The sequence below is a fragment of the Ixodes scapularis genome, unplaced genomic scaffold, assembly GCF_016920785.2.
Source record: "Ixodes scapularis isolate PalLabHiFi unplaced genomic scaffold, ASM1692078v2 PGA_scaffold6__148_contigs__length_123643588, whole genome shotgun sequence".
In the NCBI taxonomy this organism is placed as follows: domain Eukaryota; kingdom Metazoa; phylum Arthropoda; class Arachnida; order Ixodida; family Ixodidae; genus Ixodes; species Ixodes scapularis.
The window spans coordinates 105,840,348-105,982,885 of NW_024609881.1; the positions used below are offsets into that span (position 1 = coordinate 105,840,348).

Sequence of the window (142,538 nt, forward strand, 5' to 3'; positions counted from 1 at the left end):
GTACCATCTATGAGAAATTGTCGTTGATAACATCGACAAACGTTTTTCGAGCCAAAAAAAAAAATAGAACGAGCCGCGAACAAAATTTAAAATAAACGGTGTTCCGCGGTTGCCCGATATATGGCGCCAGTGTGTTTTCTCGTCGTAAATAATATCAAGAATTTTTAAAGGGATACTGCGACGAAGTTGTGGAGCATGTTTAATTGCCTGAATGTCAGCCCCGTTCTGGCCACACCACGGAGGCACCAATTTTTTGCTCAACCAAAAAACCAAAACATCATTTAAAAGGAATAAATTGAATGTCGTTACGTCGCTCTGAACTTAAAGGGAAGATGGGGCCCTTCTACATTTGAGAAAAAACGTTTGAATTGCGTTCATCTGGCCTTTAGAATAACAGATATCACAATTATATTTCAATGCGATGCGCCGGAGAGCCATAAGAGCAATTTGAAAATAGGGCTGAAGCCCCGCCTCCCTACCCTTAGCAAGCCAAAAGATCCGTCGATGACGTCACGTACAGCGACTGTCTTTTGCGTTTTTCTCGCGTTTAACAATACTTGCGCGGAAAATGGTTTTGGTATTCGGATTCACGAGGTAAAAATACACTAGAATTCACTTCTAACTCATTTTTTTCAAGAAGCTCCGCAGCTTCCCTTTAAAGACCGACGACCAGTTCCCGCTTTCCACTTTTCCCTCGCTTCCTCTTCTCTCCCTTCTACCCTGTCCACCGTTGCTTGTTTCCTCCTCACCGATGCTGAGGAGGATCTTCTGCCTTGCAGAATCTCGAGTTTGGTCGTCGGCCTTATAAAGCAGCGCCAAACCCACGGAGGTGCGGCGGCAAGCTGATAGCGCGCCAGCCCTGTCTAACCGGATTTCCCCTTTTCTCCCGGACTACTCTTGCGGGGAGCGGGGAGGACCAACCGAAAACGACCCGGTTGTGACGCGTGGACGACGCCAAGTGGCAGCGCGGATACTCCGGCCTCCAAGCAGCTTTACCCGTGCTGTACCAAGTGACGTCACGTCTGTGACGTCAATTGGTCCAGCTCCCGTGATGCACCGCACTCTTTGATGGCTGATCTTCGAGTGTTCGCTGGAATCGGTCCTTTGGAACGAAAACTATGGCCATCCGTTCAAAATACAAGCGTGCGATTTTCATTGGCAGATTGAGTTGATCATGTTTAACTTATTTTCTAAACGTGACAGGTATATCTTAAAAGGGCCGTAAAAGGAATTTCATGCTAGGACAAATTACTATAGTCTGGGATTTTACTAATAGCGTATCGTTTAGTGAGGAGAAATAAAAGTAGAAAGTCAAAAGCGTGCTTTTTGGTTCGAAAATGTGCAAACGTAGCCGACTATTTCGTTCCATTTTTTTTCTTCTAGAGATCTCTGCCTTCTCACTGTGACACATCCGAAGTATTCAAAGCACGTCACCCGGCCCCCAAAGCAAGCAAGCTGACAGTGCGACGGGACCTACGTGCTTGTCAGACCAATCAGCAAACTCCCAATCATCAACTGACCCGATTCTCTGCGGAAGGCTATGCGCGAGGAACCGCGATCACGTGGCAAAAGATACCAAATATGGCTGGCCCAGCAAGCACATAGCTTCCACAGCACTGCATGTTTCGGGGGAAGCAATTTTTGTCCGAATTTTGAGCGAAGGGCTAATCATCTAGGGGGAGAATGGCGACCTCCGGGTACACGAACGAGGGGTCCGAGCAAGAAGAGAGTTTTTCCTTTCCCCCCTCTTCAACTGTTTGATAACGCTGCGTGGTTTACAAGTTGAGGAGGGAAGCAAAGAAGAAAAAAGTAAAAAAATTGTTTCGATTCAGCATCCGTAAGCAGTCACAAGTGTATTAACCAGCCTTCCCGCCGTCGAAACAAACAAACAACACAATTTATTAAACAAAAATCACCATCTTCATTTTTCGCTTAGTTTCTTCTTGCGAATCTGCTTTTTCCGCGTCACGTGACCTATGACGATGTCCCCGAGGCCTACTTTCCCGAGCCCCACTTGTGGGTGAAGGGCGTGAACTGCCACAGGTCGGGCTGCCCGTCGTGGCGGTCCTTGAGACCCGACGTGCTCCACCGGAAAGGTGGAAGCGGGTCGTAGGTGGGGCCTCCGACGGCGGTGAACATCAGGTCCGCGAACAAGCTGCTGTTGGTCAGCTGGAGAGCGAGGAAGACATCGGGGCCCACGTCAACAACTTTTTTTCTATCGCTTATTAGTAAGAGTGTTGTGTTTTCGGATAAATCCGGAAAAAAAATGCGAAAAACACACGTAAAATGTTGGTCGATTCAGATTTATCCGGAAAACTTCGGGTTTCAAGGTCACGGTGATAACATTAAAAAGTAAAAAAGACTGCATTTTATTAAAAATTCCATAAGAACACAGGAGTAGTGCTCCTGCGGAGAGCGGACTAGTGACAAATGGAGGTTTATCTTTTCGCTGGCCAAGGTTCGTTCGGCGCAACGAGTCATGGTACATCTGGGTACAATGTGTGTGCTTCTTAGAGGAAGGATGGGGTAGTGTTTTTATAACAGTGATCGCTATGAACCCATATATTTAAATGGATAAGGAGGGCATGTGAAGCTTCCATGTTTCCCAGCGACTATGTATAGGAACTTAGTTTTTTCAAGTATCGATCTGTATTGAAGCATCACTTCTTTGCAATATTTGTCGTGGAATAGTTACTTTTGCTAATGGCAAAAGCGCGGATGCCAATGCGTCTACAGAAATATTGGTCAATTCACTTGCGTTCTGATGAATTTAGGTTATGTTTATGTCCGGACCTTGCTTTTTTTTTTCTGAATTTTGAAAAATATGAAACTGAGTAAAATTAATCGAGCCCCGAATTTCATAAAATTTGAAATTTTGCAAAAAAAGAAAAAAAATGCACTCCGGTAAATCCTTGATCTCTCGACGGAAAATTAACTCCGAAAAAAACCCTCCGAATTTCACCAGAAATAGGCAACACGGAATCCTACTTATCAGTGATCACTCGGTCTTAAAGTGCCCAGGCAGATGGCTGTGGACTCATGCGACCTGTCTGAGATTCTGTAGAGCAGAGCTAACAAAGGTAGCGTGATCGCACCGGTCAAAGAAAATAGCCGGAGCCCGAAAACACTCTTTCGCACAACGAACAAAAAGAAAAACTGGAGGATTCTCTCGCAAATTGTTTTAATACCAACACAGTACAGACAGGCGGTGCACATTACAACCAGTTAGTGTGCAGAACGCACAGTACAACCAGTTACTACAACGAACAAAAAAAAAGGAGCATTCTCTCGCAAATTGTTTTAATACCAACACGGCAGCGACAGGCGGTGCACATTCCAACCAGGTAGTGTGCAGAATCGCCGTCATCCCTGCCAATGGAGGTGACACCATGTGGTGGCATTGGGCGTGTTTACTCTCTTTCAAAACCTTGATACGCCACCCTTTGTTATATTCAATACATCCACCCTCCAACCTACTCTCTTTAAAGAAATACCTCTCTTAAATATTCCGTGCAATGCAATGAAAGTGCAAGCGCCTGATGGGGTGTTTAATGGTGGCACACGCGGAACGGTATACGTGACACCGTGCCATCATGGAACACTGACGTCGTGAGCGTCACGTGACAACGTGATGTGATACAACCGTGATAACATCACGTCACGTGCCATTTTGACGTCAAGGACACCGTGTCACGTCACATTACACTGTTACGTCGTGCTGTCAGACCGACACGAGCAAGGAAGGTTCGTGGAGGTTTCCATTTATAAAACTATCGCTTTTAAAAAATGCAATCATGAGCGCAGTGCCGCGATAGTGACAAGGAGCTAAGCCGGACGATCGAGACCAACCTTCATGTCGGTGGATCCGTGGGATCGGTGACCCAAGGCACCGAACGGGTACACTCCGTCGGCAGGGTTCAGGTCGCTCCTCGCCGAAATGGCGTTCTCGGCGCTGTACGGCGGCGTGCAATTGCAGGCGGACAACGGGTCCCTCGTGTAGTCGTTGTACCTGGCCGGACAAAAAAGGCCAAGGGTCATATATCTCCTAAGCACTGCAGGTGTATCGCCAGTGCAGCTCTGTTTTCTAACAGCTTCTAAACTACTTTTCTCGCCATGTAGAGCCGAAGCACTGAGCGTATCCAGAGCTGGTTTATTATATTTTTAGGTCCATACTGTAACGCAGAGTGATAACACTTATCCGGTGATCGCCGTTATTGCGCTCATTTAAGAACTAAGACAACAGAAACTTTTAGTTTTAGTTTTGTTTGCACGGTAACTGCAGAATCTTCCACAAGGCGAGCTAATGGTAACAGATTATGTACACCCGCCGGCAGTATGAAGGTGAACACCTTACCTGGTTCCTTGCCTGTTTTACGGCTTCCTAAAGCTATATTACCTCTCAACGTCTCAAATGGTACGTGGCGGGGGGGTCTAAACTTTGCGTTCTAGCCCTCTTCTGGAACAGAGCTTGTTCCAAAACTTGCAGGAGCGTCAAAAACAAGAAGAGGGCTGTTCACCTTCATATCGCTCACGGGTGTACATGTAATTAGTGTGTCTACCTTTTTCTTGTGTGAGACATGTGATACAAAAACGTGTGAAAAACATTCGTTTCTCACATGCTTTTTTTTTTTTACGCCTGTCCACTTGCTGGTCTGGGACCGCGCCGTGACCTAAGCAGTGGTACCTCATCAGCTTGATCATGGACTGCATGTCGACGACCTTGCCGTTGTCCCTCTTGAAGATGAGCGCCCTCGGAGTCTTGTCGTACGTAAACCAGTCGCCGAATTTCTCCACGCCCGATTGTCCTCCGCTCATGTTGAAGACAACCTCAGAGTACCTGTGTTAAATTAGGAGCGAAATTTGATAGGGTCAAGGAACAAACCATACATTTGGAGGATTATACTTCATAAACGTGCTCAGAAAAGAGTGTAGCTTTGATAAAATATGTGACTACCGAAACATTTGACGGACCTTTCCTTCAAGAGGTCATAAACTCATTATTGATACAACCAGTCAGTGACGTATAGGCAAAAGAAAATTTCAAGGTCAAGCCCTCTCCCACCTCCCCCCTCCCCCCTTAATCTTCAAAGTTCACAACCAACTCTCCCACACCCGAAAAATAATTCCTGGCTGGGCAAGCAGCTCAGTTACTCTTCGGCAAGCTCCAGCGGTGGTATATGCTTACGGGACGTTATAACTTGGCCAGTAGGTCTGCCTCCTCAGCACCTTTGTCAGATCTTCCTTGTAAATGTAGCCCCTGCGCATTGTAACATCATTGTCTCATAAAAGGGTCACAGTTAAATTGGACACTACGGCAACACCAGTCAATCTTAATTAAGCAGACAGATAACTGAGTTTCACGATCGGACTAGATTCACGATTCATTAACTTTTGCGTTAGCGTTACCATCCTGAGTTGTGAAGTAGTGTACATGGCTATGCTCCATTTGCATGGGGAATAGCCTGAAGAATTTTGCAACCCGGTTGACGTGCGAAGGCCAATATCTCTGCCTAAGAAGTAATATTGACTTGTCAGCAGGGTATCAACCGAATCGGAACCGAAAAATAAAAATAAAAAGATAACTTATATTTTTCTGCTAACCAAAATCGCATCAAAACGTTTTTTTTTGTTTTTTTTTCGTCTTTAAGCGAAATTGAAAAAAATAATCTTCACTGTTTTCGGTTCAAAGGGAAAAATTGCGCATCTGAAAGGTACATTGTAAAAAGCAGTGCAATGTGTATATATCTTAATTTTTGTGTTTTCGGGTTACGTTCTTGAGCCTTGGAAACTCAACTGAGTAACAAAAAAGAAAAACACGAAAAACTGTGTCTTTGAGAACTTTTGTTGTGACAAGCATTTATGCACCCAAACATATCTAGAGACATATGGCGGTGTTACGATTGTCACCTTACATTAGAGCTGATGTAGATGCCTCGTCTAGAATGCTAACATTGACGAAATAAACCGTAGTTAAAGCTAAGACGCCCTTACAGGAGAGGAGGCAGCGTATGATTGAGACCTTCATGGCTTGGCACAAGTAGACACTGGAATTCCTGCGACCCTGCTGAGGAACAAGTTTTTATCTAACATTTATTTTATCGGCTAAAAGGTGAGCCCATAAGAGGCTCATTGTTTTTCTTCCGCGCAATTTATGAACAGTTTTCAGCTCCGACCTTTTAGTATCAAACATTTTAATGCAAAAATAGTATATTTTTCACTTTATTTGTTCCTTTTAATAACATGCGAATACGAACAGGCATGAACCGCTATATTTCTTCACCCCGGAGCTAAACCGCATTTGAATCGTTTTCCCTGAAGCGAAACGAAAACCGGAACGAAAACATTTCGGTTCCAGTTCCACACCCTGCTTCTCGGTGAACAAGAAAATGCATGCGAAAATTTTAAAATGACATACTTTTGAAATATTCGCTTATTGTTTCGTTTTCGTAACCCTTTCAACATAAGCTTCAAACGAGCACTTTGTTTACGAGCAAGCCCGAGTTTGCCCGCACTGCGCTTGCGCAAAAACTTGATTCGCGAAAAAAATTAGGGAAGCGTCTGGGTGGATGCGCGCCGGCGCCAACAGCAGCGCCATCTATGCGGTGTGGCGTCGGAGCCGCGCTTTTGTGCAAAGCTAAGATATTTTATATTTAAATCGGGCACTCGATTTGCATACTTTTGGGTCTCAATAAGCCACGGCCGGATTTCTATTGTTCTCTAAATACGTAGCGCAAAATAACGTTTGATCATTCAATTCCCGCATTCGTTTGATGTGCATAGAGACTGCCAACTCACGGAAGCTGCTCCAGGACCCAGAGAAGCCCGTCCGGCAGAGGCTGGCCTGGAGTGAACTTCTTGTAGTCAACGACCATCCACTGGTTGTTGTACCTGAACGAGGAAATACCTTCTACATTGTAAACAAACGCCCACATAATGTGAAAAATCGCAAGCTCCCACAGACTGAAAAATGCTGCATCTATTATTTTTAGTCATTCTGCGACAGTTCGTTTTATAGACAACAAATGATGACGCGTTTTCAAAGAAGAACTTAGAGAACTTTAAGGGTAATTGTAAGCGACAATCGGATCTAAGCTTTAGAAGAACTATGATATATTAGGTAAATTATTAGAATATTGTATCAAACTTTCGTCTGGTAAATTTTTTGTCACAAGAGGGCAGTCGTCACGTAACGTAATAAGTCCTTTGTTTGGGTATTCCCCGAGTCTCATTTTACAAGTACACGTCAATCTTACGGTTTCTTGAACTTCGCTATACGATACTTCCACAGACACCCTGAACAACACACGGCATGCATGAAATTGGCGGATTTGTCTAAAACATCGGTTGTCGCGAATTGGCCTATGAACTAAACTCACGTTCCGCTGTTGTATCTGCTGAAGATGTCTGTCCACTCCTCACCCGACGTTGCCAGGCGGTTTGCGGCGATGTTGCGCACATACTCGAGGTTAGTCGTGGGTTTTATGTACCGGAACAGTGAAGAGTTGCCGTTCCCTGTGGTGGTTTCCATGGTAGCCTGAGAAAGATTTTGTCATAGACTGCTCAATAAATAAAGTGCAAATGCGGAGCTTATGAAATTATTAATAAAGCACTAAGATCAAACACGAAAGAACAATAGACGCTGTGTCACTTTGCCCTACTTACGCGTGTACAGCTCATCAAATGCCTTTCGTTTTCATTATTCGCCAAACGCTATTTTCAGAAGCGTCTTACATATATCATCACGCACCTATCATCAACTAAAAGTTAGGATTCCCCCATATTGCAGCGCAACTACTTTTGATGCCTCCCTTTTTACCCCAGACCTCCAATGATTGGAATCGCCTTCCCGCGGTCATATTTTTAATTATTAACACCGCTGATTTTAGGATTTGTTTGCTTACATATGATTCCTACACATTTTGTATGTTTGCCTTTTTATTATGCTTACTTTCATGTTTATGTTACAGTATCCACTCCTCTCTGTATTGCCTTTGGGCCCCGAGATAAAAAAAAAATGAAATGAAATAAAATCTATATTAGAATTTGAATACTATAGTATAGACGCGGTCGTGTTACGAAATGTGTCTCCCTTCTTCCGTCCCAGCTGAAAAAGTAACCATGGATAGATACGGTTAAAATTGCACTGCGCAATCAGAAAGTGCGCAACGTTTCTGGCGAGCAATGTATGCTTTGCCTATGGCTTTGCATGCTTAGTAGCAAAGAAGGTTTACGCAACGACCCGATAAGTGTTTCTCGGAATTGTAGGGACAGCACTCACGAGTCCAGAAGAAATCAGGTAGAAGTCGTCGCCAGAGAAAATTCTGCCTGGACTGGACGAGAAGGTAACAGTATGGCCTGGAATAAGTTCGCCTGCAAAAGATGAGACGGATGTACGTTGCAGATATCGCAAAAGTATTCACAATCACTATTTAGATTTATTTGAACTGCAATTGTGGTACCCTCAAAATCTACGTAATTATAATCAGTTTGTTTCACAGTCTTGAATGGTAGGTATCATTTGCCTAGTACTTTAACCTCGCAAAGTTGTCTTAAATATAATTATAATAATTTAAAAAATTATTATGCCATCGACTCCCGTGATGTGTGGGCCCTGGCGTGTGCTCGGACTTTTGAGTGTACGATCTTTATTCTAGATAAAAGTCTCTACTTGCATGAACATCTCTCCGAAGTGGAAGGCTGTCTTTTAGGTGGAATATCCTACCGCTGGCACCTGGGTGTCTTTGGACACATTTGAATCGGTTACTAACAGGTCACTATACTCGACCGCCTTCCTTGCAAGAAATACCATTCAATTACTATACACAGTACACCTTCTAAAATATAGAAGATACACCTTCTCCCACCCTCTCTCCCCCTAACTGCACGAGTCCATTTTTGAGCGAATTCGCTTTGGAGGACGAGCATATTAGACAATCAATCGCGTTACTTTTGTGTACAGTATAGGAGCTTTAATCGGTCTCAGAAGCAAGAGGGAGTTCCTTACTGGAACCGAAGGTAGAGTGGAACTTGAAGGAGTACTTCTTGAGGATGCGCAACATGCTCGCATACGTCGACCACGTGACCTGGGAGAAGTACAGGTCTTCGGCACCGGGGAGCACCTTGACCAGTGCCGAGCAGGAACCGCTGCCCGTCACCTTCCGCAGCACGGTCCTCTTCAGCGCGCCCTCGAGATCCTCCAAGTCGCCGTCCACGTTCAGAAGCCTGCGGCAATCACAGCGCCAATCGATTTACGCATTCCCTGCAGCCGATGCCCATTCATAGCTTTGCTCACAATCGCATCGAGAGATTAGCTTCCTTCGGAAGATCTCTGACGTTTGCAAATGCGGCCTCTTGGCGTCTCCATCTTGCTGCCGGTGTGGGCAGATCGCCTGATAGGCAAGCACTGCTGAGGCGTACCCACGGCCTCAGCAATGCTTGACTAGCAGACGATCTGTCCATACCAACAGCAAGATGGCGGCGCCCAGGGGCCGCACTTGTAAGCGTCTGTAGAGTCACTGACAGGCTTACGAAACACAGGGTGTGGAGAGACCCGTGCATCTAATTATTGTGGTGCAGCCAATGAGGCATTGGCCGATGAGAGCGCCGAATGACCAATCACGCAGCAGAACGCGGAAACAGAATATAATTCACGCCCTGCATTCCATATGCCGTGAGTTACTATGGACCAACTCAACTCTCTGAGGTCACGCCACTACGGTGGCGCTGCTGTCAGGGCCGCGCATGCGCAGATGCTTCGCCTCTTGCGAATCTGGTTTCTGCGCACGTGCAATATCCGCACCCGGTGTGCGCAAACGCGGGCTCCGTGTTGGTCGATAGTGGCCGCTGCTCTAGAAAGCAGGAAGGGCTACGGAAATAAGTTAGAACTTGCGACACGAAACCATTAACAGACCCCCCCCCCCCCCCCCCCCGCCCCCACCCCGGCCCATCCACTAAACATGGTTCATAGATTCACTGCTTCCCTGCAGCATGCACACGTGCTGAAAACATGCCCGAGTCTCCTATGCATTCCGAAAAATAAGTGGCGGGGTCCGATTAAGTAGCTTACTCAAGGATGGCCAATCCTATTTCGAAACTGCATACATGCAGTCGTGACGCTAAAGACGTTGGAGTTGAACCAATCACGTGCAAAAAGATTACCATAAAAAAGGTATGACCATTCACTATTCGCTTGAACCCTTCATCAGACCACATGTTTGGTTCTCGCGTACTAGTTGCGCGACAAAAGTGGCACGAGCATGACATTCGTGATTTTATTTATCCCTATTGTGATACCTAATACTAGACATTCCCTCTCTCGCAGTTTACTTTGATGCCCGGGTATTAAAGGGGCATAAATTGGCGACCATGTTTTTTTGATGGTCGCCCTTCAGTTACAAGAGAAAAACAGGATTCCCAGCGATTGCTTGTGAGCGCTATGCTTGCAATCAGGGATGGGCAAAATACATACAAATGTGTATCGAAATACAAATACAAAATACTTAGTCAAAAATGTATTTAATTACAAATCTAATTACATTTCCAAAAAAGCATTTAAATACAAGATACAAATACAACCAAATGTATTTGGTCTCCTCCAAATACTTTTCCAAATACATTCCTCAAAATTTGCGTCAGCGACTTCAGGGAACCTGCAACGGGTTTCTGAGTATCTCGTGTTAATTTTGCATCGCACACTCGGGAGTTAGTGTGCGAGGCTCTAGTAACGTAATAAAAATATAACCACAAAAAGATGTAATAAGCTTGACGTAATACGTGAAAAAAGTAAAGAGCTTCAAGCAGCTCTTTTTGTCGATTATTTTTTTGGTATAAACCAACAAATAACCGAGACGACCAAGACGCGGAGCACTAGCTAGAGAATTTTTCATTGTTGCAACTCGCATCAGTTACGAAAATCTGGATGACCCGCGCATTTAGAATGTTCCAGACAAAAATATGGATTGAAATCAGGCTGGAAAGCATCACAAGTTCTCACAGGCACTTATTTAGCCAGTCTGCCTGTGAACGTCGATTTCGTCACTATTCTTGCCCTGGACTAGCATCGTAATCACAAAGTCACTAAACGCTTGTGCTTGATTGAGGGACACTGCATTCGGTGCAGAGCGTAGTTTTCTTACTGCTCTGAACAGTGACAATAAATTTGAGAAATGTATTTTCATCCACAAAATTGTATTTAATTACAATTGTATTTGAAATACCCACGTTTTAGTATTTAAATACACACGTCAAATACATTACCCAATTTGTAATTAAATACAAATGAAAAATACACAAAGTATTTAAAATACGTATTTCAAATACTTGTATTTGAAATACTGCCCATCCCTGCTTGCAATGAAAGCTGCTCGCCAGACGAATTGATTGTCTGTCTTTCAACGCCTAACCCCGCTCTTTTTGTGTATGAGCGTGCCCAGACAGCTTCATCATGCGGTACAAATGCAGGTTTTTTTGTTTTTTGCTGTTGTTTGGCCATACAGATTATTTTATTTTAAAGCCGTTAATGTACACCAATGCTGCCTTTGCAGGAATAATAGGTCCGTGGGTACATAATATGGGGGGACGATCGGCACGATAAGCCGGTTAATTAACTAAAATGTGCTAATTAACTCTTTAATATGTAAAGGTAACCATATATGGTTACACGTCACCGATAACCCCCATATCAGTCAATTAAAAGCAAAAAGACATGGTGCATGTGGGAAGCACGGCATTGCGTAAAAGTTACCAGTCGTGAAACAGACGCAAGGCTGCGGGTACAAAAACGCGCCCACGCGGTTTTTCGTTTCTTTATCATCGGCGTTTTTGCAACCCCAGCTTTGCGCCTGTTGCGCGAACGGTAACTATAGCCCACTACCGTTCTTCACACAACCGCCAAGTCTTATCTAAACTTAACTGATTTAGTGTTTTTTTTGAGGACGCTCAAAAAGGTTCTATTGAAAGCATATATGTTTAGTATCTTTAATTGAAAAGTTCATTAGCAAATCTGTGTTAATTAGGGGCTTAATGTGACGATTAAGCCCCTACATTATGTCTCCTTGACCGTAAAACTTGCCTGAAAAGACCGCTTTAGTGTAGCTTGCACGGTTTTTTTACGACAAATCTGCAAAGCCTGATAAAACACCCCGCATATGTCCAGCTCCAGTGTCAAGTTCTCCTTTTCCATATGAAACTGGACACTAGTTGGACACTGCGGGTTCTTTTTCAGGCTGTGGCAACACAAACTTCATTAGTTCATGGAGAAACAAATTTTAATGAATGGGCGTATCTTTCATTTTAATTTTACCTGCAAAAATGCGGTTATTTCTTGCTGCATCGCGGGTCTGAACTATACTGGCGAAATTATGTAAAATAATCAGGGCCGATTCTTTTGTATGTCCACTTACAGGAGGTTTGTGACGTTAACGTAGGAGTAGCTTGGGAAGAACTTGGTGTGATTCAGACCGTCGTTCAGCCCAGCCAGCTGATTCAAGATCAAGTCAACCTGCGCAGAAGATGTTATGCAATCATTATATATCCTCTTTCAAGAAGGTTTCGATTTTCCGGACATGTGCAGTCTTGAAACAAAGCACGCCGTGATTCTAAAGACACTCAAATACAGACAGTGACATGGCCTCCTCACATTCGGTAAGGTTTTTCTTAGTTATATACAACCTATATACTGAAAACATTCGCCCTATTAAATCTGCATTTTTGTTTTCGCTAAATATATTGTAAAACCCTGGATGTTCCCAAGTCCTTAATTTTCGCGAAATTCGTGAATTGAAAAATTTGCGAAATTTAAGGGCTTACAAAACAAGGCTGAACGGATAGGCGGGACGCTGCAAAACCCAAACATCACTCATAGAGCGATATCTCTAACGGAACGCCGTATATTCAAAAAAAAAAAAAAATATTGCGCGATTGAACACGGCCGACGAGACGCAAGTCACATCACGATTGCCATTCCCCCTCTTCCTTGCTACGTCCCGTCGCCGAAGCGAGGACTAGAGAAGCGAGGCCGCTTTCCCTCATTCTCAAATTTTCCAGGAGGACAATGACGTCAAAGATCTCGCTTGATCGCGTCCTTCTTTTCCAAAAGTACGGCCATCCGTTTGAGACATCGATGTATGAGTGATGTTTTTGAGTTCATAAGGTCCCGTTCAACGCTTATACGATCTTATTTCGCGAAATATAAAAAATTTCGGTTCAATAACCCTTTAAGGGTTTTAACGCAGACAGACGTCTGGAATTCGCGAAATTTGGTGGCCGCGACTATGTCCTCTGTGACCAATTCGCGAAGAATTGAGGCTGCGAAAAAAAAAGGCTTTACAGAAATAGCGTTTAATTGTTTTTCTTGTGAAACAAATGAATACGGTGCTTAGCCCAAGATTGTTATCAAAATCTTTTATAAACAGACAAATCCTAATAGCAGTGGGAAATGCGCATGCAATATTAATAGTGATCCTTCCTTGTTGCTTGCGCCTGTCTGACCGGACGGGCACCCTCAGAAAGCATGCCCTCATTGATTAAACGACCGTGTCTGGGATTTTAGTTTCAATTAAAAGCGTTTACTAAACCCTCATCAAAACCGGGCGCCGTCTAGTAAATTCAGCCTCAATTATCCGCGTTTCCCACAGTGGGGGCTGGGCACGCACTCGAAGCACGCATGATTTTAGCACGCTGTTCGACGTAATCATACTTAAGCCTAAGTAATTGTAATTAGCGAGGTTTACCAAGGGGGCAGCGGGAATGGCACTGCGCTATCCGCAGTCCGAATCCTCTGCCCTCCGCCACGAGAAGGAAACGAGCGGGAGCGCAAGCAGCCCCGCTTCTGAATACTACATTCAAACTTGGCCTGATCATTATGAAGAAAACGGGAAGCACAAGAGCGTGTCGTGCGTGCAACGCATCCGAAAGCACGCAAAAGCTTTCCGTAAACAACCAGAACAAATCAAAAAGCACGGTTTATCCCAATGATCAGGACAGATTCGATTCTTTTTTAAAGCATTTTTGTTTTGTTTGTTTGTATAAGTTTATTTGAGACAGAACTTACAGAATGTCTCGGGGGACATGGCTAAAGGCACTTTGAAGTGCCTGACGGGGCCACGCCGCCCTTTTTGGCAACATGAAATGTATTTCCCGCTAAATGGAAATTTCTGTCACATGACCTAAGGACCAATTAAGTTTAGCTGCTTAATTTGGCGGGAAAATCGATGTCACGTGACGAAACCTGTACATCAACTGAATACGATATACATGAAAGGATAAAAAGATGTAAAAGACGGGGACGGAAACAGTGTCTTGCCCTCTGCTGTTTATCCATTCATGAATTCGTATCTAATTCACCAATACGCTTCTTCTCATCTAAAACCTCAATTCAGTTTCTCCGCTACATTTAATGGGAGAATTGATGCCCGTAACCTGACGTCACGAGAGCATATACACTAATTTAGTTTCCTATATTTAGCTGGAAATGGACGTCTCGTGAACTGTATCAAGACAGTTTTACTGATAAATTTAGCGGGGAAATTAATAAAAATATAGTTATTCTTGTTCACTTTTCGAAACGACTGTAACACCCTTCTAAACAAAATTAAACAATATCTCCCTAAAATACTGTATTTTATTTATTTTAGAACTTTGGGGAGAAAGTATGCTGTCAATTTTTCTTCTATAACGTTTCGCTTACCTGGTGCCAGTAGGGGTCCGTTTTGCGGTACTCTGCCGCCTGCTCGTTCATAAAGTCAAGGTTGGCGCTGAGAAAGTCGTACAGTCGCTTGCAGTACTCGACCTCCTTGTCGCAGTAGTCGCTCCACTGGTTGCTGAAGTGCTTGGCGATCAGGTCTTTGGTGAAGTAGGCTTCCAGGAAACCGGCGGCGTACGCCTGGTACTCATCGGGGAACACCTCGTTGGTATAGATCTCGAGGAAACCAAACCTGGGATGTTCGGAGAAATTATCGGAACCATCACCTCACTTAATAAAGAAATAAAATAATTCATGTTTATTTCCTTTCAAGTGTATGACGAAAGAAGAATGATGAAAAACGTTGCGATGCGGCTTGACGAGTCCTCGACCTTCCATCAATACGGAGTTCGGGTATAAGTTCTTGTCGTTATAGTGTGATCTTCATATTGATTAGAGATATATAAATATAGGAGGTATTCACTGGACGCCATATTGAAGGGCGATGTTTAGAGCGCATGCCCAGAACGAGCTCACATTAATAGCCTGCTAAGAGCGGCAACCTTGATGGTGCTAAATGCACGCTCCAAAAAAACTGCGGAAGCTTGCCGTCAGCACTCGCTCAGCAGCCGCGCACACATATATGGCCGCCAGTGAATACTCCCTATACAAACTGTCACAAAAGGAGCTTCGGGGAAAGAGCTTGTTTCTTCGGGTTTCGCATATCTACAATCTAAGAATTGCCTGCGCGTCTACTTACCCGCAGATTACTCAAAGAGCCAATCTCTGAGATCTACAAAATTAGATCAGTGAAAAATGAGGCTCAACATCCGTTTAAACCTGCGCTGTGGCGTTACGCAATGCAAGCATGACGCTTTGCACTGCGTAATCCCACAGCGCAGATTTCATTTTTAGGTATAAACAGAGGTTCCGCCTTATCATTCGCTGAGCTGATTTCGTAGATCGCAGAGATTGGCTCTTCGAGTGTTTTGAGGGTAAGTAGACACGCAGGCATTTCTTAAGCCTAGTTCACATGCAGCGGTTTTGGCCCTAGAGCGGCGCGATTTCTGCCGTCGCGGCGTTCTGGCCAGCACCAGCAATTGAGCGGCACGAGCGCCGCGACGGCAAGAATCGCGCCGCTTTAGGGCCAAAATCGCTGCATGTGAAACACGCTTTAGAGTGTAGTGAGATGTGCGAATCCTGATTCCTGAGGAAGTGAAGTTCTTTCAGAGAAGCACTGTTTGTGATGTGATGAATATGCACAAGACACACAAGATTCTTATATTCTTGAAGATTCTTGTATATTGTGAGCAGCGTGCCTGCCCACAGCGCCGAACTTGCCTCATATGGCCTCAGAGACAGGTAAAGACGAAGAAGTAGAAGAACGCCAGCCAGCCATGACCAGCCATCAGCCTTCACTCAGCCATCCCTCCATTATTTACTTTATTTTCATTCATTAAACATTTTTCTTATTCCCAAAGTCTCACATATGGCGCAGTCGACGCCCTCAACCTGCCTTCGCCACCTAAGCCTGCCTGCCCGCTTTCATCCGCGTAGCCGAACGCGAAGCCATTTTTAAGCCTACCGCCTCCCCTTTGCACATCGCCCGCCCAGAACAACGATGCCACTTATCAACTGGAGTAACGCTACATCCGAAGATCTCGCGACCCTGAGCGTTCAGTTTCTCAAAATAGAACTTCAACGCCGAAACCTTAGCACAATCGGAAACAAGGAAGAGCTTATTGACAGGCTTTTTACTGATGCCACCCAAAACCCGCCAAATGCACTAGCTCCTGCAACGCTATTCCCGACTATGCCAGCGTTTACCACAGACGAAGCTGAGAACATGCAGCGCATGGCCGCATTCCTTCACCAGAACATGGCTATAATGATGACGACGCTAGCCAATCAAGCGAACCAAGTGCACGTGACAACTCTGCCAGATCTATCAGCTTCGCTGCCCACTTTCAACGGAAGCGGCACTCCTACATTGAAGCACTGGATTGAAGAGCTTGAACGTACTCAACGCCTTGCAAGATGGGAAGACCCCACTCTTTTAGCCATCGCTCAAGGGAATCTACGTGGTGTCGCACAGGGTGTCGAACCGGAACCGAACCGAACCGAAAACCGGAACAGAACCGTTATTTTTAGCCGAACCGGAACTGAACCGAACCGAAATCTTCACCGCCATCTTGGAACTGAACCGGAACGGAACCGGAAAAAAATATAACGGTAACCGGTTCAAAACGGTTCACGGTATTTTTTTTTTGTTAATATTACAAATTTATTATTTGGGAATAAAAAATTGGCACGTGTATTCCTCTACGTATTGATCAAATCGTCACATACAGAACTGCAATGTATAATAAATCCTAGTTTTTTGCGGCGCTTTCTTATTGGCACTATGATTAGCCATGTGTCACATTGTCACGTGACGTCATGATGTCAAGACATGCTGTCAAGTAACGTCACATCACGTGACCCCGTGACGTCACGTGACTCACCGCGTTAAGTCGATTCGAATTGAGGACGTCGCTAGATCTATTAACGTTGTTCATACCGTGACGTCACATGACATCACAACTTCGCGCTGAGAGCCACGTGACACCATGATGTACCCGATTGTCATGATCCCGAGTCGAATGCTCTGGTTCATGACAACCAGTATCGCCAAACATACGGGTAACGGCTCGTGTTCAACTCAAAGATTATGATGGGCCCGAGTCCCACTAGAGCTAGAAACAGAAACCAACGAAAGCGACAAGCCTCAGACAGATGCAGCATGTTCGCGATGGTACCTTTATACGGCTTTGAGCTGTTCGGTGCTCGCGAAGTTAGCACGAGTGTTTACAAGCCTGCAAATGGTACCATCGTGTGCATGATACTCGTGTTTGAGCATAGCCTTCTTTATTCTACAAAGCCTGTCAAATCGCGAAATACTCTGGTTTAAGGCTAGCCGCTGTCGTTTGTTTCTGTTTGTCGCTTTAGTGGGGCTCGGGCATTATAGCCCAACTAAGATTATATCTGAAGATCAGCCCATGCTCTCTGCTTTGCCAACCCTGCGTATGACTATGATAAACACTGACGGTGTATATATTAGGATCAGATCACGTGGCTGATAGTTCTAATTGTGAGTTGAGGAGGGGAAAGCTGTTTCATTTCTTTCTTTCGACTGTCTGCCATTTCGCGGAGGGGCAAACTAATGGATGCTTTTGCAAGTTATCAACGTCAGGGATTACAAGTTAGCGGTATTTATTGAACTTAAGGGAAAAAAAATGCTGCACGACCCATTTTACATGTATGCACACCATTGAGGCTCCCAAACATGCTTTCGTTATTGCTGAACTGCCTCAGAAAGTTGTCCCGAGAATAGAAGTGTTAAAGGGTCTAAATGTGACGTATTAGTCCGACGTTACATGGAACTATTAGTGTGTACGGGTGGGATACCTGAAAAGAAAGATCCTAGTGGCCTCACGGGGATAGCCGAACGTTGGCAGCCGCTCTAGGTCTCACAGGAGTGTCGTTCTCAAGTTCTCCAAGTTTCGACCGCCCTGTATTTTGTTTAACCTTCACAGTTTGGTGCAAAGTTAAAGCAAGGAAGAATTACTGTTAACAAGTGACACAAATATAATTGTCGAGTGAACACCACTCAATACGGAGCAGGCAATCCCTGAGGAATGAAAAGTATCTTGAGGAGCTAAACAAAAAAGGGAGTGGGGAGGGGGGTAGTTTTAAAGCATACTGTGTCGTAAAGATTCCTCTGCCCCACATTTGCGGCGCAGACTAGAAAGCGTGGCCTGGAAACGATAGTGACAGTAGTTGGTACAACTTTTATTTGTAAAAATACTCTTGCCAGAAAGCACGTTTTCGTCGTGCCAGATACTCGCGCCGTGCCTAACGACGATGTGCCAACAAGAAAAATGTGTGCCTCTCAAATACATAGCTTGCACTGAGCGCGAAACATTTGCAGCGTGCATTTTGCCTAACCGGATTTGATTTTCTCAGCAAGAACAACTCGCAATGACAACCAGTATCTAGTGCGATTACGTCACGTGCAAACCATGTTAAATACTTCAGCTTTCTGGTGAAGTGCGACGTTCTCAACACCAGCAGTAGACGTCCAATGTGTAAAGTTGTGTAGTATTTATAGCAGTCTCGCGATGATATACGGCAGCCTAATGAAGTGTTGGAGCACATGACTGATAAAGAACAGAGTCGTGAAGTAAGGTCTCAAAACAAGTGCACGTAAAACCTAAGATAACAGTAGCCTCCCGAGGCAGTATCTCGCGACGTTTTGAGCTGAGGCAAGCTGATGTCCAAAAGTGATTTATATTAGGATTCTAAAAAATCTTCGTTTGCCCTGCGCGGAATCTATGTTTAATTAGGAATATCATTTTATGCATTTCTGTGCATTTCTTTTTGCAGTAAAGCGTTGTGTAAGGGATTATTTAGAAAAAATTGCGTGACATCTCCTTATTTCTGCACATTTCGTGTATTTGCCTTCCGATATATCATGTGACCACAGTGTTTTTTGGCATACCCTGCAACCCACTCTTTTACACTGCAAAACAGCTGACAAAAGCACGTTGCCGAAGACACAACAGCTGGCGTATTTTCGAGTATCGTCCTTCCGTGTCTGTCTCAGGCGGTTATGTGAACTTCATAAAGTCAAATTTATGAATGATAATAAAAATATACTTAATTCCTGTCTGAAGATTTGGCAGCATAAATATAAGATCCTCACCTCAAAGATATATGAGGAAATGCGCCTTTAAATTATCTGAAAGATGTTCTGCAAATATTTTTCGGCGCTTTTATCCTCTATAGACACGTTATAGGTGATTTTGAAAAGCTTTAAATAATGTTTTTTTTTTATTTTGAAGCTAATTGAAATAACTATATGTGTTCCTCACGCATATATAACTTCTCAAATATATAGAAGTTTATTATCGCGTTTTTTATGTGTTTTTATTATCGCCTTTTTTTACTGGAACGAATGGTGGAACTATGACGATTGCACACTTAAACTCTCAGAACGTGTCGAATTAAGTAGCTTCCGAATTGAGTAGAGCATGAAATACCACTTTGTTCTATTTAACAAAAATCATCAATTAGCGAGGGTGATGCTTATTTGCAAATTAAATTGACCTGCATTTTGTCAAGAGCAAACCTCAACATCCAGGCTATGCCAGTTTATCCAATATAAGAAAATGTTCACATGGGTAAGCACTGTTTTAGGTCAGATTCGATCTCAGTACTAAGGTGCTCTTAGGTTAGAGTGAACAATTTCAGCCACTCCTTTTCGCATGATTTGTCGCCCGCATCATGGTTAATAAAGCTTGGACTCTGGTTTGGGTTAGTTGGTTGTACATTGATAGACGTGCTGCGCTGCGAAGTTCTACAGAACAAACGCGTGACTAAAAAATTGAAAATGAAAAGGATGAGTTTACATTGAGATGAGGAGAAACACAACGAACACAAATGGGCGCAGACTAACAACTGTTTATTCTTTTCTTTTTCCTCAATGCATGAGTTTCCCAATGCGTGAGTTTGAAAAGGAGCGAACGCTATGAAATAATGATAAATGTCTTCATGAAGATGTGTGGACTTTCGATTTTTGTGGTGTTTTTCCCGTTTTCTGATAAACGTTCGGTTTTTGTGGTGTGAGAGGGGACCTTGAAGCTGGTGCTGGTGTCCGCCTCGTTATGTGATTGAACTGCTGAGACAATACATAACATAACGAGGCGGACACCAGCACCAGCTTCAAGGTCCCCTCTCACACCACAAAAACCGAACGTTTATCAGAAAACGGGACACAAAATTCGAAAGTCCACACATATTCATGAAGACATTTATCATTATTTCATAGCGTTCGCTCCTTTTCAAACTCACGCATTGGGAAACTCATGCATTAATTTTGATATATGAGGCTGAATGTTTATATTCTTAGCAGGACTAAAATGGGAAAGAATACTCATCCAGTTAAGTTTCAATTAACACTTCACTTAACCGTTCAGCTCAAACCTGCTTCACGGAAAAAGAAAAGAATAAACAGTTGTTAGTCTGCGCCCATTTGTGTTCGTTGTGTTTCTCCTCATCTCAATGTAAACTCATCCTTTTCATTTTCAATTTTTTAGTCACGCGTTTGTTCTGTAGAACTTCGCAGCGCAGCACGTCTATCAACGCATCATGGTGCTGAGAGCAAACAATGCTAGTTAGAAAAACAAGCATTGCGATTGTCGCTGCGTGTTTCTACAGAATATAGACTGGAAGGACTTGTCCCGTGACGTTCGTGACATTTTGAAAATTATATTCCCTTAAGCTCAGTCGTCTCGTCATCATATATATATTGTGAAACGTATTCCGTAAAACACGTTTTATGGTATATATGGCGACGAGGTGCTCATTTCATGATTGTATTCACTGTAATTAATTCCTTAGTTCAAGGGCAAAACCACGATTCACCATCTAATACTGCGATACAAAGTTGTACCAATCACGGGTATTTTAGGCAACCTACTTCACTTCGCGAAAACATTTCGATTCAGGTACAATATGTGTGACTGTGGTAAACGGAGGGATGCTGAGTCGTATAAACACGTTTTGTATGTTAATGTAGAATTTCCTTTCTTGTTGTGTAGGAATAAATAACAGAATTTTATAATTTTGGTACCTGAAAATAAAACTGAATTGAACAAACGATAAAAAAAAAAGAAAACTATATACTGTAAACGACTTATTTTTCATGGGCTCAATATTTCGCGATTTAGGTCAAAGCTGAAGTTTTGGAATAATTCGCGGGTTGTAATTTTCTCGACGCGGTGGAATCTCAATATAAATTTCAATCTGTTTACATTTTACCGAAATTGTTCGCGGGACCCATTTTTCGCGAATTGTAGGCGATTCGCGAAATTCTCAAAAAAAGGTCCTCGCAAAAATCAGATCGTTTACAGCAGTTAGTTTCACGGCCTAAATAGCGCCTATTGACAGAACAACGCGGAAAATATATTCTCAATTTAGCGGTTCAAACCGGTTCGAACCGGTTCGAACCGGTTTGAACCGTTATTTTTTGCGCCCCGGAACTGAACCGGAACTGAACCGAAAGCCGTGAACCCGAACCCGAACCGAACCAATAAAAATATCGGTTCGACACTCTGGTGTCGCAGCTGACTGGCATGCGTCAACAGGGCGACAACTTACCACCTGGACCATTTGAAAAGCCGGACTGAAAGAACAATTCGGCGAGCAACTTTCGCTCATTCAGTGGCAACAGAAGGTAACAGCCCTCACCCAGAAACCTGGCGATAGCCTACAGCAGTATGCCTTCGCCAAGCTCAAGATCATGTCGCGATGTCCAGTCCCCATCACTGACAAGGAACGTATTGAATACCTTGTTCAAGGCATTCGTGATGATCAGATCGCCACATCCATTGCTGTCCACCGACCCCGAACAGTGGACGACTTCCTCAACATCGTGTCCGAAGTGGACCAAACGATAGACCATTCCCGTCTGGCCCGCACGCCCACATTCCCAAAGCCAGCCCGGGATGGACGTTTCACAGCGAGCGGCTCAACCACACACTTCAATTGTACGCCTAGTACATCACAAACTGGCCGTACGCGCATCGCGGATATGCCTTCAGACCAACAGGAAGCCAGGTACAACACAATTTCCACAAAATATGGTTCCCCAGCATACCGACCGGGACAAGACATCAAAGAAGCCATCTGCTACAATTGCAAACAGCCTGGCCATCTCGCAAGCAAGTGTAACAAGCCAAAACAGCCTCCAAATCAGTCCAAGCCGAAGCCATCACATGAACCTACAGCTCTAGTGAGCCAGCTAGACGTCTTGCATGGTTCTAAGCTGAAGTGCCCAGTCGTTCCAGCTCACATAACTGGAGTTGGCACAGTAAGCGCCTTTCCTGACAGTGGTTCCAGCATAACAGTCATCACTGCAAGCCTTGTCAACGAACTCGCCCTACTGCCATGGACGAAACCACCATTGCTCGTCGTTGGCGGCGCTTCCGTCACTCCAAAAGGTGTGGTCCCACTCCTGATTGCAATTGGACCAATGTCAGCCACAGTCGAAGCAGCAGTCCTTGAAAGAAACGCCTTACCTCTCATATTGGGAGAAGACTGGTTCCGCATCGCACAACCCGAGCTTCACATTAGGCCTCCAGAGTTGCCTATCATTTGCCAACCCAACAGAAACACGGTTGTACAATGTAGAGAAGAACTTTTACCAAGGATGTCCAACGCCGTGATCCTCACACGGTCAGCTCTCTCGCAGTTTGATCCTCCGCATGCTACGGCCGAGCATCTGCAGACCAAACATGAGCCCGACGAGGATGCACCACTATGGAGTGAGCTGAACAACGCAGCCTGTTGTCATGAGCCCTCAACCTCTGCTCCACCACAACTAGCGGCAACCGCATCACCAAATCAAAGTCTCATATATGGCTCACATTCATGTGCATCCGTATCAAGTGAAACTACTCTTGATGGCGTTTGCATCGGCTCCCAGCTCACGATTAAACAACAACACGATGTGAAACAAATCTTGCTCCTTCACACTGACCTCTTCCCGCGTGACCCTTTCGACCTTGGCCTCTATGAAGGCATTGAACATCAAATTGACCTTGTACCTGAGGCAAAACCATATGGACGACAGCCATATCGCTACACGGCGACGGATAGACAATTCCTCGAGACCCAGGTCGTCACGCTTCTCGACAAGGGTATCGTCAAGCCATCCTCGGGACCATGGGGATTTCCAGCCATTGTGGTCACACAGAAAAATAAGAAGAGACTGTGTGTCAACTACATCCCATTAAACAATATGACGATCAACGTCCTGCAACCGCTTCCCCGGGCCGACGACATCCTAGACGATCTTGCGGGATGCTCTTTGTTCGCAGTCCTGGACTTGTGCTCTGCCTACTGGCAAATTCGTGTCAGGGAGTCCGACCAAGACAAGACTACGTTCATTACACATCATGGTACCTTCAAATGGACCCGAATGCCCTTTGGATTGAAAAACGCACCAGCAACATTCCAACAGGCAATGAACAAAGTTTTTACAAGTTTGAAACCTAGACAGACCAAGTCAGGAGTCAGGACATACTTGGATGACATCATTGTGTTTGCTGTTGAATTCTTGGAATTCTTGGACCTTTTGGATGAGACTATGAGTCTTCTCCAACAAGCCGGCTTCAAGATTTCGTTACCGAAATGCAAGTTTGCCATGCCCTCTGTAAAGTTTCTTGGCTTCTTGATTTCTGAAAAAGGAAAAGAGCCGGACCCCTCCAGAGTTGAAGCCGTGCTAGGCATCCCTGCACCATTGACCTCAAAGCAACTGCTCTCCTGCGTTCTGACAGCCAACTTTTACAGGAGATTCGTTAGAAAATTTTCGAAGATTGCTGCCCCCCTGCAGGCTGTTATTCGAAGACCTAAGTTCAAATGGACACTGGAGTGTCAACAAGCATTTGAGACCCTTCGTGCAGCCCTCACCTCGGCGCTAATCCTTGGACACTTCGATGCAGTTGCGCCAACACCTGTTGCTACAGATGGTGCAGCCACAGCCCTTGGTGCTGTCCTTTCTCAGAGGCAGAATGGCAAAGAGATTTTCACTGAGTATGCAAGCCGTGCCCTCATTGAACCGGAACGCAAGCTCCACAGCCCACCCAACAGACCAGAGACCACAACGCCACCGGACACAACCGAAACGACCACAGGATTAAGATTTGTCCCTGTAACAATTTCAATGCAAAACAGAGCCCGAGACGGACTCATAAGGGACCCGGCCGGACCCCGGCCATTCTCTCGGACTCAGTCCCCTCGAATTTCGTCCTCTCGGACCCCGCTCCATGTGCCAAACTCCGTCTTCCCATGCCAAGCCTAGTCCCAGCGTTAAAAATATTGACAAAAAAGACTATGCAAAAGCTCAAAAAAAAAAAAGGAGGTCGGATGTGAGCAGCGTGCCTGCCCACAGCGCCGGACTTGCCTCATATGGCCTCAGAGACAGGTAAAGACGAAGAAGTAGAAGAACGCCAGCCAGCCATGACCAGCCATCAGCCTTCACTCAGCCATCCCTCCATTATTTACTTTATTTTCATTCATTAAACATTTTTCTTATTCCCAAAGTCTCACAATATATTGTACATATTCATAGCGTATAACCTCATTCATTATACACAAGGCGCCGCGCGAGCTTCCATTTCACAGTATGTTGCCTTTCTATGCTGCAGCGGCTCTCCTGGGCCATTCACTATAGTCTATATCACATCGGAAAGTCGGTTATATATATATATATATATATATATATATATATATATATATATATATAACTTAAAATGCTGAGCATTCTCTTATTTTTCTTTTTGCGTACGTACCACGTAATCATACGTATATGCTGCCCAAACTTTTTTTTTTAACATGCATTTACGATTATTTACAGTGACTGTGTGAACAGCGTTCTGCAGATGTACGCATGAAAACTGTTTGTAAAGCTCCAGGTTAATTTATTGATGCAACAGTTATTTGGCGTGCATATCCCAAACACCGTGCTCGGAGATTTGTGTTTGTCCTTTGTCCCTCTAGTTCCCCTTCTCCAGGGATTATTTTCGTCATTCTTGTCCAGCTCGCTTGCCCCTTTGCATTTAATTGCATTATAATCATTGCCTTAAAATTGTAAGCTTCACCCTTGTTGGTGTTAGACTGGCGGCAGCTGATAAAACCATACTGACGTCTAACCCCTGGTTAGCTCAGTTGGTAGAGCGCTCCACTTATAATGGAGAGGTCCCGGGTTCAATACCCGGACCAGGCGGATTTTTTCGGTCGCTCACCAGTCACCTAGCTGTGTTCGGAGATTTGTGTTTGTCCTTTGTCCCTCTTGTTCCCCTTCTCCAGGGATTATTTTCGTCAAGTTTATTGGCGTCATTTTTGCACAAGAGAGAAGCCACGCTTTGAACTTTCACCAGGAGTGCTCAACCTAAATGCACCTTCGGAGAAGGTTTGAAACTCTTATGTGGAGGCGTAGGTTTTTCTGGCTCGTTTTATAGCACTAAGATTCATTGTATAGACACCCTATAGATAGCGCACTCTCAGAAAAAAGGGTGTATCCTTACACCCCTTTGGTCCCATACGATACACCCCAAAACTTCGGTTCGATGTGCAACGCACCGAACGTTGAAATAATGTATTTAAACTTTTAACGAGGGGCTTGATACCGGTGCTATATACCTTAATAAACAGCTAAAATACGTGACAAAGACTACAGAAAAGAAAAACTTTTTTTTTTCAGTGGTCTTTGTCTAGATTTTGCACAAAAAAAAAACAGTTTTTTTTTTTTTTTTTGCAGTTAGTAAAAAGGTACATTAGCTGTTTTAATAAGTGGTATACCACTCGGCTATCAAGTCGCTCGTGAAAGTTGATATACCGTCGGTTCGACGTCGGTGCGCTGTATGTTGAACTGAAGTTTTGCGGTGTATTTATGAGACAAAGAGTGTCAGACTATATACCCTTTTGTTTTTTTGTTCTGAAAGTGTTGCACGGGGAACCTACCCTGTTTCGTTGATCTTGTTGTCGAAGGATCCCCATGCCACGGCAGTGTCGCCCGGTTTCCCCCTTTTGATCTCGAAGCTAGCGGGGACCACTTTCAACTCGACCCAAGCGTCAAGAGCTAAGGTTGACACCAAAAGGGCAGCGAGCACCAGGACCTTGAGCATCTTTCGTCTTGATCCTGCGGCAACAAAGACGCTTCGTACAACATCATTCACAAATGGCCGGAGGGTAAACAAAACTACACTTTAAAGAAATGTGGAGCGTATATACAGACCAACATTCTGGTTACAAACAAGTCAGCGTTTGACTGCGCGTGCGCACAAGCCAGATTCCCGAGAAGGGAAGTTTTTGCGCATGCGCAGTGCCGACAGCAGCGCCACCGCAGTGCCGTGACGTCAGAGTTGAGTTGATGCGTATGCGGAAGCAAGTCGTCTGCTTTTTGCGCAGGAATTGCGCTAACGTCAGAACGATGCTATACTCTTATTGCCTCATTGAAAAAAAAATATAATAATAAGTGGGTAGACCTGAGAGGAACTAGCATTGAGATCTACCCACTGTTTTTTGTTGTTTTTTTTTTCGATCAGCCAATAAGAGCTTGGCGTTGTTCTGAAGTCACTGCAACTTCTGCGCTTGAAGCAGACGACTTGCTTGCTCTCCGCATACTCCAGCGCAAAGCACTTAGACTTCGAGTCAGCTTCTGTCAAGACACGGCCAACGGTACGAGCTAATAGGACCAATCTAAAAAGCATAAAAACGGAAGTCATTAGGTCTTTTTCTCTTTTTGATTGATTCAGTGGTAAAAGAAAAGACGTACAGAAACTTGAGGAACACCATGATGGTGCGCTTGTGACGCTGTCTGATTCGTCCGTTGAGCTCGTAGCGTCGGCTACAGTGATCTCTGTGACAACTGCTGGACCGCGCTTCCCCGCTCCGCGAGCGCGGCCACTGGACGGCCATCTTGCATGCAGCAAAATCGCGTTTTTGCGAGCGGAGGGTGGCTGGCAGCGTGCTGAAGACAAGTTTTCTACTCGTTCGTCGTCATTCGCCGAAGAAGTTTCTTAAAGCCCTGTGAAAACGGTGCGACTTGTCTTTGAGAGGACGTGGAAGCGAAGCGTCGCAGGTAAAATTCTCACCCCGTCGAAAGCAAGTTTCGTCGGTCGCGCGCTGCGTGATCAAAGCTCCTTGGCGCTCCGAAGTGGTGTATCTCTGTGCCTTCGCACGCTTGGATACCGATCAAGAATTGACGCGGCGGCAAAGTTTTGAAGGTTTGTCGCGCGTAGATGCATCTTTGCATCATATATAGGCCGCGTAGTTCGAGATCGTCCAGCTGTTCCGGCGAGTTGCTGTCAATAAAGGGGAAAAGATATCTACGCGGTTGCTATTATGCATTATTAACCATGGGTATGTTGTAAATTTACTCTAATGGATCATGTGGCAGCACAGACAGAGCAACGCTGTGGGGCAAGGTAAGTTCTTGAAGGGTATAGTAAACAAAACAAAGAAACGCGCCACCGCCACGAAACACCCCCCCCCCCCCCCCCCCCCCTTTTCCTTCCGTCGCCAATCGACACTGGGTCAAGCTCGTTTCTGGACCGCGAGTGCCACAAGTTACAAATACAGTCTACAGAGTAAAGTAAAACGCTGCTCCAGAGGCACATACGGCTTCACGCATATAGGGAGTATTCACTGGCGGCCATATCCGTGTGCGCTGCTGCTGGGCGCGTGCTGACGGCGAGCTTCCGCAGTCCTTTTGGAGCGTGCATTTAGCACCATCAAGGTTGCCGGTCTTAGCAAGCTATAGACGCTTTACACACGCGCCAAATTACAGCCGCCATTGCTGACCTTCTCTTGTCTTACAGAGATGCCGAGCAACTGAAACGGTAGTTGACAATCCTCTACAAAGGCCGATTCTTTAGAAAAGGACACAGTAACACTTAAAATGGCAATAACCTGGCCTGCTATGGTAATCATGAAGTGAAATAAACGGAATAAGAGGAAACAAAAACTGAAGGTCAGTTATGGCGGCGTCCATGCACAGCTGCTGCGAAGCGTCTATAAATGTGAGCTCGTTCTGAGCATGCGCTCTAAACATCGCCCTCAAATATGGCGTCCAGTGAATACCTCCTATTGCACTGGCAAAACACATCCGCACGGCGTTGGTTCTTAATCGGTATCCAAGCGTGCGAAGGCACAGAGACACAGCACTTCTGCGTGCCGAGGAAGCTTCGATCACGTCGCGAGACCGGCGAAACTTGCTTTCGATGAGTTGTGCCTTTTTCCTGTAGCAACGCGCGCTTTTTTCAAAATTTCCACGTGTTATCAAAGGCAAGTCTCACCGTTTTCACAGGGCTTCAAGAAACTTCTTCGGCGAATATCCCCACCCCTGCCCGTTTCGATCTGGATGAGCATCGTACCGGCGTGCGGTCGTGTATCACTACTGCGTGGTGCACGTTAAAAACCCCAGGCTAGCGGTTGTACTGCACTGGCTAAATTGCTCATCTACAGCTGGGAGACTCGTCGCCCCTGCGTGAGGCAGACCAAGTTCTGGGCTGTGTAAACATACCACACAACCCAATTTTTTTTTAGAGCGCAGCTCTTAGGGGCCCGTTTCCGGCTTGAGCGGCGTCGGCGTCGCCGTCGGCGTAACCGTGCGGTGCATCATGGGAAAGGTCCCATAATGCATCGCGCGAGCCCCCCATCGGGGTCACGTGACCTCGTGGGGAGCACGTGACCCCCCGAGGTCACGTGACCCCCGAAGTCACGTGACTCCCCTGAGGTCACGTGACCCCCTCCTCGAGGTCACGTGACCCCCCGAGGTCACGTGACCCCCGCCGATGTCGCGTGACCCCCCGATGACCTCATCGTCACTGATGACGTCACCGGCATCCACATCGTCATCGCCATCATCACTGATGACGTCACCGGCATCCACATCGTCATCGTCATCATCACTGATGACGTCACCGGCATCCGCATTGTCATCGTCATCATCACTGATGACGTTACCGACATCCGCATCGTCATCATCACTGATGACGTCATCAGTGACGTCACTGATGTAGTCACCGGCATTCGCATCGTCATCGTCATCATCACTGGTGAAGTCATCAGTGACGTCACTAATGACGTCATCGGTACCCGCATCGTCATCGTCACTGATGACGTCATCAGTGACGTCAGTGATGACATCATCGGCATTGGGGGTCACGTGACCCCCCCCCTGGTTAGTTTAACCCCCCCCCCCCAGTGCCCTTCCCTCCTCCTCCTCAAGAGCTGCGCTCTAATTCGGCGTTACAGGGAGTTGTAAGCGGCTTTCACTTTTTTTCTTCGGCGAATGACGATGAACGGATAGAAACCGTGTCTTCAGCTCGCTCCCGCCAGCCTCTGCAACGCTCCAAAAAAGGCAATTTTTCGATATGCAAGATGGCCGCCCGGTGGCCGCACTTGTGGCCGCAGCACGGTGCCCGACAGTACATTCCCTTGCTTTTGAGCGCGCCGCGCGCCTCGAACGCGCGGCGCCGCTATTCGCCGAATTCAGTCATGTGAGGAGCAGGATCAATATGCCGTGCAGGAACGACGGCGCTACGGGGATAAACGCGCAACTCTGGCTTCCACCCTTTTCAAAAGTACGCACCATCCTGTGGACGCGGCGTGAATCATCCAAGTTCGCCTTTGTTTGGGCACGTACCAAGAGCGCGGATTGGTCACGAGTGTGACGTCAGCATTCGGCGAGGACTCGGGTTCAATCATGCGCATCGTGCCCATGAAATGGCGACCGCCAATGTTACCTGATAGGGTTTTGAAAAGCGGGTCTATTGTTTTGTCGTAACGCTTTGTGGGAAAGTCGATGGAATTTTTTTAAGGGTTCAGTGAGTAAGACTTTTTTTTTTTTACTTGCATGCGTACCAAAGCGCTCTCATTTTCGATGCCATTAGCATTTCCGATATAGGCTAGATAATAGCTTATCTTGAGCTCCGCGCTGTAAAGTGTTCTTGATAGTCGGTGTAGGCTCGCGCTGTCGCTGATACGTGTGTGTGAAGGACATGGATATAGAATCGTTCGGCCGTTTTAGGTTTCACTTTGGGCTCGTGTTTGCAAATTCACATTAGGGAGTTTCTGTAGATCGCGATTCCACCTCCGCTAAGCCCTCCGCAACGAAAAAGGCGCCACGGCGTCTGCGCGCCGATGGTGTTGACTGTAGAGTTCCGGGTATCGTTGCGGAGAGCGTTGCGGGACAGCGGAAACGATCTACGAAAACTCCCTATTGAAAGGAAAGGCAGCAAGGCGAGTAAATCCTCGCTACTTATTAGGGAGTTTTAGAATAGCGTACGCTAAACTTTTGCGTACGCAAACAATAGCGCCGTCGCCACTACGCATGCGCCGAACGCTGATCCCGTTTTGTGCGCGCTATTTTTTTTTTTTAAGTCTTTGCGCTCCTCTAAGGAGGATTCGTAATGAGAAGTTGGCTAAATCCAAGAAAAGCACAGTTAAAAAATGGCGGCCCCCAGGACCACCGCTGCGGCCGCTTTGTCGGCGTCGTGAAGGCGACGTCGGCGGCATCCTCGCGACTGCGATTTTCCATACGGGACGGCACTGCGCTCAGTTTGGAAAGCCCAGTAAGGTGGGCAACGATCACCGGCAACTGATGCTTCCGACGCGCGAACATTTCTCGGCGAAAGTACAGTGTGCAAAGATCAGTACACGTGACACGTCTTGCCGAGGCGACGCAAGCGGACACGACCAAACGATCGCTCGCGTCGCATTCTCATGTTTAAACAAATCTAAAATGTTACTCTGGGCCGAAAAAAAAAACTTGTTTTTTCTCAAGTCACAGCGTTTCGTGTGTGAAATAAAAATTGTGACTATCTTGGTGGCTTTGCAAGCGCGAGATGCTTGGGCTTTTGCGTCGCGACGAAGAAACGCTCTTCTAAAACTCTCTTGCGTAAACGTGCGCTAACGCAAGCGCTAAATTTAGCGCTAGCGTGCGCTGAAATTGCGTACGTTATTCTAAAACTCCCTATTGTCGGAAGGCGCAACGTTACAAAAAGTCTCGTCGGGCAACCTTCCACCCACATACGCCGTTGTGTAAAGAGAAGAAAAAAAATATTTGTTGCGATCAACTTACATCCTACGAAAAGTAACTTTTCTTTCTGAGATACACGAACGAGCATCTGAGCTGGTCGCCATATCGAAGCGAACATGAAGTAACATTATTTTGTTAATGTTCTCAAGTAATGCGAAGAGCAAGTCGTCTGCTTCGTGCGCAGGAGTTCCGGTGACGTCAAAAAGACGGCGAGCTATGATTGGCTCTCATCGAAGGATACTGGCTAGACCAGGCACGTAGCCAGGGAAGGGGGGGGGGGGGGGGGGGCATGAGGCCTGCCCCCCCCTCCCCCCCGAAATCCTCCATTTTGCTGGGACCTCCTCTCCCCCCTCCCCCTCATACAGCATTTTTACATGGCCGCCCCCCCCCCCCCCCCCCCCGAAACAAAATCCTGGCTACGTACCTAGGCTTGTTTTTAGGTCATCCACTATCCTTCAGTTGGAGCCAATCAAAGTTCTGCTTTCTGATGTCACCAAACTCCCGCAAAAGAAGCAGACGAACTCGCGCTTCGCCTACGCACGTTCGCTTTCACTTTCGTTTCGAAGAAAGAAGAAAAAAAAAGGGCGGGATTGTGGCGAATTTTACTGTGCGCGATTGGTTGATCGGCTGATAGAAAACGCACAAAGACGACGGGTGCCGTGACGATGCACTTTTGGCACTGCTTGATTGGGTCCATCCGATCGTATGGGGAGAGCAAGTCGTCTGCTTCTTGCGCAGGAGTCGCGGTGACGTCAGAACGACGCCGAGATCTGATTGGCTATGATTGAAGGGATAGTGGGTAGACCCCAATGCTAGCTGCCTCGATGTCTACCCACTATTTTTTTTATTTCAATCAGCCAATAAGAGCTCGGCGTTCTGACATCATCGCAACCCCTTTGCAAGAAGCAGACGAACTTTGGCTCCGCATACCGTTGGGTGCGGTCGACTTAATGCAGGGTGTAGGATAAACAGGTGGGGAAACGAGAGCCAAATGAGCGACCGGATTGTGTCCCCCTCGGGTTTCTCTTTTTGTGTGGCGCCATCTATGTGGAGCACCGCGAACTCTCACTCCAGGTGGGCGACCAGTTGCGACCGGCTAAGCTGACGGAGATGGTTTCTCGTGGATTTTCAATAGAGAACTGTCGTGCTCTCGGTTTATTTTGCGCACTCTCCCACGAAGTTCCGTGCAAATCCGATTCCGATTTTTTTCCTCTCGCCGCAGCGCCATCTGTCGCAAGTCGGGGTACCCGCAAGCAGACGAGTACACAATCCGGTCACGGCGCTGCGGTAGGCTTCTATGGGCCGTTTCCCCACCTGCCTATCTTACACCCTGACTTAATGTGAAACGGAGCATAAATAGAGCTTATTAGACATTCTCACATCACGACTCTTTCGCTTTTTAACTTGATTTTGTGTTTAATTAACAGCCTTTACTGATTTGTTACCTGTTCATGTTTTATAAACGAGCGTTTTATTTTTGTTTGTTTGTTATTAATACTAGACCGCACTTGCTATACACATTCTCCACAAGGGCGCAGCCATCTTGGATATTGTGACTTCTGGTATGCGGTAAAACATCGTTTTCATTTCTCCACCCCGCTGGAAGGTGTTTACAAAAAAAATGCCTGATTGTCACATACTCTTGTTTCGCCTCACCTGTATTTTCTCCCATATTCGAGGTTAAAATGTTTTATTATTTTTTCTTCCCGCATACCAGATACGGAACCCACGTGACTGAGAACGACAGAGAAACAAAAAAAAAACAAAAAGTCTATAAACGTGGTATTCACGATACGCCATATTTGAGCGCTTCATTTCCAGCGCATTCTTAGAAGTTAGAACGATACCTCAATTATCTTCAAAGAATTGCAGTCCTCGTGGTGTGGAATGCACGTGGCACAAGCGTCGTGGAAGGCCATCGCAAGCTTGCACCCAGCAGTATAACGGACTCTATGCATGGCCGCCAGTGAATACTGTATACACCTATACACGCGCTCAGTACACAAAGCAGGAGTTCGTGATTTCTTACCAGGCCCGATGAGTAAAACTCCAGAATGTGGACAGCAGCTTCTCTGGGGTCAGTCTATCCTGCCAGAGATGTGCAACGCACTTGTGTCCCTTTAGAGGTTTCACAGGACGCTCTGGTGAAGGGGAAGGTTTCGGGTTTTCAGCGCCTGTGGCTCTCCCATATCTCCAGCCAGAGGGCATTATCTCTTCTCTGACGCTGATCTGGCCGTCGAGTGCAAGCACGTGCTTTGTAGATTATAAGGCGTCCATTCGGTCAAGAGATGTCTGTTGCTCTCAATCTCTGCCAGATAGGTATACAAAGAATAGAGTTATACCGCGTTCCCCTTTTCCCCCTTGTTTTTACCCGCCGATAACGAATCTTTTTATACTGTACATTGGATATTGGTTATGGGGGACAACTGCATGTGGAAGGCCTGCTCGATTTTTGTGAGCGTATTGCGATATTAGTGGCACTTACCATTTCGCGTGTACGGGGTTTTTGCGCTCTCCCATTCACCTTGATTGCTGCAGGGGCAATGTGAGCACGATCTCGTTGCTTTAGAACGAGCCTTGACTGCACGAATGCTCGTGCAGTGGAAGTCCCAAATTCGTTCCCCTAAAGTCTCACAAATCTCTGCAGTGTGGACAAAGGCAAGGGCGTGTGAGCCTAACTTGGCCTCACTCAGCAGGATGCTATTCAAAACCACGTGCTCGTACCCGCGTTTTTGTCAGCACCATAGAGTTATTGACAATAAACGCTAGAGGTTCAGGTGGTGCTAGTGTGTTGTTGCATTTTCAAGCAGACAACAACCAGTCTAAATTTGACTTCCGGTAATGCATTCCTACGGGAAAACGCAAACGCCTTTTCTCTTTGCGTTCAATTAGAAGAGCAAATTTTGCTTAGTGTTGTGACAGAATAAAAAGTTTGGAACGTTTTACAATCGAATGTGCAAAACTATGTGTCAGAGCGTTTTTCTTTAGAATTCGTGGCGTCGGACACTGCGCTAAAATAGCCCAATATATATAATAGATGTTGACGTTGCAGACTGCTATTATACGAGGGGGGACCCAAAAGAAACCGAACTAAATTTTTTTGCACTCATTTATTCCCATTTCAAGTACAAACGTTCAATCTCCTTCAAAGTACTGTCCACTTGCACTAATACACTTGTCCAATCTTTTAATCCATGTGTCGAAACATCGTTTAAATTCATCTTTTGTGATGCTTGACAGCGCCTCCGTCGTTTTTTTCTTCACCTCAACAACGTCAGCAAAACGCTTTCCTTTCATTTCTCTTTTCATTCTAGGAAACAAAAAAAAAGTCGCACGGGGCAAGGTCGGGTGAGTATGAGGGGAGAGGAACAGGGGTCATACCATTTTTGGTCAAGAATTGTCGTACAGACAAGGCAATGTGAGCCGGGGCATTGTCATGATGGAAAAACCTGTCACCCGACTTACAAATCGGGCCGCTTCCGCCGCACACTGTTGCGCAATCTTTTCAAAACCTCCAAGTAGAAAGCCTGGTTAACTGTCTGACCCTGCGGAACAAACTCTGAATGGACGACTCCTTTCACATCGAAAAACCTAATCAGCATTGTTTTGATGTTTGATTTCACCTGACGAGCTTTCTTGGGGCGAGGCGAACCTGAAGTCTTCCACTGGCTTGATTGTTGCTTTGATTCAGGATCGTAACCATAGCACCAAGTTTCGTCACCTGTAATAACCTTTGAAAAAAAGTTTGGGCCACTTCGGGACTCTTCTTTCAAAGCACAGCATACTTCCACGCGACCTTGCTTTTGTTCAGCAGTCAGCAGTCGTGGCACGAATTTGGCAGCCACCCTTTTCATTCCCAAATCTTCTGTCAGAATTCGCTGCAATGAACTCCAACTCCCTCCCGACAGCTCCACAATTTCGTCAATGGTCCGTCGTCGATCTTCGTTGATGATTGCACGAATTTTTTCAACGTTTCAATGTGTTCGTGCCATGGAAGGACGACCGGAACGAGGTTTGTCATCAATTGACATGTCGCCATTCTTGAAACGGGAAAACCACTCAAACACTTGAGTCTTCCCCATGGAATCGTCCTTGTACGCCGTTTTTAACAGTTCAATAGTTTCTGTTCCAATTTTTCCGAGCAAAAAACAGAATTTAACCGCCGCACGCTGTTCACAAAAATCAGACATTGCAAAAACGACGCCCACACGAAACACTTTTCACTATAATCCCAGCCGCAACTAGTCCTAACCTTCTTCGAGGACGTAATTAGGCCTTATGACTCAGCAATGTTCGCTCTATCAACTCCTGGCGGCAAAACGCGGTACTGCAAAAGCTCTGCTTAAAGAAGAATTAGTTCGGTTTCTTTTTGGTCCCCCCTCGTATGGCACGTATGAAGCACACAAAATGAATCAGCTTTAAAAAACACTAAAAAAGCAACAAAAAAAAATGAAAGCCGTTTACAAATCCCTGTAACGCCAAATTGGAGCGCAGCTCTTGAGGAGGAGTAGGGAAGGGTACTGAGGGGGGTCACGTCACCTGCGGGTAGTCACGTGACCCCGGGGGGGTCACGTGATCTCGGGGGAGGGGGTCACGTGACCTCGGAAGTCACGTGACCTCTGGGAAGTCGTGTGACCTCGGGGGGGGGGGGGGGGGTCACGTGACCCCCGAGGCCACGTGACCCCCCCCCCCCCCCCCCCCCGGTTGCGCCGACGCCGCTCAGGCTGGAAACGGGCCCCTAAGAGCTGCGCTCTAAAAATTAGTCGTTTGTTCTTTAAACAGCAGGAATTTAGTCTGCTAGAACATGGTGGCATTGTTACCCACTGTAGATAAGCAATTTAGCCTGTGCAGTACGACCGCTAGCCCGGGGTCTTTAAGGTGCACCACGCAGCAGCGTGATACATGACCGCACGCCGGTACGATGCACATCCAGATCAAAACGGGTCCGCTCAATCCAAGCGTGAGTAAAGAAACTACGCTGGTTTCTGTTTTCCCCTGGGGAAGAGAAAAATATAATGTACGTTTTCCCGTAGGAATACGCAGGAAGACTGAAAAAATAGACTGGTTGCTGTCTGCTTCAATGTGCAACCTGAAGTCCCGTTGACACTAGCGCCAGCTGAGCCTCTAGGGTTTATTGTAATAACTCTATGGTCAGCACAAAAGTAACTGGATAGTGGGAAAGTAACGCCAGGCTTCTCCTATGGTCACCATTTTGACCCTTGGAATAATAACAATTTCTCCTTGACTTCTCCATTGTTGGTGAGCCGATCTAAATTCGCTAGTGACAGGTAGCTTCATAGAGATGTTTCGTGTATACCTAGATTTCGCTATCCACACACCGGCGAAACAAGCGTACATCTTCGTAACACCACCACATGTGGTGTCGGTGCTTGGAGGCATTGAAAAATAATGTTTCTGTTTTTGAATACTCAAGAAGAACGATTAAACTGTAAGAGATCCGTGGAGATGTTCATGATTGATAAGTTGATAGCATATATACAGAGCCAAAGACGCTTATATAAGCGAAGAACGCCTTCAGTACGATGATGCTTCATGGTGATCTCGGGTGCGACTGGATTAGAACGACCCTCTCGAAGCTTCGAAGATTTGAAGGGGCCGAAATGGCGATCGTCATAGCAACGGAGACCGATTAGCCCATCACCTTGCGAGGTTTTGGTCTCCGTATGTTAGTATTTGTTTGTGTTGGACTAGCAGGCAGGGAAGGGAATCGCGTTACTTTCCCAGGATCTAGTGACTTTTTAGTCAGCACTGCAGATGCTTGCGAGATGTAGTATATACATGTACTTCCACTATACTTCGTCATGCTAAAAGCGCGAACTATATAGTTGCTTTAGATGAAGTCCCCGCGGCTGCATGAGCGCTTGTGCAGCGAGTGCTCCAGTCAAGGCTATAGCCGCTCACGCGGTGACACAGCCTTCGCAGTTAGTCCATGCTAAGATAAAACACGATGGCGGCATTTTTGTTTTATTTTTTTTTTTGCTTTTTTTTTAGAACGAAGTGCTTGTGATTGCTCATGTCACGTTTATGCATTTTGATTGATTGGATTTCTTATTAGGTAATTTGTTGTATCGGAGTTTGAACAGCAGGAAGTTAATCTGGTCCAGGGAAGCAATCGAGATAGCAAATCCCTTCAAAATATTAGTGTACACTTTTCAGATAATTTATCATAGAATGAGCACATACAATACAAAAAATCCAGAAAAAGCTCTTGGTACTCTATCCCGATACCGTATACAGTTTTCACCACATTTGTTAAGTTAATTTTTCACGGCCTCGTGCAGTCATGTTTCCAATATTGTCACCTCGTATGGGGTACCACTACCATTCGAAATACCCCTATAAACGAACTTCTAACTCAGCAAAAACAAAGCTCTAACCGCTCATTCACACTGGAAGCGGATCCGCGTTTGCAAAGCGGCTGCGAACGCGGTTGTATAAAGATCGAGTGCGCGTGCAATTGCACTGGATCTTTATACAACCGCGTTCGCAACCGCCTTGCGAACGCGGTTGTATAAAGATCCAGTGCAATTGCACGCGCACTTGATGTCATCGAGTGCGCGTGCAATTGTACTGGATCTTTATAGACAATTGCAAGCATGGCGCCACAAGTGGTGCCCCATGCGTGCAAGCGCGTGCAACGCGCGGATGAGCGTAGCTTTGGCAAGCTCGTAATCGCACGGGCGTGCCTGCTCGAGCAGAGACATGGCGCCGGCCAGTCGCCCAGCTTGCAATCGTCTATACAACCGCGTTCGCAGCCGCTTTGCAAACGCGGATCCGCTTCCAGTGTGAATGAGCGGTGAGGGTGGTTGCAAATGTGTCCTATTTTTACCAGATGCTCTTTTTGCCCGATTTAATGTTGTCAGATTAACACGCCTACATTACTACCGCCTTCTAGTATCTTATAAGACAGCACTAAAATAAGTATAGATGCTTTCTACAAAAAGCAATTTTAAATTAAAAAATATATATATTTATACTAGTGTTTATAAACCATTCCACTGGGAAGAGCGGAGAGAGAAAAAAATGCCCTCCCACTCTCACCCCCGTGCGCCGTCTGCTCCGCCGAGTGGGCTGTACCTAACATCCGGCTGGCGTTCAAACTCAGTTCAAAATCACGTCATTTTGGAAATTTCAAGCGCAGCTAGATGCGCGGATTTTGATATGCAAGTTATCGTGTAATGCTATGCTCGATAAAAAGACTAACCGAGTTTAATTGCGATGTTACCTGCGTGGAAATAAATAAAAAAAAAATGGAAAAACTGTCTCAGAGTGGCCGGTCGCTCCGGCGAAAAGTAAATCCCATTGCTGCAGCCGTTTTACTCTGAGAAGTTCGTACTGGTGTAGGCCTTTCGCGACAATGAGTGGAAGTCTGGAATAACAAATAATAACGTGCTCTCCTGGCGCAGTAGACGCAGTGGTTGAGGTGCCGGCTGACTTCACTGCTATTGAAGTAACGGAACAAAAATACGCTAGTTCATCATTTACTGAAATAAAACAACATAGCGCTAAAGGCTGATTTAGGAGTAGCCGTAAATATTCTAAGAACGGAAACCACTTCCTAACGACCGCCACGAGCGAGAGTTGGATGTCCGGTACAGCCCAAAGATGGAGAACGACAACCTCCCGGTTTGTCGTCTGCTAGCTGAGTCGGGCGCGTACCCTTTGTCTCGTTTTACCCCGCCGAACCTGCTGAGCTTCCCGGATGTGTTGAGAGGGCGCTGCGGTCTAAGAAAATGGCGCCGCGTCAAGGGAGCATGGCTTGTGGAGGCTACGCGGCTGACATCATGCCCTCTCCTACCCTTCTATTCTCCTTGGATTACATACATACTGCCATCTTTTTTGAACAAGCTGAATGTCATAAGCTTTTAGTCATGCTACAGGCTTCGTGTCTTGTGTATACTGTGTCAACTAATGTTCCATGTTGCACTGGAGTCTTGTGACCCTCTTTTCGCCCATCTGAACTTGAAGAATGTTTTTATTTTAGATGTGATTTTGTGGAGGATGCCCTGTACGCACGCTGCGGTCTTGGAGCAAGGAACCTTGTCAAGCTGCCCCTGTTACAGTTTTTTGCCCCAGCCACCTTCTTTCTTGGTGAAAGAAAAATAAAATGATTGATTGATTGATTGATGTCTCCGTTGTACGTGAGAAATTTAAGCCAGTGCATACCATCTTGGGGTCCTTGAATCCCTGAGCTCTATCAGCCCGAGGTCCTAGCAGGAATTTGAAGAATAGCGGACATTCCATGCATTTCACTTCTAAACTTAAACAGGCTCGTTCATTTGAAGAAATCGTAGTCTGTCACAGGTTAAAGGAGAGGTGCAACGATATTCAGTCGGAATGTTTTTCACTTTACACGAGCTTACTGGCACTAGTGGGACTCAAAGATACTCGCACGCAATGCCACCGGCCAAGAAAATCCTTTGCTGCGGTGTAATTTCAAGGACAAAAGTGATCATATTCATTCAATCTGTCCTTTGCAAAATTTGACGTAACGTGGGGATCGCAGTACACCCCAATTACGATATTTGAATGCGGTTCATAGATTGGACCCGAGCATTGCGTGGACACTCAATTTGGGCCCGTGATAATTACTAGCTCGAGAAGCATTCGGGTGGTGGCCCGTGTCCAATCGCTGCAACGACGACAATAGCCGAGCTATAACAATGTCTGGAACTCAACGCGTGTCCTGTGCTTTGCCAACCCCAGCGCGTGGCTATGATCAACATTGGTGGCATATAATCGGCTCCAGATCGCGTGGCCGCTTGTTTTGGCTGGGAGTGGAGGATGTGAACGCAGCTCGTTTTTCTATAATTTTTTTTCTTCTGGCACTTCTATTGCGTGGGGTGAAAAACGAACGCGTGTTTCATAGGTCATTAACGTCGGAGATCCCTTCTAAGCGGTATTTGCGCAAAGTACAAAAATTCCTCCCAATAACCCTTTCGCTCTCTCCATTTTATCAGAGTGTACGAGCAAAAAGAAGGAAACCACCATGCATAGCGAGCAGAGAGCTTTGGGACTTGTCCTCCTGCAACAGACTAGAATAGATGGGCAGCACAGCAAAACTTGCGTCTCAATGTCGCCTACCTTTAATATACACTTTACGCTTATTTATAGGTCAATATAAACCCACAGGCAGGGAAAGTAAATGCGGAGACGAAATCAAGGTGGCCGCCGCCAATGCGGCACAGGGGTCACGTGAATCTGACTTCACTCCATGGCGTACATGCGGGTCCACTCGCGGGCCGTGACCTCGTAGGACAGGCGGTCGTTCTTGTAGATGGAGGCTATCTTGGGCATGAGCGGATCGTCCGGATTGGGGTCGCACATGAGGACGCAGATGGACAGCAGGACCTTGGCGATGGACAGCGCCGGAGACCACTGGGACTTGAGGATGTCCAGGCAGATGTCGCCGTGGTTGCTGATGTTCGGGTGGTAGATCTTGGTCGCGAAGCATACCTGCACCACGTTAGTAGAGAAGTGATAATAAAAAATATATATTTATTTGCCGACGAAAAAAAACCTCAATAAGTGCTGACTGTTGGGCGAGTTTGCATTGTGCATTAGAAAACATGATTGCGCTTTAGAACAAGGACAGTGAAAGAACAAACAACACAGAGCGCTAGCTTTCAACGTTTAATCAAAGACCACTGTATATATACACACTGCGCAACCACAAAACCATCAACCACTCCGACGTCCCGTCACAGATCGCAAGTACGCTAAAGTACGCTATACCTTTTTCTGCCCCGGCCGTACCGGAACTTTTGATGATGTCAGCCTCAGTTATCTTTCTAATTGTCCTTTTTTTTTACAGCGGAGCTGTTAAAGGTTAGTTTCCCCAAGAATCGTGTCCGGTACCAAACAAATGTCGACACAACACTCTGGTTGCCGCTGTCGCTCATAGATGGCGGTAGCTTTCGATCCAGCCTCGGCGACCAGACAACTGGTTGCTGCCGTCACTCATAGATGGCGGCAACATTTCTTCGGAGGAAGAAGAGCGGGAACGGAACTAGCGGCGATGTGCGCAGCAGCGCGAATGGTTCCGCGACTGCCGCAAGGCCGCTATCGCCTAAAGTTCCACTGCGTCGAGCGCTTCACATTCCCTTGCGGAAGGAGAGCGATCGCTCGCCTGGAAAGTCACCGCCGAGAACAGAAACTCCTTCTTCACCAAAGTAAAAAAACAAAACAAAACAAAAACAAAAAAAGATTTTTTTTTTTTTGAACGAGCACCGTTTGGGGAGTTGTCTGCGAACTATAAGTGAAAGGCAGCCCAGCGTGCCTCCGACCGTCAGAACACATTGACATCGTCCTGTCATGCGCTTACTAGATACAGTACCCTGCAGGTCGGATCAGCTGCTCAACTTTAAGGCATGGAAGGCTTTTTAACGAAACCCCTTTATCCCACAAATTTGTCCCCAAGTCCATCCGTCCCACCGTGCATTTCCCCGCTGAATTTAGCGGGTAAATGCACGGGCGTCGTGGTACTGGACACCACAACTTCAAACTGTGAAGCCAATTTCCCGCTAAATCAAGGAAATTGCCATGTGACGTCAGGTCACGTGACACTATGACCTCACGTCACAATTTTCTCGCTAAATTTAACGGGGCCAATTAATAAAGATTATGTTCTTTTTTCACTCGGTCCGGAGCGACTGTTTAATGCCTTCTAACTAAATTTTAATCATCGCTCCTTAAATACTCTATACAGTATTTGTTTAGACAGCACGGGGTGTTAGTCCGGCCCAGTGGGTGTCTCTGCTGTAGATGATAAATTTTGCAAGTGGGATAATAATACTAGCCTGGGGTCATTATCGTGCATCAGCGATATGCGAACATTTATGCCGGGAATACTCATCCAGATCGAAACGGACAGGGGTGGAGATTGAGCCCAGGATCCTTGGAATGAGTTCAATCCCCGCCTACAGGCAAGTGCTGCTAAATCCTGACTTCTTGAGCTGTGAGGCAGAGCTAGCCAATGGAAATGGTTGCTGGTGGTGAATTCGCGCGTAACGTGCATTTGCCACCGCCTTCCCCGCCAGATGGTAAGCAATAGCGCTTGCTCTAAGCACGCTCTGAACCACGACGGCCAGTGGATACCAGACACAGCTCTGTTTCTTTGGATGGACGGGTAGATATGGCTGAACAATTTGAAGCGGGCGATGGCTTGTGTGGCCCATTCAGGTGACTCAAGCCACAACACAGAAAAGACAACAATAGCAGCTTCAAAATGTTGACCTCCATCAAATAACACAAAATATAAAACGTAATGCTATTTCGGCCGACTCGGTTTGCTGCTGGCGCCCTACCTTCGGAGGCTTGAAAGGGTAGTCCTTGGGAAAGAAGATGTTCAGCTTGAAGACACCTCCCTCGAAGGGGCTGTCGCTGGGGCCCATGATGGTCGCTTGCCAGCTGAACATGTCCGTGCCGTCGATTGGTCCCGCGGAGCAGTTGGCCGGCGGGTCTCTGCTGAGGTCTTCCAGCTCCCTTTTGATGCGTTTCAGCGCCATCGCTGAACCTGGCCCGCCTCCCTTCCAAAATCCCGAGCTCTGACCTCAGTTGAGACGATGGTCATACCCGTAATGCAGCACCTTGGCCGCTTATGTTGCGTCACCTGCGTCGTTCTTCTCACTAGACTTACGCAAGCAGGCCTACACAAGTAAATGGCAACGCTCGCGTTAAAAAAGAAAGAAAGAAAAGAACAAGGATGTGTTGTGTGACATGTTGGCGCCAATTTACACCGAAGAGAAAGACGCAGGTGACGCTCCAGTTCCGTCAGGCATCACATTCGGAAACAATAGCCATGGCTGCCATGGCCATGGCCCATGAGAATCTATGTCCGGTTCATTGGAACGTTTTGACGCCTGCCAAAGCTACCTGCTCGCGCTTGTAGCCTTCGCGAAAACCCGTGGTAGGATGCGACAGAGTGTAACCGTTTTTGTGGCCGCCCAAGGCAGTTCAAAATTCCCGCCTCAGTGTTGTCTGGTTGGCAAGCCAAATGAGAAAAGCGGCAGGGAGAGGTCTTGGGAAAGCGACAAAAAGCACCCAGAGCGGCTGCTAGCCTCTGGGCATCAAATCTGCGCAAATCTGTAAAGTATTCCAACAAGTACTAGGTTTTCTACAGTGCTTTCCTCTTGCCATAGCCCGAAAATCTGCCTCTTCAATTTTTTATTTATTTTGAAGCCAAGTTAAAGGCAAACACAAATAAATAAAAATCAATGCTAGCGCGCACTCCAAAAACAAACAAAACAAATTCAGCGTTCTTTTTTCTTTTTTATCTGAGGAGTCAGTAGGTTTAATCTGCATGCGCTCTAAAAGTAGTTCTTGGCTGCACTCTTTGGTATTACATTATTTACCTTGATTTTATTTTAATGAATACATAAATACATATTTATGATTATAATAGATATTATAAACTCGCATTAATGTTTGTTTGAGTCAATCTATAGTTTCCTATTTTGTTTCTTGCGCTTCTGGCCATTCTGGCGGCCGGCGCGCAGCAACACACTCTTGCGTGCTCTTGTTGTGATACATTGAAAAGTGTGGAAAACCTCGGCGCTCAAAGAATAATCGAGTTAATTACTGATTGATCGATAATTTTTGGTACCATTATGTCGTTCCGAGACCCAAGAGGGTAAGCTTAAGCATTTTTCTCGTTTTCAATCAAGCTCCTCAGGCTTTGCTAGCAAATGATAAAACCGCGCTCATTCGCAACAGCGGGTTGATGATCGCCATATTTGCTTCGGCGTCGCCTGGCGAAGTAAATACGGCCACAGTCGACGATTGTCGTCGTTTGGAGCGCTATTCGTTGTGGCCTGTGGTATCTGTGCTGCTTATGGTGAACACCTCAAAGCGCTCGCGAAGAAATTAAGTGCCAATAGCGCGTAATATTAGATCACGCGTTGCCTCCGAAATGGGGCCATGGTTGAATCGGCACTTCTTAGATTCGTCAGGCCTTTTGCGCACTTTGTATATGCACTAAACCCACTTTAGCATCGCTTGTTGATGCGCGAGCGAGCGTTCCCGTGAATATTACTGATCACAAAGTTGTGCAAGCTCGAAAGCTCTTTTTTGTTTAATGATGTTGGGTGGTTTGTGAATCGAGTGCTAAGCCTAACTAAGGGAGGCTTCGTCAAGGACACGGTTGTGTTGTGTCTGGAGTTATTCGTTCGTTCGTTTTCACGTTCTTTTACGGGCGTCAGAGCTCTTGCTTCGGGTGCTGTGTTATTGGCGGTAACGAAATCCCATTGGCCTGTAGATTGAAATTTGATTGCGTTGGGCTTGTGTGGGTTATGGTTTCCGTCGGACTTCGAGGGGGTTGTTTATTTTGCGAAACATTGCATAATCCGGTTTCAGTGACCCACACTTGGCAGTCGGCTTTTTTGTTTTTGTTTTGATTTGTTGTCGTCAAGAGTGAAACTGGTTTGTTTACGTCAGCTGTTTAGCGCTGTCCAAGACAGACGCACACGAGCTCTGAGCAAATTTGGCGGAGTCTCCTGTCTTCACAAAACAAACAGAGGGACAAAAACAGACATGTACAGTCGGGGACAAAAGTCTCCAGGACACGCGAGCTGCGGCTGAAACGCATCGCTCTGCCATCTGCCGGCGGGTCGCCTGGTTTCGAGATCACACAAAAGCGCATGCGCGTCCTACTCTGTATGCAAACATGCGTGTTTTCCCGCTTTTCTGCGTCACAGCGCCTAACTCGGAATCAGGCGCGTAATACCGCCTCGAAGATAGCGCTGGCGGCTTACGGGCGTCTGCTACACATTCCGAAACACGAGATACCGCCTGGGGCATTGCGCCGCATTTCGCTGTGTCAGCGCACCTTGCTTTATAACCATTACAGCTTATCGCTCAGCTGAGCTGCCGTGACTTCTTGCTTTATAGGTGCCATGTCAGTAAGCGCTATCTCCGAGGCGGTACCCCGCGCCCGATTCCGAGTTAGGCGCCGCGCCGCAGAAAAGCGGGAAAACACACATGTTTGCAGACAGAGTAGGACGCGCATGCGCTTTTGCGTGATCTCGAAACCAGGCGACCCGCCGGCAGATGGCAGAGCAATGCGTTTCAGTCGCAGCTCGCGTGTCCTGGAGACTTTTGTCCCCGACTGTACATGTCTGTTTTGTCCCTCTGTTTGTTTTGTGCTTTCTTACTGTTACATCTGTCCCAACACGCTCGTCAAAGTCCTCTCCTGTCTTCTTCTACAGTTTATTCACGTTGCTCGCTGACTTAAACGATGTACATATCTGGGGGGCTATGTTGCGCTTTTTGGACTCCCCGGAGACTAGGGAGGAAGTGTGGATTGGATGTTGATTTTGTTTTCTTCTGTCAACATCCAATCTGCGTTTGCTCTAGTCGTTGACGTCACTTCCTTCTTCCAAGTCTCCTGGGAGTGCAAAAAGTGCAACATAGCACCCCTGGCTGCTCAGGACGTTTGAAATCTCGTGGGAAAGGTCGTGTTTTTAGAAAACATATACGAGAGGAAGCTTTATTGATAGGATACGGGAGAAAAACATTTATGAGAATTCACTTTTTTAGAAGTTTCTGTTCTAATAAATAGTACTTGTCGGAACATGTGAGCTATCAGACCTTTGGCGGAAAAGCTACATTTCCGTGGGTCGCAGCGGCCTAGGTGGCACTGACCAAAGGCCACTTTTGTGCCCGTTGTGAGTCATCTTAGGCGGCAAATTTCGTGCGTAAAAGCTTTCTTCCCACCTCTACCAAATACTCTTGAACCACTATCTTGACAACCGACAGCCGCAATTTCGGATATCAAATTTTGCCACTTCTGGCTATGCTCTGTTCCACATTTTGATGACGTCAAATGGCACCATACTAGCTGCCATACGGTGCTCCTCTGCCCATACTTTCTGCAGAAAATATTTGGTACCTTCGAATTTTTTCTTTTCGGCAAGGCTTGCCGTGAAGAACAAATTTAATGGTGTGAAACATATGCTGCAGAAGGTATGGGCAAAGGCGCACGGTGCTGAGGATGCAATGGCGGCTATTATAACGACAATGCAACCCATGTGTAGCAAATGACGGCACTGGCCTTCTTTATGGGAAAGGGGCCATTCTTTCAATTTTGGACCGGAGAAGTTAGAAGGACAAACTGCCGACGCGAGAAAGCGCGACACACAACTACGGGGGGTTCCGGAACGTGTCTTTGATTAGTGTCCCGTCCCCGCCCATACGTCAGAAGTGGTCCCAAGGTGGCCACGAACAGTGCGACACAATCCGGCGTGTCACGTTGTCGGGTGTCGCTGTCCTGGTGGTCGGCTCCAGGTGTCCTGGCAGGAAGTGTGAATGAATGCGAGTCATGTTGCCGTCGCCACGTCCCGATTCCAGGGTCCTTAAACTCGTTAAACGCTAACTTGAAACTGAGAGTTCGCAGAGCGCGCCGGACACTGGCAAAAAAAAAGTGTAAAATCATTGCCATGATAGGCCAATCAGTGCGTTCCGTCAACTTTGGCCCCAACTTTGTGTTTGATGAGTTTAAAGGCCATGGCTGCCAAAACTCCCGCGGACTACCGAGCAGGAGATACACACTTCTGTGATGTCATTGAGCAGAAATCGAGCCATCTCGTTTTTAAAACGTGGTAAACCTGCCGTTCGTAGATGCGTTCCGCGCACCGTAACCCCGTTAAGGATCTCTCGGTTGTCTCCTGAGCCCCCTTCGGTCCGCGTCCGGTTGTTGCAGGAGGGACGGCAGAAACCGCTGGGGCGGCGGCGGCGACGACGGAATGCGCGGCAGCCTGAAGGGGCGTCAGCCTGGCGAGCGGCTGCGCAAGCCCAAGTGGGACATGTCGAGGCTGCCCGCCTTCCAGAAGGACTTCTACAAGGAGCACCCCACCACGTCGCATCGGTCCATGGTGAGTGTGCCTCGGCAAGTGCCGGAGTCGCTCTCTTTGAAAGTGTCGCGTCGCCGAGTCGCCGCTGCGCAGGTTGTCAGAGTCCGCTGTTGTTTGGACACAGCTAGGCCTGTGTCTGTGTCGTAGTCGAGGGGTGTGCCAGCGTTTGACGAAGGCTCAGATTTGTTCACGCGCTGCTCCCCCGAGAAATGAGGACCGCTGAAGTTGTTCAATGGACTTTTGAGGAAGGTCTATTGCACTCGAGAGTATTGGCTGCGTGCGCAACTAAAAGCATCTCTGTGGTCGGCTTTCGAATATTGTCCAAACACTTACAACGGCGTCCTCAGTGGAATTATTTCCGCTTTCATAGAGGGAGATGAGGAAAATGTCAGACTGTCAGCTTTGACGGTGCAAGTTTAAAGACGCGATGACTCCAAGCTTTTACGCACCCCATGGAACTTGCCGGTCGGAGCCGACGATAAGCAGCTACGATAACAACTCCCGATGTCGCGTTGAGGCAATTCCTGGTCGTGATGTCACGGACGGAAACCACGAGAGGGTTCCACTGGAACGTCTTGGTGCTAATTAACACTTAAACCATATTGTTGCGTAGAATCAGTGCTGCCAGCGTTCGCCGACGTGTTCGACAGAAAATGCCTCTGTCCTGCTTGCAAGAACAGCTTGCAGCAAAACAAGATGATACCGCTACAGTCAGTTTGCGCCCTATCTAGTATCTACTTCTCGAGAAATCGCATTTCAGAAGTGTGACTGGCTGCAGACGGCACTCGTGCAGCTCTGAGCGACAAACGGGCAGTGGTGCCCATGAGTTACTGGCGCGTAAACAAACGTCGCATGACACCAGACGTGGTTGTCGTAGCGACGTCCGACATTGGGAGCCAAGTGATGGTACTCTGAGCGTAGGGTATGGCGTTTGGCAAAGATTCCATAATCGTCATCCACATCTGAAGTCCCTGTATACTGTTAGCGACTCCACATCACAGAAAGTTCACTGTCGTGTCCTCGTTGTGCAAAGAACAAGATGAGTCAGTGCTGTACTGACTGGTTTTTCTTTTCGGATAGTCCCTCTAAGTTGGAGTGTCTTGTGGTTGATCTATATTGTGGCACAAACTATACTTACCGAGGCAATATATACACCAACCCAAGTGTACAAACAAACCGAACTGCCCCTAGCGGCACGCCACCGGCTCCGTGCATGCACAATGGGGTGTGGGTAGGAAGTGCTGCGTCCCGCATCAACAAACCATTGGCATGTGATGTCGTCGGTGTTGGTCTGACTCCCCGTGCTTTTTTTGTGTGTTGGAATTGTTGATTCTACGTCTTCCTAGCAATGTCTTACTACTTTAGTGGCCTGTGCGAAATTAATGAGGCTCATTGCGCCGGAAAACTTTGTGTAAACAATGTGACTTGCAGCGATTCATTTTGTGTGAACATTGCAGAATGGACGCTAAAGCCTGATTCACACGATGCTCGCTATTTTAAGTTGCGACGTCGCTCAGGCTGCAAAAGCATGAGCGGTAGCTGCGATGCTCAATGTCGACACTGAATATTTATCGCAAGCAGAATCTGGCCAAGTGCATCGGGCTTAACAAGTCGGGGATGGCCATCATTACCAACAATCAACACCTCGTATCTACCATTTATACTGAGCCTGCTTACCCTAAACAACCTTAATACTTTAGTCTTTGAGGCCTATCGCAACGTTTGGTCTACCGGTCGCTGTCGTTTGAAAGAGCAGACGGCTGTTTGAATGTGGAGACGCACCGAGCGTGATCTGCGGGTGGTCTGGACAAGTTAATGGTTTTCCCGCGTTCACATTAGAAGAAAACAAATAAATCCGACGACCATAAGTACCTGTAAATTCAACAGAAAGTGTTTCCTGCACGGGCAATCATGGTCCGACAGTGTCTTTTATCATTTCATGTCTATTTCCACATCTTCGACAAACCGAGCGGGCAGAAAACACATGGAAACTGATATTCACCCCTCTCCCGACTCTTTTGGCACAACCCCAGTCGCGGCGTTTTGACGAGAAGGCAGGTTTCAGTGTGGTTTCTTCCGAAACATCACGGGAATGCCCGTCCCACACAGCGACCTTCGCTCACACCCCCGTAGCGGAAGTGCGCCCAAAGCTCCACTTCTGCCGCACCGCGTAACAGTGTTGAGTTGGTGTATAAAGCAAGGGCATCTTTCTTTCATAAAGAGAGAGAGAAGCTAGAAAAGCAAGCAGCCACGTTCGTTTTCCTGGCAGTACCAAAATACAGATTCTTATTGCATTCTGTGCCAGTCTATGGTGGGCTCTAGCCAACTTCACTGCTGGTGATCACTCACTTTGAGCGAGCTAATCCAAAGGTTGACCGGTGTGCCTGCCCCTCGCATTGCAGATGGAAGTGGAGGCGTTTCGTAAGCAGCACGACGTCACCATCCGCGGCAAGGACGTTCCCAACCCTATCCTGAGCTTCGAAGAAGCCAACCTGCCGGGTGAGCTATGTGCCTCAATGTGTTTGTATTTTTGCTTTTTCTTTTCCCCTGTGCGCTTGTTTTTATTACATGAACACGATTTGGAAACGTGTACCTCTTGTCTATTTCTCACAGCGGCAGGCTGAGTCTCCGTAACTTTCCCTCGTCGGTGAAAAGCAACTTTAGCCGTTTTTTGTTGTTGGAGAGAACAATGTGGAGACATTCATGGCTGCCGAGGTTCTTGTCGGGCAATTTCGAGGACCCCAGCCTGACGAAGGCTTATTACGGAGAAGGCGCCATGTAACCAAGCTTTCAGTTGCACGTCAGAAGATCCCCAGGCGGTTGAAATTAATCCTCAGTCCTCCGCTGGGGCGTGACAGATGCCCGTCGTTAGTTTGGCACTTAAAATCCCATAATTTGACTTCAGATCCGAGGATCCAACTGCCCTCTAAATCCAGCTTTTTGTTTCCTCGTGAAATCTGCCGGACGAGAGTCGAGGGTTCACGGCTGCTCTATCGACCTTTTCTCTCACCGCATGTGCGGTGAGAGAAAAGGTCATCGTCATCACCGCATGTGCGGTGATGACGTAGAACTCAAAATATTTTTCACTTCTAGGTCGTCTGAAGCCTAGAAGTTCATTCATAAAAAAAATGGAAATCTATGAAACATGGCAATTAAGACCATTGAAATGCCGGAAGTGCACTGATATGAAGAAACTTTAAATGAGTAATTGTAAAGGGTGATTTTCTAAATTTTTTTGTTGACTCATTTCACTTAGCTGGTTGTCTAGTCTCAGGTCGACTTTTTTTTTTTTTATCAGAAAACATACAGTTTTCTAATTAAAAATAATTGAGTGTTGTGGCATACAGCATGCTTTAAATTTCATGCACAAATAAAATATTTTTACATTTTTTTAAAGGTTTTTTTTAACTGTCAGTTACCCGACAAAAGGGTTATTGAACCTTAGTTTGCAAGCATAACAAAATTTTTTTTTTTTTTTCTAAGAGCCTTGTTTGGCCATTTTAGAGTTCTCTTTCATTTTTTATTGTGCGGGGTCTGATGTCTCGTGTCCGTGTCCTTTTCCCCTCTCTCTCGTGGGACAGACTTCTGCATGTCTGCGATCCGGCAGGCCCAGTACACTGTTCCCACCCCCATCCAAGCCCAGGGTTGGCCGATTGCCCTCAGCGGACGGGACATGGTCGGCATTGCGCAGACGGGCTCCGGCAAGACACTTGCCGTGAGTCTGGGGCCGCTTCGTCTGCTTTACCTGACCTCCGGGATGTGTGCTGGGGAAAATCTGGGACTAGCAAGTGAATTCTAGGGAGTTCACGTCTTTTCAGAACCGAGTGCTACTTAGGTTTGTGGCACCAAGGAGGTGTATTAGGGTGATTCCCGAAGGAAAAATCGGACTAGTGAGGCCCGCTTCAGACGGAGCAATTTTAGCCAGCAACTTCACGTCGCAACACGGGTTGCCCGCATTCACACGCAGCAACCGAATCGCTACGACTTGCCATCATCATCATGAAAAGTTATTTGTCTTGCACTATTTAGACGCAGAGCTACGCTCTAAAAACATTTTTTTATATCTTTAAATGGCATTGAGAATGCTAACTCATCTTTCTGAAAAGGTTTACTCCCAAAAACAATCCATTTCAAACCAAAACTAAGTCTTTAGCCGTCGTCATCACCACAAGGGGGTCACATGAAAATATTGCATCCCTGATCGGCTGCTGCCGCTTCAAACATCTCTGAGTTGTTTGAGTTGCTCGTCCGTTTCGAGCCGGACCCAATCTCAGCAATTCGTGTCGATCTAGGGAAAGCTAGGGAACAACCCGCCAGCAACCTCAAAATTGCTGGAAAAGTTGCCCCGTCTAAAGCGGGCCTGAGGGAATTCTTGGATGTTTGGAGAATTCCTGGGGCCCTTGTGCACCGTCTAGGGAAATGAAATGGGGGAAAATGATGAAGCTTTGCTGTTAGCAATTCCTATGATGTTCCAAATGGGGGGGGGGGAAAGTGAAAAAGGGCATTTTAATGAAAGTTAGACTGTCTTCAAGAACAGGCAGATCCATAGGTAATTTGACTTTGCTGTGTCACAATCTTGCACTGTGTTTGATATGCATTCCCTTTCCTCTCCTTTTTGCAGTACATTCTTCCAGCGATCCTTCACATCAGCCACCAGCCTTACCTTGAGAGAGGAGATGGCCCCATTGTGAGTTGGCACATTGGTCATATCACTTAATCAATCTTGTTTGCTGTTTTCTTTTTGACTGTGTTGTCTACTGTCCATGCTTTTTCTAGGACGTTAATGGAGGCCATTCTTGCCAAAGTCTGGGAATTAGGTGTACAGATGTTTGATCAGCCAGAAATTTATTCTGCCTTGGGATTCTGTTTAGTGTTTCACCGTATTGGGCAAATTGGGACAGTTCAGTACCGCTCCAAACCTGGGAGTCTTTAACCCCTTAAGTGCCAAATTTTTTTTTCCAAAAGTAACCTAAAAGTGACATATTTTTTATTTTGAAATTGTTATTCCTCTAGTATTACACATAAAATTTGAAAAGTTTATTACGCAAAAATCAGCGGAGGCGAAAAAAATTTTCGCCAACTAAAACAAGTGCTGCCATCAATGATCAGCGCCGCAAAACTACTCGGACGAGCCTATCTCGTCCGTGGAATTGATGGATACCGAAAAAAACACTGGACGAGCTAAGCTCGTCCACGGCATTTTTAGCCAGAAAGTGGCCGACGAGCTCAGCTTGTCCAAGGCACTTAAGGGGAGACACCCCCTGGGAGGGTCAATTTTTGAACCCTTGGCTTAAAATTAATGAAATTTACAGGGTAGGCTGGTGGTCATGCTAGAGGGTGCATAACAAAATTTTAGGTCTGTCGGTTAATTGGGAAGGAAATTAGGGCAGCTTCTATCAGCAACACCCCTACACTGTCTAGTTAATCTATCGTCAGAAAACTATCACAATATTAAAGATTTTTATTCGCTAGGTATGTATCCGAATGCCTAAAGGGTGCGCCTATGGAAAGGCTTTTGTAAAAAGTAATTAATTTCTATCAGTTTTCTCTTCTGCGAAATTGGTCAACTTTTTGGTCTTCTGTGTCTCCGACAAAATGTCAACATTTTTCATAAAAGACATCCATAAAGTGACAAACAAACTCCATAGGCGCATTCCTTATTAAATTTCAGTCAGGAAAAGTGAAGAATGAGCCTTGCCTGTATTTCCATTCTCAAACGATAGATTGACTAAAATGGAATTTATACAAAAAAGTGGAATGGAGAAAAATGTGTTCAAAGTGCTTCAAACCCTACCTTTCCTTTAGCTTTGGTGGACAGAAAATAATTTATAAAAAATTAACTATGCAGTGTAAACTAGTGAAAATTTCTGGGAATACTCTCTGGGTGTAGAGGGATGTAAATATGTAATTTTTCAAAATCAATGTTTTTTAAAGAATCTTTTTTTCTCCGGGTAGTGTCCCCCCTTAAAGGGACAATGAAGACGATTTTATTTAATTTTTAAATGGTGTTTTTATGCTTCTTGGGAACATAGCATGCTGCCCAATTTTTTGTAGACATTTGTGACGCGTATTTTTGTGCCAACGAAAGAAGTAAAGAAACCGAAACTAAACTATCTCCGTTCTCGTTTCTGGGCCTCCGAAAACGGAGGTGACGTAGGGAGTGACGTCAGATGTGAATAGTTGGTATCGGTAGCATTTAGGAGATCGAGACTCTGGTTACCACGGTGGGTTATAGCAGCGCGGTGGGGCGGTCGTTTCGCCGAATCTGTCGACATGGACGGCAATGCCGCTTTCGCGAGCGAGTTCCAGCTTCCGTTCAGTGACTGAACACCAACGGAACGGGAGTCCGTGTGTGGCGGCCTCTGCCATCACCCGACGGAGACCGCCCAGCCGGCAACCAGCGGCCCGCATGCCGTAGGACGGACGCGGAGGGGAAAGCGGCAGCGATCCGGCCGTTCCAGGATCCGGTTTCTCCGCGGACGTCCTCTTTTCGTCGTCAAAGAACACAAAACTAGCGTCGCCCGAACGAATACTGGTCTTCAGCCGACCGTTGGAAGAGTCATCTACAGCTACAATTTTGCAGAATCCTTCCAGTACCGTGTTCTTTTTCCCATATTTGTTCGTTGCCCGCTTCGCGTCCAGCGTAGCAAAGCAAAAAAACAATTGTGCTGCTTTATTTATGGTTTAGTAATCATTTTCGGTCCGATTTATACTTTTCATGGTTATTCAAGTGGAAATTAGAACAGTATTATTAAAAATCGCGAACCAAAACGTGACCGAGGGCATGTTTCTCGTTTCGACCAATCGCTGACGTGTCTCTTGTGACGTCGCGCTTCTTGGCCCCGCATCGATCACGTGAGCTCCTCTTCTCCTGGCTTCTTCCGCAACTCTCGGGGCGTCGCTCCAGCCGATCCCGGTACGATTATTACCGCGACTGTTTAATTGATTTGCGCGGCATAGAAGCGCCGGTTTCGGCTGAAATTTGGGCAGCGTGACATGAGACGTGCCTGGAACCCAGTTCAATCGCCAAAAAGATGTGCGAAATTGCCTTCATTGTCCCTTTAAGGGGTTAACATGCATCCCACAGTAGTGGTCAAACAGAGGTACGTTATAGTACAATACGAGTGGGCTTGAAACTCTGGTCTGAGTGTTTTGTTTTCTCTATTTTTCAGTGTTTGTCTCTTTATTTGCGCTTGTGCATTTCATAGTCCCTTAAGTTTAAATGCTTTGTGGTTTCTTGGTTTGGGTGTTCCATAATTCTTTTAGGTCTGAGTGCTTACTGGGTTTGGGCATTTCATAGTCTCTTTAGGTCTGTGCTTCATGGTCTCAAGTTTGAGTGCTTGTTTTTCCTTAGGTTTGCGTGTTGTGTAGTCTAGGCTCATGCATTTCATAGTTTCTTGAAGTTTGATTGCTTCACCGTCCCTCTGGCTATTACCCGCGGTTCGACCGCTGGACCGAGCCTCTCCCTCGGTGGCTGACCCCCTCCCTCTCCCCGTGCAGGCGCTGGTGGTGGCCCCCACCCGCGAGCTGGCCCAGCAGATCCAGCAGGTGGCCGCAGAGTTTGGGAGGGCCTCCCGCATCCGCAACACTTGCGTCTTCGGGGGAGCCCCCAAGGGGCCCCAGATACGGGACCTGGAGAGAGGTGGGGAATCCCCTTTTTTTGAAGAGGAAGTTGCGATCTGCAATAGAGCACCCTACAGAAAGTCTACGAGTTCACTTTCCAGCAGGACATGGAGATGACCAGTCGCGGCAAAGAGTAGAATCCCGGCTAAGAACGAAGTTCTATAGGATCAGACCAAAAAACGTGATGTGCGAGAAGTGTGACGTTAAACGTCATGCATACTTTCACTGTGAATGTCACTTTTTTCGAATATTTTCAATTTGAGATTTCGTTCGCCGGGATCCCTTTGTTGTTTCCTGCGATTGGCTGCCCCCGTGTTCTGCGGGTAAGTGAACTCGCAGACTTTTTACAGCTTGGTGTCGAAGGATGGCGGTAAGATCATGGACACGATGCGTCGCACGCGTCTTCTATTGGTGCGCCATGTGTCCATACTGCCTAAGCATCAAAAGTGCCCCGAAAACCGAGTTTGACCTTCGCGTTTGCGCCGCACAAGATCGGTCTGCCCTTGAGGTGCTGCGACGCCGGGTTTACGCTGCCGTAGACGAGCAGTTTAGCCAGTGCAGCACAACCGCTGGCCCGGCGTCTCTGACGTGCGTCATGCGGTGGCGACGCGACGCTCATTTCGATCGATGCAGGCAGTGATGCGGGTTAAATCCAGGATGCGCCGGTTCCGCAGTGCGAGCATTTGCTCCGCACGCTCCGAGCTGTGGAGTGCCAGCGCGCTCAGCCACCGGTCCCTGCAAAAGTGGTCGCGTAGCGACCACAAGGCACTTCGTGGGGGGCCCTGCGCTTCGTGCTGTCCAACGTCTCAATCGCAGCAGTCGGTCGTGCAAATTCCGACGAAAAGTACCATATTTTCCTGACTACAAAAATAGTTAAAATTTCTCTGAAATTTTATAGTTAAAATTTTACCCGGCACAGACTGTAGGAGGATTTTTTTTTTTCTAGATAGTTCAGCATGATGAGACGTCGAGGGCTTTATGAATAACAGAGTGTATTAACGTCCATTTACGTACGAGCTACTTAGCAAGCTAATACGGCAGGCATTAGTTAATGTGTCGTGTAGATGAACTTTTGACACTCAAATTGGGTATTAAGTACAAACTTTCTAAGAAAAATCTTTTATTTTTCACCCCGAATTCGCCCCTGCAGACAGTACACTACGTGCAGACTTTAGTGCAGAAAATTTGGTATGGAGTAAATGCGTGTGTCGCCTGCGTCACGGGGTCCCGACTCCCCGCTGTGGAGGCCTCTGCGAGCCGTCGAGCTCAATATCGTCCCACAGCAAGACCCCGCCTGGGGCGTAGGCTGGAGCCCCGGCTGGCAATGACACGACGCTCGTGTCGTTGCGTCGGGTGGAATTCGAGGGACCACGAACGTGGACTGCGCGGGGAACGCGGGTCGGAGATGCGTCGCAGGTGCTGTGCCGTCGGCGGAGCAAAGGCAGCGGTTCCTAAGGTTGCGCTGGCGTTTGTTTGTCAGGGGTGGAGATCTGCATTGCCACGCCAGGACGCCTGATCGACTTCCTGGAAGCGGGCAAGACCAACCTGCGCCGCTGCACCTACCTGGTGTTGGACGAGGCAGACCGGATGCTTGACATGGGCTTCGAACCGCAGATCCGCAAGATTGTCGAGCAGATACGGGTGAGTGCACCCGCGTGTGCGCCCTCCGGACCGGGTCCGGTCTGCTGGCCTGCGCGGAAGCCGCAAGAGGGATTTTCCTGTCATGAGGCTGGCTCGGAGGGCAGGACGTACTTGGCGTTGCGGCCTATTCTGCCTGGCAGGCGTAAGCCTTGCCCATTGTTTTCTTTGATTTTCGCTCAGCAGGGTCTTCCACAGAAATAACTTTACGTTGGCGCTCCTGAAGTGCACGAATGCGATTCGTTTCACTAGTGTTTCAAGCTTCTTTGCTTTTCTACTGCATGCAAAATTGGAGTCGAATAATTGAAGTGAGGAAGAACTTGGGGCAGCCGTTTGTCTGGGATGCCGGGTGCCATTAACTTCTTCTCTCCCCAGGGGCGGTCGCGCGACATCAAAATCCTTTTCGTGGCCGCTTTAACTGCTGGGAGAGATGGCCGCGTTCACCAGCAACCGACCCAGGGGTTTCCAAACTTTCGTCTCGAGGAACGCCCATCTCTCTTCCGAGAGCCATTGAACACCTCCCAATATATGTATCGATGCGGTACGGCGGTAAAGAAGCCTACTGACCTTGCAAACAGTAATGCACATACTAGGGGGGGGTTAGCACGTAGGTACGGTCAGTGGACGGCTTAGGTGTGCTAAAATGTCGCTAAAACTGGAAGAACACTCCACTCGGAAGCTGAAACGGCCGAGGAAGTTTGAAAGCTCTGGCGACCCCGGAGGCCATTCTGGGTAACCCCTGGGAACCCTGTTTCAGAACTCGTGTATCTTGAAGATCGGTTGTTGTCGAGTGAAATATTTCCCTCGTATGCAGCCACAAAAATTCAGGTTCAGCTTGACTTTCGTTCAGTCAAAAGCATTTTCCGTAAGATACCGACAAAGTAACTGAGGGATTGGTGCTCTTTAGGTATGGGAGCAAAGATACAGAAGGTGCGCACGATAGAGTGGGCTTTGCCGCATGTTTGGCATGTGTGCATTAGACTAATAGTTGTGTTCCTTGAGTTTGTGTGGCTAAGTAGGCCCCGAGGAGTGATGTGATGCAAGAAATACCTTGAGGACCAGTCGAGACCAAAGAAAATCGAGAAGCATACCCTCTAAAGGTCGGTTGTCGCCGGATGCACGCAGCCTGACCGTCAGACGCTGATGTGGAGCGCCACGTGGCCCAAGGAGGTGCGCTCCCTGGCGGAGGACTTCCTCAAGGAGTACGTGCAGATCAACATCGGGGCCCTGCAGCTGTGCGCCAACCACCGCATCCTGCAAATCATCGACGTCTGCCAGGAGTCGGAGAAGGACACCAAGTGAGCCAATCGATCCATCCATCGGCCGGCCAGTCGACATTTGTTAGAGGTTTAGGTGCCGGGCAACTCGAGATTTTAATCATGGATGAGAGGCAGCGTTCCCGCAGTTGAGATGGGAATGGCAGGAAGGGTTTTAACTCTCCCGTATTCGGCGCAACCTTTCTGTCTTCGATGATGCTTTGGCATCTCGTGGGCCGTGAGCGTTCACGCCCAGCCGAAGCACAATGGACGGCCATGGCGCCTGCTGGATGCCGGGCGTTCGAAAGAGATGACCTGTCATTCTCGTCTTGTCGGGGACTGTAGTCTCAAAAATCTAAAAGCTTTTTTTTTTTTTTTTTTTTTAAGTTGCCGATTGTTGACAGGAAAGGCAAACTAATTTATTTCTGAAGCTTTTAGTGAGTATGCTCTGCAGCTTCCTCCTGCGCTTTCCGTCGGTGGCTGGCACAGAGTTCTGTCGAGGGCTTGTGACCATTTGAGGAAGGAGTGTCTTCAACTAAACTGAGTTTGTGCTCTGTTGCAGGCTCCTCAAGCTTCTTCAGGAGATCATGAACGAGCGCGAAAACAAGGTCGGTGCTTTTGGAGGCATAAAACTCTGACCAGCATTGTCATGGTTAAGACGTTATTTAGATGGCCTTTTTCATTGCAATCTAGTTAAACCAACGTGCCCGAAGCATTTTTTTTTGTTTGGCCAGCATGGTAACGACAGGTCATTTGATTGGGAAGTAACTTTCGGCGACCTCAGAAGCTGGGAAATTCTTCCTTTATGAGTACCTTCAATTGCACTTGACGGTGCACCTTTTGGGTTTGGCCAGCATGGTAACGACAGGTCATTTGATTGGGAAGTAACTTGACTTTCGGCGACCTCAGAAGCTGGGAAATTCTTCCTTTATGAGTACCTTCAATTGCACTTGACGGTGCGCCTGCTGAAAATTATGGCGTGTTTAAAGCGAAGGAAAGGTAAGGTTTGTCCGAGCAGATTCGGTAGTTTTTGCAGTGCTCATTTTAATATTCTTGCGTGGCTATTAGACCTTTTTCAAAAGTCGGTGCTGCCTAGTGGCCACCGCGCCAACTAACTGCGAGCACGTGTTGGACACAACCGCTGCGTCAACGTTTGGCGAGGACTGGGATCAAATCGCACGTTTCCTGTTCAAGAATTGGCAATCGCCAGTGTTGCTTGTGGAGTTCCGGAAAAACTCTATTCAAGGCCATTTTTGGCGCGCACCTGCAGACGATCATCTTCGCCGAGACCAAGCGTAAAGTGGACGAGCTGACGCGCCGCATGCGTCGCGACGGATGGCCGGCCATGTGCATTCACGGCGACAAGTCCCAGCCCGAACGTGACTGGGTGCTCACTGGTGAGTCGGTTTTTTGTGAGGAATGAGCGAAGGCGACTCGCAGATTTTTTTTTTCTGCCTCATTGTTGACATTGCAGTTGTGTATGGCGACTTTCTCTCTCCCACTGTCTTTGTCACATTCCGGGACTTATCTCGTTTACCCCAGAATTCCGGAGCGGGAAATCGCCGATCCTCGTCGCCACGGATGTCGCGGCCCGCGGGCTGGGTGAGTGACCGGCGAGACAAGCTCCCTCGCGCTCTCGTTACGGTCGGGGCTTCTAGTCTGAGTCGGGGACGGGACCGAAAAATTGGTCGGCGCGGGTTAGCAGACGGGTCGGTCGGTCCGGCTGGGCGCACCCCAAAACCCTGTCGTCTCGGGGAAAAGACTGGGATTGTCCTCGGGTCAGGGTGTCTGCTACCAGGAGGGGGAGAACCAGGGGAGTTGGAGCACTTACGGGAATTTCTAGGGAAATGATTTTTCCCCCTGGAAACTCTTCAGACTCCCCAAGTTCCCCAGCTCCTGGAAGAAGGGGCACGCAGTCGTTGAGTCTGCCGGGTAGACACCCTGGCTTGGCCGGGGAGGGGTAAGCGGGGCCCGCAGCCCCCTCCGAACACCCCCATGTGGCCTTTTTCTTCTCTTTCTCTCTTTCAGAGGCACCGTAAAGAGAGATCGGGGATTTGCGAATGGTGCCTCTGCGTTGCTCTGGGAGGCCCTTGGCCACCCCCGCGTACTTCGGCCAGGGGAGAGCGGAGGAGGGAAGGCGCCGCAGCATGGCCGGCCCGCCCCTTTGTCACGAAAAGCGGGGGAAGGAAAAGCGTCGACCCGCCGAACGGACGGTGCGACGCTGCGAGTTCGGGGAAGGCAAGGCGTCGTCGTCGTCGACCTCTCGTGCTGGCCGTACGGGCAGGAGCCCCCGCCCACTTCTTGGGTGAGAGTCACCGCCTCAAGCTCTCGTCCTCGGCGAGCCCGCCCCCCCGTTTGGCGGACTGCGTCTCCCTCCCCCCCTCGCTTCGGCGGGGGGGAGGAGGGCCCAAGTTTGGACCCGCCCGCTTGGCAAGAAAAAGCGGCCGAGAACAGTCTTGCAAGGGCGGAGCCAAACCTCGCCCTTTTTGCTAGCGACTGGGTGGACTCTGCCCGGAAGGCGTAACCTCTCTTTTCCCGCCTCGCTTCGGCGGCCCGGTGTTGGTCGTCCGCGGGGTGGGGGAGGGGGCGGGATTTGAATTTTGACCCGCCCACTCGAACACTGAAAGGGCCGAGGACAAAGCGGGCGGAGCAGGGCCTCGACGTTTACGCCCAGAAGGTGGACTCTCGTTCTCCCACCTTGCTTCGGCGGCCCGGTGCCGGCCATTGTCGGGGTGGGGGAGGGGACGGGCCTCAGATTGGACCCTCCCACTCGGCCGGAAAACGGCGAGGACGACGACGGCCGAGGGGCCGACCTGCCACTGCCCACCTAAAGAGAGCGGAGTCGAGCCCCCCGACGCTTATGGTAGCAGCCGGCAAAAGTTTCCGGCGCAGCGCGAAAGGCCGCGGAGCAAGCAAGAGGTCTCAGTTGTCTCTCCCCTCCTCAGAGTGTTGATGTGTGTGGGGGGACGGGGGGGCAGAGACACTGTTCGCTTCTCTTGGTCCTTACCTGTGGTTTCGGTCGGAGAGACACTGGAAAGCAGACAAAACGAAAAGAGAGTTGCGTGCCGTACTGCTGTGGTGTGGCTGGCGTGTGTGTGTGGGTGGCGAAGGAGGGGAGGGCCTCCCCCTCTCCCTCTGGCAAGGGAAGGAGGGCGGTCGTGCCAGGCCAACCGCCGCCCGCCGTCTCGGAGGCGCGGCGGGGAGAGCCGCAAGCGGAAGGCCTGCTACCTGCCTGCCCCACACGCCGGCGACGGGAGAAACCACAGGTAACCCCGACTCTTGTCTCTTCCCCGATTGGGGAGGTCGGGGGGGGGGGGGGGGGGGGGGAAGCACCGATTGAGGGAAAGTCGTCCGAAACCTTTGAAATAGGTCGAGGAAAAATGGTTCGTAGGGATCTGCATACTTTTTTACAGGAGGGCCTGGTTACAAAATCGAATAAAGGGGGTCGTGCAGTTGAATACGGGGGAGTTGGTAGGGGTCGGTGATTCATGCCGCACCATGTGAAGGCAGTAGGGGCAAAAGTTGTCAGAAATCTTTTTAGTAGGGAAATGAAAACAGTGCTTAGGTATCTGGGTACTCTTAGGGAAGGATTGCATGACCCGAGATTGGGGAAAGGAGTTATTGACGGAATACGGGTGAATTGGGAGGGGTTAGTGACTCGGTGCACGCGTGCAGGCGGCAGAAAGTAAGTTGTCAGAAATCCTGGGAATGGGAACGGAGATGGATCCCTAAGGATTTGGGACTCTTCCAGTAAAGTGTTGTGTGTCCCGAGATTAGGGAGAAAATGTTTGTGTGGCTGAATACGAATAAATTGGGGAAGGTTGGTGATTTACCACCCTGTATTAGCAGTAGGGGGTGAAAGTCGTCAGAAATTTTTTTGTGTAGGGAAAGATAAACTGCCTAGGGTTCTGGGTACTTCTTATGGTAGGGCCATGTGTGCTGGAATTCAAGAAAGGTTTGTGCGGTGAAATTTGGGTGACATGGGAGGAACTGGTAGCTGACCCTGTGCTGCTCAGGCGGTAGGGGTAGAACGGGGTTGAAAATCTTAAAGGAGCACTGACAGGTCAAAATCCTATTTTTTCTTTTATTGTCAGAAACGAAGCTCCTCCGAACCGTCGCGACCCGAAGTGTCGTGTTTGTCCACGTCCCTCGATTAAACACTCCCCTCCGTGCATCCGCCTATCGCTATGAGCAGATGACGCCTCACTTTTGAGTTTGAAGTTCTTTCACGGCTGCCCTTTCAGTGATCTCGTATTCTTTGAAACGGTGTGAAGTCGAAGAGAACGCGCAGTGGACTTTTCTGAGCGACGTGAGGTGCCATGTCGCGCCGGTTCTGAGTGGAAGGCTGTCCCGGTAGAGTCGCGACCGAAATTATGGAACACAGACACCAAACTTAGTTGTTTTGACTGTTAGACGAGTTTCTTTTCGAAGTCTGAGAGGTCGTCGGGCACCTAGAAAGAGAACTTCGTCCAATTCCTCGACTCACCGACCATCCTCGGTGCATGTGCTGAGCGCCGCTATGTTTTCCGAGGGAGGTTAAAAAGCCAGGAGGTGTCATCACTTTGGAAGGGCCATAGTGCGTTTACAATTGCATTAAAAAACATGTTTTAGAATGTTATTAAATATAGAAATGTCGCTTACGTTTCTAAATTTCATGATCGATTACGTCACAAATAAAAAGAAGTGAGGAGGGGAGAAAAGGGAGAGAAAAACGCTAACACTGAAAAAGCGCGCGCGCACGTGGGAAAATCTTTTTTGTGTTTGTCTATGACTATAGCTTGCACCATTTTAGACAAAAAAGGAAATGTGACCTTTGGTGTGTCAGTGCCCCTTTAAGAATGGGAAGGTGTGTGTTTTGGGAGTTTGGTACCTCCTTTTAGGGAAGGGCTTCACATTATATTAGCACACTGCCCGAAGTGCGTCAAGTTTTTCGTATGAGCTTGGGCGACTATGGAAGTCTGTCATTCACCACTAGACAGGTGGTTGGGTATGTGTAGATTGTGACCGATGTGTGAACATTAAATATGTATGAATTTAGTATAAAATACGTAAGGTGAAGTGCACTTCAATGCGTAGGGCTGCTACATGCCAGTTGATTTCAGTATTACTTATAGTCAAGACAGACATGGATGAGATACGAAATCTTGCAGTTGGGATGTAAATCGGCTTTGCAAAATGTGTGCCAGACGGTTGTGGCAAACTTGGTTTTCTGTTTAGCGGGCCTCACCATCTTTGCCTTGATTAGTCTACCCGAGTTTAGCTCAGACAAAAAATAATCTGGAAAGTGCAGGCATCGGTTATGGCCAACAGCCGAGTACGATACTCCATTTCACCTTCTGATTTACCGCAATGGACTCTATGAGCCACCGACGGCAATGCTGACCCACAGAGTGCAAGATCACGTGGCACGCGTGGAACGCTGGATTGGTTTAGATTCTTCTATCGTTCGTTGGTGTACATGCGGTGAAACGAAGTATAGGCTGATTCTGTTTCAGTAAGAAGGCTAATGATAGAGACCTCAGTAATAAACAAAGGAGGGGAAATATTGAAAAGAATTTAGGAGATGGACTTTATACCTTCACGCTGAGTAGCATTTGGCAGAGTACAGTCGTCAGTCGTGATTTAAACCGGACTATCTAGCTGAAGCTTGAACCCGATCAACAGACTACTGCACATTGCTAACGTAGCTAACGAGTCGCTAAACTCGACAGGCCAGGAGAATTAGGCTGGTCTACGGAACAAACGGTCGACTCGGCAAGGACCTCGCCTCGGCCGATTCGGGCCGTCTAGGCCAGGTGACGCAAGCCGCCTTCTGTTGCATCCGTCCACCCATTCGTCCATCGCGGGATGGCGCGGTCCGACGGGAAGCAGCGTCTCCCGGGCCCCAGGATCGGGCGTCAGCCGATCGCATCTCCTAATCGCCTTCCCCCCCTCCCCTTGGGCCCTCCCCCTTCCCGTTGCAGACGTGGACGACATCAAGTTTGTGATCAACTACGACTACCCCAACTGCTCGGAGGACTATGTGCACCGCATTGGGCGCACGGCCAGGTCGAACAAGACGGGCACGGCGTACACCTTCTTCACGCCCCACAACTCGAAGCAGGCCAACGAGCTCATCTCAGTGCTCAAGGAGGCCAACCAGGTGGTCAACCCCAAGCTGTACGAGATGCACGAAATGTCCCGGGGCTACGGAGGACGCGGGGGTGAGTGGAGACGCCTCGTCAGTCCCAGAACGGTCTTTCCTTTTACGGCGGTTGCTCTTGCGCGACACCTACCGCCCGCGTTTGGGACGTCGGGGTCGCCTTAAGCGAAAAGATCGGTCTCGTGCGTGCTTGCGCTTGCGCCGCCTTGCGGTCCTGGACGAAGTGCACGTGCTTGGCTCGTGCCAAGGCGGTGGCAGCCCCTACGGTCAGTGGGGGACGCAGCCGCGCATTCCTCATTTTAGAAGTTGGTCACAGCCGGATGTAAAGTAAGCCACAGTAGTAACAGGACCTGTCTCGATTCAATCTTTGGCAGGAACGTTGACTCCGGTGTCTAGCGTGTGACTGGGTAAATAGAGGGTGGATGTGCATAAAAATGTGTGTTGCCATGCACAACAACGGCTATCGCTGTCACTTTTCAGGTTTGGGGTGAAAAGCTGTAGAGTTTTTAAGTGCACTGCTTTTGTGGGCAGGTTTTTGTGCCCGGAGCGTCACGGAATGTCGTTACGAAAACAATAATGCAACCAACTGTTTTAGCAAAAGAGAAGAAAACAGTGGTCACTCTGCGATCCGACGCCCCATCCTCCGACCGGCGGAGTGGCTTGGATTAGTGCGATTACGGCCGCTGTGCACTTGCCTTGGCAGCGATAAATTTTTTTTTTTTCTGACGTCAAGAAGGGTCAGGCAATCATGTAATCACCATAGGCTAGTCGATCTTATAACCTGTAGTTGGATGATCACACCACCACTACAGATGTTGCTCGATTCGCCCGTATTACGCAATCACGTATGCTAGAGTTAGGGGATCATGTGACCCCTATAAGAAAGGAGCAGATGCAGCTCGAGCCCCGACCAGGGCGCCCCTAGCGGTAAACATACCATTTTTATCGGTCGGTCTTTTTTTAGTCGCTGCAGTCGCATTATGTTCACTCAATTTTTGCAGCACGAAAGAAAGCTTGCGGAATTCGTAAGAACCTTAAATCCTGTCGTAACAATAACAGGCACAGTTCCACCAGAGTTGCGATCACGTTAGATACTGACGAATCACGTCATCAAATGACCATAATTAAAAGATGGTTTGGTTTTTGCTAGTTTGTAAACATTAGTTCCGTAAATGTCCCCTGCTTTTGGCAAGATTTACTTTTTTTTTCTTTTCGAGAACACAAAAAGATAGAGCCTATTTCTAGTAGTTGGAGGGTCTTGCCAATGGTGACCTTGGCAGAACTGGTGTTACTTATCCACGACGAGAGATGAGCGAACATTGCCAACTGGGGAGGACAGTCGTCTTTGCTTCATCGTCCCTCCCTGCAGTCACAAGTTTCTCAGGTCGCAAAATCTAGAACTGTTTAAAACATTTTTATTGCGCTTTGCAAGTTTGCCTTTTTTTTTTCTTCACCCGGTTTGCTTTTGATTTTATGTGGGTTATCTCCAACATATTACGGTAATTGTTTTCAAAATTTGAATGTGAACTTCTGTATAAATCGAGTTCACCGAAATTTTAAGTTCCGTAGAAGTCATGCAGCGTCGTTCGAAAATCCCGCGTCGAACGATCAAAGGGTTTCTGCCGATGGCAAGGTTTGAGAAAAGTTAGCGACGTACCCAGAGGTCAAAGCGTAGGGCGAGAATGGGACATTGACGGCATTTCTTTTGCTCGTTGTTGACACAGGCCGCAACCGCTGGCGCACGCCCGGCGGCGGAGGAGGCCGGGGCGGCCGGGGAGACGACTCCTACGACGACCGGCGGCGCAACGACCGCTACAACGATAGCAACTCGACAAACGCCTACGGGGACTACATGAACCAGAGCTCGGGAGAACTGCCCAACAGCAACTACGGATACGGCATCTCAACCACCTCGCAGGTACTGCCAACTGTTCCTTGCATCGACTGTTTCCGGAATTTCGATAGATTTAAAACGTTAGCAGCTGTGTTTAGACCTGCGATCAAGGCAAAACGCCTGTGCACAGGTTTCCGGGTGGCAGGCTCGAATCCCGGCCCCGCGGTTTGACCAGGGCTTGTTGCAGAGCGATCCGTGCAACTGAGGCTTCCGTCTGTTCGTACTCTTGAATGCCAGTTCCCCAGGCTCTTTTAGCGCACCCTTCCTCTCTCCTTTTCGTCCCCACCTTTATTCGGTAGTTGGGTAATACTGTAGAACGGGGATCGGTGCTAAGGGGTTTGTAGTCCAGCCGTATTCCGATCGTTCTAAGATCTTGACCTTTTGATCAAACTTGCTCAACGAACTTAGATTTGCAAAATGCATTGTACGAGCCGTGATCTGTCGAGTTGTCGCCCGCCCCTTTGCCGCCTGAAATTCATAAAAAAAAAAGGGGGGGGGGGAGGGGAGGGGCATCTATCGGGGGTAAGTACAAAAAGTCCAGAAAAAGCTTTAAAAAAAACATTTTTCTCTACGCATCTAGCTTGGCTGCGTAGGAGATGGAGTGAACTTGAAACTTAAATTAGTTGCATTGTTTTACAGAAGAAGAAAAAAAAAAAAAGCTTGTGAAGCAATGTTTTATTATTGCTAAGTTTGTTACTTGCATACTGAAGATGAACACCGCCAATCAACAGTCTTTCATATTTTCGTACTCTACGAGCGCTTGTTTCATGAAAGCACACTTCCAAAGCCACGATCTTCTCTCCGTTAGGCTCCCTCACCTTTGCTGATCTGTAAATTAAAAAATAAACACAATGAAAAGAAACGGGCACAAGGAACAAGCGAGCGGGACAAGAGGAGCGACAAAGAGATGCTGGGAAAGTCAGCGGTCGCCCGGGCAAATACTTTGGCATCGGGCCAAGTCGGGCGTCTTGTCAATCACCAGGAGCAAGCTTTTGTGCAACTTCCTTGTGGCCTGGATGACTCCAGGAAAATGCAGCTTGAAATGAGATGCTTCACAAACATTTTGTGTGTGGCGTTTCAGCAATGTTTATTCGTTACCTTTGTCCTAAACTTCGCACGACCATGCTAACCACGGCCCCGACGTTCCAGGAGAATGACCGAGCAGAGTCCTCAGAGTTGCTTTGAGTTATCAACAAAACAAACTGTTCGCTGACGTCGTAATCCCTGGATGAGTTACTGCTTGTATTATTTTTCCCATAATTTTTTTCTGACCAAACATTCTTTTTTTTTTGTAAACAAAAGTTTCATTCTGAAGGGATGAGCTTAAAACGAAGCTTTCCCTCCTTCATTTTACTTTGACATGGACGGCCTCCAACCTTGCAATCCGCAGTTGCGACATTCAGGGAGGTCAAATGTTTGCAGATTGTTGGGTCTGCGTAGGGAGGGGTACTTATGTAGCTAGAAGGTCACTCCCCTTTTTTTTTTTAAATTGATATCTTAGTTAAAAGTGGGGTGGGGGATGACTCGGTATATAAGGGTAGTCAAAGGACATTTTTCAAAACAATAGATGCACCAAGGACCAGGCTGACTTTATTGGTATGGCAATTTTTTTATGTTAGCTGGTGTTAGTTGGGGTCTGTGCAGTGTGGAGACAATTGTTCGATAGGAGTTGTTAACGGAAAGCCGAGCATGGCCGCTCATGTAACTGAAATTCCAGCATGCTCCCTTTCGTTTTATCAATTTCAACGAAAGATCTAGACACTTTTGTGCAGCCAGACCACGTGACACAGCGTCTCCCCTCCGCGTTCCAGGTGTCGTCGACAACACCGTCCACGCCCGCGGTTGCCATGACGGCCATGTCGATGGGCGGCATGGGAGGGAGCATGCCCATGACACACATGGCCCCCATGGGACACATGGCAGCTGCCTCGATGGCTCACATGATGCCCATGATGCAGATGCCCAACGGGCAGCAGTACATGATGGCTGCCATGCCGCAGGCACAGCAGCAGCAGCAGCAGCACCAGCATCACGGGGCCGCCGGACTCCTCGGTGGGCCGCCGCCACCCCCCTCCACCGCCGCCCCCTGGCGTCACCAATGGGGCGTGGTGAATCCGTTAGGGTGTACCAAGATGGCCGCCGCCGCAGCCCCTTCGTGTCACCAGCGGCGTGTGGTGGGTCAGATAGGGTGTACCAAGATGGCTGCCACTGCAGCCCCTCCGTGTAACCAGCGGTGTGTGGTGGATCGGATAGGGTGCACCAAGGTGGCTGCTGCCGACCTTTCGTTCGTTTGTAACCTGCCTCGTTGTAGATTTGATTTTAATTTTGTACGAGCTTGTTTTTTTGCTTTTGTCTTTTTTTTTTTTTAAGGAAAGGTGTTTTTTTTAATAAAAAATTGAATTTTATGTGTTATTTTTTATGTTTTTGATTGGACAACAAGTTTTTTGCCCTCTTTGGAAAGAAGTGCCCCTGGAGTGGTTTTCTAAGTTGTTGTATGGCATTCTTCATTCTTCGTAGGAATGCCATACTAATTTTTTCCCTCTGGGGAAAGCCGTACCTGGAGTTATTTCGTGAGTTCTTGTTCTAATGTTTTTTTTTTGTTTTTTTTTTCCCTTTTGGGGAATTGGATGGCTTGGGCTTGATAGGGGCTTCCCATTCATCGCAACATACCATTTTCCAAATCTGATTCTGCTGTTGTTGTTTTTTTTTTCCTTTAGATAAGGGTTTGGTTGGAACAGTTTAGTAATTTCTGTCTGTTTCATTCAAATTTTTTTATTCTGTTGGTGTTTCGGGGGGAGGGGGGGGGGGGTGTTTTGCAACATTCTAGAATACTGCTACATAAGGTATTCCTTTCTTTACATGCATTTTTTTTTCAAAATTGGTGAAAATGAAGGGTTTGCATTCAGATGTTTTAATAATAGCTGGGTGAAAAGGGTTTCTGTAATGGTAAATATTATTTTTTTTTATTGTCATTAAAGCAGTAGCTTTTTGGGCAATAATGAAGACGTAAAAGCAGTTCTGTACTGCTGTTCCAAATTATCTTTCTCAAACAGTATACCTGATTGACCCTGACTATTTTTCTTCTCCCTTATTTACATATTTATTTTTGTTACCAAGTTCCTTTGTAGACTTGCAATAGCTTTCATGTTCTCTTTTGGGATTGGGCAAGTACTGAACAGTACAGTAGAATTGTGTTGCTGATTTCGAGGACTAGTACTATGTCATTCTTTCATTCTAGTGTGTCACAGGTTGTGCATGTACACACATTTTGGAAGTTGACGTGCTTGGCTGACTCGGCGTTATCTTGTGTTCGTTCTAGTTGGGCGTCGTGCTCGCAAAGTGGATTTACCTAAAACTGACTAGTAATAACAAACAATTTTCTATTTTTTTGTGTGCACAGAATAGCTTTTTTTTTTTTTCCTATCTTGGTTAGTACCTCGTATTAAAATATTGTACCAAACCGACCTGAGACCTTTATTTTGTGTATTTTGGCATAGTGACTTGTATGTTAACTTCTCCACGATGTACGTTTAACAGAGCAAATTCACTTGTCTTGTTTTGCACATGTATGCCTGAAGCGAGCTTACATTGGTTGGTACGCTTTGAAGAGACTGGCTCGGTACCGTGTCGTGAATTGGTGCAGTCGGCACGATCTGCGTTTTCATCCGCTCTAATACGTTGGCTCAAGTTTTAAGGTACAAAAACACTCTTCATTACAGTTGTGTATATAGCGTCCCCGATTGCTGCTTATTGTATCATTAAACTCTTACCATTATTTTCTGTGTTCATAAAAATTCGTTGCTTGGACAACTAAGAAATATAATCTTGGCAACTGTTAGCATGGTTTGCAATCATGATCTTCAGGATTTCAAGCATGCATGGTTTTGTATGTGACTGCACAAAATAGATTGAGGCCAGTTAATGGAGTAAGTCACATCAAGATTTTTCTTTGGCCGTTCAAAACTGAGCGGCTTCGGATACTCTATCTGGTATTACTTCAAATACCGTGTGCCAACTCCATGGTGGTGGTAGCAACATTTTGATGTCACATCCTCACTTGTTTGTACCGAAGGAAATGTTTTGTCTTTCGTTTGTCTGGCAACGTGAAGATTCGGTGTTGGTAGTTGACGACGACGCCTCTCGTAAAATGTCCCTCGTTTAGGCACCTAACAACACTCGTGTATGCTTGGTTGGAGGTTGCAGCAAAAAATGTGCTCCCGTTTTGACGTGTTCACTTCCATCATTTGGTGTTGTTCCATACCAGTCTAGTAGACCACGCCCACCAGAAATTCACATTAGAACATTGTAAGGCTTCTCTTGGGGAGCCCAGTGGCAGTAATAAACGTCATGAAAATATTGGAATACTTTGTGGTGCATGTTCTTGATGTTTATGTGTATCTCTGAACATTACTCTGTGACAATGTGTATGCAGGAATAATTATTCGTCGAAGAAGAGACTTGAGGTGGTTACACGAAACAAGCTCCCTACTTAGGCTCGGAAGGGGTGAAACGGGGAAAAGTAAAGTGCTGCAGCCAGTGATGCGTCTGGCTCGTGTACCATCCTAATTATAGGCGAAACGTTTAACTGTGATGGGATGTATAGGGTAATTGTTTTCAGTGATGTAGCAGCACCTAACAACACTCATTACATGTGAATACAATTATCTTAGAAGACAGCCTTCAAATGCAGTTCTGAAACTCTTTTGCATCAGTGGAGGCATTGAACGAAGAACAATTGATCTCGTGGCTCAGGTGTCCTATTCAAATAAATTAATGGGGTGCATATGTTCCCATTCCGGGAAATTAAGTATTGTTCAACAACCTGCATATCTCCTCGGTACAAAAGTAGTTCTCCCTGCGGAACTTTGCTAATTTTCCTTCATTCCTTGAATTAAGATATAGTATGTGCATTTTAGGATGGAGCTATTTGTCATTTTATCACAAAGCGGCTCACTTTGTGCACCAGAAGCATTGTTTTTCTGACAAGTTTTGTAAGGACTAATTTGTGCAGCGTATGAACTTGTCTTAATGTGACAATTAAGAGAGTATATGGAAAGCTTGCTCGTAGATTACGTTGTAACTTCGCAAAGCCATCGGGGAGTGGTGATCATGATTGCCCTTTTGGTGATTTTAGTTACCACTTTCCGATTGATACGGACATGGTCCACGTTGCCCCAACGTCAAGGAATAAGAGGAAGATGTAAGCCACCTCCAATTGTTTGAAATGAAATTGCTGCCTCAAACACACTAGTTACATGGGTAAAGTACATAAATGTTTAGCTGTCACTCACTTTCTGTCTTTTTAGTCTTGCATCTGCCACATTTTTTTCAAAACATCTTTATTCTTCAGGGGTCTTGTATAACTGGGAAAGTCAAGAAATGACTCGTAGGCACAATCAAGGATTGCACATTCTAAATTCGTACCGAATACAGGAAAAGGGCATATGCTGCCTTTGATGAAAGAAATCAGCTGCTCGTAAAACATGAACAAAGTTCAATGATGCTATTGTTTCTGTTGCTGATGTTACAGCTAAGTCGTAGACTTCCCTGTTTGAACCGAAAAACTGCGAAACACGCGTCGGTGCCAAAAATAAAAACATTGGTTTGAACCAAAAAGCACTGATAAAGAACTTGTCCAAAAAACCGATAAAGCCGAATTCTTGAAATGTTTGCTCCATCTAGGATCAGGGTGTCGAACTGAAACTCTTTTCGGTTACGGTTCAGACATTGGTTCAGTTCAGCTCCAGAACAGAAAAAATGTCTGTTTGAACTGTTTTGTAACGGTTAAGCAAGAAACAATGTTTTTCAAGGATTACTTCAAGGATAGAAAATGTAACCGTTACGAGATTTCCCTCCCGTTTACTAATACCGGACAGCTAAACAAGAATTCTTTATGAAACATCAGCAATAAAGGAAATCGGTTATCAGAAAGGCTGCTATCGGTATGCGATGAATGTCTTGCGCATGTCTTAAAGGGGCACTGACACATCAAAGTTATACGCCTCGCAAGTGGGTTAATTTTCGTCTTCTGCGCATGAGAAAGGAAGTAGCGGTGACGTCAGAACGCCGAGCCCTGATTGGCTGATCGCGACCCCCTATCTGAGCGTCATCTGCTCCTTTGAAACGTCGTCTGCTCGCAACGTCGTCTGCGTCTGTCTTACCTTACCTGCGACTTTTGGAAGTGCAGTCTTTACGAGCGAGCTCGACTTCGCCTTTCACAGAGGGCAGACGAAATAACTCGAGCGGTACGTTGTTTTTGTCTAACAACTAGCAGATGCGCATCAAGGAGGGAATTCAAAGGACTCACTGGCGAGGGGTCCCAAGGCGCCGAGGTTTGTTTAATAAGAACAGGGAGTGAGCGTGTTAGTGTCCGCAAGTTCCCTCCCAAATACTTTTTCCCTCCTTTCGTGTGCGGCGAGACCCCTCATTCTTTAACGGCGTCGGCGGGTTGGCGCAGTTAACGTCGTCTGCTTTACGTCTGCTAGTCAAAGCGTTGGCTGCTTTACCTTTCCTGCGTCTGTCGGAGATTCACCGCTTTTTTACCGGCGAGAGTCACCGTTGCCTCGGGAAACAAGGAGATAACAAGAGGAAAAAATTGACCTCTTAATCCAAAACTGAGGTCAGCGATCAAAGTATAATACGGGAAGGGTTCACAAAGGTCGCGCGAGCATATTCCATTCAGCACACCAGCCGGTCGTGAGCAGACGGTCGCCGAGTCCCGGAGTGCCTGCTAGGCCTAACTGCCGTGCTCGCTTGGTCGCGTTCGGTGGAATCGTGGCCGTTGGAGCTTTTCTCGGGTGTTTGTGGATCCAGCGTTCTTGTTCGTCGTCGTCTGTTTCAAGTACCTTTTACTTTTTTCTTGCTGCTTGAAGTCGGGACGCGTGAGAAGCGCACGTAGAAAAATAAACGTCCGTGGGTCGTCGCGACCAACGGTGGTCGCGACCGCGACGCTGTCGGCCATGCTGATTTGATCGTAAGAAGTGACAAAACGCACGACTCCGACAAATCGTGAAAATTGAAGCGGGCTTGGAGTGGGCGCGTCCGCTTCAATTTTCACGATTTGTCGGAGTCGTGTGTTTTGTAGTGTCCTGTTTGGACACCCCTTTAGACAGGTTCAAAGCTGTCGTAGGATTTCGTCGTAACCTTGCTCAAAACTTACGAAAATTTCGTTTCGTGAATACAAATTTGTTCTTAAGTTATGGCTTGCGCACATTTTTGGCATAAGATCGTTTCGTGAATCTGGCCTCTGCACTTACGAAAGTCGCAGGAAATGTAAGACAGACGCAGACGACGTTGCAAAGGAGCAGACGACGCTCAGATAGGGGGTCGCGATCAGCCAATCAGGGCTCGGCGTTCTGACGTCCCCGCTACCCCCTGCGCAAGAAGCAGACGAACTTGCCCTCTGGATATATTTGTTTTTATTATCCGAAACGCTTGAAGACGATGCCGGGACATTACCCTCAAAATTCGAAATTTGGGAATTCAGTATTTGTGAAGTAAAAAAACAATTTCCTAATGCCGAATTCGAAGTTCCCGCGAGATCCGCGCTGGTGCGTTTACGTCAAATATTGCGGAGTCCTGAGAGTCCACTTTCTTTCACGACTCCCTGCTGTTGCCATCGCGACCCAAAGCGAGAAGGAAAGGAGCGAGCGCCGGCCAAAGCGCCGGCGGACCGGTTTTGAGCGGTGTCGCCTGTTTTCTATGCCTTTTTTTCCGTGGGAGGATACAAATCCAGGAGACGGCACCACAACAGACTCCGATTTTTCGTATTTCAAAGAGAAGGGCCGTAGTGCGTTCGCAATTGCGTTAAAAAACATGTTTTACGATTGCCGTTATTAAATGTTATAGAAATGTCGCCTACAAAGCTTCTAAATTCCATGATTCTTGACGTCACGAATCAAAAGAAGCGAGAGGCGGGAGAATCAAACGCCAAAAAGTAAAAAGGCGCGCGCGCACACGAAAAAAGTTTTTTCGCGATGCGTTTTTTTTTTTTTTTTTTTGGCGTGTGAGTGCAACTTGCATTGTTTTAGACAATGGAAAAAAAAAAAATACGACCTTTGGGGTGTCAGCGCCGCTTAAGACATTGCAAAATATTTTTTGCAGTGTTTCTTTGACCTTTCCAGCAGCAGTCTCGAACGAAGCGATTTACAGCGCGCGTTCCTGGTTTTGAGAGGGTACGTCAATGTTGTCCGACTGCGCTGGGCTGTGGGTTTTCGCGTCAGTGGGCTGTGGCAGCCTGCGCAGGCGCACTTGCGGACGCTAGGAGACGCTTAATTGCCGCGTTCTATTTTTTATTTTGTGTTCTATGGCAAATAAATTTTCTCGGGGCTTTTAAGAATGCATTGTACTATTTTTGGGAACAAAAACAAGGAAATGAAAGCTGTTTTGGTGAGTCCGTGCGCGACAGGACAAAAAACGCAACTGGAATGCTTGTTTGATATTAGGTTGATCTTTTTACGGCACAATACACTCAGCCGTGTCAATCTACAAAGGTCTTAACCGTCGAAAATATTTGACGACACTGAATATCCGACCTGCATGGATACTCCACGCTCACAACATGAAATCCCAGACGAAAATTTTCAACTGGGACCAGTTGGTCCCAGTTGCAACTGGTTTATGGAACAATTCCCAGTTGCAACTGGTCCCAGTTGGAATTGTCCAACTGGGACCAGTCGGTCCCAGTTGCAACTGGTTTATGAAACAATTCCCAGTTGCAACTGGTCCCAGTTGGAGTCGTCCAACTGGTCCCAGTTGGAGTTAATCCCAGCTGGAATTGGTCCCAGTTACAACTGGTCCCAGTTGGAGTTGGTACCAACTCCAGCAACGATGAAACACGGCACAAAATGGAAGGGTGACAAGACTTTATTGTCAAAAACTTGGAGAATGAAACTAAATAGGTTCGGTGACGTACACGCTCCGGGTTTAGCCACTTGCTTGCGACGGTTGAATCGCTTTTTCAGATGTGGTATTGATGAGATGAAGGAAGATCGGCCGCTGGCGTCTGTTAGTGAAGACGTCCTCAGCTTCTCTTCCCATCGCGTAAAGAAAGGTGCTCACCCGTGATCCCGCGTTGCGCAGGTGAAGTCCTGATAAGATGCGGTAGCGCCCCCACCTTGCAATCTCTGTCACAACAGTCGAACATTTTCGAGGTAGACCTCCCGCCATTTTCGCCATTGTGCTCTCCGCGGCGTGTTCTCTTCCGTCCGGTCTTTCCTGGGTGCCCTCCGATCGCTGAACTGCATCTTTCCATCCTCGAGGTTCACCGCCGCCACCATGGTGTGTGTACAGTTAGGTTCAAAGAAGCGGAGCTGTAGTTTTGATATTTTCATAACGACGCCAACTTGGGCGATGGCGACCCTTCCGACCCTTCTCTACCGCGTCCGTCCGACTCCGGCACTCCGGCGTCAGCATAGGCAGCGCCATCTGTCGACAGCGCGTACCACTAATCCGCACCCGCGTGCCACGGCGGCCGGCTAGCTCTGATTAGTCAAAAGATAAATTTATTTAATAAAAGAAAAAAAAAATACTGTAGGTATTTAAATAAATGTTTTAATATATTTTAATAATGCACTAAATGTTCATTTAGGTGAACACATTTTGTCACTAATTACATTTTCCAATTAAAAAATTATTTAGTTAATTAAAATTTTTATATTATTTTTATAAATATATAAATGTACCCCAGTAATTAAAAATTACCTATTTGTATAAATCTAAAATTGTTAGTGTTTTTAGTTTTCTTCATTAGCAAAGGTCAATCACCCCCAACTTGTCCAAATTGTTGCCCAGTGTTAACTGGGAACGGGAAAGGCATTTGAAGTCCGACTGGGAATCGCTCCATCCAGTTACTTTCCTAACTGGTCCCAGTTCACTCCATTCCCAACTGGGAGTCAAACCAGTTGACTCCCAACTGGGAATGGTTCAAACCAGTTGACCCCTCAGCTGGCCCCAGTTGGACTCCTATTGGTCCCAGTTGATTCCCAGTTGGGACCAGTTAGTCCCAGTTGATTCCCAGTTGGTACCAGTTAGTCCCAGTTGAAACCAGTTGAGGTGCCAACTGGTCCCAGTTAGAAATTTTCGCCTGGGATTCAACGAGTCTCATCAATTGAACAACATATATTGTACGTACCTCGCGGTGCCCCGTTATCCGAACATCATTTGAGAAAGGTCTCAAATAACACAGCATATCTAATATACAGTGTCGACGATAGTCACTTCACGACGATCGGACGGAATCCGGATTGTTTTGGGGCACATGTAGAAGAGAGCTGCTCTTTTGCGCAGCTTCAAAGCAAATGAACGAACGTGATTATTCCGTCCCCACATCTCGAACCCAACCCTATCAGCTATTTTTCGCGAAGACCCGGAACATAGCCGGGACGGATATTCGGAGATTATGTCAGCAGAAATAATCCTCGAAGAACGTCGAATGGCCGGCTTCGTTGACTACTTGACGTTCGCTTTCTTCGCTCGTTTTCTGCGAAGGCCGAACAGGCTACGAGCCTTCGTATTCCTTGGTTCTCACAGTGGAAGGAAACAAAGAAAGGATAAGCATCCTGAACAGGCAAATACAGTAAAAACTTAGAAGAAAAACTGGCGAACTCCGAATGCACAATACAGGTGGGGAGTCGCGCGGAACGGGTTTCCACAGCTCAGGCAGGTAGCAGAAAATTCTGGCTGATAGAGGTCGCTCGGATCGTGAAATGGCGACGGCCAGAGAGCTCTTTTTGCAAAGGTCTATACACGCAGCAAATTTCACGACAGCGATCACTCGCAAATGGATAAATGGGGGATAATGGACCACGGTTCTGTGCTTCCGTTACAAAGTCCTAAGTCTTCCTGCGCCCAACACTTGCTCGCTCATGACTTGTCGCGAACCGGTTCGGAATGTTTGCTCCCTTTCGGGTTCAGTTCCAAGATGGCGGCAACCATTTCGGCTCGGGTTCTCTTCCGGTTCGAAAAAAAATAAATAAAATAAACAAGCGGTTCCGTTCCGTTTACAAATCAACACCCTGGCTATAAAAAAAAAAAAAAAAAAAAAAAAAAAAATTTGCCGATTTTATTAAAGTTGAATTGTCAAAATTGCAACTGCGGCCAGAATAAGGAGCTGAGGCATCGCTTCATCAGCGCCTGCAAAGAAGACAGCTGCACGAGCAAGATCACCGGCAGTGACAGGCGCTCTTCTAAGGATTGCTTGAAATGATGTGCTTGCAAGCAGGGGTTTGTCCGGATTGGATGCATCTGCGAAAAGCCAAGCACCTGCCTTTGACCAGAGCCGTCTTTGACCTAATGCATCCACAACTCGAAATGGGATAGTCATCGGGGACTAGGCGGATGGTGCACAGGCATGCTGGAGAACATAAAAACAAGATACAGTTCTTGCATCTCCTCGGATTTCTACGCACACCGGTGTAACCTCAGCCCTGACCGCCTGCATGAACGTCGAACTCTGGTTGGAATGATTAGTGGGTAGATCTAAAGCCACCTTGGGGTGCTATGTTGCGCTTTTTGGACTCCCAGGGGGGCTATGTTGCGCTTTTTGCACTCCCAGGAGACTAGGGAGAGGGATGTGACGTCAACGACTCAGCAAACGCAGATTGGGTGTTGATTTCGTTTTCTTCTGTCAACATCCAATCTGCATTTGCTGTGTCGTTGACGTCACTTCCCTCTTTCAAGTCTCCTGGGAGTGCAAAAAGCGCGAGAAGGAAGTGACGTCAACGACACAGCAAACGCAGATTGGATGTTGACAGAAGAAAACGAAATCAACACCCAATCTGCGTTTGCTGAGTCGTTGACGTCACATCCCTCTCCCTAGTCTCCTGGGAGTGCAAAAAGCGCAACATAGCCCCCCTGGGAGTCCAAAAAGCGCAACATAGCACCCCAAGGTGGCTTTAGATCTACCCACTAATCATTCCAACCAGAGTGTTACATAGCACCCCACTGGCCTGCACCTGGCTGCCTTTTCTCCACTGTACGCATTGAACGCGTGAGAACACGGAACGCCGGCGTTTGGCTTTCACACTCGAACGTGTTCGACAAGTGCAGTGGAGACAAATGCAAGTAGTTTTAGGTCTACTCACTAATCATTCCAACCAGAGCTCGAGGTTCGTACGTACCCTGGCGTCCTCGCCTCCTCTTCTCAGTTCCTCGGCGCAGAGTCATTGCCTACATTTCTATGGGATGTCCGAAGCAAAGCATCATGCAAAGGTAGGACTTCGCGTTTGTCCTATGTGTTTGTATTTCGACGATGCAGAACTACTGATAAACTGACTATCGATACTATCAATAGTTTTCCCAAAACTATCGATAGTGCTGCAGAACTATCAATAGTCGACTATCGATAGTTTTTCGATGGTCGACTATCGAGAGTACTATCGATAATTTTTGATTATCGATAGTCAGATTTCTGGCGACTATCGATACTATGATAGTTTTGCACCACTAGTGCAAACACAGTTGCCGCACCGCCGCCCGCCTCCCTTCCTCCTTTCTTCGCCCAACCACCCGTCTTCGTCATCACTGAAAGCTGAACCAAAGTTGGTATGAATTGGGCTAGTTGGTGTCCCATTTGAAGAAATAAAGCGAGAAAAATAGAAGAGCGAGCGACGCAAACTACCATAGTCGCAAAACTATCGATAGTACGAGAAAAGAGTCAAAGTACAGGCTAGCTGGTGGAAGTCAACCATTTCGTCGTTTACCCTGAGACTGGGGTTTTTTTTTGAAGAGCAGAAGAAACAGAAAAAACAGTAAACCGTCGACAGTACTATCGGTAGGTCTACGATAGTCGACTATCGATAGTTTTGCACCACTAATTCCGACCCTCTCCTGTACTGTCTTAATCTTTTCTTCTTTCTTTTTTTTTTGAAACGGAGTAGTTTTTGTTTACACATTTGGGGCGATTCTTGTAGTTGTGCGGTTGTGACGCAAAAGTCCGAACCGAAACCTAACAAAACTAGCATAACTTAAAACCTCAGTCAGCGTGTATAAAATATCTAGATACATTAATTAAATTAATTAACGCATGAAAAACCTATATATTACTTAGTTTTACGAAATATGCAAAAAATGGCGCCTGGTACTAAACTAGATTTTCAAAAACATGCCCACTTTAGCGTAATCACATTGTAAAAAATTAAGTGCCAGCCACCCTGGTTTACGCAGCCGGAAAAAGAAAAAAGAAAAGCGAAGAAGCTGTCTTGGCTGCCTCACATAGACTTGCAGTTTTGTGTGTGAGAAAAAAAGAAGCATGCCTGCCGAAATTGAGAAGGCTGCCGAAGACAAGCCGACGGACAACAAAACCACGGAGGAAGTCCCCCAAACTACCGTGACTTTAGAGAGTATCCTTGGCGTTCCAACGATCCGTGTGTAGCCACAGCACCCACAACCCTGATCAAAATTCGGGACGTGGCAAACGTGCGATTCCGTGTTTAGTAGAGTTATTCTCTCACCTGGCCTGAGATATTATTGAGGGTGATCGGCAAAAATTGGGTTCCTGGAACGGCGCGAACTTCACAGCTGGCCGATATCCCTCGATAGCAACCTTGCACCATATGCCAACATGCTGGCGTAAATGTCGGATCTCTCGTTTCGTTTCGATGTGCCTATAAAGTCCAGTAAATCAGAAATGAAATATTACTACATATAACGCACCGTATAACTCGCGAAGTGCTTTTAAACAAACCGGAATTTCCGAACAATGTGTATTTTCCTGTGCCTGTAGTCACGCATACAACTTCGCGGTAAAAAAGGAAAACTAGTTGTTCCTTTGCGAAAACAACCAATTATATGAGGCGTACCATAGATACCGCTTTATATGCTACAATAAATGTCAACAGGTAGCTTACTACTGTCTGCGTCGCTCGTGTTTACAACTGGGCACTCTGACAAGTGTTTGGGCATTCATGTGAGTTGTTGACCTTAACTCGTATAACTAGTCCTGCAAATCATCAAGGATGCTCAACAGAAACATGGTTTGCGACATGGGGACTACCAGCGCTATAGGTGAGTGCATCTGTAATTTATGTTTTTCCTCGTTATTATGCCGTTAATGAGACACCTGACAGTCGGTTCTGAATCTACCGTAGCTGGGCAGAATGTTTACTGAAGGCATGTTTCAGTGGTCGCGTTCACCTTGAAAAGTAACTGATGTATCTGTTTAGAAGGCAAGAACCACCTCATTGCAAGCATTGGCGTTGGAATTCAAACATGAAACAGCCGAAGCGAACGACCAGGGATAAAGAATTACTCGTTCAGTGTTTCTTTTAATCAGCAAATTTTCATTGTCTCATGGTCTTAAAAATTGTGTGTCATAGATTCTACTAAATTTACTAATGAATGTGTGCCTTAGATGTCCTAGAAGTTTCTAAATATCTCCCATATTATGTCGCCTTGCACGACCTGCGAAAAGAAAGTGGGGGCGCACCTACTATCCAATTCTCTACTGGCCTTGTTTGTGCACAGAAAAACCACTCCCCGATCCAAAAGCACCTCGTAGACGGTGTTCTAAAACAATATCCTGACTAGCGTAAATACCTGCTCAGTGTCCCTTTCCCTGTCTTGGCGTTCATACGAAATAGCTAAGGATTCCTCGAGGTTGAGAAGCTCACAATGCCCACTTGCTCTTCACAAAAAAAAAAAAAAAAAAAGGTAATGAAAATTTTTGGGTAAAGTTGCCTTTGAAGTGAATACGTGGCTTGCATGAGCTGCCGTCTGCAATGGCCACCTTTCTGCCGAACGCATACCTTCCACAGCGTCCGCTTTGCACCGCCGAATGTACTCTCCTCAGCGGAGAAGGAGCAGGAATGTCCACCAGCATTCTGCGATAGTGCCACACGCTGGAATCTGTTGGTGACTTTTGTCTACTTTTGTCCCATCCCTTTCCACGTGAGGTTGTCACGGAGGCGGCGTCTTTTAGATAGGCTATGTTCTTTTGCTTCGTGATCGACAGCACCGGCCAGCTTAGTCGACAACTCGAAGGAGGATCCACTGGTACTTGGTTTCAATACGTGCCAATCTCTCTTCTGAGCCGAGTCGAGCCGAGCTGGTACTCGGGAAGTGAGTTTTCGGCTGCCAAAATGGCCCCGGCAGACGCCACCAACCACTTTGAGAAAAAGAAGAAAAAAAAAATGAGTAAGGTTAGGTTTAGGCTTTTCAAATACATCCCCGGCCGTACTCCTCGAGTTGCGTTGTCGATTGAGCCGTCTGCTTGCCTTGACGTTTTACCAGCGCCAACGACGACAGCAGTGAAGAATTGCTTATGCGCAAACGAATAGTGCAAATCGCGAAAAGTGTCGCCGACAAGCCTGCTGGCGGTTTATTGACTTTGGGTTTCATAGTTTTCAAACGCGTCGAACTTAAAAGAATGTTATCACGCCCTTCCATTCTTTTGCGATATATACTATCGTGTGACATCAGCATTTCGTCGGTGTTCCCGGTCAGTTGCATATTTGCTCACGTCGACAGCGCATGAAAGGTCCGCCCATTTTTCGTTTCAACCCTCTTGTTTCTTAACTCCACCTTGCCATTGGCAACAGTAAACTGGAATGACCTACCCAATAGTATTGTGACCCCAACGGATCGTACCGCATTCACTTCACAACTAAACCACCCATTTGAAGTTGTACTATGAGCAAACACTTCATTAGTATAAATATTTTATCTGTGCAGTTTTCCATGGGACAATTCGTGTTTTCAATTTGCTTGAGTGTGCATTGTGTGTTTTCCTTTGTTGTTATATAGACACTTTGCAGCATCCTCCCTCCCCTTGTCTATTACCTGTAAGGGCACTCAAGGAGAAATAAATGATGATGATGAACTGGAACCGACGTCAAGGACGCAAAGGCCTAGGTTTTGAAACTTCTTAATCTCGAGGAATCCTCATATCATGGCCGAGGAACCATTCACAGTGTCGGCATTGTTCTTATGAAATGCAGAAGCCTACAGGCCCTCGACAAATAATTCACATACTACGGAGTGATTGGCTTATGTAGGGTGTCCCAAGCGGACTTTCCGCCATAAAACAAGCTGGAAAAATCGGCGCCTGCAACACATAGAGGTTGAACGTGCTTCGAGCTGGTCAGCTTTACAGCGTGGAACTTCAAGGCGTAGTTCTCTCCCCATATAAAAAGAGAGCAAGAAACTTGGCAAAGTCTAGCTTGGGCACATTCGCGGACGACGGAGTTCGCGACGCCATTTGTTCGTGGCGCCATCTCCCGACGGGCGCAGCAGGCAGACAACAGAGTGCGTCTTCCGCTCGCTGCACCTATCGGGAGATGGCGCCACAAGTTAACAGCGTCGCTGACTCGGTCATCTGCAAACGCGCCTAACCACAACTTTGGAAAGTTTTTCGCTTACACCTTCAAATTGCAGACGGTAAAACTGACCTGCTCGGTGCACATTGGGTAAAAGTTTGAGCATTCTGCGTGCGGGCGCCGATTCTCCTGGCTCGTTTTTGGCAGAAGGTCCGCTTGGGACCTTCCGCCCTATGGCTACGCGCAGCACAGACGGGTCACACCCGGGTTTCCGAGAACATAGTCTGAGAACCCATGCTCTGGTGCCACCCGTAGTGCTTGCTTCGAGGCAAAGTTCCAGCGGCGGTCGGCCGTCGTGCGCAGGGGCTATTGCAGCCGGCGCCTTCGCCGCCTGCGCAAGTCGCTGCACTTTGCGCAAGGCAGCAAGCACCGCTACCAGGGCAAGGAGGTGACGGACGAGCAGCTGTCCGGGGGAGAGTCCCGCTTCCTACTGTTGCTGGTGGTGCAGTGCGAGCGTGCCTGGGCCCATGCCATGCAACTGCGCCAGGAGGCCAACACGGAGCCCCGCAAGCGCTTCCACCTCTTCGCCCGGCTCAAGAAGGCCGTCAAGCACGCGCAGGGGCTTGCAGCCCTCTGCACGGCGTCACCCCGGTGCGACGCGCGCTGCAAGCTCGAGGCACAGGCGAGTGCTTTGTGGGGTTTCCTCTTCTCTCTTTATGCGGCTTCCGGGCATTGGGACGTTTCGGCCGAGGTGCCCGCAACCCGACGGGAGGAAACGGGGCTTGTTCCCTGTGGCCGACGTCGTTCGTCTCCACATATTCATAGGGCTTGTCGGCCGCTGTTTTTTTTTTATTTATTAAAAATTTTGGGAAATTTTTTTGTAATTTTTTAATTGGATAATGGCAAGCTCTGAAACTTTTGTGTGGAGACAGAAAGTTTGGCAATGAATAGTTTATTTTATGCTGTGGAGAAAACGCTACTTTTCGAGGACGCCTGTACATATAATATTTTCTGGACTGCACATAAAAAAAATATAAACAAAACGCCTAAAAAATAGCTTTTTGCACAAAAAATGCACAAAGTAGTATGCCTGCTCTATTAGTGCACATTCGAAGTATCGTACAGATATCATTCTTACCATAATCTGTCAATCACAAAATTGGTAGCGTTTCATCGTAACGAATGATCTAAGAAAAAAGCAAATCGTTGTACAGTCCGTACCACATAAAATTCCAACTTTTAAACGTGCATGGTTTCTGAACCATAACCTGGAAAATATGGCACATACAGCAAACATGTCAGCAAAGCTAAAGGGACAACCTCTTTGCGACCTCTGACCAAGTTACTCTTGCAACGCTTTCTCGTAGGTCTACAGCACACACCTCTATAGAAGTCCAGTTACTTGGACTAGCACATATATACAACCAATATGTTGGTGCATGCTAAAGTGATGCGCTAATCGCGACCACCTGACATTTAAGGCGACACACTTGCAACGCTTTCCTGCAGGCGTACAGCGCGCACCTGTGCGGCACGCTGTACACGGAGCAGCAGCAGTGGAAGGAAGCCATGGAGTGCCTGCACCAGGCCCAGACCATCTATGAGAAGCTGTCCCAGGCCCTGGGGGAGAGCCAGCGCCTGCTCTACCAGCAGCGGGTGGAGGAGCTGGCCCCTTCTCTGCGCTACTGCGCCTACAACATCGGCGACCAGTCGGCCATCTCCGACCTCAAGCGCATGCGGCTGCAGGGAAACGTTGGCATGGCCACCGAACTGGACGTGAGTTGAGCCCCTGGCGTGCGCGCGGATCAAAGCGCAGATCGAAGTGTTGATTGAAGCATGGATCAAAGTATGGACTCAGTGTGAATCCAACTGCGGATCGGGACTTACTCCACGGTACCTCGAACAGTCCTCCGACTGGTGCGTTTACCACATCCTTACAGTAGACTCCCGTTAGTGTTCAAACTCCAGAAAGCCACAAATTTTGGTCGAATTATCGGAAGTTTGAATTATCAGAAATTCATCTATATCTGGTGTAAGATAAAGTTATGAGTTGCCGCATCAATGGCTACACATCCAAAGTGGATATTTGGTGATTTCCACTACATACAGTTGTGAAATGTATGACATAAGTTTATCTATCACTCAAAAATGTTGTTTATCATGGACTGCGTAGACAGCACACGAAAGCTTAAAACAAAATTCATAGCACCATGCGATCAACTCACAGCAGAATCGCCCTAAAGCCAGGACAGTGCACAGCTCTCTTTGGTCGTGCAGTGCTAAGTCGGTGCAACATCGAGGACAATCTGCGCTGCGCCGGTGCACTGCGGCGACTGCCACCATGCGTCACCTCGCGTTTTGTTTCTTTATTCTCGCTTACGTCCGTGCGCGGCGCCCGTCTGCTGTCAGTTTCTTCTGGCCTTTGACTTGTGGTTTTAGGAGTACACACAAATGAACATCGTGGACGTGATTGTCGATGGGGTCACGGAGCGAGTTACAATTCCGCAGGTATATTTTCCCTATCATCGTTGGTTCAAGAAAGAGTACCACCAGATAAAACCGTACCTCGGTTGCCTCGGTGTCATTGAAATGCCTCACAACGCTTTCCACAAAGTTCATGACTTTCGGGCACTCCTTGCCACCGCAGAAATCGCCGGTAATTTCGGCGATGGTAAGAAGCTCGTTCTCCTAGCTGTCGGAAAAGCTGGAGAATTCATTGAGTGCCGCTGCGAGGCGTGTTCGTTTTTGCAAAGTCGCCATCTCGATAGACTGCGCGTCTGCCAATGGTGGCATCTGCTATTCCCGCCATCACCTCGGTTTCCATTCCTGGCTGCAATGCGTCATGGGACCGCACCCTGGCACACCATAGATTTTCTTGGTGCACGTTGGGGCAACGAAAAGCCGCACTGGGAGGTTGCGCTCCTTTGATCGAGAACGTCCAGTGTGCACCGGTGCATTTGATCGAAGACAACGGGGCGCATTGGTGCGGATGATCGAGGATGCTATAAGTTTGTTTGCCGGGCCAAGAAGTTGTCTAATCAATCGCTACACATACAAAACAGATATTTGATGAAATATGAGGTCTGGCAATGAAAACGGGCGCCGCGCGGCAGTGTTTATAACAATTTGCACGGATGCTGTGACGTGGACCCATGCCACGTCGCAGCGCCCATGCAAGTTGGTATGGAAATTTCCGCGTGGTGCCCGTTTTTTTTAGCTCGTGTGTGCCCTGCTTGAGCCCCGTTGAGTGCGCTTCTCCCTGAGCACGGGTGCACCGCAGAAAAGCAACGCCCGCGAACAAGCTTCGCGGGTGTCGCTTCTCTGCAGTGCACCGGTGCTCGGAAACAAGGCACTAACAGGGCTGCGGGAACAAACGGTATGAAAATGCCGTTCGAATTAAGCGGCTTATGGATACATTACAAACATAGTGGGACAACCAAAATTTTTAAATTTGTTTGAATTAATCAGAAGTATGAAATATCAGTTTGAATTACTGTGAGCCTACTGTATTTATGGTCCCTCAATTTCTGCCCAATGACGTCACGCTGTTTCCTGTATAGATACTGGCGGTGTTACAATGATGGAGGTGGGAGTGGTAGACGCCATTATTCTCTTGCGGGTCCCTCCCCAGCCTGGCAGTTTGTAGAAACTTCAGAAACTTCGGCGCCAATGAATTTGGGGCATTACGAAGCCTATATTTGCTCTTTTTTTTTTGCCGGAACTTCTACGACCAGCCCTCGGTATTCTGATGTCCGGCAACGTGGCCCCCCTGGCTTCCACGATGCAACCCGTTGCTGCTTAGAGACCAGCTTTGATGCGTGGGCGGTACAGGGCGCTAAACGTACTGGTTGAAGATGCATTTCAGGCATCGTGGTGCCACCTCTCCGGGATCGAGCGACTTTGGCAAGATTGACGTGCAGCAGCAACTGTTGCGAGGCTTCGCACGCTGCGTCCCCATCGATGTTGCAGCGCCCGACGGCGCAGAAGCAACCGAAGGCATCATGCATTGTGTCTGTTCTGATCGTTGCAGCACCTGATAGCGCAAACGCGGGAGAAGCAGGCGAGCAGCCTGTCGGAGGTGTCGTGGCTGGGGCGGGTGGTGCCCGTGCGCCAGGAGAAGGTGCGGCTGTTCCTGCTGGCCCACCAGGAGGCCCCCAAGGAGCTGGCCCAGGCACCGGACACCGAGGCCAAGATCGCCGTGCACGAGCGCCTGCTCATGGACTGCAAGGACTCCTTGCAGGCGAGGCTCCCTTTTCGCACTTCCCCTTTCCTTTTTAAGGGCGTTCCGGAGGACTCCGGAATTGGCGTCATACTTTTATATGGTGGTGTATCCGGAGAGGTGAAAATGGAACACCCTTGAACTTCCTCTTCGGAAGGGTAGGCGCCCACTGATGTGCATGCACCTTTGTATTGCTGCCACTACCCATGCTTGCGGGCGATGATGTAGCACTTCAGTTTCACGTTACTGTTGAATCGCTTCCTAGCTTGGATTCACCCCTTTGTCAACGTCCTAGGATGTTTTCGTGCAAGAAATCGTGGCACGCGTAAACGCCTCAATGGAGCTCTCTTAACTGTTTGCCATTAAAATACTTGCTGGCAATAAGAGTACATCCATTCCACAATTTGATTGCATAGCTTTCATGGATTCACTCCCATATGTATCCCAAGATGTTCTTGTACCAAAAATAATTTTGTGCATGAATGCCTCGTTGGAGGCGTTTTAACCCTCTGCCATTGAAATGTTTGCAGGCAGTGATATATAGCTCTTCCAGTAATGTGATTGCTGCGCCAATTGCGCCAAACTGCGCCAAGGAGCTCGCCCTGCTACATCCTGCTACATTTTGCCAAAATATGGGTAATCTGCGCCAAGCCTGCGCCAAGGGACCGATTTTGGTCGCCTTTCTAAACCGAAACTTAACTTAGTACCGTAATGGAGCACGCGTGAACTAGGTGGCGCAAGCGGCCGCCCGACACCAGAGCTCTGCCCGACACAAAGTACCCTGCATCAATTGTTCATTCGGTCTTGCACGGATTTTCCCGCCATGTATCGCTGCGCGCCCTCGTTGTCTCGCTTTTTTTTTTTTTTTTAACGATAGACGCGGGCGTGTGCGGACGCTCCGATGCTAACGTGCTGGGCAGGGTGTCGAACCGAAATTTTTATCGGTTCGGTTCCGGTTCGGGTCCACGGCTTTCGGTTCGGTTCCGGTTCAGTTCCGGGGAGCCAAAAATAACGGTTCAAACCGGTTCGAACCGGTTCGAACCGGTTTGAACCGCTAGATTGAGAATATATTTTTCCGCGTTCTTTTGGCAATATACACTATTTCCGTTGTGAAACGATTAACTATATAGTTTCTTCGATCGTCCATACAATTTACTTTTGTTCTTAGGTACCAAAAATATTAAATTAAGTTATTTAATTTTGACGCAAGAGTAGAAGAAAATCTACATTAACATACATAACGTCATGTTCATACGACTCAATATCTATTTGTTTACGAGTAAAATATATTTTGCCTGAATCAAAATGTTTAAGTACAAGAGTAAAGAGTTGAGCTTGTTGGTACATACCTGTAAATAGATAAGCTTTTAATTTAGAATTATACTGTATTTTCTTGTCATTTGTTCGTGTTAAAGTAAAATTCTAAAGTTCAAGCTGATCTATTTACACGGTATAAAATGTTGTTGCGAAGTGTGGTAGGTCGTCTAAAACACCCGTGATTGGTACAACTTTGTGTGTCAGTATTAAAAGTGAAATCGTGTCATTGAACTAAGGAATTAATTACATCACATAAAAATATGAAATGAGCATGCACCTTGTGGCCATATATCATGAAATAAGGTTTACGAAATACACTTCACAATATATATATATATATATATATATATATATATATATATATATATATATATATATATATATATATATATATATATAGACGCTTTGCAGCAGCTGTGCATGGACGCCGTCATAACTGACCTTCAGTTTTTGTTTCCTCTTATTTCGTTTATTTCACTTCATCATTACCATAGCAGGCCAGGTTATTGCCATATTAGATTCAACTGTGTCCTTTTCTGAAGCATCGGCCTTTGTAGAGAATCGCCAACTGCCGTTTTAGTTGCTCGGCATCTCGGTAAGACAACAGAAGGTCAGCAATGGCGGCTGTAATTTGGCGCGTGTGTAAAGCGTCTACATGATGACGACCCAAGTGAGCTAAAAGCAATGAAATTTTCGAAATGTAACAAAGTTTTAGGATAAGTCCTTTCAGTCCATCTTTTATAGAAACACCGAGCGGCAATCCAAATGCCTGTTGTTCTAACTAAACATTGTTTACACTCAGCACCGCACGCATGCGACTAATCATGGAGCAAGGAGTAATTGCAATTGTTCACTCTAATATATACGCACCTTCGCACTCAGATCGAATCTGGCCCAAAATAGCGCTTGCCCAAGTGAACATTTTCTTATACAGAATAAGCTGGAATAGCCTGGCTGTTGACGTTTGTTGTTGACAAGATGCCGGACAATTTAATTTGCAAATGAGCATCACCCTTGCTAATTGATGATTTTAACACGATAGCGTTAACGGGCTCATGTCGCAGAAAAACCGATGTCGGTGGCGTGACTAGAAAATCTTGATTGATTGATAGGGTGATGACGTCAGAGCTACATTCCCTCGCGCAAAAATTTTAAACAATACAGAATGCTCATGTAAAACGTGACATCAAGCGTGGAATGAGAGTGATTAAAACATGACATGTAATGCGAATTAAAGTTTGCCGTGTGTCTCACATGATTTCACTTTTGAAAGTAATTCCTTTGCCTTAAAAAAAAAAATTAAAAATTTTAGGCAGGATTCGAACCCACAACCCTTTAGTTGCGAGTCAGACGCTTTTCACTAGGCCACGCGAGGCACGCTTGCGCGGCAAATGAGAATGCGATGCAAACGAGGCCCGTTGACGCGATCGCGTTCCACTTTTAGAGGCGAAGCTTAAGCGTCCTTCAAAATTCTTTTTTGTTTAGTAAAACGAAATAGTATTTCACATTCTACTCGACAAGGCAGCTCTTAACTGGACACTTTCTGACGGTTTGCGTGCGTAATCATCATAGTTCCACTGCGCGCCCCTGTTTACTTTTTTTTCGTCCAGCCTACAGACACATAAAACTAATGTTCACCAGATAAAAAAGGCAATAACAGACTTCTATACGTTTGAGAAGTTATATGTGTGAGGAACACATAGTTATTTAAATTAGCTTCAAAATCAGAAATGTATGTAAGATTGTCCCATATCACTTACAACATGCCTGTCGAGGATAAAAACGCCGGAAAAGATTGGCAGAACCGCTTTCAAATAATTTGGGGGGCATTGCTTTAGAGTGGTGGGCCCTCTGTTTATGTTGTCAAATATTCAATTAGTAATTAAATATATTTTATATGAATAAAAAAATTTTACTTTATAAAGTTCATATAACCAACCGCTTGAGACCGACTTGGAAGGACGATACTCGAAACTACGCGAGCTGTGGTGTCTACGTAAAAGCGTTTTTCTGTTTGCTGATTGGCAGTATGAAACATCGGGTTGCAGGGTACGCTAAAATGGACTCCATGCTCACATGATGAATTGGAAGTTAAATACACGAAATGTTCAAGAGAGAGAAAATTAATGTTATGTTTTCCAAATAATCCCTTCCAGAATGCCTTACTGCAAAAAGAGATGCGTAAAGATGCACGCAATGATATTCATGATTTTACATAAATAGCGCGAAGGACAGACAAAGATTCTTGAAATCTTAGTATATTACATTTCATCAGCTTGCATGAGCTCGAAACTTCCGAAATACTGCCTCGGGAGGCAAACGTTATATTCGGTTTTACCTGCACTTGTTTTGAACCCCCACTTTACAGCACTATGCTAGAATATTCATGCGTTCTAACATTTCTCTAGGCTGCCATATCTCATCGTGAGACTGCTATAAATACTTCACAAATTTACAATTAGGACATCTATGGCTAGTGTTGCGAACATCATATTTCACCAGAAAGCTGAACTATTTAGCATGGTATGCACGTGACGTTATCACACTATAGGCTGGTGGTCATTCTGATTCCTTCTTGGTGAGAAAGTCGAATTTGACGGTGCAAAAGGCACGCTGCAGGAGGTGCAAGCTCAGTGAAAGCTAAGTATTTGAAAGGCTAGTATTATTATTCTTAGTGCATCGTCGTGAGGAACGGTGTCAGCGTCTGGCACGACAAAAACATGCTTTTTGGCAAGAGCGCTTTTCCAATCAAAGTAGTTTCCGGGGTCACGCTTTTTGGTCTGCACCAAGGATGCAGGGAAGAGGAACCTTTACAACACAGTATGTTTCTAAAACTCCCCCCTCCCCCCCCCCCCGGCCCCACACACAGACGCACTTCTTTATACAACGGTGCTGTTAAGGGCTAGTCATGCGTTACCGCCATCTATAAATGGCGACGGCAACCAGACAGCCGGCTTGCCAGTTGTTTGGTTGCCACCGTCGCTCATGAATGGCGGCAACCCCTCCAGCCTTTCCAGTCTGGCTTGCCGACTTGCGGCCGGCCATTACTTCATTCCCACCATAGTACAGCATTTCTGGCCTTTCTTCTTCACCAGAGTGGAAAGGCTGAAAGTATTCCTGAGGAATTGCCTCCTTCGTTTGTGTCTGTTAATTCGACAATTTTGTTTGACACTTGTTAACCGCAACCTTTCATTGCTTTTATTTGGCACCCCGTGAAGTTTAAAGGGGTCATGAAACGCTATCGGGTTGGAATGCGCATGACTTTTCCGAGGCATACTGGTCCCCTGGTCCAAGTGTACTCGCACAGGGCGCCACTGATTCAGAAGCTTCTTTGTCGCGGTGCAATTGCGAGGATTGAACGAGACTATTTTTTTTAGTCTTGCCTTCTCAAAGATTGATGTCGTAATTGTGGGATAAAAACCACCCGCCTGTCGACAGTCGAGCGCGACTCATGGATTGGGCAGGAGAACTGTGTGAGCACCTTACATCGGCTCGTAACAATCAATGCTTCGGTGGACACTTGGGTAGTGGCTCGTGTCCAACCACTGTGGTGATGAGAATAGTCAAACTCTAACAATGCCTGGAGCTCCAGCACGCGTTTTCTTCCTTTAAAACTCCAGCGCGGGGGTATGATTAACGTGGGCGGCATAAGATAGGCACCAGGCCACGTGGCCGCTTCTGGCTTTGAGTTGAGGGGATGAACGATGCTCATATTTCTCTAATTTTTTCGGCGACTACCATTGCCTAGGAAAAAGAGCAAAGCCAAGTTCAATCAGTTATTAACGTTAGGGACTGATCCTGAGTAGTAGTTAGTAATGTATAGAAATATGTTATAGCTCATTTAAACAAAATAGAGAGGGGTCGAAACTTGGGCAATAACTTGAGAACGACGCTCGTGAGAGACTTACAGCGACTGCCAACGTTCGGCTGTTCCTCTCACGTCACTAAAATATCTTATTTTTTTAGGTATTCCTTCCGTACACACGTGTAGTTCTATGTAACGTCATATTAATAGGTCGCATTTAGTCATTTCAAAAATTCTATTCTCAGGGACATCTTTCAGATATACTTCAGCAACAATGAAAAAATGTTTCAATGCCTTAATAATGTAAAGTTGGTCTTGCAACATTTATTTTGTACTTTCAATAAATAGTGTTAAGAAATAACCCGTGACGTTGATAGGTTGCGGAAACATCCATTAGTTTTCCCCTAATAACAGATGCAGAAAAAATAAAGGACAGAGACCGCTGTCGATATCTCCTCAACTCGCAATTTGAACAAGCGGCCACGTGATCTGACCTTAATTATATACCGCCAGTGTTCATCGCAGTCATGCCCTAGGCTGCAAGGGTTTACAAAGCAAAAGCTTGGGCTGAGCTTCAGATATTGTTAGTGTTGGGCTATTGATTATCACATCTAATTGACATGAGCCGTTACCTGAATGTCTAGCCATGCTGATTGTCATGAACCCGAGCACTCGACTAGGGGTTATGAAAATCGCTTACGTCACGGTGTCACGTGACTCTCGGTGCGAAATCGTGATGTCATGTTACGTAATGCTGTCAACAAGGTTAATACATCTAATTACTTTCTCAAATGAAATCGATTTAATGCAGTGAGTTACGTGACGTCACGAGGCCACGTGACATTACTTGACAACATGTATTGACACCATGACGTCACGTGACAAGTTGACACATGGTTAATCATAGTGCCAACAAAGGTGCCATGAAAACCCACAATTTATCATACGTTGCAATTATGTATATGACGATTCGATCAACAGATAGAAATACAGCCGCCAATTGTTTATTCCCATATGTTAACTTTGTGATACTAGCAAAGAAGAAAAAAAATATTACCTTGAACCGTTTTGAACCAGTTACCGTTATATTTTTTTTCGGTTCGGTTCCGGTTCACTTCCAAGATGGCGGCGAAGATTCCGGTTCGGCTAAAAATAACGGTTCTGTTCCGGTTTTCGGTTCGGTTCGGTTCCGGTTCGACACCCTGGTGCTGGGGTACCAGCCATGTTAGGAAACAAAACCACTTTTTTTTTTTGCGCGGCGGGAGTTACGTCATAAGCTGAAGCACTCGCTCCTGAGAGCAACGGCCACTGATTTCTATGTCATTGAGATCAGTGGCAACGGCCGTGGGTAAACTATATTTGGTCCCTGCCTTTCCGTCACCGTGGTCGCGCGACGTCGGGTGTTGCCGTCCCCACGTCGCTGCAGATATGGCGCTTTCTAAAATGAAATTTAAGGACCGCCGCATGTTCATCAACATTCTTGTTCTTGTTTAATACGCTACTACAAAAGATTCTCTAGCTCAAAGAGTGCTTTGTCAAAGTATCGATTACTTAGGTTTCTCTCGGTTGGCTTAGGAACCCTGGTACGTGAAAAATCTGCTGCGAAAGAAAGTTGGTGAAGAAAAGTGAGCTAAAGCAAAGAATGCAATGTTTGCACGCTGAACCCGCACAGCGCGCTTGTTTGTATCGAGTTCAGTCGTTGCACAAAGCGCTCCAAGAACTTTTTAACCCTGGCTCGCAATGTCTTTCATCAATGTGCTCAGGTTTGTTTTTGTTTTTTTTCTGTGTGTTTAGTTTGTAGTTTGCCTGCCGGCCTGGCAAGCGCGTGCCGCTGGACTGTTTCTTGTCGTATGTTGGACAGTTACATTTTGTATACAATTTTGGGAACCACTTGGCGACGGAGCGGAGTGGCATGGTTTCTATCGAACAGCCATCTCCGCTCGCGCGACAATTTCGCATTGCACTGCAGTAGTTACGTGTTTCATCCGTTGGAGACTGCATTCATTTATTTTATCAGTAGTCAACCTAATGCTGCGCTATTTACTACTAAGATGGTAATTTTCGAATCAATTTTCGTATGTGCACTTTGGTTCTTATTTACTTATAGCGGGTACATATATACATATCATTTAACTGAAGCATTGCAAAATGTGTCATGTCATTGGCATTTCAGTTACATGTTGAAAGACTCCCAGGTGGTCTAACTGGTCTAACTTGACTATAATTTGTTTATTGCGGCAAGCAGAGTGTCCTTCGTTTGTCCAGCTCTTCAAACGGATATTTGTATTTTTCTAAGAATATCTGCTCCAAAAGTCACTTTTGCTGCTCCGAAACACTGTTTTAGCTGCTCCAAAAGCCACTTTTGCTGCTCCAAAACACTGTTTTGGCTGCTCCAAAGGGTGCTCCAAAACGGCTTAGGCCAATCACATCACTGCTCTTCTGTTTTACATTTTTGGAACATTGTTTCTGTGAAACCACTCCAATGCTGCAGCCCGAGATGTTTTCCCATGCAAAAATTCTGGCGAACACGAATGCCTCGTTGGAGACTCTTTAACCGTCTGCCACTGAAATGGTAGCACTTCCGCTCCCCGTTTTCGCCACATCGCTCGCCTGGATTTACACTTATTGTTGCGGCCCGAGATGTTTTCGCGTAAAACATCATTGCATGCACGAATGCCTCGTCAAAGTTGTTTCGACTTCCCCAACCTTGCAGCTGCTGCGGGAGGAGCTGCGGGCGGAGGGCGGTGCGGGCGCCAAGGGTCCCGTGAGCAGCCTGCAGCTGCTGCACTCGTACCTGTGCTACCTGCGCCAGCGCACGACCGTGGAGCGCAACCTTCTGCTCATCCGCCAGGTGCAGGAGGGGGCTACCAAGTGCAAGCCCCAGGACCTCGTTAGGCCCTACGAGATCATCGTCCAGGTGGGGATGACGTTTGCCGCCTATACGGGGTGTGCCGGAAGGACCTTATTCACTTTAAATAAGCCACAAAAAATCACTTTCTCATGCTGCAGTGCTGTAACATAGAGGGAGGCTATGTGGGGCATTTCTCTTGTGAAAATATTGAAGAGAAATCTTATCTCAATTAGAAGTTACATATGAAAACCAAAACTTTCCCTGTGGCTTCATGTGGAGTTCTCTTTTTCTAGTCAAAATTTAAAAGCTTCCTTGCAGGCTGTTAGGTCAAGTGATTAGACAAAAGAGGGAAGAGCCAAGGTCCCTAGAAGATCATTGTTAACTAGGTGGGGCCCACCCCTTTTCGCTCGCCACTTATGCAGGTGGGCCAGATGGAACTTGCCCGCTTCAAATGAGTCGCAAAAGTCAGTTTTGCGTGCTGCGACACTGTAACATGCCGTGAAAGTGAGGTTAAGATGGGGAATTTGTTGCGTGAAAATGTCAAAGGGAAAACTTGCCTCCATCGAAGTAACGAATGAAAGCAAAGGAAAAACAGACACACAAAAAGTACCGTATTTTCCAGACTATAAGTCACACCCTCGTATAAGTCGCACTTCCAAATAATGAGTAGTTTTCGCAGAAAAGTTGTAATGTAAGTTGCAGCTTTGTATGAGTCGCGGCTCTTTGCACGGTTCACGCAATGCATTTTTTTGTTTTACGCTCATCGGTATCGCGAAATGGGAGTTTCTCCCAATCGGCCAGTTCGCACGCAGTGTTTGCCGCACAACGACCTTTACGTTTCGACTCACGAGAAATGCCCAAAGCACGGCACTCTCTGGCAGGGGGGCAGTTGAGTGTTTCACAACAAAAGGATGTAAAACGCGCAAAATGAGAAAGTAGTCGGCTTTATTCGAGTGTACAGATGCCAAGCTTTGGACCACTAGGCCTAGCCTAGGCAGTCACAGAGACGATACGAGCATCGATGCACAGGCAGAGAGACAAACCTTGACATGCATTCGGTGCCGCAAGATTGGATAGCTGCAACCCTTCCTTTCACATGTAAAAACACGGCTAGAGCACGGCAGATAAAAGCTGCTCATCAAATATAAACTAAGAAAGACGCGAGGAAATTTTCTGCAATGGCGTGTACACCAGCCCACTTAACTTTCAGTGCTACTGGACTGAAGCAAAAGAATACGGAACCATGGTTGAATTAGGGAACTTTGATCCATGTTGTAAAAGTTTTATTCTCACTGTCTTGTCTAACCAGATCGAGCCGCTTCAAGGAAAACAAAAATTTCTCACTTTCCGAGCCTGTTTCTACCATCGTGAGTAACGGACACCAAACGGGATCCCGTTGTAGAACCTGTCGGAGATGCTCCAGCTGCCGGGGGTGGAGGAGGGCTCCGAGTTTGCGGAGCGGGTACAGGCGGAGCTGCTGCTCTACAAGGCCCACCGGGTCCACCACATTGGCCAGGCACTGGCTGCCGTGGGGCGCTACCCGGAGACCATGGCCCTGTACCGCAGGGGCCTGGCCTACGTGCAACAGGCCCTGGCGTACGAGCACAACCTGGATAAGGTGAGGTCCTTCTTTTAAAGCGCCAAATGCTTTGACCCTCCGACGGGTGTCGACGTGCGCGTACGGCGGCGATCACGCGTCTGGAAGCGCGTGCCTAGACGCAGAACCGCGCGCACTGCGGGACGTGCTGCTACTTGTCATGTCTTTGGCGAAGTATAAACATCATGTTCAGACAATGTTTTGCCTTGCTGGGGCTGTTTATGGTATCGAATTCGGACGCTCCGTGCACGTGGTACGCACAAGATGGTCGCATGTCGGCTGCTCCGACAGTAGTGGAAATCGGAGTGCCGGCTCTTCCGATACAGACTTTCTAACATTCCTCGGAATTGAATTCAGAGGACGAGGGCTTACCATCCGAAGGAGATGCTCGGTAACATACTTCCAGTTCGAAACCTGAAACTGCCGGAACGTTGCAGAAGCGAATGCACCAAAGCGAAACAGAGTGGAAGGAAAACGACAACTTTCCGACTTCAATATTTGTATTTGATGCTTCTAACCCAGTGATGTGATCGATGCGCCATCTGTGCCAAACTACGCCAAGGGGCTCGCACTGCTACATCTAGCCAAAATATGAAGAATCTGCGCCAATGTTGCGCCAGAACTTGATTTCACTTTATGAATGCTGAAAATACAGTTATGAATGCTGAAAATACAGTTAGAATCGGTTTTAGTGGAGTATGCGGGTTCACTCTGATGTAATATTTTGTCCGTGATCATATTTCGTGCCACTAAAGTATAATACCAGTAATTTATGTTGCTTTTGTTTTCGACTGGAGTTGCATTTTAAAGAGGCCAACACGAGAATCTTAACATATAATATTTGCAGTGGTATGAACAAAAATGAAGTGTGCGCATGTGCTCCAAAAGTACATTTGCGACTAAAGTGGAGTCCTGGTCACTCTAAAAGGTGCTCCAAAATGACTCGGGCGATCACATCATTGCCATTTTTTAGTTCTGTGTTGCCTTGAATGTTGTCTTAAAAAGTCGTTGAAAAAAGTTTGTATGAATCTTGGTTTAAAGGCAGACCTACAGAATCATATTCTGTGGGAAGAATATCGGTTCCTAGCGTCCTTCTGAGTTACTCCGTGCAGAAAGAATGGTCTCCCTCTCTCTCGAATGGAAGGAAGGAATTAAGTAAGAGTTTCCTCTTTTCTGGCTGCTCGTCGGCCTTTAACAGAACCCCCCCCCCCCCCCATCCCAAAATATTTTCCTTCCATCTCTTTGCGAATTTTCTGCCAAATTTAGCGGGTAAAACGATGTCATCCGACCTATCCACCAATTCAGTTTCCCCCTGCCTTGGTGATAGAAACGTTAACTATATTTCTCCGCTACGTTTAGCGGAAAAATTTACATCAAGTGACCTGACGTGACCTATGCACCAATTCAGTTTCCATGCCAAATTTGGCGGGGAAATAAATGTTGCGTGAATTTAACGTGAATTTGGTTTCCCCGCTAAATTTAGCGAGAAAATCGATAAAAATGTAAGTTCTTGACTCGCCGAAAAAAAAAACAAAAAAAAAAACAAAAAACATTTAAATTCTTTCTAAACAAATCGAAATGATTACTACCTAACTAGTGCATTTCATGCATTATAGTGGTTTGGAGATGAAGGTTAATGGAAACGGTGCATGCGAGCTGGTTAATAACTGACTAGGGGAACAAAAAGACAGCACAACAGAAATCTCGAAATTTTTGGAGATTCATGTTGCCTTGTCCCTCTGTTAACCCCCACCTTGAGGGTTACAAAATGTCGGACGTAAAAGTGGCTCTTACATTCTTACAGAGTGTGTGCATTGGTGTCTGCAACAGTTCTTTAGTGATAGATGTTACGGGCTCTTCCGCCTCACTCGAAACGGCGTTGAAGTAGGGCGCCCGTCGTCGACGTTGGGACATGACGTGACATTATGGTGTCGCGGGACAGCAGAGTGCCACCACGTAAATTGACAGCGCCGTGTTCTGCGCAGGATGCCGTAGCTTCCCTGAAGGAGCTGGCCGGACTGCTGGAAGGACAGGAGTACTCGATCCACGCGCAGAGCATCCTGGGTTCGACCGCCGAAACGCCCGCCGCAGAGGACAAGGACACCAAGGTACAGACCGCCCCGTCGCGTCTGGGATGTCGCGATGCAACAGCAGGAGTCGGATTTGGGGGTGCTATGTGTTGAGCCGGCATGCTTGCGTAAGGCGTACAACATTAAAACTCCGCCACCGTTTCGAAGCCTCTTTGAAAACCCGCAGGTCTAGGCTTATTCGCACATTTATTGTGTCTGCTTAGGATCGAGCTCTCGCAACATTTTGCAATGAGAGAGGACACCAGCGCCGTCCACGAGGTGACCCTGGAACTGAGTTTCAGTAGAGCGAAGGTTCTGCAGTTATTGCGAGATCAGATGTTGGTGCCATCTACAAGAAATGGTCGTTAATAGCCTTTTCAAAAGTTTTTCGAGCCAAGAGAGAAAGGACGACGCGTGAAAAGAAAACCAGGGATACACAAACCAAGTGTTGGCAACTTCCTGACTGATGGCGGCATCGCGTTAATTCGTCGTAATATATTAAAAAAAAAAAATATGATGAGGCACGCGGTTGTAAGTTGTCGCAAGTTTGTGAAGCAGTTCTTCTGCCAACTTTTGCGTCACGCCGCGTCTTGCACGCGTTGTTTTGCAGCTGCTCGTGGATCGGCTTGACACGTATTTGGAAGACAAGAGCCTGGGGACGTCCAAGCCGCGCCTCGCCTCCTTCCCGCCGTCCTTCGAGCCGATCGCGTGCAAGCCACTCTTCTTCGACCTGGCGCTGAACCACATGGAGTTCCCGTCGCTCGAAGACGTGGCCGACACCAAGAAGAACCAGGGCCTGACTGGACTGGTCAAGGGCTGGCTCGGAGGCTGGAACAAGTAGCCGTAGGCACTGCAGCCCATGGGTGGTACTTTGCGCCGGGACGAACTCGGACGTCCTCTTTTTTGGAATAAAAAAAACATTGACCGAGCCGGATGCCTTGATCGTCATGACTCGCTTCCGTTACAGTGTCTCGAATGCACCTTCGACGCATGTTCGGCGTGAGCTTCGTGTCTTCCATGGTGCATGTGCAGCCAAAGCACCACAGAAGGCATATATGTATTGTGTACGAGTAGGAACATGCATGAAAAGGCAACCAATGACAACTCTGCCCACGCAGACGGGAAAGGTCGGGTCGTCGCAGCCCCGCTGGTTCGTTGCAGAGGCAATGCTGCACCAGGTGCTTGTATTTAGGTGTTCAGAGTTCCTCTGGCCGGATGGCAACGTGTGTTTGCCGTTTCTACGTCTGCTGCTGAATCTGCCATCGATTTCGAGGGCCATCGCCAGAGTGGTGAAAATTGGACATGATACGCAGTTGGGACTTCAACAGGAAACAGATTGACAGACAAACTTTAGACTTAGCAAATGTGCTGAAAGCATGCCACTGGAAGTAGACCCCACAGGCCAACTACTTGTAGGGACTTGACCGCAGATTTGTTCATGCTATTGCGACCAAAAGGAGGGTGGTACTATATAGACTTTATGATTGCGCACGTTGAGTGAGAGGTGTGTCCATTTAGTTTGACATAAAACAGTATTTTTTTTTTGGGGGACAGAAAGAAGTTCCTCTACTACAAGCTTCGTTTACTTTATTGACAACCTTTCTGTAGCTTTGACCACAGATCCATACTGAGCTTGTCGGTGCATGCACCCACATGGTTAGATGCAACTGCAAGGCTTAAGTGGAACCGCAAGGTTGCATGCAACCTTTCTGTTGAATGCTCTCGTCATCGAAATGGGACCTCCCGATGCTCGTATACATGATTTGTGCCAGAGTATGGTCTGTCTTGTGACAATCAGCTTTGCAGACTCCCTGAGGTACATTCACTTCAAATGGATAGACTGTGCATGGGTGCTCTAGCGCGACCGGATCCACGATCACAGTGGGTACACTATTCTCCCGACGATGATGTCTGTCACAAATTCCTTCCAAGGGGGGCCCCCCAAGTGGTCTGGCCACAACTTGACATTTCCTGGAATGACCTGGAATTTAATGAAATAAATAAAATGACTCCAGAAATTGTGCCAAAGAAGGTGCGAGGACGTACAAAGAAAACCCCACCTGTAAAAACAGGGCAAATCTTCGTCCAGACGAAAGGACGTCAAAGTTGATGTCTCCTGCACAAAGAAAAAAAGTATAAACCGCATTTACTCGCATAACGAACACATTTTTTTTCCCCGAAAAATTGACACATATTTGGGGTAAAACTTTTGCCTTTACACACTTCATGCAAATGTCATATTAAATGCCAATATGACACGGCAGGGTACTGTGGCATGTCCCTGCTGATGGAGGTGCACCCACGGCTGGTCGGGGGCACGCCACAGTAGCCATACTTCAGGAACTGCAAACCTTTTTAGGGCGCTTTTCACGTGCCTTTTGCCGAAGGAAAAGCACCCTACGAAGCTCACTCAGCATGGAAAGCAACAAAGCAACGTGACCGTTCTTAGGTGATATATATTGCTAGTATCCAGCGATGCCCTTGGGTATATACTACCACTACGCATATAAGAACTCGTACAAAGTCCAACCGAACCGAGGCCCGCTCACACGAATCAAGTTTCATTCACGGAGACTGCTATTACCAGGGGCTACCAGATACTCTTGACCTCCGACGCAGCGTGCACCTCGCTGCGCCGTTCTGTTACGGATTAAATGCTGCCGAGCCCGGTTATAATGAAGTCAACGGGAATCGGAAATCACTTCGCTATATCCGCCATTTCGTTATAACCGACTTCGGTTATAACGATGTGCAAAAGAGAATGGGAAATCATGATCGCTTCGCTGTAGCCGCTATTTCGTTGTAACCGACTTCGTTATAACCAATCTCGACAGTAAACACATTTACCCGGAGTATGTGAAATTAGGCCTAACCACTTCCACGATTTCACTGTCCGAAAGCGGACCACAGATGACGGTATGTTTGTTGACATCGATGCATCCGACAGGCGAAGAATGTCCAGGGCTGTGCAATTCCTCGACCCAAGCTTCGTCCAGTGTGTGACCGCTCGGTTGCACAGTTCATGACTTCCGCAACTACTTACACGGTGATTCAAGGAGACGCCAGGCTCTTTAAATCGACCGCAAAATTCGGTTTCTTAACCTATCGCGCTGTGACTTTGTGCAGCGTTGCCCACAGATGGTGCATTTTTTTTGTAAAATTTGCAAATAGCGAACTTACCTGAGGAAAAAGTAAAGAAAGAAAAAGGCTTAGCTCCTATAGAAACGCAGTCACGCCACCAGTCTTCAGACAACACGGCGCCGTTTCGCACGGCGCCGTGTTGCCGTGCCAACACAGCAGCACGGCCCTGTGACGGAGACCCTGTGATTCGAAAATTCACAGGGTCTCTTATGTTGAAAATGATGAAAATAATCCCTAGAGAAGGGGAACAAGGGGGACAGAGGACAAACACAAATCTCCAAACACAGCTATTATCCCTAAGACGACTTGAAGGTGAAAGCCCACGTGCTGATCCCGGAGATAGCAACCCTCCGAAGACGGCACGCTCTCTGAAGATGCACTTTTGGCGCCGTTAGTCTCGCGGCATGTCGCACGCCTGCTCTTCACCGCTGCCCGAGCGACAGTGTCCTCTCCACGCGCCTCTGCCGATTCTGGCACAAGTAACGCCATCTCGTGGTCCAGTTGCGAACCATGGGTATTGGTAAATTTCGTGTCGCCAACGTGTTTTCGAATCTTTTGCGCCGCCGACGTGTTTTCATACTTTTCGTGTTGTCGACGTGTTTTCGCTCAAGGACTTTGGAGGTCGACTGAACGATGAGACATGTAAGGCTTTTGCCTAAATATCAAACTAGGCACCTGAATTAACCCATACTTCACAAGCACAGCATTCTATGAGAGAAAGGGGCAAACGCATGGCTTCTAAAGGGCAACTCCGCTTAATTTCAAAAATTTTGAGATAGTGGCCGATTTTGCTTTTTGAAGCACTCAAAAACAATCCCCAATCCTTTGTTTCGCGAAAAATAACATATTTTTCGTGAAATTTTACTCTAGCCATGATCACAAACCGAAACCAAAACGGTGGCAAAGCCGGACAACATTGTATATTCGGCATCACTAAGCATGTACACGCACGTGATATACAAGGGGAAGAAGGAGCTCCCCTCTTATCAGGATCCTCCTTTGTGCCTCCTGGATTAGCACAGGCGTCGCTATTCTCCTCCCAGAAGATTATAGAAGATTAACCGGTCACTCAAAATTCTTACAAAAGCAGCTTCCCTCTCCTCCTTTTACTTGGTGTTCAAAAGTATGCGATGTAACACAAGCCGCGCTCAACGAGGCGATCGGCTTATCAGTAGTATCAATAGTCGAGCGCCGGGCCAACCGAGCGCGTCACTCACGTCTTTCACGGCGCTGGCGCCACCCGTGCTCTCCCCGGGAAAGAAAACAAAATTGAAAAAAAAAAGAAAAAAGAAGCTGTACATGCTTGATGACGTCGCGGACGTGCCGGGAGAAGGAATTTGGAGGAAGCGGAAATGCAGCCGGGCAGTGTTGTCTGGCCCGCGCGTCTCATCCAAAACCAGCGGATTCGTGCTTGTCAAACTTTGACAGCGATTTTAATGAACTTCTAGGCGGAATTCCGTCGTAATATTTGCCATGGGGGTTTTGCAGATGATAACAAAGAGAACTGTATAGTTTTGCACTACTGTAAAAGAAGCGGAGTTGCCCTTTAAGTGCTCATACAGACGGAATTTTTCGCCACTACGCTCTCACTTCTGTTTTTGGTAGCACGACGCACGAGTTGTTTCCTGAGCATAGGAGAAATACGGGCGAATAGGACTTCCCTAAAGAGTGTTAAACAAACGTTGAATGGTGATTACAGTGCAAGCAACTGCAAGGATGCAAGCAGCTGCATGCAACAACTGGATACATGCAACCCACAAGGTGAATGCATTCGCACACACTCTGCAGGAAAATTTTAGTAAAATAAATTTCAACGAGGCTCGCTAACACGGGATACGCTGCAACATACAGGTCAGTAATCCCCGCAGAATCTAGACTTACCGACAACAGGATTTCCACCAAATGTCCTGGCTGCAAGTGTGTAGAGTGGGAAGGAATCCCACACGATGACTGCTCTGCTCAGGATGCCTTGGGCCGCTAAAACAGCTAGGCGTAGCTGGAACAAGGGGGGAGGGGAGGGGCAAAGCTTGTCGGCGAATGCATTGGCAAATGAACAAACTCAGTTTTTCTGTAGCCCGTCTCGGTGTGATGAGACACTGGCGCGGTTACGACCTGCACCACTTGGTGGCGTTGCTGCCCCACTGCCCAGCTCGAGCACGGACAATCCTGGCAACTGTGTGCTCACATGTGCACTCAAGTGAGTGCACATGTGCACAGGGTAAAATCATACTGTATTTACTCGAGTAATAACCGCACTGTTAATGAAGACAACCTCAGGGTTTGCTTTTCCACGGAGCATGCGGCTTGCCAATCACCGCGATCGGCAGCATGATTCCAGCTTTTTACAGGAGAGATAACGTCTTTGTGCGAAGATACCATCTGTGAAGAATGGCCTTGTTTATAAATAGTGCGGCTAACATTCGAGTAAATACGGTACTTCAGGTTTCTAGCCTAGGTGGCACGAGCTACCGCCTGTCATAAAAGGTACAGCCGCAAGCATCCATCCATCCATCCGCTGTGCCCGACTGCTCCTATTGGTGCTAAGGCCGAGATGTCTAGGTGGCGCCTTCTTACGGTATTTATCCGTGACGTCGCAACCGGGGATTTGCCCCGCAGTGACGTCGCGAGCTCTGACCCTGGCTTCTTATCATCGGGTGCGAACAAGTGTGGCGGCGTGTGTAAATAGCCAGCGCAACAGTGGCGTCATCGCATTCTTTAAACAACGCCGTCAAGCTCGACAGTCTGACAATGCTGTTACAGTGGAATCTCGTTAATTTGAACCCGAGGGGGACTAGAACTTTGTTTGACTAATGCAAAGTTTGAATTACCGGGAGTTTCCTTCCTAGAAACACATAGGATGGGACCTGCAAGTCAGTTTGAATTATCCGCGAGTTTGAATTAAGAGAGTTTGAATTAACGAGATTCCACTGTATTTCCGTCAATGAAAGCAAAATAAATCCAACTTTTCGTTTCGAGACAAAGTCAAACTCTGGGGGGGGGGCAACAATTTTTGTACTTTCAGTAAACAGCGCTTAAAATTTGTATACCTTCACATTCATAGCCTATAAAACGTGCGTTAGGAAGTCACAAAAAAAAAATCTAGAAAAACGAGCAGCATTTATGCCCTCAACTCGTAGCCAGAACAAGTGGCGACACATATGCCGAAAATGTTTATCACAGCATGTGCTGGTCCTGGCGAAGCACAAGGCACGTGCAGAGTTGCACGGGCCACACCCGTTGTCCCAGCTAACGGCCACGAGCTGCTATTCGAGCGCACGTTGAGAATCCACCAAACGAGCGGAATTTAAATATACCGTCACCGTGGGGATCACAAAAATCAACAACAATATTGTGGGGACCTAATTGTTGACAGTGCTACCAACGCGATCCCCGCAACTCCGTCGCCGATCGTTTTGCGAAGGAGAGACCGAACGAAAACGTCCGCTTTCATCTCAAAAATTATGTGGCGACAAAGAAGCTCCTTTGGAAGTGGCTTTCTTGCGAGCGCACATGGGTCCCACGAGTGCCGGTAAGCTCGCTTAAATCGAGAAACATTACCGCCCAACACTGCCAAAAGGCCCCTTCTGATGACTTACCCCGAGGAAAACGGCGTAGTACACGGCCACCGTGGGAAAGAGGAACAGCAGGATGGTGAAGAGCAGCGTCCCCACAAACATCTGGTCGACGTCGTAGCGGTGAGAGTCGACGCGCTCCCGGAGTGGGTTCCACTTGGTGCCGCGGAAGAGGCGCCCCAGCGCTCCTAAGCCCCCGACCCAGCCCTGGTAGAGGCGGCAGGCGTAGCCGTAGAAGCAGTAGATGTGCACCGTGGACAGCGCCAGAAGGTCCGAGGCGAGGGCCAGGTGCAGCGTCAGGCTGCCCGGCCAAAGCCTCAGCAGGGCGGCGACCCACGGATGGAGGATGCCCACGTAAGCTGTTGTAACAATGGGAGGCATTTTTAGTAAAGGGTGGCCCGCACGTCTTGTTCGGCAAGGCAGAGTGGGAACCTTTCTCACTCTTTTCTTACATCTGCTAACGGCACGGGTTTTTAAGCCGGGTTTCTGCCGGATTACCCTCGTCATTTTCCCCAAGCTTCCGAATTTCCTCGACCGTCCTTGCCCCCAAGTAAAGGTCCACTTCGGAAGCGGCAATTTCTTCCCCGGCGTCTCTTCTTCGCGACACCGGCACCCCGCATTCACATGAAACAACCGGATCGCTATGATTTGCTGTCGTCATAATTAAGTTTAAATTTTCTTGCACTACAGTATACTGAAACTCCAGGAAGTCACAGACTTTAGTTTGAATTATCAGAAATTCTCCTAAATATGATACTAGACAACATTATGATTTGTTACATGAATAGCTACACATACAAAGCAGATTTTTGCCAGTTTCCTCTACATAGGCCTAATTATAAGCAAGTGCAGGCATAACACATTGGTGAAGGAACTGTGACGTTAAGTTCATTCATCTGGCAAAAAAGTTGTCGATTGCGGACTGTTTAGTCAGCACATGAGATCTCAAAACAAAATTTTTAATACCAGCCAATGCAAGTAGCTCTTTAAGGGACTCTTCCTTTCCAGACAGAAACTTCCGGAGCTGAGCAATGTGCTCAAAGGCCTCTGCGGCTGTGAAAGTTGGTAGTGGGTCATCCCTTTCTTCATCGTCATCATCATTCTTACTGCTGCACTGTGCTGGCATTACTTCTTGTACTATGTCCTCTAATGAGTAATCACGACAAACACACACATCGTCGTCAAGACTAGCATATTCCGCCAGCTTGGCGTTCACATTATGTGCTTCAAAGCCAGAAAGCATGATGCCAGTGAGCTGTTCCTCATCCTCAATGTCATCTTGGTCATCATTGCTAGTCTCGAAGCACATAATGTGAACGCCGTTTCCTGCTAATGTGTGCCCGCTTGAGCCCCCGTTGAGTGTGCTTTTTTCCGAGCACCGGTGCACCGCGCAGAAGCAACACTCGCGAAAGCAAGCTATGCGGGTATTGCTTCTCTGCGGTGTACCGGTGCTCGGAAAGAAGCGCACTCAACGGGGCCGCGAGAACAAAAAAGTATGAATTAAGCGAAACCGCCGTTCGAACTAAGCGGCTTATAAATACATTAAAAACATAGCGGGACAACCAAAATCTTCAAATCTGATTGAATTTACCGGAAGTACAAAATATTCGACTTTGAATTATCGCGAGCCTACTGTATTTAGACGCACACTTACGTGCTAAAAACATTTGTTTTATATCTTAAATGAAGTTTAGAATACCAACTCGTCTCCCTGAAACTATTTAGCCACGAAAACAATCAATTTCAAGTCGGAACATAGTTAAACTCCGTCTTTAGTTGTCTCCATCACCACCATGGGCACGTCCCTGATTGGTTGCCGCTGCTTCAGATACGTCCCGAGTTGCTCGCCTGTTTAGAGTCAAACCCGATCCCAGCAATTCGTATTGCAGCACATTGATAGAGGGAGAGCTAGGGAACAACTTGCCAGCAATGCTGAAATTGCTGGAAAGATTGCCTCGTCTGAGGAGGGCCTTGTAGCAGATCTGAGCCAACCTTTGGCGTGTAGGTTTCTGTTCTATTCTGTGTCAATGTTAGGACCAAGGGTTGTTCCTCGGCCGTTAATTAAGAGATGGATTCCCCAAGGGAGAAAAGTTTGAAAGCTGCTGGTTCATGGGAAAGGGCAGAACAAACGACAATCCTAATCGGCAAGTAAGCAGTGTTCAGGGGCTCGACTGAAGAGTCCTTGGATTTGGTTTAACAGCCTGCAGATCTAGGGAAAGAGGGATCCCTGTTTCCCCTCCTATTCAACTAATGAGATGCTTTTGATTTGTTTCTGTTAGCGGGCATAAGGACTGCTTCAGACGGGGCAATTTCTCCAAGCGACTTGACGTCACAACACCAGCAACATGGGCCGCCCGCATTGACACGCAGCAACCAATTGCTGCAATTTGCTATCATCATCATTAAATTTTATTTTTCTTGCACTATTTAGACACACAGTTACGTGTTTTTATAACTTTAAATGGCGTTGAGAGTACTAACTCATCATTCTGAAACAGTTTATTTCCAAGAAACAATCTATTTCGAACCAGAACCAAGTCTTTGGTTGTCATCACCACCTGCACGGGGCATCACGTGAAAATATTGCGTCCAGGGACGGCGCCAATGGGAGGCGAGGGGTGGCGGGCGCCTCCCCTAAAATTTCTTCTGCCACCCCAAGATGAAGCGGCTTTGTTCACAAATAATTACCAACGACGTCGGCTTGAAGACCCAGTGTAACGAGTGTCCAGACTTTAGAGCCGTGCATGCCTTTAATTTACCTTTTTTTCTATTAACGTCCACCCACTGGAAGTCGTACCGCGAGCGAGTAAGCTTTCAAGCGCTTTAGAAAAAGAAGCTCCCCTTTGTGACGCCCGCTGGCTTTTCTCTCCGTATTCCGCTCTGTGGTGCTTATCTTAGCGGAGATCGGAGACGTGAATGAAGGGGAGCTTAGTTAAAGTCGAGGTCATGGGGAATTCCGGACTGTCTCAGAAAGGGAAGCAAAACCTGGTTGGGAGCCTAAGCATTGGAGACAGAGGTCTCTACTGTGATAACCCCCTCCCCCCCCCCCCCCCCCCTCTTCCTTCTCGTGTCTCCGCATTTCCCTTTTCAATGAGCACACCGCATAAGCTATCTTCGATAAGCCCGTGGGCGACAGCACCTCAGAGCAACCCCCACCCCCAATTTGGTTCGCCTCCCCACTGCCCCCCTATTATGAAGATCCTGGCGCCGTCCCTGATTGGCCGGCTGCCGCTTCAAACGTCTTCGAGTTGCTTCGAGTTGCTCGCTTGTTTCAAGCCAAACCCAATCAACAATTTGTCTCGATCTAGGGAAAGCTAGGGAACAACCCACCAGCAACCCCAAAATTGCTGAGAAAGTTGCCCCGTCTGAAGCAGGCCTATAACTCCCTAGTGACATGACAACATCTGACAGGACTCCATCCAAAGTGGCATTATAATCAAATGCATGCCCTGGACAATCACAATTTCTGCATAAACATGACACAATTGCAGGGCCGTACCCAGAAAAAAATTTCGGGGGGGGTTTTCGGGGACAACGGCGGCCATTTTGTCTTATTTTCGCCTATGAATCATGTGCATCGGTGGCATATAATGGAGAGTTATAGCAAACCGAAGAATCGGTCCCGGTTTGGTACCCGGTAGCCGACCGGTGCCACTGCGCGTGCGCAGAGGTGGAGATTAAAATCGGCTGGCTGCAAGTGCACCGACCAGGGCCGTACCCAGAAAAAAATTTCGGGGGGGGTCAGAACCCCCTAACCCCCCCCCCCTGGTTACGGCCCTGCACAATTGACACTACAAAGCAAATATGAATAGAGCAAGGTCTGACATGCAACAAAGCCCGACATGCAACAAAGCCAAAACATGAAAGTTGTGAAAAGAAAAAGTACACAATGCAAATGCACATCCACTCAGACATACAAAAACACACCCACCCACTCAAGAGTACAAGAGAGGTACAGTAAAATATAGAAATCCAAGCTCTCTTTTAACACTCAAGACTGAAATCAAAAGGACAGTAAAAATTTAAACATAGCGGAAGCATACATTGATGTATGAGCATGCCTGGTCTCACTTGCAAAGTGTGCAAGCTTCAAATCTGTTTGATCGCAAGAACACCGAGAAGGATTCTTGGAGAACAAACATTTTGAAAACCTGTTGGCAGCATGGAGTCTGTGAGTAATTAAACGTGAGGAAGATACATAGAAGAGGGGGAAAAACAACAATGGAAGTCACTGTTGTCCGTCCCCCCTTTCTATGTATCTTCCTCATGGTTAATTACTGTTACCAACACGCTCGTTTTGTATTTACGTCTATGGAGCGTCGTGCAATTGGTACTCACTCTCCCATAGGCTGATGTGATACAGAAAGAAGCGTCCCAGTGCACTGTTTAGCGGGGCATTCAGCTTCAGCCCTGCTGGAGCACCCATCAGCCACTCCACCAAGTCTTGCAAGTGCTGAACAACCGTCTGCAACCATAGTAACAGAAGGGTAGCACTTTCAGTGCTGTTGTAATGGTATTATATTATTGAATTTGCATTGCCTGAACTAAACCCTCAAAACATCAGTGATCCCTTCCAAATATTAAGTTCAGCCCGGAACTACCTTCTATCCCAGGTACAGCATCTATGCCAAAAATTTACTATTTTATGGCTATAATGTTGGTGCTGCACTGTGACCAGTAAAAAAAAATACTGACCTCCGTCCATTCCAAAGATGCCCACGAAACCCCTGTCGGAAGACCCTGATGTCGATGCACTGCCAGTGCCAGGCATAAGCCCAGAAGACAGTCCACCACGATGCTGAAGATGCGGTTCTTGCAGCTGAAGCAGCAAATTGAAGCATATTTAATTACATGAACCTCGAAAGTAGAATTTGATACTGCTCAGACAGTAATTCCTGGGAAGTAGTCCTCTGGGGGTATTCCAGTACCTTAGGGTTATGTGGCCATGCTGTTCAACGCTATCCTGCACTGCTATGATGTCATTGAGTCGCTTGCAGATGAGGGATCCTGTTGATGTGACTTTGACGCATCTTGTAATGGCATTTGTAACTCTGAAATATAGAATTTTATTTCGTTAGTTCAAAGTGGCATCGATTTTGACAGTGCAATTTAGAGCTTTGTAAAGAAATTAATCAAATGTATGGAATGGCAATATTTAAAAAGGAAGCATTTCTGGCATGTGAGACACCTTTGTTGATAGTTGTTCATTAAGCAAATAAACAGGTAAAATAAAAACCTAAGGTAAGGGAAGGTTGCATCTTTTAGTCTGCATTCTAAAGCTTTTTAATCTGAATGCCCATTGCATTTAAGAGTCGCAACATCAACTCAGAAACATGTCACATGTTAACTTTTACCAGCTGTACCTCTGTTAAAACTCTAATAATAATTTAAAAAAAATCTGGCCAATTATATTGATTTGACACAGAAAGAATAATTTTCATCGTCGAAAGATATGTTTATTGTCCTTGTCCCGAGTTTGCTTTATAATTTCTGTGTCAAGCCAACTTTTACCAACATGGTTTACAATTAATTTGGAATTTCGAGTGATATTCTGTCCCTTCTCTTTTTCGCAAAACACAGCTACGCCAGCACCGCAGCGTTTCATGTCACTGCATTACATTGACAAGCTTTTCTGCACAGCCCAACTGCGCTGCGGAGAAACAAGACGGCGCAATGCGGGAAAGCGAGCTCAAAGACTGGCACGAAGCTCATTAATGAAAAAAATGTAGAAGTTTCGTTGTACCACTACACAAAACGTACACTTGGAGACTCGGAGAAACACTAGGCTCCCTTAGACAGTTTGAATTAACTATTATATCAATTGAAAGATGACCAAATGGAAAAACAGCTGCGACTAGATCGAGCTGCAAATTCAATAACAGAACTACGTTGAACTAGACAGCGATGCAAGTTATCCACACCCTTCAGGAAGCTTGCTGAAGACCGCCCGTCTCAAAGTTTGCAGCACCCTTGCAACGTAGAGTACCAGGAACCACAGAAGAGGAACGCCGTTAGATTTTGTCGAGGCGTAGACAACACTTGACTCGACGTTCGCAGGAAAACTGTACACAACACGTTTCAGGAGAAGAGGAGTCAAAGGCGAGTGTTGATCCTCGCGTAAGCTGGAGGTTTTTGCAAGTCGCACGGCGTCGTAGAATATGACAAGTGTCTTGCGCTCGGAGTCAATCACGGATGAATCAACCAGGTTGTTTTGAACGTCTAGGTGTACCCGGAAATCGTATGTCTTTCCACCGTTGTCTGTGACATGCTGGACGTCGGAGCTTCCTCTGACTAATAAGCCCAGCACAACACGGTCGCCACCCGAAGTCCGGATGCGAGATTTCAGGGCTTTGGCGGAGCCGACATGTCGCCGCGATTCTTCCAAAGGCAACAAGGCAGAACAGATTACGTTGCTAAATGTCGCGTCTGAGTGGCAGATGAGGATCCCACCCGCGTCACAAAGCTGCACGGGCAGAAATATGTTCAGGGTACCTGCTGTCATTCTCATAAAGTCATGAAAAGCACACAGCAACAGGGCCGCAGCCACAAGTTTCGCTTTTAAAAAGTCGCCATCTTGAAAGAGGAACGATTGTCGCCCTCTTCTGGAAAAAACACTTGTTTCCAGAACGATGTAAAACTGGTAAAACCGGTAAAACCGAAAGTTAAGGGCAATATTTTGAATCAACAAAAATACAATTAACGTAGTTTAAAAGTAATTAATTTTATACAATAAATCAAAGAGCTTAAATGTGGCTGAAAAAGTTAAATCACGATTAACTTCCTCTTAAAATACGTATGTTTAAAGCGCCCTCTGCATATGTGTCACAATTTCAATAAACAAAAGCGAGCCGTGCAAGGTGACGAGTCAACATGGCTGCCCCGAGAGCAGTTTCGAAGCATTCCGAAAGCGACGGCGCCTATCGCCCCTCACCGACGGCCCAAGTGTGACTTCGCCGTCGCCCACCCACCTCCAAACGCTCAGCCACGCAGCAGCCACGCAGCCGCAAGACGACGGAGCCACGAACCGCAGGTCCGTCGCGATGACGTCACGATGGAGCACGATCCAACCCCTGCTAGTCCACGTGTACCAGCGTCAACAAGTGCCGCCGAGTCCGCGCATTACGACGACGAGCGGCCCAACGCGAGCGTCAGCAGCATCCCAGCGCGGCGGTCAGCATTCTACCGCGCTATGACCTCCTACGGGAGGGAGCTGTGCTGCTTCGCGGTGCTGACGCTCGGAGCCTGGGCCACCCTCCACCCGGGACCGCCGAAAACCAGACCGGCCGGTCCGCCGCGACCCTTCTTCAACGTGTCGTCGCTCGTCGCCGACCACTACGACGGCCGGCTCGACGGCGACGCTCTCAGGTGCAACGACATATCGGTGGTCCTTTACTACGCGCCGTGGGATGCTCTGAGCTTGCGAGCCCGCGCGCCGTTCGCGGCCGCCGCTCGCGAGCTTCACCGGGAAGTCTACTTCGCGGCCGTCAACTGCTGGTGGCCGGAGGGCGAATGTCGGAAAACGTACAACCCGTCCTTCTTTCCCGTGGTCGTGGCCCACGTCAGGGACCACGGGGATGTGGTTTTCCCGCTGCGCGGCGGTGTGCCGACGGCAAAAGTGCTGGTGCGCTTCGTGAGGCGGATCATGAGGCCGCTGGTGCTCGCGACGTCTGGCGCGGAGTTGGACGCGCTGGTGGAACGTCACGCTGCCGTGCTGGTCGGGGCAGTGGACGGTGTCTCGGACGGTGCTTACAACGCCTTCTACGCGCTCGCCACTCAAGCCGTGGCCAGGGACCCCTGGGACGAGGTCGGATTCGCCGTGGTGACCAACCGCGGGGCGGCCGAAAACGTTGGGATTGAGCACCCGCTCACGCTGTGCACCTGGAACGAGACCTTGGTGCGTGTTGCCTTTTCTCTTTTTATTTTCCTCTTTTTAATTTCTGGGTGAAATTTTTTTTGGGGAACGAAATTTTTTTTGGGGATCTGGGGCGCCGGGAGCGAGAGGAGGGGCAATGTTTGAAGCTGCAGAAAAAGGGAAAGTGAGTTGTAGGGGTACCATATCTGTCGTGGCTCTACCTAGATGGCTAGGTAGTGAAAAGAGTGCGAATCCTCCCCCTCTTTCTCAGCTCTACTACCTTCCCTCTCCCCACCCCTTCAGCTCTGCTACCTCCCCCTCCAGGCGCCGTTTCCCCCTTTTGTTAGCTTTTAAGTTTCTCGTACATGACAACATGAAAGCAAGATCATTCATATATTATATTTTTTCATTAACACGAAAGCTAAGCATTTTTCTTATTTATATACCACATGTTACAACACAGAAAGATGAAATAGCACGAAGGAAACTCATGAAGCGAATACGTACAACATACTGCGTGGACACGTATCATACTCCAAATTACGACATACTTCCCAAGAATACTGACGTAATAGAATAAAAGGATTCATAATTAACACCGGGGACGAACCAACAAGTAAGGGACAAACACACTGACATGGTAACCCAGGAAAGGGGGGAAAACGAAACGGACAATTCAAAACTCCAAGTTTCTCTCTAAAATCTCGCTTTTTTTGTCCTTTTGTATCTGATTTTATTTGTGTAACCTGAAGCAGCTCGAATTTTTTTTTTAAACTCTCTCTTCCAAAGGCCCTTTGAACTTATTTAGTTGAGATGTCATCCTGTCTTTTTCTGTTCCTCCGACGTATGTATTCATTTCTGCCCCAGTCTCAGGTTTATTCAACATGGTTATTATTAACCTGTTACATGCAAATTAATATCTACCCTCAGTCCCACCAACAGGAAGTATTCACTCGCGCCCATAGCTCTGTGCCCTGTGCCGCGACTCGCACAAAATCCCGAACAGAAACACACACCAATAGAACCTACCTACCCGGCTCCACCGCCGACCGTTGTTGGTTTCGTTACGCACTGCCCTCGCTTCGCAGTACAAAAACGAAAAACGATGAAATGCCACATTGTGCAGTGGTCACTACTTGAACCAGTTTTGGGGGTTCGAGGCACCCTCAACAATAATTCACCAAACTTCATTGCTGCGTTACCCTGGTGCTGTGGTCTAGAGTTGGTGACAGTTCGGGGGAAGCTCCTCGTATCTCATTTCTCTTAAGCAGAGCGAACACTGGAGGGGAGGCGACCTCCTCTTTGGCATTCGCTACGCTGAAGTGGAAAGAGGTGGGAGGAGCTTCCCCTGCACTTTTAACCTCATCGACTATGGCTGTTCAGTCTGCAGTGATCGCTCGGTCCAATGGAGCACTCGGTTGAACGAACCACTTTGACAAATGAAACTCTTTGCTTAGTGGACCACTCCACGCTGTGGATCGGTTCACTGAACAGGGCACTTGATTGAATGGATCACTGTTAAAGGGACCACTCCGCTGAATGGACCGCTTCATGGAGTGACCCACTCAGTTTAACGGCCTGCTCGGTTGAATGGCCTGCTTTGCCAAACGGCTGAACAACTCCATCGTTCAGCCAATACCGCTCCACTGGCATTAAATGAACCACTGTGTCGAGTGGGCTGTTTTTGTTACTTGATCAAGACTTCGCATTGGTGCTACTGTATTGTGGCAAAAGCGTTGTACGGCCAGGGCCATCCCGCGCCAAATCGGATATGCTGGAAGGGCAGCAAAAGAAGAAAGGAAGACAGAAGGTCATGGCTTGAAGCAGAAAAAGTATGGAAAACATGCCACTTTGCATCAACCTTTAACAAGTGGTTGTTCAGACATTAGCAGACTGATAGCAGATATGCATTTAGTTGCTCACCCAACCTGGAACCACCAATGTACGCTTAGGGCAGGGGTCGACAACCCAAGGCCCCCGGCACGACCTAGAAAAGGAACCCCCCCCCCCCTCCTTTGCAGCTTACTCGCAGACCCAAGAAGCACTCGGAAGTTAGGACCACAAAAGGTGTTAGACAGGAATATGGAGCGCCTCCTACTAGCATTGTCCGGCATCGCCATACTTGGGCACAGAATGCCTTCACTTCTTCCCCCCCCCCCCCCCCCCCACCCCCCCCCCTCGTCTTCCCGACTTACCGTCCGGCCCCCTCCGTGTCAACTTCGTGACGACTCGGCCTGCCGCCACTAAAGGTTGCCGACCTCTGGCTTAGGGCATTGACCGTTCGGTCCCCTGTTGTCTTGTGAATGCTGCCATTGCATTCTCTAGCGCAGGACCTGTGCACTCGAAGATTATCACAATTAAAAAAAATGACTTTCTGAGCTTTAGTTGAGATATGGTGCCGGTCTGCACTGTCACAGATTTTTTTTATTGTTTTCCGAGGACAGAAAACCTCTCCTTGCGATTTGAGGTAAAGCTTCATACAATTGGCGACAATGATGTTAAGCAACAAGATGGCTGACATGGAGTTACTCTGAAGCGTATGGTAGCTTATTTGGTGGCTGTATCCCACCAAGAGGTATTCACTGGCGACCATAGCTGTGTGCTCTGCGTCCAAGCGCACGCCGACGGCGACTGTTTGTCAAACTTTTTTCGCACTGTCGAGGTTGTTGTTTATTGTAGAGGCGATCTCCCGCCAACAATGACGTGCGAACACTTCCCATAGACTCGCAAAAGGAAGGACGGTGGAATCTTCTTTCTCTGCAGCCTTTCGAGGGAGAACGCAGCTTCAAGGCAGTGCTGGATTGGGTCTTCGGCCACGTTCGGAGGGTGAGACGTCTAGCTGGCACTTGTGAAGCTGCTTTTCTGATGACTGGATTCTGTCTCAGGTGGTACACTGGGTCTGGCCATCCGGTCTCAAGAGCAACACTCTGTCCGGTCTGGTGGAGAACCGCAGTGCCCTGGTCTTGTTTGCACAGCACCACAGTCGAGAATACTTCGAGGTGAGCTTGATTTTACCACCTCTTTGTTTACACAGGTCAACTGAACACAGGGTGCATTACTACTGGGTAACTTCGTGATAACAACGCACATTGTGTTTTCCACTGTGACTGGAAAGGGCTCACTGATATGGCCAGCATGGGGCCCCACACTGAATGACCTTATTTTTATGGCAAATTTTTAGGTGTATGGAATTCGTGAATATTTCGCGGCTATGAAATTTCATGATGGGGAGTAATGTGCTATATTTTCCTTGTGTAATACCCCTTCAGAGTTCCCCAAAAAATAAATGATGACGACGATGACCCATTACCATGGGGTGATATATTCACGAGATTAATTTTTCGTGCAATATCTTTTAAGTTGCAGAATGTGCAAAAATGTAGGTCCTCTCAAAAATTAAGTTGTTTACATTATTACGTGTGAGCCCAGTGAGCAGTGTACGGTTTCCACAAATATGAAAGACCCACTCATAGTGTGGGGCCAAGACAAGAAAGGCTGGTAAGGGCATGGTGCATGTTGTGGACAATTTTGTACAGCTTCGAGGGGAGCAAACCTCAATAATGCAACCACACTGAATTAGTGCACATTGAAGAAGTGCCTTCCCTTCCCTCGGAGCAACCTAGAGTTGCCCAAACTGCGAGCAGCACTTCCCAGCCGCCGTCTCGGCCACATGCTCCGAGTGAATCTTTCATCTTAACAGAGACTACCGTTATGCGAGTTTGAGATGGTTCTGAGCCACTGTTTGGAGTGAAGAGGTGCCGACTTGTTTATGAAACTGGGTGTGTGCATATCCTCAGTGGTGCCAGCGTTTCCTTTGCCTTTGTGAATGAAATGAATCTTTGTGAAGGAAGGGAAATGTTGTGAATGAAGTGAATCATCTTTATGAATGAAGTGAATCATCTTTATGAATTAAGTGAATTCTCATGTGAATGGAATGAATCTGTGAATGAAGTGAATCATCTTTGTGAATGAGTTAATCACTTTTATGAATGAAGTGAATCATCTTATGAATGGAGTGAATTTGTGTATAAAGCAAATCTTTGCAAAAATGTGAATGTTCTTTGTGAAGGAACTGAATCTTCGTGAATGAAGTTATTCATCTTTGAGTGAAGGGAATCATTTTGTGAATGGAGTGAATATGTGGATGGAGTGAATATTTGTGAATAAAGTGAATCATCTTTGTGAACATGTGAGCACCTACTGATGTCAGCAGTTGGTGTAGCGCAACCTTTTGGTGCCCCGTCACTCCCACAGCTGCAGGAGTTGGCACGAGAGTACCACAGCTGCGGCGGCATCGGAGTTTCCGAAATTGGGTGTCGCGGCAACGACAGCCTGCGCTTCGTTGCGATGGACCCCCAGGAACACCCCGAGTTTGCTCCCCCGGGCCTCCTGAGCTCTGGTTCAGACACCGGAGCCGTGGTGTTTGCCTCTAAGGTATGGGTGTTCAGTAGAACCCGGATATATAGAATTAAAGGGAATTGTAAAATAGTTTGATATACCAATAATTTGATGTACAAAAATATCTTGAATTAATCTAGAGTTGAAATTTCCTGGCGTCTTTGCTAATACCGAAGGTCGGGACAAACGGGAGCTTACCAAATAGAGTATCCAAGGGCCGCTAAATACAGTAGAGTGTAGTTGGCAAAGACCGCAAATACCGCCGCGCTTACACGCGTGCCTGGCTGGGACCTCCACACAGCATAAGTGACGAAACACATAAGAAATAATAAAAGAAAAACGGAAAAGTGAGACATATAGAAAAATCTTTTGATCCTTAGAAAAAGTTAAGAAAGCAACAAAAAAGAAAGCTCACTAAATTCAGGCAGCAGAAAAAGAGGTGAGAAGAAGAATAAATAGGCAAAGCAATAATGGCAAAAGAAAAAGGTAAACACAGAAAAAAGGTAAACACAGGCAGTCAAAATGCAATTGCACAACCATTGTCAAACACTGAACTTGCCGAAGACTTTCTTTTTTTGCTTATTTTAATTTGGGGTTAGGGAGTCGCGCAGCATTAGCAGTGCTCTGGGAAAGGGCGCAGGCTACCGTTCCGCGCGCGCGCCCTTCTTGTTTTTGCCATCCTACACTTTTTTTTACGGTTCATTGTTTCTTTTTTTCCCACAACTGCTCTTTCGCTGCGTATTTTGCCGCCTGTATGCTGGCTTGGCGGTCTGCCAGCCACGCAACGCAAGCGATGTGCTCGCCACAGGTGCAGTCGGATCGCGGGAAAAGCAACGGGCGGCCGGCGTTAGGCCGGGCTCCGTCTTAGTTCACTCCCGCCATGGGAGTTGCATGCAAAAAGACAACACCCCTATACTATTATATGTGAGTTTCAAGGGGATGTTTGGTCTGTTTGATAAAAACAATAATTCGAAATACGGTAGTGTAATATAACCGGGCTCGACTGTATGTCTGGTATATGGATGCTTTTAGGCAGCTGTGCACTGGTGCATCCACGACTGACCTGCACCTTTTGCACACTTTCATTCCATTCGCTTTGCTTTGTCCCTGTGGTCGCATGACAGGTCATTGACCTTCTATATTCACCGACGGGTTGAGACCTGTAGGTCGTTTTTTTCGGATAACAACGGAAGGACCTACAGTCGCCGATCGATTATTCGAACTCCGCTCGGACTGAAAAAACGTCCGAATAATAGAGCAGTCCAAAAAATTAGCAAATTGAAAAACTTGCCTTTATTACTTCCAAGTGGGCTTAAAAAAGCCGTAAATAGTGCCTTGGTTAGGTTACGCCTCCGTTTCCGTTCGACAGCTTTCTGTTAGCTTGAGAATCGCTGCCTTCTTTTCTAGCGTTCTAGCAGAAGAACAAATGGGGCCATGACGTCCAAGCCAGCGTTGTCCGAACGAGATCAGAGGCGCAAATCCACGAGTGCAAAATGGCGACTGGCGACGTGAAGGAACGAAAAACAAAGCAAAATGATAATAATTATGATGATGATGATGATGACGTGCAGCTAAATGGGAAAAAAAGGGCTAGCATAGCGTCACCTAGCGGTAAGACTCGGGAGTGCTCAAGTAGCGCTGCCAAACCAAGCCAATCCATTGGCAGCCAGCATAGAATTCAAAATGGCCGCTTCTCGGTGGTGTTTTCCGCTGATCGCTCGCAACGATTTTGTCCGAATAATCAAACTTTCGGACTTCAAGCTGTCCGAAACATTGGTCGTGAATATACACTATTTCTATGGGGTAAGTCACGGTTCTTCCTTTAGGTCCGAAATACAGAACAAGTCCGAATTATCAGAGTCCGAAAAAACGGTTGGCGACTGTATCTGCTGTTGTCATCTTGTTGGAAAATATAGACGCCACAGCGTTTCTCGTCTCCAACGCAGACTTTGGGGGGGTTAGTTGTTGCTCATTTCTTTGGATGGGTATCTCGGCAAGGCCACGGAAGATTGGTCGTGGCGACTCATCACAGACCCCTTCTGCGTCTGTGATCGCAGAGGGCGTCTCCGAAGGCCACACGGAGAAATCATGTCATTTTCTTTGAGCTTCCATAAGTTTGCGGCGCACATAAAAATGCCACTGCCGTTTTTACCACTAGTTTCTGACTTTTGTTTTATGATTTTGTGTTCTTATGGATCAAGAAATTTTGAGAAAATGTAAAATAGTAATTAGACATGAGGAAGATACATAGAAAGGGGGGACGGACAACGAAGACTTCCATAGACTAAAATAGTTGAGGGGCGGTTTGGAGGAGGGAGGTGGGGAGCGTGCTAGAGGAGGAGTATTGAGAAATTCGGTTGCGATAGACAAGTTACATAGATTTCACTCTCCTTCCTATCTTTCCTTTTAATATGCTGGGAACTCAACAAACCGGTTGTCCGATTGCCAAGTTTGCACGTTTATTGCACAGTCGCCAGAGCAGGTCACATTGTCGGCCGAGCACGAGAGGGTAGCATTGCCGGAACCGTGAGCTTCGGCCTGGCCTGCAACGGGCCGTGATTTGTCCACCTCTCTGAAGGAAGAAGCTCAGTACGTGTTGCGGGGTCCCATCGACGCAGACGCGCTGAAGCACTTGGTGCGAGGATTCAACGACCGGACGCTTACGAGGCACCTCACTTCGGCAGGGCCAGACGGGTGCCGGCGAGAAGACGTCATCTGCGAGTTGAACGGCCCCTCCTTCCGCCGCCTCGTGGCGGACGCAACTCAGGTGCGCGGTGGATCGGGTCGTTGTTGGTCTGGCGAAGCCGTTCTTTCTTGCCATGCTCTGGTTTAACTGTCGGTTGAAGGGACACTCGGCTCCCAGGAAACATATTAAGTGTGTGGATAGGACATGTATGTCGCATGAACAAACTTGTGTCCATCTTCTACTAGCTTAAACTATGCGGGGCGCAAGTTCGTCCGCCTCTTTTGCAGGGGTCGTGATGATGTCGGAATGCCGAGTTCTGATGGGCTCCGATTGAAGAATAGTGGGTAGACATCAAAGCAAGCTGCCATGACGCCTACCCACTATCCTTCAATCACAGCCAATCGGAGCTTGGCGTTGGGACGTCACCACAACCCCCGCGAAAGAAGCGGACAAACTTGCGCTCCGCATAACCTGTGTTGCTCACGCTATGCCCTGCTTGAGATGCCTCGTTTTAGTGGACCCAAACTTAAACTAGCCAAGTGGCTATGGGTCCACCTGCTTTTTTCAATAACATGAATCTGCCTTAATGATAATAAAACAAACTGAATTGAATTTAACTTTTCCAGAAAGAACATGTGGTGCAATAGATGTGCTTGTAATTTGAGATATCATCCCCAAAATAGAAGCATGTTCGGGCATTGCTCAAATGATTCGCAACCTAAATATTGCGCTCAGAAATCTTTTTTTTTTTGGTGAGTTAAAATTTGTATTGTTTCATATTTAAACTTAGAATTTAACTTAAACATAAAAAGCACTTACAAAAAAAACAACTAGCTTTTATTTTGCAAAGAGCTGCCTAGGGTGGCAATCAATTCTAGGCAGCCATCTGCCCTAGCTACTGTACCTGCTTGCTGTCGGCCAACACTGTGCTCGCACCTGGTTGGCCGTGCTGGAATCTTTCTCTTGCAAATGTCTAGTGTGCGGGTGAAGGCACAGGCGTGCGAGCCTGGCTGATTGAAACTACGTAGTCGGTTGCTACATAAGACCTGCAGTAGATGCTCTGCCTCCATTGCAAGCTTTCTAGCTTTAGTAACACTTCGGCAAATGTGCAGATAAAGCTCGACTGGAGGCAACAAGCGTGACCTGAAGGCGGAGCTTCTCCTGTAGATTTGCCGAAACAGATCGTTGGCGGCATTTGCGAGCTACAGGGGATGCCTCTCTAGCTATCATCATCATCGTTTGTGACGTCACGGGTAGGACAGACTAGGACAGACCGCGCAGTTCTTGGATTCCTTGGCTCGTCAGCTCGCTTCATGCTCAGTTTAAATAACACATGGCAAAGCCTGTTTCACGTGTTGTGTTCATTTGGTGAAGTGATATTTGTAGTGTAGGGCATTTTACCAAAGCTTGAAACCGTGGCACGCATAGGCACGCCAACAAGCAGTTTTGGCACTGAGGTCGTTGAAGCGCTAGGACGGTGGTGTGCTGTTTTCTAGCCCAGTACAAAAAGCTGGATGATGAAAGTAGAATATCCAGTGCTTTACCCCACTACAGCATATACCACGACAAACTGGGTGTATTTTTTATTATTATGCGGACAAAATTAACTGAGAAAGGAATGCCTCATCAAATTGAAAATAGGAAAGCGAAATTCGAGAACCTCTCGCGTGTGTAGTGAACACTTCAATGAAAGCGACTCCGTGTGTCCAATTAGTTTCAATGTATTCTGTGAGTGCTAGTGTCTTATTAGTTCCAAGTTGATTCCTTTGTCTAGACTGTGATTTTAAAAAGCGCAAGACTAAGAAGAGAAGAAAGAGGAAACCGGACAGAGCGCTTTTCAAAATCACTTCTTCTCTTCTTAGTCCTTTGCACTCTTTAAAATCATCGTCTAGATGTTCAACCAATTAGCCCCCCAACTAATTCTGATGATTACCAATAAAACATTTTACCAAAGCTTGAAACAACTCCGGAGGCTGGCCTTCGGAGTCGTTTCAATTAAATCCCTGCTTTTTCTTCCGGACGACGCGGAACAAGCTAGACTCCCTTGCGATTGAAGTCTTAAATTTAGTAAGTTGGTTAAACTTACGCGTCCCCAAAAATTAGGTATACACCTGCTGTGAATTACCACTGTTTGTATGATTATTTTGCTAACCCAAATGTGCATGATGCATGATGTGCTTATCAGTGAGCGATTTTAGATCTGTGAACAAGCCTTAGTAAAAATTGGATAGAATAGATTAACCCTTTAAGTGCCTTGGATGAGCTGAGCTCGTCAGCCGCTTTTTGGCTAGAAATGCCATGGACAAGCTCAGCTCATCCAGTGGTCTTTTTGGTAGCCCTCAATTTCACGGATGAGCTAGGCTCGTCCGAGTAGTTTGCGGCGCTGATCAGAGATGGCAACACTTGTTTTAGTTGGCACATTTTTTTTTCCGCCGCCACTGATCTTTTGCGTAATAACTGTTTGAAATTTTATCTGTATTACTAGAGTAATAAAACTTCAAAATAAAAAAATATGGCACTTTTAAATTACTTTCAGAAAAAAAAAGTGGCACTTAAGGGATTAATCGATCGACTGAAATTGCTAAACCATGTCCGACAATTGAAAAAGAAAAAATTATTTCTGCTCTTTTTTATGACCTGATGTTGCGATGTGACAAACCTCTTTGCCATGTATTCGATGCTGGAGGAGTTAAGCGTCAGTAGCTGATGAGCATTTGCTCGTCAGCAACTGTCAAGTCGCAGTTGAACAGAAGCGTCAATATCAGCGAGCTTAAATGTAGCTAAAATAAGTGTGTGGTGCCTTGCAACACAACCATGCACGCATGCACAGCTAAGATGACAGCACGTCATTTACTCTGGTGAATGCAAATCCTTTTCCCACAGTAGTCTCCCCAAATTCTTACGTGAGGACGACCGGTCTGGCCAGCCTTCTGTAAGCCCTCTCCCCCTCCCGCCCTCGCACCCCCTCTCCCATTCCTGCATCCTTATTCCCTTCCCCTTCACGACAAGGCATGAAACCGGTCGCGTCGTACCCCTTCTAAATATGAATAAAACGTATCCAACAACAACAACCCCAAATTCCAAAAAACAATAATCGGAGAGGCTGTGAATAGCCCTGAGGCGCACCGCGCAAGCGGTAATGCGAAGCTCCTTACTTGTTTTTCAACATTTTGAAGTTATTTTTAATATAAAAAGCAACCTCGAGGAACTGTTTTTCATTAGAAAGGTCACTCGCACAAACGTCCTACATGTTTTTTTAATATATAATCTATTTTTAATTGGCATACGTGGAAACTAACATAGCCACTCCGTGCTTTGACACGGCGTGTCGTCTGCTCGCATCCTACTAGCTCTGTCAGGAAGGTGCCCGCGAAATAGCACCACCAAGACATCTAACATTGCAAATAGCGTAGAGGGATTGTGCTTGTGAGAGTACCACCCAAACCAATAATATTTGGCACTTGGCATTGGCCTCTATGGTGTGTTCACACTATCTGCGTCGCTAAGGAAACGAGACAACCTGTATGACGCAGCATGGCCCAAGAGGCACGTCCCTTTCAACCCTGTATGGACGTTTAGTGCAACGGTAGTGCCTGCAGGGTACTCTAGATCTGCTGGATGAACCATTAAACTTTGATGTTGCTTTTGAGCGAGCCATAGCTGAGGTTGCAGATTGCAAGTTTTCTGTTCTTACTGCCCCTCTAGGATGCCGTGGTACTCTTCTACGCCTCCTGGTGTGGCTTCTGCAAGGCAATCTACCACCACTTTTTTGCTGCTGCGAAGTTTTTCCAGGGATTCTCAGGACTTCTCTTTGCTAGGTCAGTCTCTAAGTTGAGATGCTGCTTTTACACCTGTTTGCATGTCAAGTAGGTGTAAACTTGCATGGTGATGGACAGTGTGCTTTGGTAATAGGCAGTTTCTAAACCTAATTCGAGTATGTTTAGAAAACTTGTGCTTTACTTGAAGTATTTTTATGAGCATGTACTTGTACTTAAAGTATTTTTTGCGGTACTTTCTGAGGAAAGTTTAACTCATGACTTCTAGGTACAATCCCCAAATCTGAAAACAAGAAAGGCGTATCGTCATGTGAAAACGCACTATCGTCTTTCGAGACATCACATGGTCATTTCTCTGAGTGAGGTAATGGCGGCTATAAGACAGATACAAATAAGTCTTATAAGTTGATTGTGTTAAATAGCTTGTCAGCGAGAGAAAAAGCGAATGATGCACCCCAGATTAACCCTGCGACAATGCGTACTAGTTGGAAATTACACTAGAGGGGAATAAAAGGGCATTATTAAAAATTGTGTTGGAAAGTAGTCATACTTTATTTTAAAAGTACAATGTATTTATACTATTTTACTTCAAGTACATTGCATCCAGTGTACTTACTACCTTACTTGTAGTACATAACCTTTTAGTCAGTGGGTACCCGCTTCAAGTACATATCGTGATGGACCGAATCTGCCGAGCATCAGGTTTGGCAAAGTTCAGCAAAGATTCGGTGAAAATTTGGCAAATGTCTACATATGCGCAAGAACACGACGTGGCCATGAATTGCAAATGGACGCCGTGCGGTCGTGCGGTTACCATCGTACAGGATAGTACAACCAGCAGTTATGACGAGGTGCGGAGTAGGTGACATGGTAACTGTGTTGGTGAGCCTTTTCTAGCGCAGTTCTCTTCAATATTTTCTGCCTCAAGAACAGAAGATCGACCACGAATTGGCACAGTCCACTGCGCAAGTGACAAATGATGCGGTGCATTTTGGATAACATGATTTTCATTTAATATGTCCAGTGATGCAACGAGGTAGTTAAAACATTGACTGACGAGTACATTAAAGCACTCCTCGCAATTATATCAATCCTGCTTTCGGCTCGCAAGTAGTTTGTGCCAGAACAAAATAATATTGTTTTTTAATTTGCGTTACTTCCCAGTTGTCATGGATCTGCATAAAAGTAAACGCAGAAGCATCGTGATCGACGTTGCATATCTGACATTCCTAAATCTTCCTAACTTCCTAAACGTCCGTGTGTGTCCTAACATCAGAAACCGGCATTTTAAGGGTAAAAATTAGACGTTGCGATTATCGGATGCACAGTTTCATGCAAAGCTGACATCAAGTGACCCAAATCGAAGAACATTCATGTTTACAATAATATTGTTATCTCTTCTGGCGGAGGCTTAGCAACCGTTGCATTAGTTTTCGTGTGCTAAATGGTGACTCCCAGAGAAAGTAAGAACACAGTGTTATTTGCCTTTATTTTAACAATGTACACACACTTGCAGGCATGTGCTGATGAGGCCTCGAAACCGAAACTCGCGTAATATCATCATTCGTGACTGCTCTACTGGGCCCACTACTACCCGACTTCGTTTTCACACCACTTCTGCAACAAATCACTGTAAAATTGCCAGTAAACAAACAAACTGACACCGATACAATTATCTTGTGGAATATCACCTTATTTAGTAATGACTGTGTCAATATGCTTTACAGGTTGCGTTTAGGAAAACAACACCATAAAGCCTTTTTCACCAGGAAAAACTAAACATCAACTTTAAGTCTGGCAACAACGTAATTTTGCCGTATTTTTAGAAAAGTTTGGCAAAAGCTTGTGCTGAATCCCAAGATTCGGCGCTGAATTTTCGATTTGGCAAAAGTTTGGTCCATCACTAAGTACATAGGCACAGGCACCATACAAATATAGCATTGTGTGGCAAGGCATTTCTTGATGTGTAAGTGAATCTGTTATTTCAATCATTTCAATGCATCTTAACAGCTGTGCACACTAAACAGCTGTACAATCCCTCTTTTTTTTAAATATAATATATTGCCTGTTTAGTGCTGGCATCACAGTACCATCTCACTTGTGATACAGACTGGCAGTTTAGTATTGGGCATCGATCACCCTATGCTTGAGCAGAGATAAAACAGCAAATGGTTCTATGAATCCTAGTAGCGTTATACATGCCATGTTAAACGGATCATGTGGGCACCTACAGATTTTTTCATAATGGGTGTCAATGGGCCCCATATGGTTTCTATTTGATGCCGTGACCCCATATCACATTGCCGTGTAAGACTGATTATTACTATGGGCTATTCTGATACTACAGTTTTCAAACTGGTAACTGAATTTAAGATTGTGAAACGTGAATAGTGTGACGTTTGTAAGTGATTGTGGAATAGTGAACATAGTGAACATAGTGAACAAGTTTTGTTGTGTTTCTGTGCCCAGGATTGACGCAGCCAAAAATGACCTTCCTTGGGAATTTACCATGGAGCATTACCCAACTGTGATGTTCTTTCCTGCCCACAGGTAAGGAAAACTGTTTGGAATAGTTTGTTTTTCAAAACTGCTTACCTAATTAGACTGCAAAAAGTTTGTCATTTGATGCACAAACCCATCTTGCTTAAGATGCCGTTCTTCACACATACCCTGTCGTTCCAAATGACTGCTTACTTGAGTTACGTATGAGGGGCTATAAGCCAAAATGAAGTCAGTTACTACATTCATAATTACAGTGGAAAAGGGACTGTACTGCCTTCAATCTAGAGGTCCTTTCAGTTTGAATTGTTCTTAGTAAATAAAAAAAAAAATCTCATGGAACTTTTTTTTTTTTTTTTGTTACCTAATCAGGAAAGGAGACAGCGTGCCTTACAAGGGACCTGTGACAACGGTGCACCTAGTACGTTTTGTCTTGCGCCACGTCCGTCACGACGTGGCCTGGCAGCTGTTGCGGGTCATGTGCCACTCCAGGTCATGCCTAGTGAGGAACTTGCACAAGGTGCGAAGATGGATGCTGCCAGGATGCCACAGGGGATTGTCCTGGAGACAGTCCTTGGAGGCTAGTCGGAGGGCAAGAACCCTGCACAGAATTCTCTTGCATAGGTTACGAAGCATAGACTCTTAGCACTTCAGGTCCTTGATGGATCTTGGAAATGGACTACTTGATGATACTGTGGTACCTTTTGGAGCTTTTTCTAGAGATGACCACTGATTTCTGGAACAGTTCCCTGGGCATTTTCTTTTAAGTTCTGTCGGATGCTTTTGGTGTCAGCAATGATGTACAAAATGATTCCTTAGGAGCTCAAGTCCCTTGTGAATGGGCTGCTTGATACTGTGGTACCTTTTGGAGCTTCCTCTGGAGACGGGCACTGGTTCCTGGAACAGCTCTTTTATTTCTGGGCATCATCTTTTGGGTTCTGTCGAAGGCTTCTGGTGTCAAGGATGATATATGAAGTGTGATTTCTTGGGAGCTCAGGTCCTTGATGGATCTTCTTAGGAATGGACTCTACTTGACCATACTGCGGTACCTTATGGGGCTCTCTAGAGATGCCTCCGCCATGAACGATGGGGATTTCTGGTTAAAAATGGCAACTTATCGTAGAGTTCTTGTGGCTCGCATATAGGTTTTGAATGGATGTGAGCAAGAAAAAAAGAAATTTCGGAGATTTCAACTTTCAGCTCCGATTTATTTTTATTTAATGTAGGGTCGAACATAGATTGCGAACAATATAATGGAAGAAAGTTATTTTAATGTTTGATACAGGTGACTTCCCACTTTAACCCTTTCTGTTTTTGCACTGTTGATGCAAAGGTTTCTATCCAGAAAGGCTCTTAGGTTACCGAGTGAAGGGTGTCCAATGCTGTCTATAGTACTGCTTTTCCGAGCAATTGTGTGAATGTGGTGATGCCAGCATACACTCTTGGACGCTGTTTGGTAGGATCACTAAGCATCATTTGAAGATTCTATCAATGCTAAATAACAACGAATATTTGGAGTGGCTGGTTGGCAGAGGGCTGTGCTAGCACAATCTTATTCATTTCATGTATGATAGGTCGACATCATACACCTGCAATCATGTCAGCTCTCTATGCACAGACACCAACTTTTGACTCATTTTATGGTGGTTAAAATATTCAAGTAATGCTGTATTATAATAGTAACATTAATAATAATAATTATAAGTACTCAGGAATCTGAGGTAATAGTCTCCAGGAGATATGAATGGATAGTTGATATGATTTTGTAAATAGCATTTTGGATTTAATCATGAGGGGCTCTTAAAAATGAAAGCATATGGATCCTCACAGACGGTACTATAAGTGGATAAGGGTCGAGTCTTCAGGTAGTTTCATTGATTTAGCTGGGAATCTATATCATTTAAGCTTTCAATGTTCTTTTCTCCATCAAAGATATCTCTCTTCTGGAACTTTGTGGATTGCTCTGAGGATGAAGAGTAAGGTGTGCTTGTTTGAATGTTTGTACAGGTGTAAGCTTGGGTTGGTGAGTGGATGTCTTATTGTACATTTGAATTCAATGCAGTGTGCTGGATAGGTTAATGAGGCTTTGCACATATGCTTGTTACACTCAGTTAGTGCCCTGATTATGGAAGGCAATCTAAGGGAAGAATAGCACTATTTTTAGTAATAATTTCATTTGGACTGAACTTTACGATTCCCCTCTGCCTCTGCATTGCAACTTTTCAGGAAAAATTTATTTTGACATTATAATAAAAAAACAACTAAACAACCTTTTTTTTTTCATTTTGCTGTGACCAAGGCATTACAGTGAGGGAAATATGAATTGTGGGGTTTTATTAGTGGGGAGTGCATGGATGTCAAAGTTTATTTTCTTATAATTGAAGCGATATATTCACGTTGGAGATGGTTATACCAAAAATTATTGTAATTTTGAATGTGAACTGAAGTGGTTAAGAGAATCACTTTATGATGGTGGTTTATATACCTGTGCTGATTCTGCTGGTGCCAATCACTGAATAAATGTTTGCATCTATAGGGTTGTTGTTCATTACCTGCATATGCAACGTCAACACATTAAAAAGTTGGTCCTATTTACATTCAGCATCATGATAAAGCCTTTATTTGTGCCAATCAACAACCAGTCATGGTCTGCAATGTGGCACAGTGAAGCAGTTGTACAGTTGTAAAATGTGCTCAGCAATACTTGTTTAAAAATGCAAATAACAATAAAACTAGCTTGTGCCACGCTCGTCAGCGAGCGACCGCGCGGGTGGCCGAGTGGTTACCGTGCTTGACTGTCGTGCAGAAAGTCTGGGTTCGATTCCAGTCAGTGGAATGCTCTTTGTTCTTTCATTGCGTTCTCGTGAGTTCGAGAACATTCTCGTCAGATCGAGTTCTGAATGTTCCAGTCGCCGAACAATCTAGGCCGATTGTTCCAGAACCCAACGCGCGTACATAAGGGACTCCGCGTGCTGATCTGCAGTCAGTTTTCGCCCAGCGTTCGACTCTGCTGCTACGCCGACTTCGACGCCCGCGACGCTCCGTTGTTATCTTTTGTACCCTTTTTTTTTTGGCACAAGTTCGCCACATTAAACGTTTATTTCTTTCTGTTTATTTATTGTTTATTGGTCACCACCCGTGACATTTTGGTGGAGGTGCGGGGTACCGCATGCCCGTGCAGCGTTCCCCTCCCAGGACCCGCAGTGCAAGCCCGACTCCAAGCTCGCTGAGAAGACCACTCAGCGCGGAACCTGAAACTCGGACCAGCCGCCGCACCAAGGGAGAGGATCCGGAGTACGGTTTGCTCCTGGACAAACCCAAGCCGAAGAAGACGACGATGGACAACCAGTCGCAGGCCCCCGCCGCTCCTGCCGTCGTCTACCTACCCGTCGCTCCTCGGACACCGGCTCCCTTCCACGGCGAAAGCCACGAAGACATCGACGACTGGGTCCAACAGTACGAACGAGTGGCCCGTCATAACGGGTGGACACCGGAACAGTGTCTGCAAAACGCGTACTTCGCCTTGGAAGCCACCGCCCGGAACTGGTTCGAGGACCACGAAGCTTTGATCACTTCCTGGGAGCAACTCAAGGCTGAGCTGCGAAGAACGTTTACGAACCAACAACGAAGAGAACGCGCGGAAGAGCTTCTTCAAGCGAGGATTCAAGGCCTTAACGAGAGCGTCGTTAGCTTCGTGGAAGATGTCCTGCGACTGAGCAACCGCGCCGATCCTTAAGCATCCGAAGCAAAGAAGCTCAGAGTCTTGATGCGTGGCGTCAAGGAAAACATTTTCGGTGGTCTTGTGCGGAGCCCGCCTACCACCGTCGAAGGCTTCAGACGGAGGCCACCAACATCGAACGTGCCCTTCAAGCACGAGCCACCCACTATCACCGAGTTCCCGGCGTCGGTTCCTTTTCGCCTTCCGGCTGCAACACCACGGACATCCGCGAGATGATCCGAGACGTCGTCCGGGAAGAGATCAAGAAACTTCTACCTGCCGCCGCAAGCCCAGCTTCGCCCTCAATCGCCGAGATTGTCAGGGAAGAAGTCCAGCAAGCGCTGCAGCCTGAGGTTCTCGTCAGCACCGCTCCGGAACCACCGACGTTGAGTTACGCCGCAGTGGCCCGACGGCCACCGCCTCCTCGTCGCACCTATGTCACGCCGCCCCGACGTCAGTCTCCTGCGCCGCAGCACGACCGACGCCACGACGACCAGGTCCAGTACGCCTGCCCGGAGCCTCCCGCACCCCGCAAGACCGACGTGTGGCGAACGCCCGACCGACGCCCTCTGTGCTTCCATTGCGGGGAAGCGGACCACACCTACCGCCGATGCCCATACCGACGACTCGGGCTACGCGGGTTCCACCCGAACGACCCGCGCCCCCGTCATGGTGAACGCCCTATCGAGATCGACGAGTACCTGCGACGACCTCAGTCCCCCCAGCCTGCGTCCCGCCGAGAGTTCCGGTCGCCGTCACCGCGACGTCCAGCTTGGCCGATGATCCGACCACGACGTGAAAGCCTGTCCCCCCTCGCTCCTCGCCGGGGAAACTAGGCGCGGCAACCCCTGGAGGTGGAGTTGCCGAAGACGACCGACGCCAAGATCCTCCACGAACGTCGGGGGGCCCCCACTCGACCGCTACCAGAGACCAAAACGACGCCGCTGCAGTGGTGTCCAATAACCTAAACGTCGTCATCGACGGCCACGACGCATCTGCACTCGTGGACACCGGAGCAGACTACTCAGTCTTGAGTGGGAGGCTCTCCCGCCGCCTTCGAAAAGTCACGACGCCGTGGGATGGACCTCAAATACGAACCGCCGGAGGGCACCTCATCACACCCATCGGGCGATGCACTGCTCGCGTCGAGATCCGCGGTGAAACGTGCCCTGTGAAGTTCATCGTTCTACAAGACTGTTCCAAAGACGTTATTCTCGGCATGGACTTTCTGTGTGAATACGGCGCCGTCATCGACCTTGGTGAGAACAGATTGACGCTGCGCAAGCCCGTTCCGTCTTCAGAGAAACCTCAAACAGCGTCAGCCGCCGTCCGAGTCGCTGCCGACCACGTGAACCTGCCGCCGCGATCAAGTGTTGTCGTATGCGTAGTGGCCGATGTAGCTACCTGCGGCGAAGTTGTTCTTGAAGGCAACCTGCAATTACTCCTAGAAAGAGGACTAGGCGTCGCAAGAGGAGTGGCTGAACTTCAGGATGGGCGCACCGTGGTCTTCGTGACAAACTTTCGACAAGAAGCGCAACACCTCACGAAAGGTGCCGCTGTAGGCCACGTCGAGGAAATTCGGAACTCCGCCGAAATCGCCGCGATTGCTGAAGAATCATTCCCACCTCAGCAACACATTACGGCGCCAGCACAGCTCGACATTGACCACAAGCTTCCAGGCCCGAAACGACGGCAGCTAAGTGAAATTCTCGCCGAATACAGTGACTGCTTCGCGACGTCGTCGAGGGTGCGCCAAACCACCATTGCGAAACACCGCATCGTTACCGAGGACGACGCGCGCCCTGTGCATCGATCGCCGTACAGAGTCTCCGTCAAAGAAAGGGAGGTGATCCAAGAGCAAGTGCAAGAGATGCTGAATGACGACATAATCCAACCCTCAAGCAGTCCGTGGGCCTCTCCAGTTGTACTGGTTAAGAAGAAGGACGGAACGCTTAGGTTCTGCGTGGACTACCGGCAGCTGAACGCAGTGACGAAGAAAGGCGTCTATCCACGCCCCCGCATCGACGACACGTTAGACCGGCTGCGCCACTCCCGATACTTTTCATCCATGGACCTGAAGAGCGGCTACTGGCAGATCGAAGTCGACGAACGGGACCGAGAGAAAACAGCTTTCGTCACGCCAGATGGGCTGTACGAGTTCAAGATGATGCCCTTCGGACTGTGCACGGCTCCAGCAACTTTCCAGCGTGTCATGGACACCGTACTGGCAGGACTGAAGTGGCAGAGCTGTCTCGTCTACCTCGATGACGTCGTAGTGTTTTCCAGCGACTTCGACGAGCACTTGCGACGACTCCGAGCAGTTCTCCAAGCCATACGGACCGCCGGACTCACCCTGAAGCCGTCAAAGTGCCGGTTTGCCTATGACGAACTGAAGTTTCTAGGTCACGTGGTTAGTAACGAGGGCGTTCGCCCCGACCCAGAGAAGACTCGCGCCGTCGCAGCATTTCGAGTACCGACAGACAAGAAGGCCGTGCGAAGGTTTCTTGGACCATGTGCCTACTATCGGCGCTTCATCCGGGAATTTGCAAGGATTTCCGCACCACTCACAAACCTCACAAAGGACGCCGAGAAGTTCGAATGGGCCGAGAAGCAGCAGCAGGCATTCGACGAGCTGAAGCGACGACTGCAGACTCCTCCTGTTCTAGGACATTTCGATCAAGATGCGGAAACCGAAATTCACACGGACGCAAGCAACGCTGGACTTGGCGCGGTACTGGTTCAAGTGCAAGACGGCACCGAGCGAGTTATCACCTACGCAAGTCGGACACTGTCCAAGGCGGAGAAAAATTACTCCACGACTGAGAAAGAATGCCTTGCTGTCGTCTGGGCAATCACGAAGTTTCTTCCGTATTTGTACGGGAGCCCGTTCCGTGTAGTCACGGACCACCTTGAGGTTCGCAAGTCTGCTGACTTGCGAACCTCAAGGACTCGTCAGGACGCCTCGCTCGATGGAGTCTACGACTACAGGAGTTCAACATGACTGGTCTACAAGTCAGGCCGCAAGCACAGCGACGCCGACTGCCTGTCCAGAGCCCCCATCGAAACACCTTCCGGCAGCAGCAACGACGAAGACGACGAGTGCTTCCTAGGTGCAGTGAACACGGACGACATGTCACGACGTCAAAGAGACGATCCTGAGTTGCGCGCGCTAATCGAGCACCTCGAAGGACGAGGGGGTACTGTCCCCCGTGTCTTCTCGAGAGCCCTGCCGACTTTCGTCCTCCGACAAGGTGTACTCTACAAGGAGAACTTCGGAGACAACAGCACACCATGGCTGCTGGTAATCCCCACCGACCTTAGAGCGGAGATCTTCCAAGCCTGTCACGACGACCCGACGTCCGGACACCTTGGTTACAGCCGTACGCTGGCCCGAATTCGTGAAAGGTATTACTGGCCGAAGCTGCCGAAGACCGTCCACTTCTACACACGGTCCTGCCACGAGTGCCAGCGACGCAAGAAACCGCCGACGAAGCCGGCAGGTCTCCTGCATCCGATCGCTCCCCCGACCGTACCGTTCGAGCAGATCGGAATGGATCTACTTGGTCCTTTTCCACCATCGACGCAAGGAAACAGATGGATTATTGTCGCCACAGATTATCTTACACGGTATGCCGAAACGAAAGCCCTTCCTGTAGGGACTGCTGTGGAAGTCGCCAAGTTCTTTATCAAATCCATCGTCCTCCGGCACGGCGTTCCCGAAGTTTTGATCTCTGACCGTGGATCATCGTTCATGGCCCAGCTGACGCAAGAAATCCTTCGTCTCAGCCACACCAGCCATCGGCGCACAACGGCGTACCACCCGCAGACCAACGGGCTGACGGAGAGACTCAACAAGACCATCGCCGACATGATCTCCATGTACGTCGACGTGGAGCACAAGACATGGGACGAGGTGTTGCCGTACGTCACATTTGCTTACAACACGGCCGTGCAAGAGACCACCGGGGTGACACCCTTCCAACTGGTTCATGGTCGTAAAGTGACGACAATGCTGGACGCGATGTTACCCCACGAACCAGCTCTCGACGGAAGCGACGACGCCCAGGTGGTTGCCCAACGGGCAGAAGTCCGCCAGCTCGCCAGACACCGTATTCAAGCCCAACAACGTGTCGACACTGGCCGCTACAACCTCCGTCGTCGGGACGTCCACTTCAAGCCCGGAGACAGGGTGTGGGTGTGGACACCGATCCGCCGCCGTGGTCTCAGTGAGAAGCTCCTAAAGCGCTACTTCGGGCCCTACAAAGTACTTCGTCGACTCGGGGATCTGAACTACGAGGTGATGCCCGACGGAACACGGACTTCATCACGCCGCGCTCCACGACCGAAAGTCGTCCACGTCGTGCGCCTCAAGCCGTACTACGCGCGATAAGACTGCGAACTGTGATCTTGTGCACCGCTTGATAGGATTGTGTTTTGCGAGCCTGCGTATGTTCCCATTTTTTTGTTTGTTTCGCTCTGTTTTGTTGCCTTTTACTTGGCATCGAGACGATGCCTTTTTAAAGGGGGGAGTAATGCCACGCTCGTCAGCGAGCGACCGCGCGGGTGGCCGAGTGGTTACCGTGCTTGACTGTCGTGCAGAAAGTCTGGGTTCGATTCCAGTCAGTGGAATGCTCTTTTATTTGTTCTTTCATTGCGTTCTCGTGAGTTCGAGAACATTCTGAATGTTCCAGTCGCCGAACAATCTAGGCCGATTGTTCCAGAACCCAACGCGCGTACATAAGGGACTCCGCGTGCTGATCTGCAGTCAGTTTTCGCCCAGCGTTCGACTCTGCTGCTACGCCGACTTCGACGCCCGCGACGCTCCGTTGTTATCTTTTGTACCCTTTTATTTTTGGCACAAGTTCGCCACATTAAACGTTTATTTCTTTCTGTTTATTTATTATTCATTGGTCACCACCCGTGACACGTGCAACAAAACACGACAGTGCATTGCTAACGACAGGAAGTAATCCTTTATAATCCTTACATAGATTGTCTCAGACACGACGTATTCAACGCTTCCTGTTGTTATTTGTGCACCCTATAATCGAGCAATGGTGCCCCGATGAGCGGGGGACTGTCGCCATCGAAGCCCGTGGCTCTAATTTAGTTTGGGAGTTTAAAACGGAGAAAAAAGCGCAAACCAAGTTCAGGCAGTGCGTGCGCCCAACATCGGCGAAGCCTCTTATCCGGAACTTTTACTCTTTCTAAGGCACCAGCTAGGGGGAAAGCACCGGTAGCCCTTTCCTATCTTCTCTCTTGCCCTCTTTCATTAAAACTGTCTATAGTCTGTCCCATCTTAGGTCAGAGCTGAGTTGAAGGTCTCGAACATACCACATTTACTTGCATAAGGAACACACTTTTTTTTCCGAAAAATTTACACATATTTGGGGGGGGGGGGGGGGGGGTTCATTACGTGGGGTAAAATTTTTGCCTTTACACCAGGGTGTAAGATAGACAGGTGGGGAAGCGGCCCATAGTAGCCTACCGCAGCGCCGTGACCGGATTGTGTACTCGTCTGCTTGCGGGTACCCCCTGTTTGCAACAGATGGCGCTGCGGCGAGAGAAAAAAAGTCGGAATCGGATTTGCGTGGAACTCCATGGGAGAGTGCGCAAAATAGACCGAGAGCACGACAGTCCTCCATTGAAAATCCACGAGAAACCATCTCCGTCAGTTTAGCCGGTCGCCACCGGTCGGCCACACGGAGTGAGAGTTCGCGGTGCTCCACATAGATGGCACCACAGAAAAAGAGAAAACCGAGGGGGACACAATCCGGTCGCTCATTTGGCTCTCGTTTCCCCACCTGTCTATCTTACACCCTGCTTTGCACACTGCAAATCTCATTTTAGGTGCAAATATGACATGGCAGTGTACTGCGGCACGTCTCCGCTGACGCAAACGCACCCATGGCTGGTCATGGGCGTGCCACAGTAACCACGTTCCATTAGGGTCATAGCAGAGAGGGTAAAAAAGAAAAAAATGCACTCCCCCTCTCACCCCGCATGTCGTCCGCTCCGCCGAGTGGGCTGTAGCTAGCGTCCGGCTGGCGTGCAAACTGTTTAAAATCGCGTCATTTTGGAACTTTCAAGCGCAGATGCGCAGATTTTGGTATGCCTGTTGTCGTGTATTACTATGCTAGATAAAAAAGACTCACAGGGTCCAATTGCGCTGTTACCTGCGTGCAAATAAAAAAAGTAGGGAAAACTGTGTCAGATTGGCCGGTCTCTTTGGCGAAAAGTAAATCCAGCTGCTGTACCTTTTTTACTATACAATAGTTCGTACTGATGTAGGCCTTTAGCGACCATGAGTGGAAATCTGAAATAATAAATAAAACGTGCTCTCCTACCGCAATACAAGCAGTAGTTGAGGGTAGTACTGCCGGCTGACTTAACTGCTATTTAAGTAACAGAAAAAATATATGCTAGTTGATCATTTAGCAAAGTAGAACAACAGAGAGCTATAGGCTGATTTTGGAGTAGCCACAACTATTCTAAGAACTCGAACCACTTCACAACGGCAGCCACGAGCGAGGGTTCAATGTTCGGTAGAGCCCGCCGATACAGCCCAAAGATGGAGAACGGCAACTTCCCGGTTTGTCGTCTGCTAGCGGAGTTGGGCGCGTGCCCTCTCGTTTTGCCCCGCCGAACCCGCTGAACTTCCCGGATGTGTGGAGGGGGCGCTGCGGTCGAACAAAATGGTGCCGCCCAGAGAGCGCTAAATGGAATGGTCTATAAATTGCGAACCTTTTCTAGGGTGCTTTTGACATGCCTTTTTCCGAAGAGAAAGCTCCCTACGAAGCTTACTCGGCACGGAGGGCGACGCGACCATTCTTAGGCCTAACCACTTTCAGAATATCACTGTCTGAATGTGGAACACAGACAACGGCGTGTTTGTTGACATCAATGCATCTGATGGACGAAGCACGTCCGGGGCTGGGCAATTCCTCGACCCCAGCTTCGCTAGGCGTGCACGCCGCTCGGTTCCACGGTTGATCACTTCCGCAACCACGCAATTGCAGCCATTACGAGAGCGGCATGGCTTGGCTGGACTTGGCCTGGCCGCTTGGCAGCAAAAGAAAATTGGCGGGCTTGGTAGCTGGCCGGCTAAGTTTGACACAGTTGAAGACTCGCGGAGCCGAAAATTATTAGTGCGTTAATTACGCGAGAAAGAAATGAAAGCCGTTTGGAACTCCCTGTAACGCCGAATTAAAGCGCAGCTCTTGAGGAGGATGGACACCTGTGTCCTCCATGAGGTCACGTGACCCCCGTAAGGTCACGAGGCCACGTGACCTCCATAAGGTCATGTGACCCCCACCCCCTCCGAGGTCACGTGACCCCCGTGACCTTACGGTTACGGCGACGCCGACGCCGCTCAAGCCGGAAATGGGCACCTAAGAGCTGCGCTCTAAAAAAGTCAAAATATTGATGCCCGTTGTGGGGGATGCGTTCATTATGCGAGTACGTTCATTATGCGAGTAAATACGGTAATACAACCGCAAAGACTCGTGCTAGAGCGCAACTCATGGAACATTTGCTGCACTTGATTAGTCTAATTCTAAGAACATGTATAGGGAGATTAGGAACGCCACGACGTCGTGTTTTGGTGCTGTTTAATTGGTGGCTCGTGGCGTCGGCTGCGCTTTGGCTTGAAATGACGCGAAGATTTGGTGCGCTGCCTCTGTTGATTGCCGGCGTCGTCTAAATTCCCAGACGATGTCAGTGACGTCGGGAGCCATCAGTTGCGAGAACATTTTGCGATATGGTAGGATGGCAGATACTGTGATGAGGAAGAACCAGGATCTTGTACTCCTGCTGGTGAGGTCACTCAATCATTAGGGAGTTTTAGAATAACGTACGCAATTTTAGCGCACGCTAGCGCTAAATTTAGCGCTTGTATTAGCGCACGCGACGCAGGAGAGTTTTAGAATAGCGTTTCTCCGCCGCGACGAAAAAGCCCAAGCATCTCGCGCTTGCGACGCCACCAAGATACAGTAAAAAGTTTTATTTCACACACGAAATGGTGTAACTTTAGAAGAAAAAAACGAGTTTTTTGGTCCAGAGTAGCATTTTAATTTGTTTAAGCATGAGAACGCGACGCGAGCGGTTGACCGGTCGTGTCCGCTTGCGTCGCCTCGGCAAGAGAGGTCTCGTGTACTGACCTTCGCACATCGTTCGTTCGCCGTGAAATGTTCGCGCGTCGCAAGCATGAAGTTGCCGGTGATCGCTGCCAAACCGAGTACAATGTCGTCCCGTATTCAAAATTGCAGTCGCGAGGATGCCGCCGACGTCGAACTCACGACGCCGCCAAAACAGTCGCCGACATAATCCTGGAAGCCGCCATTTTTTTTAACTGTGCTCGTCTTGGCTGTAGCCAACTTCTCATCACGAATCCTCCTTAGAGAAGCGTAAAGACTCTTTGCGTACGCACGCTATTTCCGAGAAATAGCGCGCGCTAAAATTGCGCACGCAAAGCGCAAAACCTGGTTTGCGTTCGGAGCATGCGCAGTGGCGACGACGCTATTCTTTGCGTCCGCAAAGCTTTAGCGTGCGCTATTCTAAAACTCCCTATTGTGTCTTTCACATGCCTCCGTGCCCTGGCCACCGATCGCGCAAGCCTTTACCGCCTCGCACCGGAGCGCGCGCCTAGCTTCACCGCTTTACACCAGAGTGCTAGGAGCAGCGGCTGACACGGCGGAGTGCCTGGGTTGGCGGTATTGACTCGGAAATTCAGTACTATTATAGATAGTAGGACTACCTCCTTGGGTCTTGATTACGGGTTGACCTCCGACTTTAAAAAACTGCCAAAACAGACAAAAAGAGACGTTTACAAATCTTTGTAATGCGAAATTAGAGTGCAGCTCTTGAGGAGGAGGAGGGGAGAGTATGCCTTTTCGTACCCTCCCCTTCTCCTCCCTAACCCCATAAACTTAACGGGGAAACATTTCCTGATAAATTTAGCGGCAAAAGTTCCCTGCTAATTTTAGCGGGTTAAGTTTCTCCGCTAAATTTAGCGGGGAAATTGACATCACGTGACCTCAAAACCAATTCAGTGTCCCCGCTGAATTTAGCGGGGAAGATGCCGTCACATGATTTTGGGTCGCGTCACCCATGAGCAAATTCAGTTTCTTCGCTATTTTTAATGGGAAAATTGACGTCACGTGACCTCAATACCAATTCAGTTTCTCGCTAAATTTAGCGGGGCGGTTACTGTGATAGACAGCCAGGTGGCGCCCCTGCACACCTGGTATATAAAGAGCATGTCGCACGAGATTAAAACAGATGAACACCGGGCAAGCTTGCGTGCACTCGTCAATGCCCCGCTGTCCCGGGAACTCGCCGAACATTACAGTGGCGACGAGGAAGTGGAAGTGTTGAACTGCTGCCGTCGGACCGTGCGCCTGTTCTGGAATGCCGGTGGTCGGCAAACTAGAGCCGTTTGACACTGAAACGAACTGGAGCGAGTACCGGGAGCGGGTTGAACAGTACTTCATCGCCAACGATGTCAGGGATGAGAAAAGGCGAGCATTTCTCACCGAAGCCTTCGGAAGTCGTCGCAAGCTTTAAGTTCAATTCACGGATGCGTCATGACGGTGAGACAGCGGCGGATTTCTTTGCTTGTCTGAACAAGCTGGCGGATGATTGCGGATTCGGCGCGTTCCGAAATAGAATGCTGCGAGACCGCATCGTCGGAGGTATTAACGACGAGATGATACAAAGGCGACTCCTAGAGATTCCAGATTTGACCCTTGACCTCGCAAAAAAGACGGTCGTTGCAATGGAAGCAGCGAAGAAAGATTCGCAGATGCTATCGACGTCTATCCAGCCAAACCTCGCGTCAGCTAACACAGTGTCACGCGATGCAGCTGTGAACCCGAAGTGGAAGACTGGCACCATCTCGTGTTTTCGTTGCGGAGGCGGGCATTACGCCACACAGTGCCGTCATGCAAGTACCACTTGTCACAAGTGTCGGGGAAAGGGGCATCTGGCACGAGTGTGCAAGGGGAAGACAGCGGATGCAACCGCCGGCGGCCCGACGACGTCCACTAGAATACCGAGATCGGTCCACACCTTGGACGGAGCGGGCCAGTCACAAGATGTCTCACTGCCAGAAGTCTACGAGATGTGGGAAATGACATCTTCTGCAGTCGACGGCCAACCTTTCCGAGTGGAAGTTACGGTGAACGGGACTCCATTGCTGATGGAACTTGACACGGGAGCTAGCGTGTCTGTTGTGTCTGAGGAGACATTTCGACGCGAATTTCCATCAAGGCAGCTGGACCCGTCGCGCATCATGCTGAAAAGCTATTCAGGTGAACTTTCCCCGGTTCAGGGAAACCTTACTGCAACGGTGAGACTTGGAAACCGCGAATGTCAGGACATCCTGTATGTTGTCCCTGGCACCTGCCCATCTCTGCTAGGACGTGGCTGGATGAAAGGCCTTGGCATCAAGCTTTCCAACGTGAAGGATGTCAACTTCGTGACTTTTGTTGCGAAGCTCGTTGCTGAATACTCCAGTATCTTTGATGAAGGTCTGGGAACTTTCAAGGGGGTGGCCGCAAAGATAAATCTTCAGGACAACGCCAAACCAAGGTTTTTCAAGCCTCGTTCAGTTCCATTTGCGATGCTTGACAAAGTCAACGAGGAGTTGCAACGCATGGAACGGGAGGGAGTCCTACGTCCAGTGTAGACTTCGGAATGGGCTGCCCCTATTGTACCGGTCCTGAAACAAAATGGGCAGATTCGCATCTGTGGAGACTTCAAAGTCACTGTGAATCCTGTGACTGTACCTGCAAAGCACCCCATCCCGCGAGTGGAGGACCTGTTTGCTAAGCTGAGCGGAGGCGAGAAATTCAGCAAGTTGGACTTAAAAGATGCATACCTACAAGTTAAACTTGATGAGAAGTCGTCACAACTGGTTACCATCAACACTCCACGAGGTCTGTACCAGTACACTCGCCTGCCGTTCGGTGTGACCTCTGCACTATCGATCTTTCAACGAGAGATGGAGAACCTATTGCAAGGACTTAAGCACGTCGTTGTATATTTCGACGACATTCTCGTGACAGGGCGAAACGATCAAGACCACCTGGAAAACCTGAACCAAGTGCTGAGTCGGCTGCAGCAAGCTGGGCTGAAGCTGAAGCTGTGCAAGTGCGATTTCTTGGTTCCCCAGATTAAATACTTGGGTCATGTCGTTAGCTCTGCGGGATTCCAACCAAACCCAGAAAAGACTGACGCAGTACTGAAAGCTCCAAGGCCTACCGGTGTAAAAACGCTGCAGAGCTACCTGGGACTGGTCAGTTTCTATCGTCGGTTCCTGCCTAACTTGTCCAGCGTTCTACATCCGTTAAACCATCTTCTGGGGGCAAAGACGCCTTGGACTTGGGGTGCGGACCAGGAACAGGCTTTTCGTCAGAGCAAGGAGTTACTGCTGTCTGCCGCGGTATTGGCGCATTATGACCCGAAGAAAGCAGTGGTGCTTATCTGCGATGCGTCGCCGTACGGAATAGGGGCTGTCCTTGCTCACCGAGAAGATACAGGTGCTGAGAAACCAATTGCGTTTGCATCTAGAGGTCTTCTGCCGGCTGAGCGCAACTACAGTCAGCTTGACAAGGAAGCCCTGGCTCTGATATTTGGTGTGACTAAGTTCCGGCAATACCTGTGGGGCCGTGACTCCGAAGCGGTCACAGACCACAAGCCCTTGCTGGGGCTGCTTGCTGCGGACAAGCCTGTACCTGAGACCTGTTCGCCACGGGTGCTGCGTTGGGCACTGATGCTGTCGGCTTACAGCTACAAACTGAAGTACAGACCTGGTTCACACATAGCAAATGCGGATGCCTTGAGTAGGCTGCCGCTGCCAGTTCCTCCATGTTCCATCGAGCGGCCAGCCGAGGTATTTATGCTCGAGGGGGCCTATCCTCGCGTACTACTTGCGTCTGTCGTGGCTGACGCCACTTCAAAAGACTTGATTTTGTCGAAGCTTCGAGATCATTTGTGGTCTGGAGCTGAGCTGCATGACCCAGACTTAAAACCGTACGCTCCTCGAACAACTCAGCTGTGCGTACAAGAGAACTGTATCCTGTTGGGGTCAAGAGTCGTCATCCCAGGATCCTTACAACCAGAGGTTCTACGACTCTTGCATGAAGGTCATCCAGGGATCGCCAAAATGAAGGCCGTGGCTAGGAGTCATGTATGGTGGACATCATTAGATGAAGACATTGCGGCTACAGTGCGGCGATGTCGTGTGTGTCAAGAAAACCAGCGACTCGCACGACCAGCACCAATGATGCCATGGCCATTCCCAGAAAAGCCATGGTCTCGTCTTCATATCGACTTTGCTGGACCAATGAAGAACCGATATCTACTCATCGTGGTCGACGCCTACTCAAAATGGATTGAGGTCGTTCCTGTGTCCACGCCGTCGGCAGAAGCCACGATCCCTTGCCTGCGTGTGATGTTTGCCTGTCACGGACTACCAGACCTCGTCGTATCCGATAACGGGCCGGCATTTGTAAGCGGTAGCTTTAAGAACTTCCTTCAACAAAATGGAATAAGGCAGATTCTAACACCACCGTATCACCCAGCGTCAAATGGAGCCGCTGAGCGAGCGGTTCAAACCATAAAGTTGAAGCTGAAGAAGGCAGCTGATGGAAGTTTCCAATGTCAGCTGGCCCGAATCCTGCTCAACTACAGAACTACACCTCATGAAACCACAGGGTGCACTCCGGCGGAGTTACTGATGGGCCGCAAGTTGAAGACTGCTTTGGCTCTACTTCACCCGGACCTGAGGTCAAGCGTATCGAAAAAATAACTCGTCCAGAAGATGGCGCACGACAGGGGTGCTCGACTGATACCAACTGTCCAACCGGGTGATGCCGTGTATGCGAGAAATTTTCGACAAGGTCCACCATGGGTACCGGCAACTGTGATCGACACTCCAAGTGACCACATCACAGATATCGCACTCCCAGATGGTCGGTGTTGGAGACGTCATGAAGGACATCTGCGTCCTGGCCTATCCCAAGCTAGGGCATC

General features: G+C 47.5%; 7 protein-coding genes and 1 non-coding gene across 8 annotated transcripts in view; 5 read left to right on the plus strand and 3 right to left on the minus strand.

Annotated features, from left to right (window-relative positions):
• Positions 1–1,878: 1,878 nt before the first annotated feature.
• On the minus strand, positions 1,879–33,561 carry LOC8033190 (putative phospholipase B-like 2). The gene is made up of 12 exons (XM_029987344.4): positions 33,358–33,561; positions 26,246–26,423; positions 14,687–14,933; positions 12,402–12,499; positions 9,005–9,222; positions 8,279–8,370; positions 7,377–7,534; positions 6,796–6,888; positions 5,186–5,257; positions 4,685–4,837; positions 3,850–4,009; positions 1,879–2,169 (listed from the first exon to the last, which is right to left on the minus strand). Exons 2-12 carry the CDS (start codon positions 26,407–26,409, stop codon positions 1,996–1,998), a joined length of 1,629 nt encoding a protein of 542 aa, XP_029843204.2. The 5' UTR covers positions 26,410–26,423; positions 33,358–33,561; the 3' UTR covers positions 1,879–1,995.
• Positions 25,436–25,508, plus strand: Trnai-uau. Its single transcript has one exon. It is a non-coding gene; the product is annotated as a tRNA-Ile (tRNA).
• A 6,995-nt stretch (positions 33,562–40,556) lies between the features above and the next one.
• On the minus strand, positions 40,557–42,856 carry LOC115326523 (ubiquitin-conjugating enzyme E2-17 kDa-like). Its single transcript, XM_029987431.3, has 2 exons — positions 42,656–42,856; positions 40,557–40,805 (listed from the first exon to the last, which is right to left on the minus strand). Exons 1-2 carry the CDS (start codon positions 42,854–42,856, stop codon positions 40,557–40,559), a joined length of 450 nt encoding a protein of 149 aa, XP_029843291.1.
• A 985-nt stretch (positions 42,857–43,841) lies between these two features.
• Positions 43,842–70,112, plus strand: LOC8033189 (ATP-dependent RNA helicase dbp2). Its single transcript, XM_029987430.4, is given in 15 exon segments — positions 43,842–43,980; positions 47,047–47,218; positions 49,600–49,696; positions 50,779–50,912; positions 51,819–51,884; positions 54,698–54,839; positions 56,301–56,461; positions 57,584–57,756; positions 58,277–58,322; positions 58,985–59,111; positions 59,257–59,316; positions 63,678–63,917; positions 65,581–65,774; positions 67,562–67,816; positions 67,818–70,112. Coding segments are annotated over 15 exon segments (1,935 nt in total). The 5' UTR covers positions 43,842–43,957; the 3' UTR covers positions 67,863–70,112.
• Positions 70,113–78,877: 8,765 nt separating this feature from the next.
• LOC8033186 (signal recognition particle subunit SRP68) lies at positions 78,878–98,795 on the plus strand. The gene is made up of 9 exons (XM_029987429.4): positions 78,878–79,090; positions 79,688–79,754; positions 82,367–82,685; positions 83,513–83,779; positions 86,034–86,243; positions 94,058–94,261; positions 95,598–95,813; positions 97,778–97,900; positions 98,472–98,795. Exons 1-9 carry the CDS (start codon positions 79,000–79,002, stop codon positions 98,700–98,702), a joined length of 1,728 nt encoding a protein of 575 aa, XP_029843289.2. The 5' UTR covers positions 78,878–78,999; the 3' UTR covers positions 98,703–98,795.
• Positions 98,796–99,425: 630 nt separating this feature from the next.
• Positions 99,426–111,155, minus strand: LOC8033187 (phosphatidylinositol N-acetylglucosaminyltransferase subunit Q). The gene is made up of 8 exons (XM_029987428.4): positions 110,496–111,155; positions 109,503–109,625; positions 109,270–109,393; positions 108,913–109,039; positions 104,599–104,933; positions 102,884–102,998; positions 99,922–99,977; positions 99,426–99,842 (listed from the first exon to the last, which is right to left on the minus strand). The coding sequence occupies exons 1-8, from the start codon at positions 111,080–111,082 to the stop codon at positions 99,738–99,740; spliced, it is 1,572 nt and encodes a 523-aa protein (XP_029843288.3). The 5' UTR covers positions 111,083–111,155; the 3' UTR covers positions 99,426–99,737.
• A 260-nt stretch (positions 111,156–111,415) lies between these two features.
• Positions 111,416–128,318, plus strand: LOC8033188 (thioredoxin domain-containing protein 11). Its single transcript, XM_029987427.4, has 8 exons — positions 111,416–112,468; positions 115,190–115,252; positions 115,312–115,425; positions 116,681–116,860; positions 119,403–119,591; positions 123,216–123,328; positions 125,756–125,836; positions 126,158–128,318. The coding sequence occupies exons 1-8, from the start codon at positions 111,626–111,628 to the stop codon at positions 126,429–126,431; spliced, it is 1,857 nt and encodes a 618-aa protein (XP_029843287.3). The 5' UTR covers positions 111,416–111,625; the 3' UTR covers positions 126,432–128,318.
• A 10,960-nt stretch (positions 128,319–139,278) lies between these two features.
• LOC120849488 overlaps positions 139,279–142,538 on the plus strand; it is a 23,283-nt gene continuing 20,023 nt past the window's right edge. The window contains exon 1 of the mRNA XM_042286040.1: positions 139,279–140,112. Within this exon, the coding sequence (XP_042141974.1) occupies positions 139,279–140,112 (834 nt within the window). The remainder of the gene's footprint in view (positions 140,113–142,538) is intronic.

Excerpts from the sequence above, each read along its gene's own strand:
- LOC8033188 (XM_029987427.4), top strand. The coding sequence starts at position 111,626 with ATGGAGCACGATCCAACCCCTGCTAGTCCACGTGTACCAGCGTCAACA. Across the intron at positions 119,592-123,215 it reads TCGTGGCGGACGCAACTCAG|GATGCCGTGGTACTCTTCTA; the intron begins GTGCGCGGTGGA and ends CTGCCCCTCTAG. Across the intron at positions 125,837-126,157 it reads ATGTTCTTTCCTGCCCACAG|GAAAGGAGACAGCGTGCCTT; the intron begins GTAAGGAAAACT and ends TTACCTAATCAG.
- LOC8033186 (XM_029987429.4), top strand. The coding sequence starts at position 79,000 with ATGCCTGCCGAAATTGAGAAGGCTGCCGAAGACAAGCCGACGGACAAC. Across the intron at positions 83,780-86,033 it reads GCATGGCCACCGAACTGGAC|CACCTGATAGCGCAAACGCG; the intron begins GTGAGTTGAGCC and ends TGATCGTTGCAG. Across the intron at positions 97,901-98,471 it reads CAGAGGACAAGGACACCAAG|CTGCTCGTGGATCGGCTTGA; the intron begins GTACAGACCGCC and ends GTTGTTTTGCAG.
- LOC8033187 (XM_029987428.4), bottom strand. The coding sequence starts at position 111,082 with ATGAGAATGACAGCAGGTACCCTGAACATATTTCTGCCCGTGCAGCTT. Across the intron at positions 99,978-102,883 it reads TGGTGGAAATCCTGTTGTCG|GAGACATCAACTTTGACGTC; the intron begins GTAAGTCTAGAT and ends TTCTTTGTGCAG. Across the intron at positions 99,843-99,921 it reads GATTTGCCCTGTTTTTACAG|GTCATTCCAGGAAATGTCAA; the intron begins GTGGGGTTTTCT and ends ATTAAATTCCAG.
- LOC115326523 (XM_029987431.3), bottom strand. The coding sequence starts at position 42,856 with ATGGCGCTGAAACGCATCAAAAGGGAGCTGGAAGACCTCAGCAGAGAC. Across the intron at positions 40,806-42,655 it reads ACCCTTTCAAGCCTCCGAAG|GTATGCTTCGCGACCAAGAT; the intron begins GTAGGGCGCCAG and ends AACGTGGTGCAG.
- LOC8033190 (XM_029987344.4), bottom strand. The coding sequence starts at position 26,409 with ATGCTCAAGGTCCTGGTGCTCGCTGCCCTTTTGGTGTCAACCTTAGCT. Across the intron at positions 12,500-14,686 it reads CGGACCCCTACTGGCACCAG|GTTGACTTGATCTTGAATCA; the intron begins GTAAGCGAAACG and ends TCTTCTGCGCAG. Across the intron at positions 2,170-3,849 it reads ACGGATCCACCGACATGAAG|CTGACCAACAGCAGCTTGTT; the intron begins GTTGGTCTCGAT and ends CTCGCTCTCCAG.